Here is a 144,179-nt window from a genome sequence, read left to right as displayed (position 1 = left end):
GATTGTCAGCACTGGTTCTCAAACTTTTTTCACCAAGTACCACCTCAGAAAATATTTGGCTCTCCAAGTACCACCATTATGACCGATATTAAAATACAGTAGCGTAGGGTTACCCTATATGCCTGACTTAAACTCTCACATAACTCTACTACACAAGGGGCAGCCTCTCACACTACGCTGCACCATATGAGGAACATCTGCAATGTGCAATAACACTGTTCAATATTGTGATGACGATGTGACTTGTGATAAATAAACAAATATTGAAGTGTACAATATTAGCTATACATATACATATACATATACTGTATTTAATATATAACTAGGCTAAATGTTGTTTCTAGAGCAGCAACAGTAAAGTTTACAACATTAAAGTCACCATATCAACTCCTTAATATCTCACTGGAAACAATCTAACATGTTAATAAATAAATCATATTCCTGACATGAAAATACTAAGTGAAGTTTATAAAGACTGAAGAACACAGACATCAGTCAGTATCAGTCTTCATCTGTCCTCTCTCCTCTGTCCTCCTGTCCTCTCTCCTCTGTCCTCCTGTCCTGCTCCCTCTGTCCTCTGTCCTCTGCTGCAGTAACATTAGGGCTGATAGAGTGAAGAGGAGCTGTTTTGTTTCAGCTGATGAGTTTAATAGTCAGAAATGTGACAAACTAACCTAACAGTGAGACTAGACAGCCTACTGCAGCTTTAGTTTCAGCTGGTGTAGCCGAGGGTTTATGATACCTTATGAGGATAATAAATGAATAACACAGAGGCTCAGTCTGCAGCGCAATCACCGCTTCACGTCTTCCGGTCCTTCACAATAAACTCCCCGGACACCAACACTGGATCGCTGCTGACCAGGGAACTAAAGTCAGTCACAACTCAACTAAATAACTTGCACGTCATTCCAGTTCGCTGTTAGCCGCCGAGCTAACGCGCTGTGCAGATTGAAGCGTCGCTTTCCTTTAACAGTTTCATCATGTTCATGCTTGTTGAACAGGTGTAATGATAACGTGTCTTGGCTTTACACTTGCAAAGTTGTATTGAACTTACAGTAAGGAGTAGTTGTATCTGTCTCCACCTCCTCTCTGATCAGCTGTTCACAGATGACTGACTGTGTGTTGATGTGAGTGGAGAGCTCTGACACAGCGGAGAGACAGAGGAGAAGATGAAGTGTTAACTATCACTAAATATTATGACTGTTCTGATTCATCGCGTTTCAGGACAGCCTTTTGCGATGTGTTCATCGCGCATGTTCATATGATGACGATGAAAATACGATTTATGGGTCAGCCCCTATTTCTTATTCATTTTAAAAAAATATTTCAGAGATTCCTCCACATACCACTAAAAAGATCTACCATCAATGGTACGCGTACCACAGTTTGAGAACCACTGTTCTAGAACACTGTCCAGCACATATTTCAGAATAATAGCCCTGTGTTAACAAATGAAGGAATTTTGTCCACAGAAAAAACGCTTGAGGGCTTTTATTTTGAAATGAAAGCACGAAGTGTTGATTTAAAATTAAGTCTTAACTTTTTTTTCATCTCCGTAACATATTCTACAGATAGATATAGGAACTGTAGTAATCTTGCTGGTATAATGTTAATATACAGTCAATAGATCACTTTCACTCTCTGTTGCTGCTGTGAGACGCGGGCGGCATGCATCATAAATAGGCGAGACCTCTATTCTCTAGAAGAGACGCAGCTGAGACGGGCAGTGTGGCTGCTCTAACCTGTTAACACGGACGCCGAAATAAAAAGAGCAGGTAACGCAAGCTGCCAACGCGCTCCTGATGTTCCTGGTGTGTCCCGGGCTGTAAAAGAATAAAAATGTTGCTAGCAGCAAGGTTAAAACCCTGTAAAAAAAGGTCCCAAATCCAGTCCAGTCCAATCCAGCGGCTCCTCCTGTGTCTGCATCGCGGTTGCTCCCGTACTCCTTCCTCGCCGTCTGCCCGTCTTGGCAGCCCCGTTGAATCAGTGGAAGAAACAGAGACAGCAGGACCATCAGTGTATGCTCCACTGCTAAGCCATCACTGACCCCACTTACGGGTCTTCTTGTTCTGCCCCACTGTGTCCGCCACTCAAATGTGCCAAAGAGTACTCACGGTTTTCCAGGGCAGCAGAACAAAAACTGCCGACCCCTAGGCCTGAGTGAAACGGCGTTGGCGGACACTGGCTGCTGCATTTAGTCCCACCGCAACTCTCTGTCAGTTGGCTGGTAGCTGGTACCTTGGTGGATGTCGGGAGATACGTTCTGCAGCACGCTGTCGCTGTACTGCTTCCTCGAATAATAAACCCGCCCGCTGTGAGCCGCCCCCTGCTTTTCTCCTCTACTTCTGTATCACATTCTGACTAATTGCGTGCGGCATCGCCACACCTGTCGCTCATTCTGTGATTAGTCGCTGTGATTGGAGGTGTGGCTGTCCCAGGGTCGTTGCAATTCAGTTTATGCAACTCTAATAAAAACACACTTCAAAGCATGCATTAAAAGCAAACTGTAAAATAGGTGTTTGGTTTACTGGATACCAAACTTGTGACCTCAGTGAGTTGAATGAATGAACCCTTAGCTGATGGTTCCATTAATGTTATTTACAATCTCCACAGGTTGTCCGGTAAGAACAGGTAGATGGTGATGGGTCAATAATCCAGGTCACACACACTCTCTTTGAGATGCCACTCATTTATTGTAGATGGTTTATAAAATCCTTGTGTGAACATGTGTGTGTATAGTGGTTACTGAAATACAGAAAATAAATAGGAAACGTGCAGGCATTAGTAATAAGTAGTACTGATAAATAAACAGTATGGTATGAAATACACATGCAAGCATACTTCAATGCAAAGCTAAACAGTTTATACATGAATAAAATAAGGAGAACACAGCCTTCATAACTGTAAGGGAGCATCAACAAATAGCAAACTCAGGCTCTCATTCAGTGCAATGGGCATAGTGCACACAGAGGGTGATCTGAGGAATTGTACGATGGTCCCTTAATGGCGGCCACGTATGCGGGTTCACTGCGCTGCTCTAACTCATACAATTGCTGACACAGAAATACACAACTAATTAACATCAACAACATCGTCGGGGATCATATACAGTACAATAACTATCATATTGCATAAATCGACAATGTGTAAATTGGCGTGATATGTCCGTCAAACTCTTACAGAAAACACGAGCACGAGCATTATACATGAGACTTTGTAATTACTATAGAGATGCAGACACTGAACAACAGGCCAGGTGTTCTCAACCTCTTGTAACTTGAGGCCCACATCGTCTGATTGTTTAAATAATTCCGAGGACCACTTTCCGAAATAAATGACAAACTTGGCTATAAATATGTGTTATGCCACCGTCAGGTGTAATGACCCACATCAATATTCAGCTTACCCTCACCCACCACTACCTGCCATTATGAATCCAAACTATTCAGGGTCATATTTCCTCACCACACGCTTTGGAGCCTTGACTGGTGCAAGGTTGTCTCCAACATCACTTTTTGTTTAAAAAAAACCTCCTTTTGGGTCACTGCATCCGAGACATATATGTCTGTAAAGGGGAGGCTAGTGGGTCCCCATAGAACCCATTTTTATTCACATATCTGGAGGTCAGAGTTCAAGGGACCCCTGTGAAAATGGCCATGACAGTTTTTCCTCCTCAAAATTTAGCGTAACCTTGAAGTGTTATTTAGCCTCCTTCCCGTAAAGCTGGCATGGCATGGTTGGGACCAATGGATTCCTTAGGGTTTTCAGTTTCATCATATCATTCCAGTATCCTTCCTCTAGCTTTAAAACCAGCCCACTACAACCTCTGAAAAAACAGAATAGTGGCCGTCGGATTTTAAAGAGGTTAATTAACCATTTGTCAGGCCCAGTGGTTGAGAATACCTGCAATAGGCTACTATAATAAATACTCACATTCTAATGGACGCACAGGAAAAACCATATCAATAATAAAGGGAAAAAAGAGTCCAGAAAACTGAAGCAGTGATGAAGACTTCTTTAGTTCGGGCCAAAAAGTTGCAACACTGAATGCCGAGCTGAGTTGGAGGACAGATGAGGCTTGTGATCGGTGCAGAAGGTGATTGGAATCACAGCACTCTCTGATCATGTGAAGTCCATGCGCCAAGCCACAGACTATAGGACTGTGCATGTGAACAGTGCATGGGCTGGTGAGGGGGATGCTGGGGTTAAGCTGCTGCAGAATAAGTGACCTTCTGAACACAAACCAATCAATTTAAAAGAAGTAGGCAAACCTACAACACAACAATAGACATGCGAGGATAACACGTGTACACACCTAAGCCTAACCAAGTTAATCTATTCCTAAACCTCACTAAGTAGTTTTATTTGGAAAAGACTGGAGCGGAAATTGACACGTACGTCATGTGTTGCTGGATATTTGTAGAAAAAAGCACAAAAAAAAACGTTTGTATAAGTCGTGCTAAGCGTCACGAAAAAAAGGGAAATTCGTGTCTATATACACGAATCAAATCGATTACATTTTTTGACTGTGTTGTAACTATGACCATTTTCTCAATATTTAAAGGTCCTATATTGTAAAAAGTGAGATTTTCATGTATTTTATAATTATAAAGCAGGTTTAAGTGCTATATAAATACTGGTAAACTATCAAAAACGCTCCATATACAGAGAAATACACACCGCTCGTATTCAGAAATTGTGCGTTTGAAACAAACCGTTAGGATTTCTGTCCATTTGTGATGTCACAAATATTCAATATTTAGACCATTACACAGTTTTAAATTTAAACATTCTAAATATGTCCCAGTTTATTTCCGGTTGCAGTGTATGTAAATAACATCAGCTGACAATAAGTAAACATTGACCCAAACTGTTGCCTTGCAACGCAATTCTGTTGAAATGCACTAAAACGGAGTGTTCCAGACAGAGGAAAAATACAGGTATATTCAGGCAGACAGTATGAAGAAAATAAAATGTTTTTTGAACATTACAGCATGCAAACATGTTCTAGAAGAAACACAAAATACAAGTATGACCTGAAAATGAGCGTAATATGGGACCTTAAAGATGATATTATATATATTTGTATGTTATATTTTACTCTGATTACAGTTATAGAAAAAAGGAATAAGCTAAGTTCACACACAGATTTTTTTTAACTATTGAAAAAAGTTAATTTTCCTTCCACTATTCCACTATATGTATACACTAAGAATGAGAGTCATTGGAGAAGATGTGTTTATGGCTTCTTGGAACAGAGAAAGTTTCCTTCTCAACTTGCAGTCCCTTGTATCGTAGAGTGTGGTCCCATTCTTCACCAGGACGCCACAGGACCTCAGAGTCTGGCAACTTTTAATATCCCCGTACTCCACTTCCTCTTCCCTCCACTCACCCACAGCCCTCACCAGCCAGGTAACGCAGGCCCGTCCACACCTACATGTACCAACATTTAACAGAGAGATGTAATAAACCAAGGAGTATAGCCGCTCAAAAACCAGCCCGTTCCCAAAGCGTATAAATGCCACCATAATAGGAAAGGCGTGGTAGCGTGCAATAAGTACTCCTTTCTTGATTTCCCCGCGTCATTTGTACGCCATGTATCCTGTACCGACTGCAATGTAACGCATCCGTGTATAAAAGCTATAGTAAGAGTTAGTGACATAGTTTAAAAATCAAGAAAGACCGCTTATGGTGGACGCGTGGAGAGGTGGATTGGTCCAACGAACACTGGTTAACCGGTGTTTTGTTTTGTAAGTTACGTCAGTGAACGATTAGGCTGAGAGTAAGCGGGGGAATGTTGGCGAGATGCGAGGGGTTACCAGCGGTAAAATGGCGTCTCTCTCCTCTCCTGTGATGTCCCGACAACTTGTAGGCCTTACCGCAGTACAAGAAGGTCCGGGGACCTGGTCGAACAAATTCGCCCAGTGTCGAATAACTCCGAGCGGGAGTTTGTGCAGTCAATACAGAAAAAGGCGTCACAAAAGGGCCACTTCGGCGTGTCCCTGCACCAGGCACCGGACACAACGGGTGTGGGAGTTCCCTCCTTGTCGTGCAAGAACCCGCAGTCAAAACACCGCTTAAACTCTTCTTATCCATGCTAGCATAAATCTTCAACAAGCTAATGTAGCTAACTCGCTTGCTGTTGGTCAAGGGCCTGCTTCCCAGCGGTGAGCTGAATAAGCAAGAGGACGTTGTACAGTCTGTGATGGTATTTACGCTGAGCAGGCTCAAGCCTGGAGCACACAGGCCGCTTCATGCTCGCGTGACGGCAACGTCGCGTGTTGTTTTTATTTCGGCGTCCATGTTAACAGGTTAGAGTGGACACACTGCCCGCATGAGACGCGCGTCAGACGCGCGTCTATTTTATAGAATAGAAGGCTCGCCTATTTTACACGCGAGCCGCTTACCTCTCGGCTGCGTCTCCCAGCAGCAACAGACAGTGAAGGTGATCTATTGACAGTATATGAACATCATACCAGCAAGATTACTACAGTTCCATGTCTAGACATCTGTAGAATATGTCAACTGACCATCAATATTTTACACTTCCTATCTAGATTTCAAAATAAAAGTGCTCTAGCGTTTTTAGTGCACAGAATCATGCCTTGTTAACACATGCTTTTATTCTGAAATACTCTAAAATAAAGCAGTTGGTGTACTTGCAGGTTTTCCATCAAGTTAATATAGTACAGGCTTTAATTTTGTAAACACTGTAGTAGTCATAGCCGAAAACCCTACATATGCTATAAATATAATAGACTGGGGTTAATAGGTTATAAGAACATCAGGTGATGGCAGCTATTTTTCTGATGCGCTCTCTCTCTCTCTCTCTCTCTCTCTCTCTCTCTCTCAACAAACCACGTACTTTATTGTTCTTGTCTTTTAGAGGTGTTACTTAATTTTTTTTAAGATATTTAATAATAATTTTCGTTTCTAAAGGTTAACAAATAACGAAACTGTTTATTTTGCTTTGTTTTATAATAATAAAAAAAAACCCACTTTACTTATATTTACTCTGGTCTTTATTAATGCAGGTCCATAAATTGAATATAGTTATAATTACCTCAGTGTGACGGCAAGCCGCTGTTTTGGTTCAATGGCAGCCCTGTAAGGTGTTGTCTGCCTGGTCAGGTCAGCTCCAATCAATGAAAGTAAATTGTCCATTTTGTTGTGTATTCAGTGACTGTTTAACCACTAGATGGCGATGTAGAGCACATGACATTGTACTGCATGTTTAAAAGGAGTTTGAGAGAAGAAGAGAAGCAGAAAAGTTCAGAGTTAAGTCCATGCAAGTGTCTCGCTCTCTTTCTTTGTTTGGATTACTTGGGCTACAACAAATTGGCGACGAGGATGGTGAATATTGGCGTGCCTCTCCCCGCATTGTTTCTTCCATGCACGGGACAACCTGCAATCCCGTTTGATATGTGGATGAAAATGTTCGACAATTATCTGCTTGCCATTCACGTGAGAGGGGAACGACTGGCCCCGATACGAGGAAACGTGCAATCCTCCTACACTGCCATGGGCACTGAAGGCCAGCGTATATGTTTATACACTCACAGATGCAGGTACGACTTATGATTCAGCAGTTGCTGCACTGCGTGCACACTTCAGCCTGCAATTAACGTCGTGGTGGAACGACACAAGTTCAGACAAAGAGTGCAGAGATCGCATGAACTGTAACGGAGTACGCTGGCGCGCTGCGCGAGCTTGCACTAACATGCGGGTTTGCTGGACAAACAGATTGAAATGATCTGTGACCAGCTCATTGAACATGCTAGCTGCTCAAGAATACGTGAGAGACTATTAGTGGCAAACGGATGAAAATCTCACTCTGGATAAAGCAGTTAGGATGGCGTGCCAGGTGGAAGCGGCTATCGGGCACGCGCAAACTCTTTCTTCGGAGCCTCAAGCGCCTGTACACGTAGGGTAAAAGTGAAGCCAAAATACCCATTCAAGAACAAAGAAAGGAGTAATTTCTCTGCTGAGGCCTGCAACAGCGCCAAAACAGGAATCGAAGCTGTTTTAGATGTGGATCAGCAGCTCACCTTGCCAACGCTCCAAACTGCCCTGCACGGAGAATAACTTGCCTGAAACTGCAATAGGATGGGACATTTCGCCCGTGTATGTAAGTCAAAGTCCAACACAGCCAAGGTTGGAGAAGTGGTTGTCCTGGAAATAAATACAGTGCGCATGATACAAGGGGGACAATCAGATGACAAAATTACATGTGCTGTTACCATAAATAATGCAAAGTCTACGTCCTGCCCTGTGAACCTAGTGGTGGATACAGGCTCAGCTGTGTCCATCATTCCCGAGTGCCTCTACAGAGAGCACTTCAGTGGTGTGCTGCTGGATGAGCCACCTAAAAGGTTAGTGACTTACACCAAATCTGATGTTCCAGTGCTAGTTGCCTGTCAGCTACAGTGCAGCATGCAAACATTAAAGTGTCAGCTAAACATATATGTTGTGAAGACAGGCACAGCATTGTTGGGAATGGACTTATTCAGAGCATGAAGACTTTCTATGTGACAATAATGCTGTGCTCTCAACTGCGGCTCCAGTGGCAGAGATCGAAGAGATCAATACTGGACCAGTAGATGGCGAGAAACTGGGTCTTGCACAGGTTTTCATCACCGTGTCAAAGTCAGGGAAGGTGTACAGCCTGTTCAACAAAAGCTGCGGAGGCTTCTGCTCTCCTTAAACAAGCTGTATCTGCTGAGCTGGAAAGACTTCTAGAAATGGATGAATAGAGAGGATTGAGGCATCCCCGTGGGTCTCACCCATCGTGGTGACACTACGAAAGAATGGTGCAGTTAGATGTGTGTGGACTTACGTGAGCCAAACAAGGCTGTAGTGATGGACAGTCACCCACTGCCCCATATGGATGACCTTTCTCTGAAATGCGTGGAGCCACTGTATTCTCCACCATCGATTTGGCGAACAGCCTATCATCAAGTGCTACTAGCAGAAGAAAGCCGGGACATGACTGCGTTCATAACGCATGATGGGCTCTTTCGGTTCCGCCGGGTTCCGTATGGACTATGCTCAGCCCCAAGTGCGTTTTCTAAGATGATGTCCCTGGTGCTGAAAGACCTCAAGGGGGTCCAGAACTATCTGGATGATGTCATAGTCTATGGCATAGAGCAGGAGGAACATGACCGTAATCTGCAGGCGGTGCTCGCAGCGTTAAAGGACGCTGGCCTCCAGCTCAACAAGGAAAAATGCCACTTCAACCAAACCAGCCTACGGTTCCTTGGGCACACCATCACACCCCAAGGTTTGCTGCCGGACAAAGATCACCTCCGGGCTATTACGGAAGCTCTAGCGCCTAGCGACGCCACCACACTACGCTAATTCCTGGGCCTCACAGCGTGGTATGCAAAGTTTGTGCAAAACTACGCGTCTCTGGTGGAGCCGATGCGAGAATGTCTGCGTGATGACACATTTCAGTGGACTGCAGCAGCGCAGTCAAGCTTTGACACTGTCAAGACTCGCATCGTGAACAGCTCAGCGCTGTCTGTCTTTGACTCAAGCCTTCCAACCATCGTGTCTACAGACGCGTCCGACTATGGTCTGGGGGCCATTTTGACACAAATGCACCCTGATACAACGGAGCGCACAGTTGCTTTTGCTTCACGTTCACTTACCCCTGCAGAACGGAAGTACTCCATTGTGGAGAAGGAGGCACTAGCCTGTGTGTGGGCAGCGGAAAAGTGGAGGACTTTCTTATGGGGGACAAGATTCACACTGCGTACGGACCACCAGGCCCTGACCACACTGCTAGCCACAAAAGGCCTTGGACGCGCAGGCATGCGTATTGCACGGTGGTCAGCTAGACTCTTGTGTTTCACATATGACATAGTGTATCGCGCTGGTGCACAAAATTATGCTGCTGACTGTCTCTCCCGTTTGCTCCTCCCATCAGAAGAGAATGCAGAGCCAGTGTCAGAGCCTGAACTCGTAGCTCTGTTGGATACAGAACTGAGAGCTCTCTCAGTGAAGGACTTCGCTGTGGCATGTGCAGCATGCCCAGAGCTCACGGCCCTGAGAGTGCAGGTGAAAAAGGGGTGGCCTAAAAGAGCAAAGCACCTACCTACAGTGCTCCAACCGTACTTTGCTACCCGAGATGAACTGTCAGTCCAAGATGTGACAATATTCAGGGGGCCTCATCGGCGGCTTGTTCCTGTGGCCCTAAGAAAGCAGCTTGTGGATTTGGCACATGGAACACACCAGGGTGTTGTCCGCACCAAACAGAGGCTGCGTGACTTATACTGGTGGCCGGGCATGGACATGTGTGTGCAGGACAGCATTAATGCATGTGCAACGTGCCAGATGAATGATAAAAGCGCCAAGACGCATGCTGCCCCACTCCAGCCAGTTCCACTGCCAGATGGTCCGTGGCAGAAAGTGGGAATCGACATCGTCGGACCATTCGAGTCAGCGACTTGGGACTGTCACTATGCAGTGACACTAATTGACTATTACACAAAATGGCCGGAAGTTGCTTTTACTTCCTCCATCACAACCACGGCGATCACAACCTTCCTTTCTGCAGTGTTCGCCCGGTTTGGCAACCCTACAGAGCTCATTAGTGACAATGGGACACAGTTTACTTCAAGTGAGTTTGCAGACTTCCTTGAAGTGAGAGACATCAAACACAGGAAAGTGTCTTTGTATTATCCGCAAGCAAACGGAGCAATAGAATGCTGGAACCGCGTTCTTAAAGAGACACTTCTCACTGCCGAGCAGGAGAGAAAACCATGGAAACCATTCATACAGGAATTCCTGCTCACATACCGTGCAACTCAACACAGTACTACAGGAGTGTCACCATATGAACTCATGTTCAACAGAAAAATGCGCACAAAGGTGGACATCGGCCCAGCAAGCAAATCCACCCCACTGTCGGAGAAGCAGGTGCGCCATCGTGTCATCTCCAAACAAAACGCATCGAAAGCCTACACAGATGTGAGGAGAGGTGCACGAGTACCAAGGATCAAAGAGGGAAGTTTAGTCAGAGTAAAGAAACCTTTCCACGTTAAGAAAGGACTGTCAAAGTTTCAGGGACCTGCCAAAGTGATACGGAAAGTTGGTTCAAATGCTTATGTGCTGGAGGATGGACGCACATGGAACGCTATTCACCTCTCCCTGGTCCCAGAAACTGCAACAGACACCATTACACGCCCTGCTCCAGACCCTGAGCCGGGGCGTGCACTACCGCCGCATGTTTACATGCACAGACCAGCAAGGGTCCGAAAGAGACCTGACTGGCTTAACGATTATGAACATTAATCGTTCTCTCATGGCCTTTGGGGGGAAATGTTGAAGAGGGAATGACAATGAAAATAACTGTGAAAAAAACAAACAAAAAAAACTGTTTACCATATCTGAACATGACCAAGTTGACTATAATGTTGAATGTTGTTTTGGTTAAGATACAGATGTCACTATCTTGTGAAATTCATTTGTTTACCTCAGCTAAGTTAAAGCTATATTTAGGATAAAGTTTACATGCTGTTAGTAAAGTTGTAATAGACAGTAATGCTGTTTGTTATAATTACAATAACACTGTTATTGGAACATTTTGGGGTTTATGCTATGTGGGATAAGGAAGATATTTAAATTTGCATTATTCTACAGCAAGGTCTCAAGTAATTTAAGAGACTGTGTATTTACCTTTATTTTACCGGGTAAGCTTCCTAAACTAAGGGGGAAATATGTTGTGTATTCAGTGACTGTTTAACCACTAGATGGCGATGTAGAGCACATGACATTGTACTGCATGTTTAAAAGGAGTTTGAGAGAAGAAGAGAAGCAGAAAAGTTCAGAGTTAAGTCCATGCAAGTGTCTCGCTCTCTTTCTTTGTTTGGATTACTTGGGCTACAACACATTTGTTCAGCGCTCATTCTGAAATACTTCAGGTGTTTTTCTCCATCAAGGCGCAGTTTTTTGTATTAATATATAGCCCACAGAAATCCCTCTTCACTGTCAATGAAGAGGGATTTATATATATATATATATATATATATATAGCCCATAGAAATCCCTCCTCACTGTCAGTGAAGAGGGATTTATATATATATAAATCCCTCTTCACTGACAGAAAGGGATTTATATGGGCTATATATTAATATTTATGTATGAATTTATTTGCTTGTTTTTAATAATATTTACAAATTACCACACAGTTCTTACCCTTTTTTGTCTTAAATAAATATAAATCACATTTATTATGAAGTTAAATGGCCATTAAAAGGCAAACTCTATGTAGAAAGAAAGGGCTGTCAGCAACAGCAAAAACACAGCTGACAGGTAGCTGAGACGCTCCCGAGACGTGGGTAACTCGCGTCTAGTGTGAACACCCTAGGTGGGCATGGCGGCCACGACGTGACGCTGCCGTCAGGCGAGCCTGAAGCGCGCTGTGTGGCCCGGGCGTCAGTGACGTAGGTCAGAGGGGCCCAATCACAGCCTGTCATGGCCAAGTACAGACTTGGTTGGGTCGAAAGGGCTATCGCTTTATTCAGTGGATGCTGCTGTGGAAACAGCAATAAGGCATTAGTACGAACTCAAGTTCGAAATGAAGTAAAACTAGGTTTGTAGCACAACCCAAACCTATTTATTTCCTTTTTTTTTTAGGTGTTTTCCATAGCTGTTTCCGTACGTGTTTTACTTAGTTTACTTACTTGTTTTAGTCCCAACTATGACATTTTTCCTTAACCTAAATAGGTGGTTTTCTTGCGTGAACCTAAGTAAGTGGTTTTGTTGCCTAAACCTAACTGCGGACGTTTAAGCAAAAGTGCATACTCACGACACGCAGAATGTCCGTGTAATGTCATGGTATTTATACGCCTTCCCCTGAGACCAGGTTGCAAAAACACACATGCACTGTAGAAAACCGCCCTACCTCATCAGTGGTAGCCTCTTGTGCCTTCTCTCGTGCAAAGACGTGGTCATCTGGAGTGAGCAGGGTGGCCAGGTCATAGTAGTGGTTCTGGTAAGCAGTGGCTGGCTGACTTGAGTCCACCGCCTTCAGAGCCCTGCAGTGCTCTAACGCCTGCCCCCATGTCTTCTTCTCCTTCACCAAAACCAGCCTCTCTTCGTAACACATGAAACTGTGGTTCACGTCGCAGGGAGCGCTCTCCCATTTTTCTTTACCTCCGTACTTAAAAGCACAGTTCTCGCCAACTATTGGATTACCTGCAAGAAGTTGGAGAAGTGGGGGCACTTATATACTAATCAGATACTAGGGGTGTAACGATTCATCTGCTACATCGATGTATCAATTTATATTCCTACGATCCAACTACATCGATAGGTACTCGGCAAGTTGTCCTTCACGGGGGACGTATATCGATCCAAAATCGATTTTCAAGGTAAATAATTGATTGTATCGAAGAATTTGCACCTTGTATTTAGGCACCACAAATGTTACATGGTGGTATTTTTTAACACTCTTATTAGTAAAGAAATGTTAAATGTTTCTCCGGTTCACTCTCCCTGTGTATAACGCCATCGACATGCGCCAGCTTGGCCGGCTCTGCAGCGTGAGCGTGCATGCAGATGAACGGCGCCCCTTTGCTTGGACTCCTCGCTCTATCACCCGGTAGCGGCGTGGAGGGAGACGGGCACCGGTCTGCATGAAATGCCGGAGCTGCCGTGCTGGTCGCTAGAGTTTCAGTTTGGGGGTATTCTATGATGAGGTGTTATCAATCCACTGGACGAGGGCGGCTTCAACCACAGGTGCTTTCCCCATGCACATTCGTTTTTAAAAAAAAAAATTTCAGAGAAAATGACCATATTCCCGTTATGATATCAATGGCATCAGCCTCACGTATCCAGCCGGAGAGCAGACGGTCCGCAAGGTGAATTATCACGGGAGTAAAGTAAAAAACAAAACTCAACTAACGTTAGTCTAACGTAGTTTTAAAATGTTTTTCCGCATGTTTTCATGTATGAAAAGAGCCCAAATGAACACTTTAGGTGGACTACTTGATTACTATCAGCAGGTTATTTAAACAGAGTTTGTAGAGGAATGATTCTGTCCCAAACTGTTTGATCACTATCAGCTGTTTGATCACTATCAGCTGTTTGATCACTATCAGCGGTTGATCTCTGTATTATTGCTCTACCATTTATATTGACAAAGAGGACAGAGGCAGCAGGTTAAACCACTGTTCATTTAACTGGAATAGAAGTTGGTTTATTATATTTTGTTGTTAAATATTGCTCTGCCTTGTATCTTGAGAACTGAATCAGCGGGTCCTGAAGTTGTACTTTTTATTATTTTCTAATACAAGCTGTATGTATTTGCCATTAATTGTTGTTTACTTGTTTATATCCATAATTAATTTATCCCTGATTCCCTTACAAGAAAAACTTTGAGGATTTGAACTTGAGGAATCCTGACCTGCACTCTCCAGTATCCAGCTATTTATTTCACAGTCACACTGATTGAATTTTTGGCAAAAAAAAAAAGTTACTGTATCGATTTCAAGTCATTGAATCGTATCGTATCGTATCGTATCGTATCGCTCTAGACGAGCCAAATATCGTCCTTAAATCGTATCGGAACCATTTAAAGTAATACGTATGGTATTGTTGTAAAAACGTATCGTTACACCCGAGTCAGAACATTCTTTCTACATTTGTCTGGCTTTATTTGGGGAGACAGTAGAGAATTGACAGGAAATATAAAAAAAAAAATCCCAACTATTTGAGCAATATTCACTTGCTCCTGCAATTTTATTGCATAAAAAAAATGCCTAAAACAATCCAACATGCATTTACATTTTTTAGAAAAGCTGCCGTATCCCGCAATGTCCTGGAGGGACTGGAGGAAGTGGGAGTACTCTCCTATATATTGTAGTGGTTTTTGGCTGATAGGTGGGAGTACTGTAAAACGCCAGAAAAAGAGGTGGGTATATTCAATTGGTTGCAATCTCTAACTTCACTGCTAGATGCCACTAAATCCTACACACTGCTTCTTTAATATGTTAATTTATAAACATTTTTGGCATATCAAGCACCAAAAGCAAGTATCAAAAGGAAAATAAACATAGCAAAATGATATATCAGTTACAGTAGCCCTACTTACTGCTGTCCCAGATGGTGAAGTTGGCTATCTCATCTCCTCTGGACCATTTCCACTTGGAGGCTGTATCCTCTCGGTACAAACCGATCCATCCACGGCCATAGAAAAAGTCCTTATTCTCTGTTTCATCTCCGATGGTAACCAGGTCAGTATAGAGCTCTCTGCAGTAGGCCTGTGCCGCTATCCATGACCTAAAGTTATTGTGAGACGTGAACTTCACAGTTCTCAGGTCTGACGCTCCCCGACACACAGCAGGAAAGAGCAGCAGCAGGGGGACTAGAATGCAGATTTTCCTCATCATGTTTTGCACAGGAAGGTTTCCATATACCTGCAGTCACATGCAGATTTTTGAGCACTTATCTTTGGTTGAAATATTCAAATAAATGTAAAAATATAAATCAAAATCTGGACTTTTTAATAATTACTTTAATTTATGTACTGTGTTTGACTGGTTTTGTTCCATGCTGTCTCAGAGTAATATCTACATCTAGATAATCTCCGCAAATGCAATCTCCAGAAGTAAAAAGCTTACGTTAATAAACTCGCGAGCATAAACAACGAGGCTGGAAAGGTGGACAAGTCGGCGTGATGGCGTTTAATAGTTTTGCTTGTGTTAACCACAGACCTTATTTCAGGCTTGTAACTAAAAATCCATTCAAAAAACCCATTGACTTCCAGACGAGGGAAGCGGAAGTGCTAAAATGCTAACTCATTTCCAGGTTTTAGGACTCATTCATGCACCACTCAATTCAGAACGTCACTGAGATATTGCCTCTTGAAAAGTTTGCTTTTGATTTTTTTTTTCTTTTTAATGAATGTTTTAATGCTTTGCCAAACAAAATTCCATTCACCTCCACTGTATTACTGTTTTGCATGGCTAAATTCAACTATTGGTAAAAATTGGTATAACTTTTTTGGCTGAACTAACACTTTAATGCCACATGAGCATTTTCATCTAAATACTATATATATGTTTGTATGGCTGTAAATCAATTAAAATATTTACACATCATGGTCCATAGATAATCATGATTAATCGCAGATTAATTGCACATTTTTTATCTGTTCAAAATGTACCTTAAAGGGAGATTTGTATGTATGTATACTGTATATTTATTATTGGAAATCAATTAACAACAAAAAGCAATGACAGATATTGTCCAGAAACCCTCACAGGTACTGCATTTAGCATAAAACAATATGCTCAAATCATAACATGGCAAACTGCAGCCCAACAGGCAACAACAGCTGTCAGTGTGTCAGTGTGCTGACTTGACTATGACTTGCCCCAAACTGCATGTGATTATCATAAAGTGGGCATGTCTGTAAAGGGGAGACTTGTGGGTACCCATAGAACCCATTTACATTCTCATATCTGGAGGTCAGAGGTCAAGGGATAATAACACATTAACCCAAATTTGATTTAATGCCACTAATTTCTTTAAAACTGAGCCCACTACAGCTTAAGAACCGCAAGTTGCGTTAATGTGTTAAAGAAATTAGTGGCGTTAAAACCATTTTGCGTTGATATGTTATTATCACGTTAACTTTGAAGGCCCTAGTTTTTACTATTGACATTACAGATTCTACATACAACATTGACACTGTTGACAAGTGTAAACTAAGTGGGAACTAAGTAAAACAGATTATTTTGACATTTTGGCAAATTGAACACTATCCAAAGTGTTTTGGAGAGGCTTCTTCTATAAGCTTGATGGGTTTAAAAGGAGCATTTCATCGTTTCCAATTTTGGAAACCACAAAGTTTTTGCACAACAGCAACAATATGACACAATCCTAAATGAATAATTCACTGCTGTTAATGCATCAATAATCATAGACAGTTCTTTAATGAGTACTTTAGCCTTTGAGTACATCTTTCTATCACCCCTGCTACATGTACTTCGTTAAGATTTTGAATGCCTGACTTTCACTTGTAAATGAGAAGCTTTACTCTGTGGTATTGCAATGTGCACTTAAACCAACTGCTGCCTAGAAGGAGGGAATCAGTCCATATCGGTGCTGTGGAAAATGGTTGTCAGCTATTTAAAGTACTGTACAGGCAAATAATTTACAGGCTAAAATGTATAAAAATACTATTATAGTTCTTTAAGCGCTACCTGTGACATACCATGTGCTATCCATTTAGCCTCAGTGGGAAATAACACAGTTTCACATCAGTTTGTGAAATAGTCACAAAAGTTAATCTATTTGATTCGTGTACATTGACGCAAATTTCCCCTTTTTTTCGTGACACGACTTTCAAAAACGTATTTTCCGTGCGTTTTCCTACGAATGTCCAGCAACACGTGACGCACGTGTCAATTTCCTCTCAAGTCTTTTAAAAAATAAAAAACTACTTAGTTAGGTTTAGGAATAGATCAACTTGGTTAGGCTAATGCAGGGGTCAGCAACCTTTACTATCAAAAGAGCCATTTTAGGCAAAAAAGTAAAAGAAAGAATCTGTCTGGAGCCACAAAACATTTGATCATTGTGATGAAGGTAACACAGTTTATAGTCTAAGTATATAGTATATAAGTCTAATGCAGTGAGGGCCAAAGAGACAATTTACTACAGAGTATTAGGACCACATTGAGGGAACGAACATCTGAGATTTACAGAATAAGGTCATAATGTTACGAGAAAAAAGTCATAATATTACAAAAATTAAGTCATAATGTTACGAGAAAAAAGTCATAATATTACAAAAATTAAGTCATAATGTTACGAGAAAAAAGTCGTAATATTCCGAGAATAAAGTTATAACTACAAGAACAAAAAGTAATAATATTACGAGAATAAAGTCATAACTTTACAAGAACAAAAAGTCATAATATTACGAGAATAAAGTCATAACTTTCCGAAAAAAAGTCGTAATATTACAAGAATAAAGTCAGAACTTTACGAGAAAAAAGTTGTAATATTACGAGAATAAAGTCATAACTGTATGAGATCAAGAAGTCTTAATATTACAAGAGTAAAAAAGAAAATAACACGTAAAATTACTACTTATAATATTATGACTTTATTCTCATAATATTATGACTTTATTCTCGAACTCTCAGATTTATTTTTTTAATACTCCGTCGTACCGTTGTACCATAGCCCTACAACAATGATAAATAAAAATGAAAATGTAAACAAAAAACAGTTATTTTATTTCCACTCATTTTTTTATAAATCCACAGGGAGCCGCTGGAGAGGAGCTAAGGAGTCACATGTGGCTCCGGAGCCACAGGTTGCTGACCCCTGGGCTAAGGCAACAAAACAACTTAGTTAGCTTCAGGAAAAGATTGCAGCTTGGGTTAAAATAACACCGGTGCTGTAACTTAAGTACGGAAGTTACGTGATGAATAAATCAACTTTGACTTCTGGTTTTACACAGGACATGAACAGCGGTCTCATGGTCGACAGTCCTGTGTTTTTTGATACGCCCATCCACCCTGACCTCCTCCCTATGCAGCGTTTGCCGCTCTCTACACTTCCTGGTTCACAATTATGTGGATTACATACAAATTAACAAAACGAAACAAAATGTGTGTCTATGTACACGAATCAATACATTACATTTTGTGACTATTTCACAAACTGCTGTGTAACTTGGGCTGGTAATAAACCCTTAGCCCCAGCAGTGTCAGTGTCTTACTCTACTCGTTTCTACAACACTCACCTTGAACAACGGCAGCAGGGAAGCCAGCTTTCAATCTCTGTTTTTTTATGTAGGCTTACTGATATTTCAAAGACTTTACAGACTGACTGCACCAATCACAGCTCAGATAGACTCGGACTAGACCAATCACAACTACGTGCAATAGCTGATACGCAAAGTGATCCTGCCGCCCTTAACATTCGACCACCCTCTCTGTCTCTCTCTCCTGTCTCCCCATCTTAATCTCTTTCCTGGTGAATCCCAGCGGAGTCCCAGCAACCATGCAAAGCAGAGCTTAGCATCCTGCTCTTTCTTTTGTAGGCACCATGTCATGGAATTTGTTTGCTATATACCACATTTGGCACTAATGAAAAACCAGATGTGCCAAAACAACAAAGTAACGAACATGTTACTTGAGAAATGTAATCAATTACTCATCGTAACAGTAATTGCATTACTTTATGAATTCATTCAGTAATTTGTTACATAACATTTATCACTCAGAAACTCTGTTAAAGGTGCTCTTTAAGGATTTCAAAGCCTCTACACACGTTGCATCTTCTGAGGACAAAATACTAACATTTCACTTGTTTAATTGGCCCAACAAGTGAAATGTTAGTATTTTGTTATTTTGTGTACTTGTGGAACAGAGTGTGGGAACTTGGTGGTTTGTAGACAGATGTTACTACTATAATGCTCAATTCCACTGTTAGTATTTCGATGTTGTCATCTTCTGAAACGAAAGTATCTTTGAAAGCAGAACTTGCTTTGACAAAGACTGCACTGCCATACTGTCGATGCGGTCGCTCTATGGCAAGAACCATACCAGGTATGAATGGGCCAGATTGTTGTCGCTCCCTCTATGCGTCTCCTGCAGGCAGAGGACGTCACAATGGAGGCTGCTGCAAAGGTCAGCTGAGATATCTTGTTTGGCCAATAGAAAAACCTTCTACATTTGCAGAGATGACTGTCAGTGCAGGTCCTTGAAAGGGCTTGTTCTGAACTGTTCTTCTATCACTTCTATTTCTAGGCATGTTGGCAGGTTAATGGGAACTGTTGTGTGGTGGTGGTAGAATTAGCTTTACCCACGGCCGCGACAATGAAACACAGACAATATTTGACTGGAATTTGGAACATTGAAAACTTCCAGGACATGTGAACTGGCACACACATACACACACATACAAAGAGCAGAGGAGCAGACCTGCTTGTTGACCGGCGTGGACAAATGGCTTCAAATAGACCCTGTGATCGGTATCCGTGATCAGATCATCCAATTCTGCTTCCAGCGATCGATCAGTGATCAGCCCCAAAATCCCTGATCAGAGCACCTTACCAATTTAATTTCGGATTATTTTAGGAGGCCAAAGTCAGGGGACAGAGATATGTTTTCTTTAGTGTCCACCCCCAACAAAATAGTGAAAAGTCTGTGGTGTAGAAGGTTTCCTTTTTTTTCTAAGACAAACAGGAAGTGGCTGTCATACAGTGAAGAGAAGCATGCTTTATTTTGCATCATTTGTGCAGCATTTGCAAAGCCCACAGAGAGCAGCCCTATTTTACATCTATTTTACTAATGTTATTGTTATGAATATTGTTCAGTTATCTTGTTTACATAATGTGAGTGTGTGTGTGTGTGTGTGTGTGTGTGTGTGTGGGTGGGGGGTCTGGGGCCATTTTTAATTTCCTGTCCGTCCCGTATGTTATGCAAAACATGCTGTCACATTTGACAGTTCAGAATGAAAAGACATGTTAAAGATATGTTTAAACCACTAACTTAGGTTCAGGCAACAAATCCACTTAGGGTAAGGGAAAACGTAAAGGTTGGGCTTAAAATAAGTACGTAAACTAAGTCCAACACGTACAGAAGCAGCACAGCTACAGAAAACACTTCACAAACGTCAATAAAAATCACATGACAATCGTCACTAACATAATTCATACGTCAACATCATACCAAAACAAAACACCGGTCAACAACGGTCTCGAACACGGTGTCTCCTGGTTAAAAGTCCAGTGTTTGTTGGACCCGCTTTATTGCTTTTTATACTACATCACTAACTCTTTCTGAAGCATGATGCTTTTACATTGCAGTCAGTACAGGATACATGGCGTACAAATGACACGCAGAAATCAAGAAAGGTGTAAACGCCTTGCACATCGTCTGGGCATTCATACGCCTTTTTGTGCCGAACGGGCTTGAACTTGAGATGGACGCGTCCATATGGAACCATGAATTTTACATTTTTTACGTTTTTATTTATCATTGTTGTAGGTCTATGGTACGACGGTACGAAGGAGTATTAGGACCACATTGACGAAAATAAAATAAATCTTAGATTTCGAGAATAAAGTCATAATATTACCAGAATAAAGTCAAAGGTTTACGAGAAAAAAGTCGTAATATTATGAGAATAAAGTCACAATATTATAAAATAGTAATTTTATGTGTTATTTTATTTTTTCTTTTATGATTTTAGGCTCGTTATATTACAGCTTTTTTTCTCGTAAAGTTATGACTTTATTCTCGCAATATTACGACTTTTTTCTCGTAATATTACAACTTTATTCTCGTGATATTACGACTTTGTTCTCGTAATATTATGACTTAATTCTCGTAATATTACGACTTAATTCTCTTAAAGCTATAACTTTATTCTCGTAATATTACAACTTTTTTTCTCGTTAAGTTATGTCATTCGTAATATGACTTTTTTCTCGTAATATTCTGAATTTATTCTGGAAATCTCAGATGTTTGTGTGTTTGTTGGATGCCCAACAGACCGACATCGTCACCCCAAGAGCCCCATCGCCAGCGTGGCAAAAAGGAGATCACATGGAAATCTTCTGTTATCACTGCTTTTTTTTATAAAATGTGTTCACCTTGGTACAGGTGAGTGAAATTAGGTTTATTAAGTTCTCTCTGAAAATGAGGGTGCAGATATGCACTGGTCATTTTTTATAATGTGTTATGCACATATTTATTATGTTTTTTGTTTTTCATGTTATTATTCTCTTAAAATGACTGGAATAGTTTTTTTTAATCTACCTACCTACCCTCTCTATATACCTGCCCTCAACACAGGTTTGAAGGTTTAGTTGTAACACACCCATACATTCAAATACCTCCATGCTTCAGCACCAAACAAAACATTGTATTTGATTAACAAATGTCTTCCCGCTCACTCATCTGGTGTTGTTTTTCTGTGTGTATGTGTAGCAATATGGCTGTGAAAGCAGAAAGCTAACAGTGGATGAACACCTTCAAACAAAATGTTTTTTTTTGTTTTTTTGTTTAAGGGAAAAAATATAATCTCTTTTCGAAAATTGTAAAACAGATGTGTTGTCTAGAATTTGATCTAGATGTTGACTCCCAGCATACTGTATATTATAATAAAATAATTTTTTGCCTCAGCTTGACCAGTCCCTATTTTTTGTGGTGCAAGAATAAAAAAAACAATTCTTAATGAAAATAGTCCCCAACAAATGCACTATTTACTCGTGTTTGCAGCAATATTTGCTAAAAATTGTAGTGCACGGCTGTTTGAGGACATTATTGAGCCTTTTTTTGAAAATGTAACTATACCGTATATGTGATTTTGTATAATTTTGGTGAATTATTATTGGGAAAAATATTCAATAACTTCACTGTTATAAAATGGTAGGCCACCAAAAATGTCTCCACCCACTAATGATCTCTTCCTAGTTATGCTACAATACTTAATTTAGAATTTCTGTTTTCATTGTACCGTTGCCATGAAGACCATTGTAATGGGCAAACTTTTGTATAAACCAAACCAATTGTAGTATAACCAGAACCACAGGAAGAGACCATTGGTGTTTGAAGTGATTTTGATGGTACTACACTGCATAATACTGAGGTTATTGAATATTTTTCCCATTTTAAATTCACCAGAATTATGCAAAAGTATATTTTTCTAAATTAAGTGTTGTAGTACAACTATGAGGAGACCATTAATGTATGAAGTAATTTTGGTGGTACTACACTATATAAGTTATTGAATATTTTTATAGCATCTCTTTTCAGCGTTGCACTTTGTAGACGGTCCCTGACCACTCTACATAGAGACCGATGTTATGTGTCCAGCTCAGAGGATGGCTCGTTGTGATTATAATGAGGTTGTAGCTCGTTGTCTACCTCACTACGGTTAGAAAGAGCCCTCTTTTGTGTTTCAACAACGTTTAAGTTATGAGTTATTGATCCAGGAAGTTTGAATCTGTCAATATCTTTCCAACTATAACGAAGTCAATGACTTGACTGTCAGGAATGATTGGAGGAAGTGCACTATGAAGTAACTCGTGCCCTCAAATTAGTAACTTGAGGGAACAAGTTACTAACTTGAGGGAACAAATTAATAAAATGTTCTCCTAGGGGTCTAGGGGGGCTCCGTAAAATTGTCTTCAGTGGGAATGAATGGACTTTGGGCTGAGAGACGGAAAGTATTCAGGTTTGGACTAACACATAGGGCTGTCAACCGATCAAAATATTTAATTGTGATTAATCACAAGATTGTCCATAGTTAATCACGATTAACTGCAAATTAATGACATTTTTTATTTGTTCAAAATGTACCTTAAATAGAGATTTGTCAAGTATTTAAGTGGGTAAATATGCTTTCTTTATGCAAATATATGTATATCTATTTATTATTGGAAATTAGTTAACACAAAACAATGGCAAATATTGTCCAGAAACCCTCAAAGGTACTGCATTTAGCATTAAGAATAGGCTCAAATCACAACAGCTGTCAGTGTGTCAGTGTGCTGACTTGACTATGACTTGCCCCAAACTGCATGTGATTATCATAAAGTGGGCATGTCTGTAAAGGGGAGACTCATGGGTACCCATAGAACCCATTTACATTCACTGATCTGGAGGTCAGAGGTCAAGGGGACCCCTTTGAAGATGGCCATGCCAGCTTTTCCTCGGTTGGTATTTAACCTCCTTCCCAACAAGCTAATATGACATGGTTTACCGATGGATTCCTCAGGTTTTCTAGTTTCATATGATGCCAGCGTCTTCTCTCTTCACCACACTTTGGACATGTGGATGATGGCGCAAGCCGAGTGCCATTCTAGTTCTACTCTTATTCTTGTTGTGTGGTTGATCTATCCCTTGCTGCTGTAACTCAGAAATTTCCCCTCAGGGATTAATAAAATACCTTCCTACCTAACTACCTACCTAGCTTTAAAACCCCGCCACAACATCGGGAATATCGATTGCTTTAATGTGTTCAAGAAATTAGTGGGGTTAAAACTAATTTGCCTTAAGACATTATTATCGTGTTAACATGGACAGCCCTGATAAAAGCCCATTCAAAAAAAAACATTGACTTTCAGACAAGGGAACTGGAAGTGCTAAAATGCCGAATCATTTCCAGGTTTGAGGGCTCATTCCTGCAGCACTCTATTAGTAATGTAGTATGTCGAGGCTACACTTACACTCAAAGTAGATTTATATTAATGCAGAAAATAGTTCAGAATTCAACAATTCAAACAATATAATTTATGTATTTATAAACAGAAAAGAAGCAATGGAAACACTATTATGTAAGTGTGAGTCATCACATGCCACATGCCAGTGTGATGTCACCATACAGTCTATGGATGCCACACGCAAGGCCCCACCGCCCCCATGAGGGCCCTGCAGGGAACAGCAAGTCCAGGACAGTTCATAGTCAGCGTCATCAGGAGTTGGCACCGGTCCGTGGCCCTCTGAGGATGTGGACCTTGGCTTCATCATCCAGCTCCTCCATGATTCTCTCCTGTTTGACGGACAGGATGGTGTAGCTAACTGGACGACTACAGGTCAAAGGAAACCACGTTAACACTTTGTAGGGCGTGAAGATGTTACTTTTTTTGTTTTATTCATTGAATCATTACTGGACTGGAAGAAAAATTGACAGATTGTGTTCCTAATTCTCTTTTGAAAAAAAGACATTATAAAGACTTAATATGGGCCTTTATAAAGCAGTCGTCATGTCCCCTAGTCTGATTTTAAAGGAATATCTGGTGATATTCTGTGTTTCAAAATCTGTCAACAAAACCCATGAAAAGACCAAAATCAACTGACTGACTAGATCCTCCTTACAAGCACAGAACGTATACGCCAAGAAGTGAAAGGCAATTGTTCGTTCAATTGTAAAATCAGCCTCCCAGCAGCAGAGCTACGCTTCCGCCATTTTGGACTGAAAGTGACTACCGGACTCCAGTAAAACGTCCGCCTAGAGGTGCCATACAAAAGTAAAAACTAAATTATTTCTATTCCATTGTCATATTCTACCGAAATGGCCTGTGTTGAACAATAAAGTATTATAAATATAATATGCGTTTTCAGTCCAAAATTGCGGCAGCGGATGTTTCGTCTCCTTGCTTCTATACTCTGTTACAAGTAGGGATGCACCGATACCACTTTTTTCAGACTGAGTACAAGTACAAGTACTTACATTTGGGTACTCATCGATACCGAGTACTTCTCTGTGCCAGGAGAAGTACTCGGGGCAAAAGACCCTCGTTAACAGCCAGCTGGAGGGTGTGAGCGACACACGGCAGGCTGGGGAGTCCCGCATACGAGGCGGTGCGCCACGACCGGCTCTAGGTCGGCTTGTAAAGGCTCGGGGCGAAGGTGCTTCCCGGGGCCGCAGCTTTACAGCGCTCCCCGCCCGGACCTCGCCGCACCTTGGACAAAGTGCTCGCTGCGCCCTCTCTCTCCGCCGGGGATGGACGGGGCCCCCTGCTCCCGGTGTGACTCTCGACCGGGGCGGACTTACCTCAGTGCGCCCCAACCACGTCGTGCCGCCAGATCGGGGCTCGTTCCACGTAAAAGGCTCCAGGGGTCTGCGGCGATGTCGGCAACCCACCCGACCCGTCTTGAAACACGGACCAAGGAGTCTAACACACGCACGAGTCAGAGGGTTCAAGCAAAACCCTGTGGCGCAATGAAAGTGAGGGCCGGTGCACGTCGGCTGAGGTGGGATGACGACCTAACGGGGTTGGGTGCACCACCGGCCCCTTTCGCCCGCACCATCGGGGAGGTGGAGCGTGAGGACCCGAAAGATGGTGACAAGAGGCTATCGTCACGCTGCCGTAAAGTGGTATCGGTGCCGTTGTATCGGAGCCGTTTTGGGAGTACGAGTACATGAGCACAGTATCGAACCCGATACCCAATACTGGTATCGGTGCATCCCTAATTACAAGTATTGTACAGTGTATCCAAAGCCTGATGTATCTTCTTCCCCTGTGCCACAGAGCTCCATTGTTGTCCAAAAACTATTAAAGGCACATTAGTGAGCCACGCTGTTGCACTGGCTTGAAATGTTCCTTCATTACCATGAAAACACAGCTTCTTTTGACTCAGTCCAACACACTGTCCTGCTGCCACAGGAATTCACTCTGCACCAAATGTGGATTAATCCTCAGCTGAAAATAGTCCCCCAACGAACACATTATTTACTCCTGTTTGAGCAACATTTGCTACTAAGCTGTCTGAGGACATTTTTGAGCCTCTTTTGAAAATTAAGAGAAAGTAAATGCCAAAAAATGAATGAATAAATAAAAAATAATTTAATTTCATTTAAAAAATTAATAACAATAAATAAATAAATATAAGGGAAAATTAAACAAGATTAAATAAATAAGGGAATTAATACAAAAATACATAATCAAATTGAAAGAAAAATGTCAATTCATGTCACATTGTATCAATTAATTTACTGGCTTTATTTTCAATATTATTTTTGCTAAATTTAATAACATATTATTTATTTATCAAGTCATTTATTTATTTTTTATTTTAGCAGGTTCCGTCCTCCATAAACAAAGTGCTTGTTTTTACAATATTTTACGGATCAGAATTGGTTATTGTATTATATAAGATTCTCTGTGCTTCATATATTGTTATCGGCATGGGCTATACGTTGGCTCCCTCTGGTGACAAAGAGTTATAATGCCAAGAAATGGAACAATTCAATGTTTGAATTGGACCGCATAACGCATTTCAGTTGATTCACTTTCAAAATTAACAAAAAAAAATAATTTAATTATAGATCAGATTTTGTTCTGGTATACACAGCACATTGAGTAGAGCTAAATGTTCTGGTGTCCAATGAGAACACTGTATCGAGTTCATTTAACTCTGTTATGAGGAGATTTCTCTACGGAGGATTCTCCATTTCCTTTGCTTTGCTTTGCTTTGCTTTGCTTTGGTGAGTATGACGCTACTTGACAGGGTCTGGGTATCATCGGATAATCCGTTTTTCCTTTTGAATTCAGAAAGGAAATAACGTTTTTTTATTTTTTCGTTTTAAACCAAAAATGAGGAAAACGGCCGTTTTCCCGTTTTTGGTTTCTGAATCAAAAAATGAAAAACGAACCCAAACCGGGCCGTTTGTTTGTTTTTGCGAATTCCTTTTCTCATTATTCGTTTTGAATTGAAGAACGGAAGTCACGTGGGTTTTTCGTTTTTTCGTTTTAAACCACAAACGAAAAATGGAATCACGTGGTGCTCTGTTTGTTTTTTGTTTCCAAACGAAAAACGAAAAAACCAAATTAAAAAAACGATCCGATTTAGTTTCTTCAAGTTTCTTTCTGTCATTTTCTCCTTTGAATCTAAGAGCGGAGAACGGCAGTCACGTGACCAGGAAGTGAAGGCAAACATGTCAAAATAAAAGCCAAGAAGATAGTTTGGTCATTCTATAAAAGTGTAACATTATTTAAGCTCAGGATCAAGGTAACAGTAGAAGATAAATAGGCTAAATAAATACACAAATAAATACATACATAGATATTTTTTTGTTTTGTTCTTTTCATTAACACATGAATGTCTTTTATCCAAAAAGTGTGTGATAAATTACAGGGAGGGTCTCTACAGATGTTATACAACAGGGAGGGTCTCTACAGATGTTATACAGAACTCTCACATAATTGACAATTTTCTCTCTCACACCCTCACTATGGGCTGTTTCTTTATGTCTGCAGGTGAGAAGCACTATGTGGCTACTCCTTTCAACACACCTGACACTTCCACCTGATCCCTTCACTCCACTAGGACGGCTGTAGCCGAGTAGTTCTACATCATGATAATGCTGATTTTTCAACAAGCGATTATGACATTAATGCCAGCTAGACAGAATAAAGCTCTGTCTGTCATGACAATAGTACTGGACTGAAGGCCACTTCATCAAAATCATGGAAATTCACAATAATTAGGCCTGTGCTAAAAAAGCCGACGCAAGTAAGCCAAGTGATCTGTGGCCTATCGCAATAACCTCCATATTGTGTAAAACCATGGAATGAGTTCTTGCCAGCCACCTGACCAGCACAGCGCTAGATCTGCTCCAGTTCGCTTAAATAAGAGCAACAGAGGCCCAGACGACGCTGTGCTGACTCTGCTTAACACAGTCACAAAACACCTTATGCATCCTAAAGGTTATGCCAGAGCTTTATTCGCGAATTCAGCTTTTAACTCAATGAAGACGCATATTCTCCTGAAAAGGCTCATTGATCTCAACATCAACACAGGGTTAGTTCTGTGGATCAGAGGGTCTGTGTCAGAGAGAACATATCAGACGTGCTGCCCACAAGGCTGTGTTCTTTCCCCTGTGCTATTCTCTCTTTTTACTAATGAATTTATGATCAATGAGAAACATTTTAGACTGTTTAAGTATGCGGATGACATGGCCTTAGTTGGCCTTTTACAGGAAACAGGCCCACTAGGTTAAGCTGCCTATCTGGCCCACACTACAGCCCTTCAGACACGGTGTCACACTAACCAGCTAGAAATCAATGTGGCTGAGAAGAAAGAATTAATCATGTGCTGCACAAAACAACATCTGATCACAGAGCCAGTTTCACTTGATGGCCAACATGTTGAAACTGTGGGACACTTTAAATACCTCGGTACAGTCCTGGACACCCAGGTGAGCTTCTCTGAAAATACAGAGTATATTTTCAAGAGATGCTCACAGAGACCTTTATCTTCTAAGGAAACTCAGTGGCCTCGGTGTCAGCCAGCAGATTTTAGAATTAGTGCACAAAACTATTGTTGAGAGGATTTTAACCTTTAACCTTCCTGCCTGGTACGGTCACCTACACTGTAGATAGAAGAATAAACTGTCTAGGATTGTGTCAATGGCAGGCAAAATAGTTGGTAAACCCCAAAAGCCCTTGACTCAACTTTTTACAGAAAGGACGAGGAAGAAAGCGAGGAGTATCCTGGCAGATAGCTCCCATCCTCTCTGCAGCCAGTCGGGAGGCGCTATAGAGCCCCTCTGGCAACTAAACATGTGTTTAAAAGTCTTTCATCCCAAATGCCATCAATATTCTAAAATCAACACAGTGACTGAGCAGATCTGAGCCACAGACACTGACATGAACTGTTTAATGTGTAACATAACCTGTCTTTGTTTTTTACTAACTGCTGTCTGGTTTTTAATGTCTGTTGTTTTCTGTGTTTTGTGAGCCGAAGACAAATTTCCACCCTGGTGGACAATAAAGTTGTATTGTATTGTATTGATCAGATCATATTGAGGGGCCGTCAGCTTTACAATTTAGTTTGGAGGGAGATTCGGTATCAGTGAAGTCAGTGCATTTTATGAGTAGGCCTTCTGTGACGTTACCCACCGTAGGGGTCAGAGGTCACCACTCCTCAATCCCCAAGGATTTTCTTTTCAGTCAAATTTTCAATTTTGACGCATTTATAGATGAAAAGTCAAGTCAATAATCATGGTCAATGATAGATAAGTATGGTTGATCAGCATGTTTGCCAACCTTCAGACATCATAGTCTAATATGAGGATTAATCAGCCTGAGTTCACTAAAAAACTGAAATCACTAACTTTCTGTATTCTGTTTGGTAGTTTATGATGCTTTTCAATCATTTCTAGCCTATTTGGTAGTATATGTAATTCAGTTAATTTGTTCGACATCATGATAATGCTGATTTTTCAACCAGTGGTTATGACATTAATGCCAGCTAGACAGAATAAAGCTCTGTCTGTAATGACAATAGAACTGTACTGAAGGCCTTTCCTTCACTCTGGTGACTCTTTACAGCCGTCTGAAGACAGCATGTATCTGTTAAATCTACAGTATCTGGAGTGATGAAGTGGCCTTCAGTCCAGTACTATTGTCATGACAGACAGAGCTTTATTCTGTCTAGCTGGCATTAATGTCATAATCGCTGGTTGAAAAATCAGCATTATCATGATGTAGAACTACTCGGCTACAGCCGTCCTAGTGGAGTGAAGGGATCAGGTGGAAGTGTCTCCACTCTCCGCTCTTCGATTCAAAACAGAAAATGACAGAAAGAAACTTGAAGAAACTAAATCGGATCGTTTTTTTTTAATTTGTTTTTTTCGTTTTTCGTTTGGAAACAAAAAACAAACAGAGCACCACGTGATTCCGTTTTTCGTTTGTGGTTTAAAACGAAAAAACGAAAAAACGAAAAACCCACGTGACTTCCGTTCTTCAATTAAAAACGAATAATGAGAAAAGGAATTCGCAAAAACGAACAAACGGCCCGGTTTGGGTTCGTTTTTCATTTTTTGATTCAGAAACGAAAAACGAAAAAACGGCCGTTTTCTCGTTTTTGGTTTAAAACGAAAAAATAAAAAAAAGTTTTTTCCTTTCTGAATTCCAAAGGAAAAACGGATTATCCGATGATACCCAGACCGACAGCTCATATTTCATTGTAGATTTCAGTGCTTGAAGTGGGCCGGTACTCACCGGTACCGGCACTTCCTGATTTTAGTCGTTGTATCGGAGCCGTTTTGCGAGTACGAGTATATGAGCACAGTATCAGATCCCTAGTGACTCGTAACGGTGCAGCGCCAGCGTATTTGCACTGCGCCTCATAAACCATATGAACATAAAAACTATGTGTTGGGAACATCTGGGCGAGCAGACGCACGGCATGGCACAGCAGGGGGAGGAGGGAGAGGGGAAGAATGAAGGCACTGTAGTCTATCAATACAATGTTTATGTCTTTTTTGTAAAATAATTAGTGAACTGTAATAAAGTATCTCTTTATCCTGCTCTAGGCTATAATATGTAGAAGCATCCTGAATGGACCACTGCTCCTAAAACCTGAATGAAGAGCTTACACACCTCAGCTCTGTCTGGCCGGCTGCTGTTGATTCCAGCCTAAACACATCCTATGATATATTATAGACTAATACTACAAATAACAGAAAAAAAGCACCTTAAGGATCCCATATTGTAAAAAGTGAGATTTTCAGATCTTTTATATTATAAAGCAGGTTTAAGTGCTATATAAATACTGTTAAACTATCAAAACACTTAATATACGGAGAAATACACACAGCCCATATTCAGAAACTGTGCGTCTGAAACAAGCCGTTAGAATTTCTGTCCATTTGTGATGTCACAAATATACAATATTTAGATCATTACATGGTTGTTAACATAAATATTCTAAATGTGTCCCAGTTTATTTCCTGTTGCAGTGTATGTTAATAACATCAGCTGACAGGAAGTAAACATGGACCCAAGAGTGTTTCAGACAGAGGGTAAATACAAGTATACTCAGGCAGACAGTAGGAGGAAAATAAAGTTGTTTTTTTTTATCATTACAGCATGTAAACATGTTCTAGTAGAAACACGAAATACAAGTATGAACCTGAAAATAAGAACAATATGGGACCTTTAAGTATTAACACTATATACAAATACACCACCTGAACCCTATAATGTTCCAGTGTGAATATTACTGGACTATTATAGGCCTACTATAGAAGATGCATAACTCCAGTATAATAACATAGCAATAAAATCACAGCTGATTATGACTGACAGTATAACATGCTTAAATAAATAATGAGTAGATCCAGGTAGTCTCCTGTTATATTCCAACATGTGAATAAGAGAGTACTGGGACTTCCAGCTCCACTGGGAGATTTGAACATTTCTTATGTCCTTCAAGCCCTTGAGTGAAGGACACAGTTGGTATATTCTGTGTAACAATAGCTTATGTTGCCATCTATCTGAGCAGGACACAGTGAAGGATACACATGCCGACCACAAACGCTCCGATGCCCAGGCCGGTCAGCAGGTTCCTGCTGCGGAGCCGCGCTGCGCTTCTCTTCAAGTAGTCGAGCTCCTGTCGGCGGCGGAGGAGCTCTCTCTCTGCCGCTGTTAGTGCAGCTTTAGCGGATCCTTCTGCTCCTCTCTCCGCCATGGCTTCTGTGGATGATCAGCTGCTTGAAGTCGCATTCACCGGAAGAATTCCTCTTCTTTAAAGAGAGAGAGAGAGAGAAAGAGAGAGAGAGCATGCCGCCACCTGCTGTAGCGGAGTCAGTACAATGTTCAATGATCTGATGGTAAGTTAAAAGTATTAATTTCAAAATGATATCCGACTCAATCAGGTCAGCCTTCCGGGTCAGTGTATCTTTTGGTCATTAGATTTTCCTTTGACAAAAGGATTTTAAAATACAAAAAAAACGAGTGGTTATTCTATTTTCATGTTAAAATATAAAAATTAAAATTGAAATACTAGGCGTTTTTATTTATAAGGGTACAAAAGGGATGAATTAAACTTAAAAAACGGGTTGATTTTCATTTTCTATTTCTAAAAAATAAAATCACTAGAAGACAGAAACGAAAAAACGCCTGTTTTTTTCATATTCTTTGACCGGAAGTTGCCATTTACAAAGTAAGAGCGCATAATGAGGACGGTGATGTGTATGAGAGAAAAAAGCACGGTGCTAATGTGTAACTGAAGGTGATGGACATGGATCAGTACGTAGTTTTTTGAAACAATAAAAGAGTGTGTCTCAGGGAAGAAGACATGACTTTCTGAAGTCATGTCACATCACCGTCCTCATACGCGCTCTTACTTTGTAAATGGCAACTTCCGGTCGCACAATATGAAAAAACGGGCGTTTATTCGTTTCTGTCTTCTAGTGATTTTATTTTATGTTTTTAGAAATAGAAAATGAAAATCAACCCATTTTTTTAAGTTTAGATCATCCCTTGTTGACCCTGAGAAAGAAAAACGCCTTGTATTTCAATTTGAATGTTTGCATTTTAAAACGAAAATCAAATAATCACAATTTTTTCTTTTTTAATATCTGTTTGTGAATGGAAAATCGAATGACCAAAAGATACACTGACCGTCCTCCGAGCTGGACGCATAACATCGATCTCTATGTGCAGCCGGCTGTGAGACGACTGGTCAGGGACCGTCTACAAAGTGCTACGCCGAAAATAGATGCAATAAAAATATCCAATAACTTATACAGTGTAGTGCCATCAAAATTACTTCACACATCAATGGTCTCCTCATGGTTGTACTACAACACGTAGTTTGGACACATATACTTTTTCATAATTTTGGTTAAATTTCAACGGGAAAAATATTCAATAACTTCACTGTTAAGATGAGGTTGTAGCTCGTTGTTTACCTTACTACCGTTAGAAAGAGCCGTCGTATGTGTTTTAACAAAGTTTCTTTTATGAGTTATTGATCCGGGAAGTTCGAATCTGTCAATATATTTCCAACTTTACCAAAGTTTTTTCGTTTCTGTCTACGTATTTTATTTTTTATTTTTATTTTTTTAAAGGGACCGTTTGTAAGAATCAGAAATTGGTTGAAACAGCGACACCTGTGGCCATTAAGTCAAGGAAAGTCAGCGTTCTGTTGCTCGCGCTCGCCCGTGTGCACGCGCTACGTGAATGTGAGCGAGCATCGCTCACATTCACATTGTTTCTAAAAAAAATGAAATTCAACCCGTTTTTTAAAGTTTAGTTCATCCCTTTTTGACCCTGAGAAAGAAAAACACCCTGTATTTCAATTTTAATATTTGTATTTTAAAACGAAAATCAAATAACCACAATTTTTTTGTTTTTTAATGTCCGTTTGTGAAAGGAAACTCAAATGACTAAAAGATACACTGACCTGGTCTCCTGTGGCTGTTTGATATTTAAATGTTTGCACTCGTTTGTATAGGCTACTCTTTTATATATTGTCTGTAAACTGAAAGCTGTTCATATTGTATTTGTACTACGGTACGCCTATATTATATGGGTTTTCTAGACAAAATAAACATTTTAAAAAGAATTTATCTGGTTGATTGCTGTCTTATACTGTATAGTAGGCTACTGCTGAATCCACTGCTGCTGTTCCTCAATTGGGATTACTTTGAATTAAAAATCCAAATTCATAGTCACATACAGTATTCATATATATATTTTATATCGTGAGGGTTTGTTTATGAACTTGAAAATCAACTGTGGGGGTTTTGTGCTTCTTAAAACGTACTTAATTGAAGGTCCCATATTGTAAAAAGTGAGATTTTCACGTCTTTTATATTATAAAGCAGGTTTAGGTGCTATATAAATACTGTGAAGTATCGAAGCGCTCAATATACGGAGAAATACACACAGCCCGTATTCAGAAATTGTGCCTTTGAAAGAAGCCGTTAGGATTTCTGTTCATTTGTGATGTCACAAATCTACAATATTTAGACCGTTAAACAGTTTTAAACATAAACATTCTAAATGTGTCCCAGTTCATTTCCTGTTGCAGTGGATGTGAATGACATCAGCTGACAGGAAGTAAACATGGACCCAAACTGTTGCCTAGTAACGCAATTCTGTTGCAATTCCGTTGAAATGCACTAAAACAGAGCATTTCAGAGAGAGGGTAAATACAGGTATATTCAGACAGACAGTATGAGGAAAATAACGTTTTTTTTTTAACATTACAGCATATAAACATGTTCTAGTAGAAACACAGACTACAAGTATGAACCTGAAAATGAGCATGATATGGGACCTTTAAAGTAGTTGTGATGCTTGCTGAGTCAAGTGAGGGTGACATTTGGCTCAGATGTGAGGATATTGCTTAAATGAGTTATCTGCTATTGGCTTTTCATTTCTTCAGACTTCCTTAAAACCCAACATGTACTGTACAATGGTAATGAAGTGGTGTCTTTTCACTCTTTAAACTACATCACCACACTCCCATTTACTGCTCCCGCGTATGGGTTTGCATTATAGTTAACAGAATGCCCGGTGCGTTTCATACCGACGCTCAAGGGTGCCTTGTGCGGCGGTACCGAACGCCGACGGCCGTGACAAAGCCTCGGTATTTGTCGACCTGGGATGAACGGGCTGGGTCAAGTTTCTGTCCAGATGTGGCCCTGTTCTTTCTGCCAGGCCTGATCATTTGTTGGCCGTAAGGTACTGGTGTGAGTCTAGGCCACAAATGGCACAGAAAAGGTTTGCTATCTTGGAAGTGTTTGTGGTAGTGACCGCACACAAAAAGTATATGATCTAGAATATTTTATTAACATGAACAAAGGTTTGTGTTGGGGGCAATAAGCCAAAATAGCCCAGCAGCTCAAACATTACTTAATGATACATTAGTAAAACAAGCTTGGATAGAGACATTAGCTTGTCGCAAAGGAGGTTAAATAACGCTCCAAACTTGCTCTAAATTTTGGCGAGGAAAAAACGGTATAGCCATCTTCAAAGGGGTCCCTTGACCTCTGGCCTCCAGATATGTGAATGCAAATGGGTTCTATGGGTACCCACGAGTCTCCCCTTTACAGACACGCCCACTTTATGATAATCACATGCAGTTTGGGGCAAGTCATAGTCAAGTCAGCACACTGACACACTGACAGCTGTTGTTGCCTGTTGGGCTACAGTTTGCCATGTTGTTATTTCAGCATATTGTTTTATGCTAAATGCAGTACCTGTGAGGGTTTCTGGACAATATCTGTCATTGTTTTGTTTTGTTAATTGATTTCCAATAATAGATATATACATAAATTTGCATAAGGCAGCATATTTGTCCACTCCCATGTTGATAAGAGTATTAAATATTAAATTGAAAAATCTCCCTTTAAGGTACATTTTGAACACATAAAATATGTGATTAACTATTTTAATCGATTGACAGCCCTAATTTTTAATATGAGAGAACATTATATAAAGCATCCTGGGTTGATACCCACCTTAAAAAAAAAACTTTAACAAAAATATAAAATTAAATGAATTCCGGAAGGAAAAGAGAGAAGAAAAAAGTACTCAAATAAATATCTATCTATGTATATATGTATATATATATATATACATATATATATATATATATTCAAATGCCATTCCTACTAAATTTAACTTAAAGCAGCAACTCTCTGATTTACTGGTATTGTATAGTTTCTCCCTATACTAAAGGGGGCGACATTGTAAAGAGATTCATACGGAGGGAGACTTGGTGGCTTTTCACTTTGAATAAGCCCTAGCTACCGAAAACACACAGAACTTATACTGTATAAGTTAAGTGATGACTTTATTCTCATAATATTACGACTTTTTTTTCTCGTTAAATTATGACTTTATGCTCGTAATATTACAACTTTTTCCTCGTTAAGTTATGACTTTATTCTCGTAATATGACTTTTTTTTTCTCATTAAGTTATGAATTTTTTCTCGTAATATTACAACTTTATTCTTTAAATCTCAGATGTTTTTTCCCTCAATGTGGCCCTAATACTCCGTAGTACATTTGCTCTTTGGCCCTCACTGCATTAAGCTTATATACTATATACTTAGACTATAAACTGTGTTACCTTCATCACAATGATCAAATGTTTTGCGGCTCCAGACAGATTTTTTGTTTGTTTTTTTTGCCTCAGATTGCTCTTTTGATAGTAAAGGTTGCTGACCCCTGGGTTAATCCATTCCATAGTTGCTGAGATATTTCAGTCTGGACCAAAGTGTTGGATGCCCAAAAGACCGACATCGTCACCCCAAGAGCCCCATTGCCAGCGTGGCAAAAAGAAGATCACATGGAAATCTTCTGTAATCACTGCTTTTTTTTATAAAATGTATTCTCCTTGGTACAGGTGTGTGAAATTAGGTTTATTAAGTTCTCTCTGAAAATGAGTGTGCAGATATGCACTGGTCATTTTTTATAATGTGTTACGCACATATTTATTATGTTTTTGGTTTTTCGTGTTATTATTCTCTTAAAATGACTGGAATAGTTTTTTTTAATCTACCTACCTACCCTCTCTATATACCTGCCCTCAACACAGGTTTGAAGGTTTAGTTGTAACACACCCATACATTCAAATACCTCCACGCTTCAGCACCAAACAAAACATTGTATTTGATTAACAAATGTCTTCCCGCTCACTCATCTGGTGTTGTTTTTCTGTGTGTATGTGTAGCAATATGGCTGTGAAAGCAGAAAGCTAACAGTGGATGAGCACCTTCAAACAATTTTTTTTTTTTTTTTTGTCTAAGGGAAAAAATATAATCTCTTTTCGAAAATTGTAAAACAGATGTGTTGTCTAGATGGTGACTCCCAACATACTGTATATTATAATAAAATTATTTTTTGCCTCAGCTTGACCAGTCCCTATTTTTTGTGGTGCAAGAATAAAAAAAACAATTCTTAATCCACAGCTGAAAATAGTCCCCAACAAATGCACTATTAACTTGTGTTTGCAGCAATATTTGCAAAAAGTTGTAGTGCACGGCTGTTTCAGGACATTATTGAGCCTTTTTTTGAAAATGTAACTATACAGTGGAGGAAATAAGTATTTGATCCCTTGCCGATTTTGTAAGTTTGCCCACTTACAAAGAAAAGAACGGTCTATAATTTAATGGTAGGTTTATTTTAACAGTGAGAGACAGAATATAAAAAAAAAATCCAGAAAATCAATTCATATAAAAGTTATAAATTGATTTGTATTTTATTGTGGGAAATAAGTATTTGATCCCCTAGCAACCAACAAGAATTCTGGCCCCCACAGACCGGTTAGATTAGTCCTCTCGCTTTAAGAAAGTACTCCGAATCTCAACTCGTGACCTTTATAAAAGACAACTGTCTCAACTCATTACCTGTATAAAAGACACCTGTCCACAATCAGATTCCAACCTCTCCACCATGGGCAAGACCAAAGGGCTGTCCAAGGACGTCAGGGACAAGATTGTAGACCTGCACAAGACTGGAATCGGCTACAAGACCATCAGCAAGCAGCTTGGTGAGAAGGAGACAACTGTTGGTGCCATTATTCGGAAATGGAAGAAACACAAAATGACCATCAATCGCCCTCGGTCTGGGGCTCCACGCAAGATCTCGTCTCGTGGGGTATCGATGATCATGAGAAAGGTGAGGGATCAGCCCAGAAATACACAGGAAGAACTTCTTAATGATCTCAAGACAGCTGGGACCACAATCACCAAGAAAACCATTGGTAACACACTACGCCGTAATGGTTTAAAATCCTGCAGCGCCCGCAAGGTCCCCCTGCTCAAGAAGGAACATGTACAGGCCCGTCTGTTTGCCAATGAACACCTGAATGATTCAGAGAAGGCTTGGGAGAAGGTGATATGGTCAGATGAGACCAAAATCAAGCTCTTTGGCATCAACTCGACTCGCCGTGTTTGGAGGAAGAGAAATGCTGACTATAACCCCAAGAACACCATCCCCACCGTCAAGCATGGAGGTGGAAACATTATGTTTTGGGGGTGTTTCTCTGCTACGGGGACAGGACGACTTCACCGCATCTTAAGGGAGGATGGACGGGGCCATGTACCGTGAAATATTGGGCGACAACCTTCTTCCCTCAGCCAGGACACTGAAAATGGGTCGTGGATGGGTCTTCCAGCACGAGAATGACCAAAAACATACGGCCAAGGCAACAAAGGAGTGGCTCAAAAAGAAGCACATTAAGGTCATGGAGTGACCTAGCCAGTCTCCGGACCTTAATTCCATAGAAAATCTGTGGAGGGAGCTGAAGCTTCGAGTTGCCAAGCGACAGCCTCGAAACCTTAAGGATTTGGAGATGATCTGCAAAGAGGAGTCGACCAAAATCCCTCCTGAGATGTGCACAAACCTGGTGACCAACTACAAGAAACGTCTGACCTCTGTGCTTGCCAACAACGTTTCTCCACCAAGTACTGAGTCATGGGAGCTAGGGGATCAAATACTTATTTCCCACAATAAAATACAAATCAATTTATAACTTTTATATCAATTGATTTTCTGGATTTTTTTTTTTTATATTCTGTCTCTCACTGTTAAAATAAACCTACCATTAAAATTATAGACCGTTCTTTTCTTTGTAAGTGGGCAAACTTACAAAATCGGCAAGGGATCAAATACTTATTTCCTCCACTGTATATGTGATTTTGTATAATTTTGGTGAATTATTATCGTGAAACATATTCAATAACTTCACTGTTATAAAATGGTAGGCCACCAAAATATCTCCACCCAATAATGATCTCTTCCTAGTTATGCTACAATACTTATTTAGAATTTGTTTTTCATTGTACTGTTGCCATGAAGACCATTGTAATGGGCAAACTTTCATATAAACCAAGCCAATTGTAGTATAACCATAACCACAGGAAGAGACCATTGATGTTTGAAGTGATTTTGATGGTACTACACTGTATAATACTGAAGTTATTGAATATTTTTCCCATTTGAAATTCACCAAAATTACGCAAAAGTTTTTTTTTTTTTTTTGCCTAAAATGGCTCTTTGGATAGTAAAGGTTGCTGACCCCTGCTCTACATCAAATGCTCACTAGCCCACCACGTCGTCCCAAGACGCACAGCACAAAGAGGCAACCAAACTACAACAAAGCTCACACCAACCAAGGCACGAACAGCAGCGCTCATGTTCCCAAAGCTAACAGGCCAAGCTACCGACTCGCACGTCACGGCACAAACACCAACACAACCAATGACAATTCACGACATCCCTCCTGTAACTATTTACTTGCCTACCACATGAACCGCTATAACTTCCTGCACCCTGTGTAGCAGCCAACTTCAGGTTCTCACACATGAAACACCTTCAGCGTAACTGGGTCCAACTACCCAGAAACATTGAGAACACAAGCATGCTCACAAAAACCAGAAGACATTTGTTTTAGAACTAAAAACAAACTTTAACACACCAACAGCCAGAGCTCAAACAGCCCATACACAGCATGACCATCAGTGCATTCCCGTCCCTCTACCTGCATAACCAGAAACTAGCTAAACTCCCCCTCTAGTCTTCAGGTGCTACTTGCGCTTGGTATTTACCATAGATGTATTAAAAGAACTGGATCCAGCGTTGGAGGCGGGGCCCTGGTCATTCCTATGAGAGTTGCTCATTGGCGCATGAAACCTAAATGGCTCGACTTCCGTCTGGAAGAGTACCCGGATCTTGGCGGAGTAGCATCTGAGATGATTGGCGGAGTAGCGTCCGCTCAGTCACATGACTCGGTCACGCGGTCCTAACGTCTCGCCGTCGTCACGGTTTGCAATCCAGCCTCAGTCTGGGTCTCATTCACATGAACGGAGGAAGGGAAATAACTCTGGATTCAGCTATTAGTGCGTTTTACAACTTTAAAAATGGATTTTTTTAAATAAGGGCTGTTAGACTGTTCATTCTGGGGAGTTAATTCACCTCAAAAAAAATTATCCGCTGAGTTACAGACGTCTCTTTCCCAATGTAAGTCTATGGGAAAAAGTCTTTTTGGGCCCAATGCATCCCGTGACGGACACAGAAGTTGCAGTACCGCCGTTTGGCCACTACGAAAGTCGGGATCGACGACCGGCACACTTCCTGAGGGCTTGGTATTTACACACTGCAGCCCGCAAGCCCGGCAAAGCAACCATAAACTGGCAACCTCACCTGCAACTTCGGATGTGCTCCCGAGACAACCGCTCTAACCACTTTCATCACCACATTATCAAAACCCCCCAACAAACTCCAAAGGCAATCCGCGCTTCAGCCTAACAGGGACAGAACAACAGCAATTTACTACTGCTACTACTGATTGTACAGCACCAACAGAACTCCGTGCCACAAAATCACAGCATGCACAGCTCAGCAACACAAACACACCAGAACAAATTAGCGACTTGTTATCCATTACAGCTGCTTACATTCACCAAAAACAGCAGAACAGCCAACTTTCCACACTCGTCCATGTCTCCCAAACAACCAGATTGCACTCCTCAATTTACAAAACGAGGTGCACCACTAGGCTACCAATGATCTCTTCTCAAGCCATTTACAACCAGAACAAACTGCACTATATAGGCTGCGGTCGAATAGTCATTTTTGCTCAGGAGTGAAATGACCCCAGGAGTACCTCAGGAGGAGCCATGATAAGAGCTGTTTGAATTCTCTGAATGCTAAGGAAAGGAGCTTCAATGCTTCCTTTCTTATCTCCTTTAGCAGAGGATACACTGGACCATCCCTTACTAAAGGAAAAGAGAGAATAACATCCCACAATTCCTTCCGGCCGCAGCATTTAAAGCGACGCACCATTCGGCCATTCCTGATAACAAACGATATGCTTATCTTGCATATTATTTTCATATACTAATTGGGATTCATGTTTAATATAATTGGACAGGGATTTCTTTTCACTTTATTTTTTAATTATTTATTTCGAACATACCTAACAAATACCTCAGTAAAAAACAAAACAAGAATAAGAAATAAAATGAACAGTAAACAATCAATTAACAAATAATCAACATAAATAAATATTACATGTTCCAAAAGAAGTTAGAAGAAGTATATGATCCTACACCTTCTCCATAACTCCAACAATTAACTCAATATTTATCATATATTCCTTTGTTCATTGGTAATGAAGTGATATTTTTCACTGGTTGTCCACGCTAGGTCAGATGATCTTTATTATTTGTTGATGTAAAGTGTTCCAGCAGCAGAAGGAGCTGTGGTATCTCTCTTTAACACACCGCAGGTGAAGCAGCTTGTCATTGAATGACCTATTTAAAACGCACGGGGGAAGCAGGCGCCTTTTGTAGTCCGTCTTCAGAACATTGTAGTTTCACCACAGCAGACTCACGTCACTAACATCCGCCGCCGTCGCATCATAATGACGGAGCTTATAGTGAAAGAGCAGTCGGATTCTCTGAACACCACGGTTGTCGTTTCCTAAGTCCTTCTGAATTCTCCTTCACATCTTTCCTTGACATCATGACGTTTTCCATCGAGGTCAAGGAAAAGTGGTTAGGAAAAGACATTAGGACGTCATTTTTGGACTTTTCGAACGCAACCCAGGTGTGGCTCATCAGCCTGACGACCCTCCGCCTTGCTAAACAAAGAAAAAAAAGCAAATGGACACTGGGACACCTAGTGGAGTGGAGGGGTCATCACACCCCACTTCCTGAATGTATCAAACAGGTAGCATAAAAACTACAATAAATACTAGGGGCTGTCAATCAATTAAAATATTTAACCGCGATTAATCGCATGATTGTCCATAGTTAATCGCAATTAATCACACCTTTTTTATCTGTTCTAAATGTACCTTAAAGGGAGATTTGTTAAGTATGTAATCCTCTTATCAACATGGGAGTGGACAAATATGCTGCTTTATGGAAATGTATGTATATATTTATTGTTGTAAATCAATTAACAACACACAACAATGACAGATATTGTCCAGAAACCCTCACAGGTACTGCATTTAGCAGAAAACAATATGCTCCAATCATAACATGGCAAACTGCAGCCCAACAGGCAACAACAGCTGTCAGTGTGTCAGTGTGCTGACTTGACTATAGCTGCATCCCAAAGCTCTTAATTGCATCCCTGTTTCCCTCACTTGCGTCTTTTCCTTGCGTCTTAGTCCCTACCACCAGGGAAGCATGGAGAGATGCAAGGAAACCATGCGAGGAGAGAGGAAACGAGGAAATACGATTGAAGAGACATGAGACGGTCGTTTCCTCTGAAGCGTCACGTGAAGCGACGTCCGTTTCTGATGACAGCAGCAGCTGATCACATCTGGATCAGCTGTCAGTCAGCTTTAACAGCTGTTTGTGTCTGAACTGTACTAATACTAATAAAGACAAGTGCAAGCTGCAGTCTGTATTTCTACTGTGGACTGCTTAGAGGCTCAGGAACCATCTCTACTGGCACAATAACTTTATATTATTTATTCATTATTAGCGTCTGTAGTTATTGATATTCTGATTGTGAGCTCATTATTTCATAACCCAGAATATGACTACGGTGTTTTTTGAACACTGGACATTATTTATTAGGCTAAAGGGAAAATGTAAATGATATAACTCATATCAAACCCGACGTTCAGGAATGATCAGCCTCATGTGACTGAATGGAAATGAGGATAAATGATGTAAAAGGTGTTTGTTGCTGACAGACAGACTCTCCTTCTCTCTCTGACTTTAATAGAATCATTAATAAAAGTTAACGGGGCTAATAACAGATCATGAAAAGAAAAATCTTTCTAATGAATGCAGAAAGTTATTTTAATTCTGTTTGTCAGGCATTATAAACCCCTCTCAGTGTTGAGCTCCTTCACTGGCGGTGTGTGAAGCAGAGCTACTGCAGGTCCTTCTGCTGCTGTTCAGAGCTTCAATTAACACAGATTATAACTAGATAGTGAATCAGAAGACAACTAAACTATAAAATGTTTAATCTGTGATCTGTTTCCACTCCGGTATAAAACTCCAGTGATGTTGAGAGGTAAAGTTATCAGATCAGTCTGATCGGCAGCAGCGTCCAATCAATAACTGATATCCAATAAGGGGGCGTGTCGGTCGGTAAAAGACTTCCGTGGAGGATACACTGGTGTATCCTCGCTCATAGCTCCTCCGGCAAGCCTCCTCGATCCTCGCTCCTCGCTCCTCGATGCACAAATAAGAGCTTTGGGACGGTCTTCAAGATGGCGCACCAGAACAACTTCCGGTTCAAGCGAGGATCGAGGAGCGAGGAAACGGAAATTAAGAGCTTTGGCACGCACCCTATGACTTGCCCCAAACTGCATGTGATTATCATAAAGTGGGCATGTCTGTAAAGGGGAGACTCGTGGGTACCCATAGCAACCATTTACATTCACATATCTGAAGGTCAGAGGTCAAGGGACCCCTTTGAAAATGGCCATGACAGGTTTTCCTCGACCAAAATTTAGTTTGGAGTAATATTTAACCTCCTTCATGACAAGCTAGTATGACATGGTTGGTACCTATGGATTCTTTAGGTTTTGTAGTTTCATATGATGCCAGTATCTTCACTCTAGATTTAAAACTGAGCCTGCTACAACCTAAAAATCACAAGTTGCGTTAATGCATTAAAGAAGTCAGTGGTACTAAAACAAATTTGCGTTGCAAAAAATCTGCATTATTATCGCATTAACTTTGACAGCCCTAATAAAAACATGATAAGAGAACTAAATGTCAAAAGTACTGGCACAATTGAAATGGCATGTCTGTCTCAAGGCCTATAGAAAGGAGGCTGGGTCACGCGTAATGAAGGCGTCATATCTTTGGGGGTATAACAGACAGTAATAATCCACAATTAAAACTCCATACTATATTCATTCATGGAGCTCTTCAAGTCACTGCATGTTCTAGAACAGTGGTTCTCAAACTTTTTTCACCAAGTACCACTTCAGGAAATATTTGGCTCTCCAAGTACCACCATTATGACTGATGTTGAAATACAGTAGCAGTAAAATCTGGTCTGCACTCGCCAAAATTGAGCCAATCGCAATGCAAGACCGCAGCTTCAGTTACACTGCGGATGTGTTAAACCCCATACCTCAAGACCCATGTCCGCCCGTGACCCAGCCTCCTTTCCATACGCCTTAGTCTGTCTATATTTATATCCAGTGCACTACAAGGCAAGGCAAGGCAAGGCAAGGCAAGGAGCTTTATTTGTATAACACATTTCAGCAACAGGGCAATTCAAAGTGCTTTACACAAACATTCAAGAACATTACAACAAAGTGCAAAAGAACATTAAGACATAATTAAAACAGTCATAAAAACAATTAAAGATTAGAAAATAAAAACAAGCTAAAAAGTAAAAGCCACGATAGAAGCTAAAATAGAGTATAACACACACACTAAAACATTTGAATTATTTAAAAACACATTTAGTCTGGAGTTCCGTATAGAAAGAAGGGCACTAGATGGACTATGACGAGTGACCCATAGAGCTGCGAAATGGAACCAAAAGTATGATCACTGCAAAGTGCCATGATTACACATATGGGAGGCAGAATTTCATTTATCTGTTTACATAGCCAGGTGCCTTTTAGTGCATGTTAGTGCATGTAAGCGTGCCCCCCTGGCTAGCTCATGGCTGCCGCTCGGCACTGCTCTCATACGGCGGTTACAACTGATAACACCGTCCCAACGGCGTCATCGTGGAAGCGTAGCGCCCACCCTCCAGTTCCTCCTCAGGTTAACACCGTTCACTGCTCTGTCAGCACTTTTGCCGTCGTTTGCACTGAAAGCTGCGAGGCGCCGGCTCTGAATTACGAACTTAACTACTCACATTATACATGTGCCAAACTCATTCTCACTCCCAACTCCTCAAATACCACCGCTTTGTCACAGTGCCCCTCGGCATCGGAGACAGACGCACAGGGTACCTCTCTTGCGTTAATTTTGGACGGACCGGGGACGGCGTGTCAATATACGCTTGTTATATGCATAGTATCCTTTCAAATTAAAGGTCCCATATTGTAAAAAGTGAGATTTTCATGTCTTTTATATTATAAAGCAGGTTTAAGTGCTATATAAATACTGTTAAACTATTAAAATGCTCAATATACGGAGAAATACATACAGCCCGTATTCAGAAATTGTGCGTTTGAAACAAGCCGGATTTCTGTCCATTTGTGACGTCACAAATATACAATATTTAGACCATTACACTGTTTTAAACATAAACATTCTAAATGTATCCCAGATTATTTCCTGTTGCAGTGGATGTAAATAACATCAGCTGACAGGAAGTAAACATGGACCCAAACTGTTGCCTAGTAACACAATTCCGTTGCAATTCCGTTGAAATGCACTAAAAAAGAGCGTTTCAGACAGAGGGTGAATACAGGTATATTCAGGCTGACAGTATGAGGAAAATAACGTTTTTTTTAACATTACAGCATGTAAACATGTTCTAGTAGAAACACAAAATACAAGTATGAAACTGAAAATGAGCACGATATGGGACCTTTAAACTTCCATTTTCACAGGAAGTTAGGTTTAGGCAACACAACCACTTAGGTAGGGTTAGGAAACGGTCGTGGTTAACTTCACTTACTAGCGACTCAAGGGGCTGGCGATATTATAGACACACGAGTCAAAATAAGTCTTTAGTTTCACACGGGACACAAACACTGGTCTCCTGACACACCAGTGTTTGTTTGTGCGGCTAACTGTATAATCAGAACCCAATATTCAGAATAACTTACGCTTTCTTACCCCGAAAACGAATGAATAAAAAAGTAATCAGAAAAGATCAAACAACAAACACAAAGCAGGAAGAGAAAGATAAAATGCATTTATTTGAATAAATGCAGGGATATGCAGTACAGTATGTAACTCGATGTCCTTTAGTGGTCTTCTACCCATAACGGACACACTTTAGGTGGTTTTTGAAGAAGTGAAGTCGCAGTTTGAACTCTGTGTCGGTCTTTGCAGGGTGTCTGAATTTGGAGTAGCTAGCCTCGTCCTTGTTGTGACCGGTTTTGGGTTGATGGCCGATGGACACGTGGTTACACGTGGCAACCATCAAGGATCCCAGGCCATCCATAAAGAATTCTAGAGTCAGAGACAGACATTCTGCCTTTTAGAAAAAATGCCTGCTTGTATCATGGCGAAAAAAAACTGAAAGTGTGGACTTAAGCCTGGGACACACCAGGAACGTCAGGAGCGTGTGGCGGCTGCGTGGTGTGGTGGCTTCGTGATTCACGCGTCGGGTGTTCACACCGGCTGCATTTCAGCTGCTGCTGTCTGCAGTTTCTTTCTACATAGAGTTTGCCTTTTAATGGCCATTTCATTTCATTATAAATGTCATTTATTTTTATTTTAGACAGAGAAAGGTTAAGAAATATGTGGTAATTTGTAAATAATAGTAATAATCCACAATTAAAACCCCGTACTATATTCATTCATGGAGCTCTCCAAATCACTGCATGTTCTAGAACAGTGGTTCTCAAACTTTTTCCATCAAGTACCACCTCAGAAAATAATTCGCTCCAAGTACCACCATTATGACTGATGTTGAAATACAGTAGCGTAAGCCTACCCTATTCAGCAATGTACAGTTCACACAAGAGGCAAATTTATTCCTAATAAAAGGGGGAGCACAAGAACTGGCACTTTAACTCTTCCGCACAACTCTCATACTACGCAAGGGGCAGCCTCTCACACTAGGCCTGCACCATATCTGCCATGTGCGATAACACTGTTCAATATTGCGATGACGATATGACTTGCGATAAATAAACAAATATTGAAGTGTGCATATTCGCTATACATATACATATACTGTATTTAATATATAACTAGGCTAAATGTTGTTTCTAGAGCAGCAACAGTAAAGTTTACAACAGCAAAGCCACCATATAAACTCCTTAATATCTCACTGGAAATAATTTAACATGTTAATGAAATAAATCATATTCCTATGATAGACATCAGTCAGTATCAGTCATTCCTCCTGTCCTCCTGTCCTCTGTTGCAGCTAACATTAGGGCTGATAGAGGGAAGAGAGACTGTTTGGTTTCAGCTGATGAGTTTACAGATAAGATATGTGACAAACTAACCTAAACAGTCCGACTACACAGCCTACTGCCACTTTTAGTTCCAGTCTTGTGTAGCCAAGGGTTACGTTGCTTCAATACTTTATGAAGGTAATAAATTAATAACACGGAGGCTCACAGTCTGTACAAGTCTGCAGCGCATCACCGCTTTACGTCTTCCGTTCCTTCACAATAAACTCCCCGGACACTGAACACTGGATTACTGCTGACCAGGGAACTAAAGTCAGTCACAACTCAACTAAATAACTTACACGTGTTTACAGTTAGCTGTTAGCCGCCGAGCTAGCGCGCTGTGCCTGTCTAAAGCGGCGGTGGATGAGAGACTGCAGACAGAGCAGATTGAAACGTCGCTTTCCTCCACGTTTAACCGTTTCATCATGTTTATGCTTGTTGAACAGGTGTAATGATAACGTATCTTGGCTTTACACTTGCACTTGGGTGTTTTCACACTTGGTTCCTTTCAGCCCTCCAAACAAACTCAGAGCGATGAGTCAGCATTTTTTATGCATATGTGAACACTCCAAAAGGACTCAGACCGCTCCGAAACAAACCAAACTCAGAATTCCTCGGGAGGTGGTCTGAGTTCGGTTCGATTTAAGTCCGTGTTGCGGTTCGCTTAAACCGTGCATTGTGAACACAAAGCGTCCAGGTTCGCTTTGCCTTATGCCGTTGTATTTTGGCCCTCTAGAGTTGCCGTAGACAGATCACATGCGCTTGTACACTTACGCTCGGAAAAACGGAACCGTGGTAGCTCACGCTCACGCTACTTTATTTCCTCATTCATTCAGTCCGTATTAAAGCGCGTATCAAAGCGCATTAATTAGCGGGGGTTCATGTCCGAATTTAAAGATATTAGTTTGTTTCTCAGGACTGTCTAAAGTTACTGCTTTTATGTGCTGTCAGTCATTTCTTTGAACAGAGGTTTTTGCCCTCACATTTAAATCTATCACAGCATCAAGTCCCCCTCAGTTCAGAATAAAACCTCTGCTTGTCCTTCTTTTGCAACGTTCATTTTTATAACATTGACTGAGACAGCTGTCAATTAGAGCAGTTCCACTAAAATGTTTATTATAAATAATGTATAATCTCAGTTTATATACTGAAATCAGTATGAAGCTTAGCCCCGTAGGATCAGTGAATAACGATCTGTATCACTCCTGCTGTGTTTGGTTGCACTGATGGAGCATATTGACATTGTAGATTATCTGTTAATATTTATGAGTGAGCAGGATGGTGGTGGGTGTTTTTCACAGTCCTTTTTAAATGAACCAAACTCAGTCCTCTTAAAGTGGACCAAAAAGTGGACCAACAGAAAAGGGACTCAGTTCTGTTTGTGTTCACATTGTTAGTTAATTTAAAAGAGGACTCAGTTCTGTTTCTGGTCCACTTCAGCTCTAATGCGGCCTCAGTCCTCTTTCTGTTCACACTATAGTTGAAGAGGTTGAAGTTAGAATTTAATTTTTGCATTTTGTTTATTTTTTTTAATGATTTTATTTCAGCTACTTTAACAAATGTAGTAAATTTAAACAGTCACTGAAATGCTGTTAATACACATTCAGATTATACATATCCTATTTAAAAAAAAACTCATTCTGCAGCTGCACCACAAACCTACGCGTACCACAGTTTGAGAACCACTGTTCTAGAATACTGTCCGGCACATATTTCAGAATAAAAGCCTTGTGTTAACAAATAAAGGAATTCTGTCAACAGAAAAAAAACGCTTGAGGGCTTTTATTTTGAAATAAAAGCAGGAAGCGTTGATTTAAACCCTGTACTTTATCAATTCATGGAGCTCTCCAAGTGACTGCATGTTCCACAGCACTGACTGCTCATATTTCATAATAAAAGCCTTGTGTTAACAAATGAAGGAATTCTGTAAAAAAACACTTGAGGGCTTTTATTTTGAAATGAAAGCAGGAAGTGTTGATTTAAAAATAAGTCTTAACTTTTTTTCATATCCGTAACATATTCTACAGATAGATATCGAAACTGTAGTAATGTTGCTGATATGATGTTAATACACAGTCAATAGATTACCTTCATTGTCTGTGACATATTCTACAGATGTCTAGACATTAAAACTGTAGTAATGTTGCTGATATGATGCTAATATACTGTCAATAGATCACTTTCACTGTTTGTTGTTGCTGTGAACCCTCAAAAATAGACGAGAACACGGACGCCAAAATAAAAAAACAACAGGTAACGCAGCCGCCACGCGCTCCTGACGTTCCTGGTGTGTCCCGGGGCTAACTGACACTTGGACTCCAAATCTCTGTCTGGGTCCAGACTTACCTGAGTGTGCTACTCTCTGGAGCTTAGGGTCAAATCCCACCCTCTGTACAGCATCTGTACGAGCCAGGAAGAAGTTGACCACCCCACTGGCAAGAAAGCATTGTGGGTAACTGGGAAGTGAGTGAAACTTCCCGTTAGACTTCCTGTGCAGGCAGCCACCGTCCATTTCCTCTCCTTCATCATAAATAAGAGAGAAGTAAAACTGGTTCCCTTGTACTGTCCCGCCGAGCTGATGAGAACAAAGACCAGAGAACTGGTTATAAACTGGCTACCAGTACATTCTGTACCAGCCTCTTGTCCAACAAACACATGCTGGGATAGGCTCCAGTTGAAAAATACAGGTGCATAGGAGGATAAACTGCTGTTTGAGAAAGATGGTAATAAATAAAAACCAAGTCTAGAACTAGAACTGACGTGGACCTCAGATAGAGAGTCCTTATTTAGAAAAAAAATAACCAAACACAAATATATATATATGAAAGTGCTGCAGGGATGATGTATTTTTGTAGGCCAACTCGGAAGTTAGTATCGCCCTGGTTCCCTTGACAAAAGCCAATGGGATTTTTCCATTGGGTTTTGGATTATTGCAGAAAATAAGCTCTGTGGGAAACAAACATTTATAATACTTCACACGTTTTGTTTTGTAAAATAATCTCCACAAATGAATACCACTTTTATGATGTCTTTGCGTAAATGCAATGCCGGAAGTAAAAAGCTAACGTTAGGCTATAAACAAACTACACCATGAGTAGGGATGCACCGATACCATTATCAGGTATTGGGACCGATACTGTGCTCATGTACTCGTACTCTCAAAAAGGCTCTGATACAACGGCACCGATACCACTTTACGGTGGTGCGCCCGACCCCGCTGGGCCGGGATCCCAACTCAGCCGGCGCGCACCGGCCCTCACTTTCATTGCACCACAGGGTTTTGCTTGCACCCTAACTTGCGCGCGCTGTAGGCTCCTTGGTCTTTTACGTAGGCTGAGCCCCGATCTGGCGGCACGACGCAGAGGTACGCACTGAGGACAGTCCGCCCCGGGAGCAGTGGGCCATCCCCGGCGGGGAGAGAGGGCGCAGCGAGCCCTTTGTCCACGGTGCGACGAGGTGACGATTTGGTGACGAGCAGAAACCTGGAGCTCCTCTGTCATTAAGTACAAAAGAAATCTGAGCACACCCGATTACAGATACAACAATGAACATTTTACTTGAAATAATCGATACAAGCTGACCCCTCCGACACCACAGCCATTTCATTCTCACCACGTCCAGTTCGGGCACTGCCTCCATCACCTCCACCAGCTTTTCTATCTTCGTCTGCTCAGTAAACAGAAAGTCGTCATCCACCCACAGGAAGTACTTGGTGGTTACCTGGGAGACCGCCAGATTCCTGCCAGCAAACCAGCCCTGAGGGAGGAAACATGTTTAAACGTTTGGAAACTCTTAAAATCTTTTTTTAACGTTCATTTCAGGTGACAAGTACGATGCAACGCAGAGCATAAACAGATTATGTGAAATAACATTTTCTCGTAAATTGTTGCAATGTCAAAATGTGATAAAACTTGTTCTGCAAAAAGTTTAAACCAAAGGAAAAATTAATTGTGTGTGTGTGTGTGTGTGTATATACCTGCGCTGGAGGCATGAAGTATTGTCGGATGTGTTCTCCAGTAACGTGCTCTGGTTTAAGACTGTCATCTGCAATGACGACTTCTATGTTGCTATAGAAACGCCGGATGCTACTCAACAACACATTGAGCTGCGGGTAGCGCAGGAATGTCTTTGTGGCGATGGTGACGTGAGAGCTGATATCTGACAGACAGAGAAGTAAACAAAGAGTTATTTCAAGAAAAGACGATAAAGCACAATGTAGCATGAATTATCAGCAGAGTTCAACACGAGTGCTGCTGGCAAGTTATTGTCGCAGATATGCAGGTTAATTGAGCGGGTTACTTTAGGATTTTGGAGGGGATATGTGGGTCAGGACATTTTACTTTGTCACAGTAACCTGTATGTATTGGGCAAAACAACAGTCCTGTTGTTTAAAGCAGTTTGCACTTCTGGAAATGTTCAGTGATGCCTAACTAATGGAAAACACTAAACTAAACTGGATTTTTTTGACACTTTAAAAGGGACTATTTGTAAGAATCAGAAATTGCTTGTTAACAGCGCCACCTGTGGCCGTTAAGTCAACGAAAGTCAGCGTCCTGTTGCTCAAGCTTGTCCTCGCTGTACATAGACATGAACGAGCATCTGTCAAAACAGTGAGGCGACACACGTCAGCTAAAACCACAATATCACTCTATATTTCAGCTGCTTGGCAGTAATGTTAGCTGACCAGACGAAGGTCTCTCCATGAATCAATGCTGATCCTAGTGTTGGCTTTTCCTGCTTCAGACTCCCGACGGCGGCCGGAGGGAACAGGGGAGACACCGGAGTTTTGGTCGGAGACGATAACGTTTCTCTCTGCGGAGCCCCGTCACTTCACAAGACACGGGAAACCTCTGTTGGTCTGGAGGAGCTGCAGCAGTTATTTCTGCACAAACGTCCACTGTGCATTCACTAGATATTCTCAGGGCTAAACTAACTCTTCTGCAGTGTGTAGTACGTGCACATATGCACATGAGAGCGGAGCGAAAGCGCGAGAACAAGCGCAGTGTGTGAGTGAAGGCAGGCAGAGGAGCAGAGTACAGCAGAGACTCCGGTCCTGGAGACCAAAGCCACGGTCTCCCCCTCCGACCTTGGCCAACACTGTTTAACAGACGGGCTTCACTTGATACAACCAAGAGGTTTTGGTTGTAGTTTGTGTTGGAGTCTGAGTCTGAACAGCGTAGCCACACGCGAGCGCGCATGGTACACCGACCCGGATTGATTTATTCGTATAAGAAGTTACAAACAGTCCCTTTAAAGAAAGAAATTCAAAGTGATTGTTTGTTTTTTTTCATTATCCAACGGATTATCAGTTACATAATATACAATCACCTTCATCTGTGTAACCTCATGAGAATTAACCAGAGAAGAGGAAAAACTCAGACAAAAATCACAGACGATAACTAAAATGTCCACAGAGGGTGCAACGAGCATTTTTAAGCCACAGAATTTAAATAGCCTGCCACTTCTTACACAATCAACAGCAGAATAAAGCATCACCACGTATAATACATCAATATAGACTCCACAGTGACTGCAGGCCACAATATAAAACTAGTTCAAAGCTGTTTACCCAGACCACCATGATCAGTGCACTCCTACCTGTTCCCATGTCGTACAGGACTGGCAGGTGGGGCTGTTTGATGGTAATGGGAAACACGGCTTCATGGTCCTCAAACTGGAAGTGTGCTAAGAGCAGAAAAGGAGAGCTAAACTGTGTTATACTAGTAATACATACTCTTACTGCTTGCTTTGCTCTGGTAAGTGAAATCTTGCAGATGCCGTTAGGAGCACCGGAGGACACAGAGGAACATGATTTTTTTCAGGTTACCTGTTTCATATACTACTGTCACGATATAGCAACCGTTTTATAAAAATAACTTTTTTTAATCGTATTTGCTCCAATCTCGCCTACTTAAGCTTTAACACAAGGCTTTTATTCTGAAATATGTGCAAGACAGCGTTGCAGAACATGCAGTGACTTGGAGAGCTCCATGAATGAATATAGTACGTGTTTTTAATTGTGGATTATTACTATTATTTACAATTTACCACACGTTTCTTAACCTTTCTCTGTCGAAAATAAATATAAATGATATTTATGATGAAATGAAATGGCAAACTCTATGTAGAAAGAAAGGGCCGACGGCAGCAGCTGCAGCAGCAGAAACGCAGCTGGTGTGAACACGCAACGTATGAATCACGCAGGTGCCACACGCCGCAGCCGCCACGCAACACAGATGTGTCGGTTTTTGTTCCGCTGCTTTGCGCGGAGCTGAGACCCGACCGCCCGCCTGTTCTCTGTCCTCCCCGGCTCTCTGGAGCGCTGTCCCCCGCTGTTGTCTGGCAAAAGCAGCGGTACCGGCGGCGCAGAGGTCCCCGGGGACCGCCGGTACAATAACCTTTTATTTTGATGTTATTACAATGTACCAGAATTCACGAATATGTAGGATATTACTACCGACACTCATGTAATATTACGTCACAACGGCTGCTGTATTAGCCGTGTGTTTACTACGTGTTTATTTGCATATAGAGCGGGGAAGTGAGATCGGATCACAAGTGGTCACTGAAGACACATGTGGAGACGCATTCTAATGCCAGGTGTGAACAGACATACTCAAAGCTGTCCACTTGTGATCAGATCACTGAGGACGCATGTTAATACCAGGTCTCAACAGGGCCTGAGAACGATACACAAACATGTTCCACAGTAACTCACTGCACTAATTCTCATTGAAAATTAAACACACAGAGAAACACACATTTATGCACACATAGCTGTGCAAAACATTGCACAACTGCACTAATTATTTTTGATTCCATTTACTGTATCATGATTTATGCACTTAATGTTGTGCATTTCATTCCTGCCAAGAAGATATTTTGTACATAAAGATTCTGTTTTCTAGCTCAGTTTCAGTTTGTTAGAGGCATACCGAGGTCTCCGGTGTGTATATGGTAGACAGTGCTGGTATAGGACACTTTAGTCAGCAGGTAGTTGAGGATCACCAGGCTGCTTGACTCCATAATCAGTCTGGTCTCACCATCACCTGACATCAACAAGATTGTCACAATAGTCAAACAACAGCTGTTTAATCATCAACTTCCAAACACCTCCACATGACATTCGTTTGACTGTTTCATATTTTTTGTTTTACATTTAAAGGTGTGGGTATGGGCTGGGTTCCGAAACGATTTTTCACTCTAATGCAGGGGTCAGCAACCTTTACTATCAAAAGAGCCATTTTAGGCAAAAAAATAAATAAATAAAAATGTGTCTGGCGTCGCAAAACATTTGAGCATTGTGATGAAGGTAACACAGTTTATAATCTAAGTATATAGTATATAAGTCTAATGCAGTGAGGCCCAAAATGCAAATGTACTACGGAGTATATGAGGAACACAATGAGGGGGAAAAAAAGTCTGAGATTTCCAGAATAAAGTCCTAATATTACGAGACTAAAGTCATAACTTTACGAGAAAAAAGTCATAATATTACGAGAATAAAGTCATATCTTTACGAGAAAAAAGTCATAATATTACGAGAATAAAGTCATAACTTTACGAGAAAAAAGTTGTAATATTACGAGAATAAAGTCATAACTTTACGAGAAAAAAGTCATAATATTACAAGACTAAAGTCGAAACTTTACAAGAAAAAAATTCAGAACATTACGAGACTAAAGTCGAAACTTTACGAGAAAAAAAGTCGTAACATTATAAATTAATACTTTATAATATTATGACTTTATTCTCATAATATTACGACTTTTTTTCTCGTAAACTTATTACTTTATTCTCAAAATCTCTGATTAATTGTTTTTCCTCAATGTGGCCCTAATACTCCATCGCACCGACGTACCATAGACCTACAACAATGATAAATAAAAATGAAAAACTAAACAAAAAACAGTTATTCATTTCCATTTAAAAAAAATCCATAGTGAGCCACTGGAGAGGGGCTAGAGAGCTGCATGTGGCTCCAGAGCTGCAGGTTGCTGATCCCTGCTCTAATGAATACATTTTAGGAATGACACATATGTTCTCATTTTTAACCTGGCCAAGTCGACCATTAACAAACAGCACAACACCAACTATCATCAGCTATTGTTTGCTTATAGGCTTTCACACATCAGACATATTCAGTCAAGAACCACGACTACATTCTATGTGGAGTTAGTTCTGATATCGGAGTCTCACCTTGGAACTTCACTCCTGCAGCTGGAACCTCTGTGGTCAGGACCCCTTTGGACACATTCAAGGACACCTAGAGCAGACACACCTGAATAAACTACAGAGCACTCAAAGTACACATACCTGCACAATGACAAGCAAAGCAAAAAAGTTTGTTTTAGACACTAGGCTATTAGTATCCATTTGTTTCTTTCTATAAGGAATCTGTCAATGATCATTTTATTGTTGTTGTTTTTTTTTATTATTATTTTTTCACTTCCCAAGATAAAAGAAAGCGATCCCCACACCACAGCAACAAAATCAGATCAGAGTATCTGAGAAAGCAAGGTCAGGCTATTCTATCTGTGCAGGAAAGAGCAGAAGGGTCACTGCGTAGGGCTCGGTGTTTGCAGCTAGCAAAGGCTGCAAGAACAGGGAGAGCTACAACACTGCCCTTACGGTCAGGTTACGCTGAAAGGCTCGGCCACACCAGAGAGTGGTACAGCAAAAAATGAATTTGGATGTTTTTGTGAAATATTTGGTTCTAGAAGCTTGATACAGTGAACACTGGCAGGTCTTGCTGGCAAGCTAACCGCTAAATTAGGGGAAAAACAACCACAAAGAGACACACAACTACTAAAAAGAGACACAAAGAGACTCATGACTATGAGAAGAGGCAAAACAACCACAAAGACACAAAACACTATTACAAAGAAACACAAAACAACCACAAAGAGACACAAAACTACTAAAAAGAGACACAAAACTATTACAAAGAGACACAAAACTACTACAAAGAGACACAAAGAGTCTCATGACTATAAGATGAGGCAAAACAACCACAAAGAGACAAAACACTATTACACAGAAACACAAAACTACTACAAAGAGATGCAAAACAACCACAAAGAGACACAAAAATACTACAAAGAGACGCAAAACAACCACAAAGAAACACAAAAATACTACAAAGAGACGCAAAACAACCACAAAGAGACACAAAACTATTACAAAGAGATGCAAAACTACTACAAAGAGACACAAAACAACTACAAAGAGACACATGACTATGAGAAGAGGCAAAACAACCACAAAGAGACACAAAACTACTACAAAGAGACGCAAAACAACCACAAAGAGACAAAACTATTACAAAGACTTGCAAAACAGCTGCAAAGAGACACAAAACGACCACAAACACACAAACCCACAGAGAGATGCATGATAAAGAGACACAAAACTACTACAAAAAGTGGCTAAAAAACTGTGAGTGTCTTGCTCCTTTGTAGGAAGGGTGGTGGGGCCTTTTGCGTGTCTGTGCAGAAGGGCCCATTGTCTCATAATCCACCCATGGCTAGCACTAGTCATATGCCTAAACAATAGCTCCCCAAACTTCTTCTTCTTTTTGCTTTTTATTGTGCCTTTGACTCCTCCACCCCTCCCCCGCTTGGCATTTTAGTCATCATTTTATTCAAAAAAAAGTTTTACTGAAAAGGGGTCAAAAGAAGAAGACGAAGAACCACCAACAGGCTATTCAGGAAAAGGGAGACAAGTGGAGCTGCAAGAACTTTACTCAGATAACTCACACCCAGCTTCACACCCTGGCGTCTGCAGTCAGATCTGCCAGTTTTGTGCAGTTTTTTTTTTTTTTTAATGAATGAATAGGAAATGCATGCTAGGGTCTTAAATGCAGCAAGTTAAATACATAGGACATTGGCAAGCACCCAAAGTTCCCACTTGTCCTGAATGTAGCACGTTTGATGCGCTGGATGTGGGTGGAGCCAGGACTACATGCAAAATGTTGCCGCTTTAAATGCTGGTGTGACCGAGCCAATGCCGATTAAGTAGTCTTATTCATAGTCCCGTTCTGCCATAGTATTAATCAACTTTAAATTTGGACAATCGGAAAAAGATGTAACATTTTGGCAATTATAAAAGTATTGGGGAGATAAATATTATTGGAAAATATCATACCAAAAAATATTTGGATGATGAAATTCAAAATAAAACTCACATGGCTTTTAAAATCAAACTCATGTGTATCTTTTGAAGCAGTTTCAGGCCCTGAACTCGTTTCAGTGAGGTTTTACACAAAGATGGCTGCTGTACATTGATAGAAAATCAAGCATCAGCCTTTGCAATATTAGCATAAACTGAGGCATTATTTCTATGAAAACATGAATATAAACTCTTTAATTCTGACATTCCGTCTTCAAATGTGTTATCTTCACTAAAGGAAAATACCTAATCTATTTCAACCTGGCATATTTCCCATAAATGTGACCATTTACACTAACTTTATACCAACACTCAGTCAGACAACAGTTAATTCATGAAAAAATGTTGTTTATAAAGAGAGCTGTAGGAAGCTCATGCAGCTTTCCCTGACATACGTTGTTTTGCACAAGTCCTCGTTTCCCTGAATCTCTACAACGAAGGTAGCGGGTGCAAAGTTTGCATGACCCACAGTGGTTACATTTATTAGTGGAGCGGATAACATCCATTTTTCAATCAAATCGTGAAAATAGTGATACAAGCACCAAATTTGGCATGATGATTGCTGAGGGGTCACTAAGCAAATATAAACGTTTGGCCACTTGAAAATCCAAGATAGCGGCCATTTTTCAAAATGGCCACCAAATTAACCTGCTGATAATGATTTATCTCATAGAAATTCATCTACTTGATCGATTTGAGTGATCTTGGTGTCAAATTATATGTTTTCTGGCATACTGGATGTAATTTTGATAGTAACTTCAATATGGCGGCCATTTTTCAAGACGGCTGTGAAATTTACTCGCGGAGAATGTTTTTCTTAAGGAAATGCATGTACTTGGTCAATTTGAATGTGTGATGTAGAGTTATATGTTTTCTGGTATGCTTGATCTAATTTTTACAGCTTTAACATCCTCCAATAAGTTTTTTCTTACTTTCTGGCTGTCTGCTGAGTCTTTGCTTTGGGGTTTTTGCGGCTTGAGAATCCACAGTCCCAGTTCTAGCACCTGGTGTTGGATATGGAGCTTTGTCATATTCCTGCTTATCCGGTCTTTCAGGGAAGGAAACTTTGGACTACTGACCCCCTACTAGACCAAGTAGATGAATTTCTATGAGAGAAACCATTATCGACAGGTCAATTTGGCGGCCATCTTGAAAAATGGCGGCCATCTGGGATTTTCAAGTGGCCAGTCGTTCATGCTAAGTGTCCCCTCTGGAATCATCATTCCAAATTTGGTGCTTGTATCACTATTTGCATGATTTTTCCAGTATCAGCTCCACTATTATGGAAAATATGCCCGCTTGGAATACACAGTGATTTTCCTTTAAGTTTATTATAATTTATATGTAGTATGTCCAATATACTGTGTTGTGAATGCAGCCATCTTGTATGCACCAATTAAACACCACCATCCTACCAGGTTGATCTGGGTGACCAGTACATCCATTTGCATCTATGAGATTACACCAACCTTGTAGCTGCTTCTTTGTCCTGCATGCAAGGCTAAACCTGAAATCAAAATGACCTCTTGCATTCATACGTTTATAAAAAGGACATACATGGCTTTGTTTACTTTTACAACAGGACACTTCCTCCTGTTAAACTGCTAAAAAATCCCCATCCAGCGTCCCGTCTCTGTACTCCGGTCACTCTACCCTGATTCTACACTCTAAGGGGCAAATTCATAAAAGGATTGCGTGGCTTTTGTGGCCACTAATCCTGCACGAAAAAGACGAAAAGAAAACAAAGAATATAAAAAAGTGTAATTCTCAAAGCACCCTCAAAGGGTGAAATACACCCCTAACTGTGCTGCCAAGCAAAAAGCGTCTTGGTGCTTAGCTCCTGTGCTGTCTCCACACAGTCTCACGGCAGTTCGTGAAATAGTCTTGACATTTTATCTATTTGATTCGTGTACATAGACATGAATTTTCCTTTTTTTTCATGACACAGCACGACTTTCAACAACAAATTTTTCGTGCGTTTTCCTACGAATGTTCAGCAACACGTGACGCATGTGTCAATTTCTGCTCTGGTCTTTTTAAAATAAAACTACTTAGTTAGGTTTTGGAAAAGATCGGCGTGGTTAGGCTGAGACAACAAAACTATTTAGTTAGGCTTTGGAAAAGATCGGCTTAAACCTGCACTAATAAGACAAAAAGAAAACCTTCCTTCCTTCCTTCCTTCCTTCCTTCCTTCTTTCCTTCCTTCAGCGGGATTACTCCAAAAGATTGCGATGGATTTGAATGACATTTTTTGGAGGGGTGGGGTGTAGCACAATGAATAATCCATTACATTTTGGTGGCGATTCAGATCATGATCCAGATTCAGGAATTTTTTTAAGAATTCCGATCAGCCTTAGCATTAAGACCACAGGGTATGACACGTGCGCAGTGTAACTGATGACGTGTTGATGACGCATGACCCCGCCTTTTTCCTCCTTCTTCGAGCAGAGAGATACGTGTGTGGATGTGTGTGGAGCCGCTGGCCGCCCGCGGTGAAAAAGAAAAAAGGCGGTAGATGACAGGATGAGAGACAACGTAGTGTAACGTTATACAGACATAACAAGGCTGCTGAATGAGAGAGGCATCCGCCGATACGTTACACGGAAACACACCGTGTTGATAATAAGCCGGCCAACTCATGGTACCGCCAGCTGGGAGCTGTGATCTGTTTTTAAAGTCGTGCACCTTGCTGGAGGTCTGCGCTCTCCGAATGCCGTTCTAGTTTTGGAATGTTATCTCCCTGAATGATACAGCATTATTTTCCATGGTATGTTCCCATATGAACCCAACCTTCTCCAACGTACTACTGTGTCATATTGTAGTGTAATGTAAAAACTTCAAATAAAAATGCTCTCTGAGCTATATATATATATATATACACATATATATATATATATATATATATATATATATATATATATATATACATATATACATGTATATATATATACATGTATATATGTATGTATATATATATATATACATACATATATACATATACATATACACATACATACATATACACATACATACATATACACATATATATATATATATACATATATATATATATATACACATATATACATATATACATATATACATACATATATATATATATATATATATAGATATAGATAGAGTGCAGCATACCTGGTATTAGAGTGGAGGTCAAAGGCCGTACTTTAAAGCCCTGGATAGGATACTGCAGTGGAGAGTTAGGTGAAGCAAACAGCAGTCTGGATAATGCAGACGTCGTCCTGTTGGGGAGATGGGATGGGGTTGGGTTGGGGGGGTTGTGCAGACAGGTATCACCATGGTAGTTAAACTCATATACAGTATTCTCAAAGAAGTAACAAAGAGCTGCTTGGCCTACAAAGCAAGCAAGAGGGCTGTGTTGGTGGGGGCATGTTGCTTCACATACCAGAGAGACAATGAAATATGATCCAGGAAGAGGGCTCGAGTAACTCATAAAAAAAGTTTGAATGCTTATCAGATGCCAAAGGTTTATGGTTTATAACCAACAGGTGCAAACAACAGGTAGAGCTAGAGATGAGTCACATTAAAAACTTACTTAGCAGGTACGTGCGCTTGTGCATATTTTATTGGCCTTCCACAGTTGGAGGACATTGCAATGGAGTAAAGCCAAAGTTAAGTCAGGTTACATATTTTTGGGATTTTATTGCCCTCTGCATTGGGCGTCACACTTAATAATGGGGTATAAAAGTATAGTAGTACAGTCCTATTTTAATTAGGGCTGTCAAAGTTGATGTGATAATAACATGTTTATGTAAATTCAAAGGTTAAGATCCTGGCATCATGTGAAATTAGAAGAACCTGAGGAATCCATAAGTACCACCCATGTCATACTAGCTTGTCACGAAGGAGGTTAAATAATGCTCCAAAGTTATGCTATGCAGGCTCAGTTTTAAAGCTAGAGTGAAAATACTGGTATGATATAAAACTAGAAAACATAAGGAATCCATTGGTGTCATACTAGCTTGTCGCGAAGGAACGCCAAATTTTGGCGAAGAAAACCCTGGCATGTCCATTTTCAAAGAGGTCCCTTGACCTCTGACCTCCAGATCAGTGAATGTAAATGGGTTCTATGGGTACCCACGAGTCTCCCCTTTACAGACATGCCCACTTTATGATAATCACATGCAGTTTGGGGCAAGTCATAGTCAAGTCAGCACACTGACACACTGACAGCTGTTGTTGCCTGTTGGGCTGCAGTTTGACATGTTATGATTAGAGCATATGTTTTATGCTAAATGCAGTACCTGTGAGGGTTTCTGGACAATATCTGTCATTTTGTGTTGTTAATTGATTTCCAATAATAAATATATACATACATTTGCATAATTCAGCGTATTTGCCCACTCCCATGTTGATAAGAGTATTAAATACTTCACAAATCTCCCTTTGGCGATTAATCACTATTAAATATTTTAATCGATTGACAGCCAGTATGTAGTCTATCTAAAATTAATCAAATCAATTGGATATCTTCCAAAGTTTTTTTTCATATAAAATCCCCTCTCTGTTTCCCTGGACAAGTATTGATTAGTTCTAACTTCCCGACTTCAACGAAAGCTTCTAGCGTTCATCAATCCGTCCTTCCGCTACCTGGTTTTGTGTTGTTGGAACTCCTTGGCTCTGCGTTTCACCAGCTCCTCGTACTGATCCTTAGGGAGTTGATCTTTGAGGAGCACTGAGCCCTCAGGACAGGTGCACGGACCAGGTAGAGGAAGCTGACTTGGGGGTTGCAACCTGGAAAGACTGGGGGTGATATGGGAAGTCGTGAAGGAACAATTCTATTCTCTGCTTTGTGAACAACGACAATGTATTAGTTAGTTAGTACAAATGTATGCTTGTGTATTCCAATAAACACCATCATTCAATTGAATTGATTTAGAAATGAGTGACCATGGAGAGCGAAGGTTTGTTTCTCATCAACTATAAGCACAGACATTTTTGACCTCTGAAATGTACTTGTAGTTTTACTGTTCATAACTCAACTCAGCATGAGCTACTTTTTTTTAACCTTCATAGATGTCAAATCCACTGAGAAACAAGCCTCCGCTTTCCACGTTCACAGAACCAACTACAACTCACTGGAAATGCCGTGTAAAACACTGTCAGACTGTTTAAGGTATAAATAAGGAGGGGATAGCACACAAAGTGGGCTTTACCTCAGTTTTTGTGTAGCGGGAACCTCTTGGGTTAGCTCTCCAGGACAGTTGTGGAATATCATAAAATAGAATGTCAGCAGGCTGATCACACCGACAACAGCCACCATCTGAAGTAGTGCTCTGCCAAACACGGCCATCTGTAGAGACAATACACACTTTTTAATGTTTGACTCATAATTCCTCCACCATGATATGGTGAAGCAACCAGTCCTCCACATTTCATCAACTCTTTTCTAAACTGTGTACATAAATCATTTGGGTGCGACACTGATCATCACGATCCCATCACAAATATTGACATGTAATACAGAACAAACCAGATTAAAAGCGTCCCTGATCAATGCTTTCATTGTTCACATTTTTATTGGTGTAATTAAATAAGAAGTGAAGTCAGAGGCCCAACCCTATCACCACACTCACTGGCCCAATTCCAATCCAGCCCCTATGCCCTCCCACTCCTCCTGCAAGGAAATGAATAAATACAGCAAATAATGTTGCAGGACCCTGGATCTCGATCTGATGCCCTGGATAATCTCAACGGTCACACAGGGTAAGAACCAAAAGCAACTTTGAAGGTAAAAGGCTGCATGGGAAAGCTAACAACTGGGCCTCAAACTCTGATTGTGGATGGTGATGCTGTTAAAGATGTGAAAAGCATGTGGAGTAAAGACACCAAAGTACTCTGTTTTCCCAAAGATATGGTATCTGATCTGGCAGAAAGAATCCTGGATATTGTGACTGCACAATATTTTGTTTTTAATCTTTAACATTTTTATGCTTTTATGACTGTTTTAATTATGTCGTAAAGGTCCCATATTGTAAAAAGTGAGATTGTCATGTCTTTTATATTATAAAGCAGGTTTAAGTGCTATATAAATACTGTTAAACTATGGAAACGCTCAACACATGGAGAAATCCACACAGCCCGTATTCAGAAATTGTGCGTTTGAAACAAGCCATCAGGATTTCTGTCCATTTGTGATGTCACAAATATACAATATAGAGATCATCACACGGTTTTAAAAGTGAACATTCTAAATGTGTCCCAGTTTATTCCCTGTTGCAGTGTATGTAAATAACATCAGCTGACAGGAAGTAAACATGGACCCACACTGTTGCCTAGCAACGCAATTGCAATTCCGTTGAAATGAGTGTAAATACAGGTATATTCAATTAGACCGTATGAGAAAATTCAAAGTTTTTTTGAACATTACAGCATGTAAACATGTTCTAGTAGACATAAAATAACAAAGTATGAACCTGAAAATGAGCACGATATGGGACCTTTAATGTTCTTTTGCACTTTGTCGCAATGTTCTTGAGTGTTTGTGTAAAGCACTTTGGATTGCAGTGTTGATGTTGCTATAGAAATAAAGCTGCCTATAATTAAAAATAATTGTATATTTTAACCCTCCTTCGGCCATCTCCTCATCACTACCTGTGTTTCGGTCCAACCTGTTTTCCTGCAATAATCTGACAGTAGATCTTCTTAACAAAGAAAAAGGTCCAATGACCCCTGGGCACAGCGCCAGACCGTGACATTTATATTTTCTTATAATATCTCTAGGTTATATTTATATTTCTAACGTAATTTACCCCCAGTGATCAATAAATTATTTCTGATTCTGAAATTCGCAAATCTTTTCTCCAGTTGCAAACTTGTTTGTTGGGGAGGTTTGTTACTCATCCTTCCTTTCACAGTTGTCCACGGTTGGACCTTACTTTGTACAGGGGTTGATGAGGTACTATGCTCGGATGCTAATGCAGGCCAGCCGGTCGCATCACATATCTGAGGGTGCCGGGTTCTGCCTCTAAGTTTTCCTCCCATTACCAGGGACATGATTTTACGCTTTGGCTTTGTACTAAGAGAGTTCCAGTAAGGACTACTAGTTGATTTATTGCCCTGTACATAGCCCTCTTGATTCTTGGTGGTGCCAATTAGTTTTCTGTTAGCCTGTTCCTGTTCACTGTTTTGAGTCAGTAGAGTGGTTTCATTCCCGCATCGTCCATTCACCTCCACATTCACTTAGTGATTTTTTGTTTCCAGCACTGCAGTCTTCTGTAGAAGTTTGTGCTAGTCATCTGTGGAGAAGGGAGGAATGTTGCTGCTGATTAGCTTCAGCCAAGCACCTGTACAGGCTTGTGCTGCTGATAGGCCACGCTCACAAAGTAAAACAGGTTGTTTTTTAAGATAGTGGTAGCCTTCAGTTTCTTTCATAAATTAAACTCCCAGTGATTTCTAAGTATCCAGGACCCGCTTTCCAAAAATTTTGTAGCGAAAGAGAAGCATTGCAACGAAAAAATGAAAGCAAAGCGGGGAGCAATGCAGCGAAGACAAGCACTTACAGACAAGCAGGTAACAAAAAACCAATCCACAAAGTAAAGTGACAAAAGACTGTCTAGGAAAACAATACACTGGAAAAAAAAACAGACTCTCTAAGGTGTAACACCAGAAACATGAGGAACAACGATGAAACTGACGAACAAGGCCTATTGAAGGAGGCTGGGTCACGCGTAATCAACGCTCCATATCTTTGGGGGTACAACATATGCGCAGTAAACTGAAATTGAGCCAATCGCAACGCACGACCGCAGCTTCAGTTACACTGCGCATGTGTTATACCCCACACCCTAAGACCCTTGTCCGCCGTGTCCCAGCCTCCTTCCATAGGCCTTGCTGACAAAGAAACAGGGGAAACACAGAGACTAAATACACCAGGGGAGCAGGGTGATTGAACACAGGTGGAACAAATGAGGACGAGGCAGACAATCACTAAAAGGCAGGAAACAAACAAAGGCAGGCAGTAAAACCAGACAAGACACAAGAGTGAATTTCTTTTTTTTTTTTTTTGTGATCAATTCTTTTTTATTGAAAAGGTATAGAGAAAGATGTTACATATCATTCATTTTATCCCTTTTATACATCCCCCTCCCCCCATACACAGGTACATATACAAAAGCCCTCATTCCAGGTCTAATGCACAACCCTATGTCCCCCCTCCCTTCCCAAGGCGACCCCTAAATACCCCCCCACCCCTGATCTCTTTCCCCCAAAACAAAAAAAAAACAAAGTCAAAGTTACTGTCGATCACGCTATGTTTTTATCTTTAACTAGATTGTAAGCTGCATCCCACGCTCTGAGGGTCTTACCGCTGGCCCCGTGCATTCGGGCCACGGACCCCTCCATCAAGATAATTTCTAACATCGAGTTAGTCCACTGTTGTCTAGTCAAGGAGTGCGGTGGTTGCCATCTTAAGGCCAGCATTTTCTTGGCTGCAGTAAGACCAGCCCATAAAATACGTTTCTGTTGCAAAGACAGATTTAAAGAGGAGTCATCAGTTAATAAAAATAAAATAGGTGAGAGTGGAATCCTAACTTCAAGAATGTCGCTTAAGGTGAGAGATATTTGCTTCCAGAATTGAGACACAGCGTGGCATTTCCAGTACATATGCAAGAATGAACCCAGAGCACCAGATGGACACAGATCGCAGTTGGGAGATGTAATGATCTTCATAGAGTGACGCTTTCTAGGGGTGAGGTACATCCTGTGGGCAAATTTATAGTGTATTAATTGATGATCTGGATTTTTAGATGTACCACACAAATTTTTCCACACCGTGTCCCAGGAAACCTCTTCGTCATTTATATCGGTTAAGTCCCTACGCCATGCAGTTTCTACTGATAAATGTTTACATGGTACAGAAATAAATGTGTAAAGTTTAGAAACCATCCCTCGTGTTAATCCCACTGAAGCCAATATTTTATGAAGAGGGTGTGTAAGGAGCGTTAATCCCCATGGTACACCATATGTCCGCATGGCTGACCTCAACTGCAAGTAGAAAAAAAACGATGAGCCCGGGAGATCATATTTAGCGCGTAAATCGTTAAAGGCTCGTAAGCCACTATCACCATACAGGTCCTTTAATATATTTACTCCCCTGATCTTCCATTGTGGAAATGAGAAAGGTATGTTGCCGGAAAGAAGGGAGAAATTATTGAAAATTGGTGAATGATTGTGCCATTTAAGACCTGCATGCGTCTGCTTCATTACAGTACGGTAGGTTACAAGTAGAAATGAAATTATAGGGTCTAAACGTAATTTGGCTTTTTTCAATGGTATGTTGGAATACACTAGGTCTTGTAGTCTATGAGGCGACGATAAATTTTCCTCAATTGGTCTCCAAGAGGCTGAAGAACTTGGGTTGAGCCATGTAGAGAGAGGACGTAACATAAAGGACCAGAAGTACACCTTAAAGTTTGGTAGACCCAGCCCTCCCTGTGTCTTGTCTCGTTGGAGAGTTGTGAATTTTAAACGAGGCCTCTTTCCTTTCCATATGAATTTGGAGATTGACGTGTGAAGTTTTTCCCAAAACCCAATAGGAGGAGCAAGAGGTATCATAGAAGAATAAAAATTAACACGAGGGAGTACATCCATTTTAACTATTGCTATTCGGGCTTGGAGTGAATTTGGGAGATTTGCCCAGCGTTCGAAATCCTTCTCTAAGCAATTGTATATATTTTGAAAGTTTCGTAGTGCAATGGAAGATATAGAAGGGAAAATATCAACACCAAGATATCTGAAACACTTAACTATTGGTATATGGGAGGGCATGGGAGTTTGAGAAATAACTGAATTTAAATGCATCAATGCTGATTTTGTCCAATTGATTTTATATCCCGATAGCAAGCTGAACGAATCGAAAGTGGAAAGCAAATGTGGTAAAGAAGGACCTGTGTTACCTAAATAAAGAAGGATATCATCAGCATACAATGATATCCGGTGATCAGTGTTACAAAAAGTGATGGGATGTACTAATGGATGTTGTCTGATTTTATGCGCCAAGGGTTCAAGGGACAGAGCGAATAGTAGCGGCGAAAGGGGGCAGCCCTGGCGAGTTCCCCTAGAAATTGGAAACTGAGCAGAGCAAGTATTGCCAGTGATGACCATTGCCGAAGGATTTGCATATAAAACTTTGATCATGTTAATGAATTGTGTACCTAGTCCAAATTTATCTAAAGTAGCCCAAAGATAGTCCCATTCTAGCCTATCAAACGCTTTCTCAGCATTCAACGATAGGACCGAACAGGGAGAGTCAATACTACCCGTTGCATGGATAATGTGCAACAGACGACGTACATTATCAGATGCATGACGAGTTTTAATAAAACCAGTTTGGTCATTGTGTATCAGTTTCGTAAGATGTACCTCTAATCGGGTTGCAAGTACTTTAGCATATAATTTAATATCTCCATTCAGAAGGGAGAGGGGTCTGAAGTTACCGCATTGAGTCAAATCTTTATTTGGTTTGGGAAGCACTGTGATTATGGCTGTGTTGGCACTTATGTTAAATTTACCCTTGTCAATTGCTGTATTAATCATATCCAATAGCAGTGGGCCTAGTTTATCCCAAAAAGTAAGATATAGTTCCGGTGGAATTCCGTCCAAACCTGGGGATTTGCCTTTCTTCATATTACTCAAAGCCATCCTTACCTCTTCTAGGGAAATGGGGGTATTGAGCACTTCGTTGTCATTGTCAGATACAGAAGGCAGATTGAGTCCTTGAAAAAAACCTGTACATGTACTTGTATCAAGTGAGATTTCACATTTATAAAGGGTGGAATAAAAGTTCTTAAATTCAGTGTTGATATCCCGAGGGTCAATCAAAGTACGGTGAGGTGTTTTAATGGCCGTAATAATTGAATATTTTTCATGTTTTTTCAATCTTAAAGCTAAAAGATGGCTTGGTCTGGCTCCACTAAAATAGTATGTTCTTCTGGTCCTGTGCATCAAAAACTCTGCTCTACGTCTCAACAAAGAGTTGAGTTCAGATCTTGTCACCACTATACTCCCCTGTAACACCTCTGAATGTGTAACTTGTTGTTGAGCCTCAAGCTGAGCGAGAAGATTCTCCAGTTCAGCTATCTTGCTAAGTTTACTTTTATGAAGGTGAGAGGAGAACGCAATTGAGGAGTCCCTAATACAGCCCTTTATGGCATCCCATAAGAATCTCGGGTCGTCTACTGAGCCAACATTAAAACGGTATTTAGTTTTTCCTTAAGAGAGACACAAAATTCTTCATTTTTGAGAAGCGAGACATTAAAGCGCCATCGTGATGCCCTGGGAGGCGTGCCCTGGAGTGTGAACTGCGCTGAGACAATACTGTGATCTGATAGAGAGCAGGGCTTGATTACAACACTATGTATTTCAGAGAAAGATGCAGGTGAAGCTAGTATATAATCTATTCTAGAGAAACTTTGATGTCTTGCTGAGTAAAAAGTATATTGTTTAGATGTAGGGTTGATCGTTCGATATAAATCTGTTAGATTAAGTGCTGATATGAAGTTCTGAAAATCTTTAGATGTATGTAACTGAGTGGACGTGATACGCTGAGCAGATTTATCCAATGTGAAATTTAGAAAAGAATTCATGTCTGCACCAATAACAAGTGAGAAATCCTGAAGATGTAGTAAGGTTGCTGTTAAATTTTGAAAAAACTCTGGTTCATATTGGGATGGAGCGTAAACAGAAATAAAAGCGAATTTACGCCCAGATACATTAGTCTTGATATAAGAGATCCTACCGTCCTCACTACCAAATTGTCCTATTATATTAATTGAGAGATTACGTTTCAGTACTACTAATGAGCCCCTGGTTTTGGTATCTACCGATGCAGATGCAGCCACATAGTAGTGTTTATTCGAAAAACGACGAACATCTGCCGTTCTTAAATGAGATTCCTGTATGAAGGCAACATCCACTCGTAATCTATGCAGGAAATCTAAACAGGCCGTGCGCTTAATTTGACCATTCAGCCCGTTTACATTCCAGCTGACTACATGTATATTACTCATGTGGACTAAAAATAACTAACATATGTTACAGTATATTTGAAATCAGAGAGGAAAAAATAGCATATTCCCCAAGTAATGCAGTGATCCGACCACAGTATGAATTTAGAGAAATGAAAGAGATCAGTCCCATCCCAAAAACCTCAGTCGCCATAAACCCGCCACTCTCCAAACAACATGAGAGCATAACAAATAAAAATAATAACAAAAGAAAAAAGAACCCCACACACATACATAATAATAATGATGTTAATAAATAAAGTGAAATTATAAAAAACACACAAACAAACAAAAAACTCCCTGACTCCTAGGGAGTCGGAGTTTTCCCCATCAGCTGGACCCGTGATCCTCGAGTGGCATGTTGTGGCGTTATTGCCACCATCGCGTACAGCAGCCCCCCCTCCCTCCACATAATAGAAACAATTGTATCATACCTTAGTCGTTTTAATTACACAGTAGATTTAAACTAAATTAATCAAGTGTACTGTATAAGTATTGAGTTTTAAGAACAAAAAGAGTGCAAGCTTAGGGCTTGTAGCTTATAGCACAATTAGCATCGTGTCAGATATCTACTGCTGCAAAAGTCCAAAGCCAGCCTGTCCTAGTTAGATACACAGCATACAGAACAGAACAGAGCACAACATTGAAGTTGGCTTTCCTTATTAAGAAACAAAGAAAAACTGATACTTAAATAAAAGAGATGCAAACCAGTAATGAGTTTGCATATGCCATATCTTATATCTTACAGTCCACTTCTTATAGTTCACACTGAGCTATCCAGCCAAGTTACCTGAATGAGTGGAGGCTCTATTCTTTTAAGGAGTGCACGAAGTTATTCGCCTCTTGTGGAGTGTTGAAGATATGGGTCACTCCTCCACCTGTTGCCTTAAGTTTTGCTGGATAGATGAGAAAAGTACGAAAATCCAGTTTCTGCAGAGCGTCCATTGCGTTGGAGAAGGCCAATCTGCGCTTGAAAGTATGCGGGCTGTAGTCAGGGGTGAAGCGGATGGTCTTCCCTCCTATTTCCACGGCGGTGCTCCGAGCGGCTTTAAGTATCATGTCTCTGTCGGTAAAGCGCAGCAGCTTTAAGATGAATGAGCGAGAGAAAGGCATGCCATTTGCGTCTTCCTTGGGAGCTCCTACGCGGTGTGCGCGCATGATTTCAACTTGACCCAACGCTGGAAACCACTGTGGGATGGCATCCGACATGTAAGCAAGAGCATGGGATGTCTCTGCGTTTTCGGGCACACCGTGCACACGGATGTTATCTCTGCGTGACCTGTCCTCCATGTCAGCTATCTTGTCCTCCAACCGGGCGCGACATACAGCGAGCCGGCTGTCCCACTCCGCCGAGCGATTTTCGCTCTCCTCTATATAATCCACACACTTTGAGATATCAGCTTTCATGACAACCATCTCGCCACGAAATACAGCAGCTTGCGCATCCACCAAAGCCTGCGTCTTACTTGTCAGTTGAGCGACAACGTCCTCCACAAGTCCAGGGATAGCTTCCTTGATAGCTTCTGAAACTGCTAGCTTAACTAGCTCAGCCAACTCCTCGTTGTCAGCTGAACGAGAAGCTACCAACGTTTTACCAGCCATCTTCCTTGTGTTCGCCGCCATCAGCGTGTGTGAAATGCGTTTAGAAATCAATTGAGGCGACCAAAACTTTTAAAAAGTTTGCTAAAGTATGAAGATATCATTAAACTCTGTGGGGGTTCTGCGGAGCGATGGTCTATGCCTACTACATCTCCTCGCAACGGTCACGTGACTCCTCCTACCTGAATTTCAAGATTAAACAAGAGACATAGAATTGAAGACTGGGGGGCTGGACAGGGGTGGAGCAGGGAACTTCAGGCGGACGGCCCCGGGGGGCAGAGCAGAGGCAGAGCCGGGAAACTCCGGCAGAGGGCCGAGGTTGCAGAGCAGAGCAGAGCAGAGCACAGCCGGGAAACGCAGGGAGTTCAAATTATTTTAATAAAGGAAAAACTTACAGATGCTGATCCAGGCAAGTAGGTAACAAAAAAAACAATCCGCAGAGTAAAGTGACAAAAGATCGTCTAGGAAAACAAAACACTGGAAAAACAGACTCTCTAAGGTGTAACACCACACACATGAGGAACAACGACGAACTGACAGAGAAACAAAGGTTGCACAGCAACTGAATACACCAGGGAAGCAGGGTGATTGAAGGTGTAACAGATCAGGGGCGGGCCTGACAGTCATAAAAATGGAAGAGAACAAACAAAGGCTGGAACTAAAACCAGATAAGACACAAGAGGAGTGAATTTCAAAATATAACAGAAAACACTAGAATGAATGAATAGAAAAGAAAACCCCAATCCAAGAAACCAAAATCACAATTACAGAACTAATAAACCACTAAAAAGATGAACATAAGATCTTCTTCATAAAAGAAAAAAAGTCCAATGGCCTCTGGGCCCAGCTCCAGACCGTGACAATAAATAAGAAATATGTATAACAACAGTGCAATTAATAATGCTGAAAGATAGGATCGATCAGTAACTTAGTAAAAATCAAGAATAGTATAAATAAATATTATTTTAAAAATCTGCTCTCACGGTAACTATTGATGTAAAGATACACACTGAATCCTTTTAATTCTTAGCTCACCGGTGCATTGTAAAGTAACTTTGCTTTTTGTACAAGATGGGTTCTATTTGCTCTCTTAATGTATATTTGTTGGTTTTGAAAAATGACTCTTTTCCCTCTCTCTGTCTCCCTCTCTCTCAGAGTGTGTGCGTGTGTGTGTGTGTGTGTGTGTGTGTGAGCATTATCTTCAGACAATCAAGTGGATGGAGAAACAGAGTACACAAATTCAAAGCAGAGCGTGCACCTTTGATTCATGAAGATGAAGTAAAAAGGAGAAGTTTGGGCACAAGAGAGCCATGGAGTCTATGGGAGCTGCAAGAAGCTCTTGCAAGAAGCTCTTGCAGCTCTGTGTCAGGAGTGAGTGGATTTATTTAGCTGTATGCATTTATTAGATAAGTTATTGTGCATGATAATATTTAACAGGAATTGTCTGCGTACAGTAATTCTGTGTAGTTGCAAAAGTGTAGTTAAGATGAGAATAAAATGTTTTCCATTGTGAGTTTGAACTATTTTCATTCTCTTTTTTCATTTCCAACAGGTGCCAGCATGACACTCCCAACAGGTGCCTGCTGTAATTGGTGAGGATGTGTCGTCATCAAGAGGCATGTGCACGTCCTACAAATACAGGATGAGAAGATGCAGCCAGACACCTCCATGGTCAAAGACGTCATGCAGCGGATGTTTTTATGGCAGCGAAAAGAGATTACGAATGGTATGACAGTGGAGGACCACCCTCGGGGGTAAATGATATGAATTACAGTACGTTCAGTCAATTTTCAGTTGTTCAAAGCACATAGTCAATGTAAGGAGTCAATAGCACTTGGAACAGTAACAGTTCATTTAACTGAAAAGAAGAAGTTTTAGAACAGTTTTAACAAGTCCTTCAATATTGAGATGATGTGGTTAAATGATTAATGAATTTCCCCTTTCTATCAACTCTTTTCAGTTGTGCAATGAAGTTGACAGGATGCTATATCTTGTAAAACTTTGAAATCTTATGTCATTGTGTCCTACAGATGTTGACTTCCGTGCTGCGCTGATCCTGCTGCCCCACATCTTTAAAGAGAAGGCCGACCAGTTTGTTACATTGGGACAGTATGGAGTTACTTCTTATTATCCACTGGAAAGGGGTTTGGGGTAAAACACTTGTTTTTGTAACTAGAAAATTGCCATACAGTTTCACACTATATTTGCAAAACTATAATGACAGTCTGGAGTCTTGATCATGAAGCTGGATCTGTTTTAATAACTCGCTATCTTCACCATTGTTCTGACATTTTTATTTTCTTGAACAGCATGACACTCCAAGTCCCCACCCAACTGCACAGTTGGTATGACACCGACTGGAAGATGGCCTTTACCGGGAAGGTTCCGGTTTCGATCAAAGTGGACATTGTGGACCTGTGCAGAGGAATAGGAGTTGAAGATGGAGTAATTGCAGCCTTCTGTGCCTCCTTTGATTTTGACTTGGCTTACCCACCCTACATGAAGAATACACTACCCTTTCTCCAGTGTACTGTACCGAACCTTACTGTGGTGGGTGAAAAGCCCCTACCAGTCACTGTGACCCGAATGATCAATCTCCTCTACTAAAAATGACACGACCGCATAGATGTACAAGGTGTAGAAGAACCACCTTCACCTTAATGAAATTGCTTCCACATATTGGTCTAATTAATGCCCACGAAGCTAACCTTAATAAATGTATAACTTCTGGACTAAATGACAGTAAGTCAACTTTTACATTATACAAATCTTTCAAGTGGCATGTGTATCGTAAACATGGGGCGCGTGTGCTACCTGATAGCGATCACAATGATAAAAACAATGACACTATTCATTGTTGATTACTTGCATGCAAAGAATCTTCCTCTTATTTTCTTAATCAAATATTTGTTTTGCTTATTAACACACTGTGGCTTCTATGCTGAAAGCTTCTTGTCCCAGCGTTATGATTCCCCCCTGTATGCATACACAGTCACAGTTGATCTTCAGTGGAGTGTAATTAAACCAGGACAAGAAGTAGACTTTCAGTCCCTCAATGTGTACTGTAAAGTGTTGATAAGTTATATGTTACCCTTAGAAATAAAAAATTAAATTTTGAAGGGAGTTGTGGCTGAAAAACTTTGAAAGAAAAAAGGGGGGGAAAGCTATTGTTCAATGAAATGTGTTATGCTGGATTGTATTGTGTTGCATTGATAGTTAACATTATTCAGAAAAGAATTTACTGATTTTTGAAATTCTGTATTGATATAAAATATGTTTGTGATGTTTTTATATCAGTTTTAACATAAATTGTATGACTTTTATGATTTAAATATGAATAGTGTAAAAAAATTTCATTGATTAACGATGTAATGATTCAGGTTAATAAATGTGGCAAACATTATTTTTGACTGTTTCTCATGTTGTACTGAGTACAGATTTGCCATCATAAGGTACAAAGTGCTTGTCACTGGGGCAGCACCCTCTTAAAGGCCAAATTTGTACCATTTCCAAGAGTACATTTAAGTCAATTTTTGTGCCATGGGGTACATATTTACATAACGGTAAGGGTACTAAAATGCACCCTTGTTAAGGGGTACAATGGGTGGTCCCCAGTGACGAGCTGTTGGACCCCTAAAGGTACAAACTTAGCACGTTATTTCTGACAGTGTATGAACACTTTCCGTAAGTCGGCGTTTCTGCAGAATTTGCCTGAGGGAATTACCCACAATTCATAGTGTTGTGATGTTAAACACAGGGTTACCAGGGGAAGCCCCAAGGCGTAAAAAAAAAGTAAACAAAGAGGACGGCACATGGGTGTTCAGTCTGGCATATTACATTTACACAGAACCATTAAGGATTTAAGATGGTACATAAAAAACACATGAAATCAGAGGAATGCGGTATTAGACTACCTCACCTGGTTTCAAACAGATCTTTTAATTTTGCTTAGTAAAGTTTGACAAAAACAAGTAAATCGTAAAGTTACCTCTAGTCTCGTAAGGCAAGAGCCTGGAAGACGTTCAAATGGGCAGTAAAATACGTAAAATAAAAACGGTAACGTGATAATGTCGCTGCAAAGTGCTGTCCCTTTCGTATTTATACCAATTCAAGCCCTTGCCGCCTCTCACAATCGACCGTTTACCAGGTGAAGTCAGTCAAGTCCCGGAGGGTTCAGGTCTTAAGGCCTTAGGGGGGGCACATTGGGATTGGGCCAGAGAAAGGGTGCAGTATCTCCTGAATGATGTACAGTTCGTTTTTAGATAGTGTTGGAAATATATCATGATAAAACTGTTGTTGTGTAACAAACTTAATTATGTTGTGAGTTTAGCGAGTTTGGTGTTAAATACTAGGCTTAGACTGTCTACAGATAATTGACTAATGTAAGACGGGGCAAGAATGATCACCTGGATTATCTCGTGATGGAATGTTGAGTGGGCCTGTACAAAGAGCAGTTGCAAGGTCAAAAGGGCATTGGGGGTAAAACCGGGAGGGGGAAGGGACAGGATGTTCGTGCAGACCCAAGGTTGTAAAAGATGGAGTCAGACATAGGATGGAAAAGTATTGGTTCTGCTAAAAGCCTGACCCCTCCCCCAGGGTGAGCCTGCTGTGTATAAAGTTAAATGTATAGCAGAGATCGGGGTTCATTCTCTGCGAACTGACAACCGTGTTGCATGGTATCAGGGACACATTGATGAATCCAGAACTTCTGTAATAACTCTGTGCAACTTTGATGAGTATATCTTCGGAATAAATTGATACTGATTATGCTTTAAACTTACTTGTATTTGTTTATGATTTACTCTGAGCTTGCAGCTGCTTAGAAGATAAAACAACACGCATGAAGGTGACGACTCCCTGAGGGGAATTCCTTCAAATTGGTGACCCCGACGTGATCTTCAGAAAGAGTGACGCGAGCCAGAGACTGGACGACTCAGTGAGAGAGAGAATAAGGGATCCCTGACTACAAGGCAAAAGGTAAGCAGAACCTGTTAAATCAAATCTGCATATTGGCATAGGCTCTAAATTTAATCTCTCTTGCTGAGTAAGACACATCTCTGTTTATTTAAAAACATCAAGTTGCATAGTTAAAAGGATCTGGGATCCTAAAGGATCTGGGATCCGCTAATGATCTGGGATCTTAGTTAATAAGGATCTGGGATCCGCTAATGATCTGGGATCTTAGTTAAAAAGGATCTGGGATCCGCTAATGATCTGGGATCTTAGTTAAAAAGGATCTGGGATCCGTACTGTGGTGTTTGGAACACTAATAAACTGTATTGATAGTGTACATCAGAGGAAATTTAAAACTGCCTCAGATACCGGGCCAGCACCGCTGACGGGAGACCGTTAGTAGAAGCTTGTGTTGGTGGGATCTGTGGTGGGGGCATAACGACCCAATTACTCTGATATCACTACTGTTTGAAAACTAAAAGGAAGGAAGTTGCCCTTTTAGTAACGTCTGGGACGTTAGAAAAGCGTTTGGAACGCTGCGCTTGGAGCGCTAGAGTAGTGCGCTTGGAGCGCTAGTTTAGTAACGTCTGGGACGTTAGAGTTTAGTAAAAATAGCGCTTGGAGCGCCTGTATGAGTGTACATTAATAACTAGTATTCAGAGGAAAATTAAAACTGCCTCAGATACCGGGCCAGCACCGCTGACGGGAGACCGTTAGTAGAAGCTTGTGTTGGTGGGATCTGTGGTGGGGGCATAACGACCCATTTACTCTGAATCTAGTTACTGTCATAAACTGAATAAACCTGTGTGAAGTAGTACTGGACAGAATGGACGGAGAATTTGACAAAGATTGGGAGGAGAAAGGCGGTTGTAACAAAAGTGGGTTAACCTTCGGCCAACAGTGGGCGAAAGTAAGGACAAATGTGATATGCACCTTTGACCCAAGGAAAAGGGCAGAACGAACTAGGGATTTGGATGACTGGTTCAAAGGAATGATAGAAAAAGAGGAGTTTCCCAAAGAGGACTCTAAGGCAGCTGTTACCCTGGCAGTTCGAAAGACCATATCAAAGCAGCAAGACGATTTGGCTGAAAGTAGAAAACAATTGAAAAACAGCAACATGTTCACACGAGCAAAAGCAAAAAAATTAGTAGAACAAAAGGCCAAAGCTCTGGCCAAGGTTAATGGTGTGTATCTGGCCTCAGTGACTGAATTAGGCCATCAGTGGTCTTCAAAAAAGGAAAAACAACAGCCTAAGACAGAGAGTACTCTATACCCTAAACTAGGTGATTATCCTGACCCATTCCCCGATCCTCCCCCCATGCCACAACATCAAATGATAATGAGAGAAACACCAACTACACCTCCCCCATATGTTGACAAAGACTTCCCTCCCCCACTCCCTCCCCCAGAGACTGATGAACCCGACCCTCCAAAACCTATCGTGACTATCCAAATGCCTCTGTTCAAAGTAAACGGGGGCAGACTATGGTTAGAAGAAGATCCCCAAGATACAAGAAGTAGAGAAGATTTAGAAAGAAGGACCCGGCTCCTAGAAATAGGCCTGCTAGGGTTAAACAGAGTGGGAAATCAGCCTGGGGTTGTGGATCTAATGGGGGAGACAATCTCAGAACAGAACTTAACATCTCCCATATCACCACTGATGGTCGTCCCCCCAAGCAAATCCTCTGACCCTAAGGGTAGGCGGGTAGATGAAGAAGAAACTGAGCAGGGGAAAAGAAGAAGAAAGGAAGAGAAGGATGAAAAGAAACGTAACGAGAAGGAGGAGGATAGAATGTGGGAGGAAATAAGAAGAAGAAGGATAGCGGAAGAAAGGGAAGAGCAAGACATAGAGGGAGCATGTGGAAGGGACAACCGGAGTGAGGATGGTGGTACATCCACCACATCTAGTTTGTGCCATAGGTCGGGACCTATGTATACATCTAGTAGAGAAAGAGAGAGGTCAAGGAGGGAAGATGACAGAGAAAAGGAAGATGGTAGGGAACAGTTTCATTGGCAAAAATCTGAGGAGGAACCTCAATCGGATGAGAGGGGGACAAGTCCCGACCGTGGGCCTGGTATACTGTCTGGACGATTTACTGCCCAATTAGACACCGATGGTGGGCCATTACATGGGTATGAATTGAGAAAAAGAGGACCAGATAATAAAGTAATGAAGAAATCCGCACAACATATGCTCCCAATAGTCCAGGGTACAGGTGGCCCTAGATATCAGCCATTTGGGGCTGGAGATAAAGGGGCTATTTTGGCTTTAATGCCCGAACTAACAGAAGGAGGAGGAGCATGGTTAAGAGCATTGGACGCGCAGACTCGGGGTGTGGAACTCTCTATGGGAGATGTGAGAGCACTTATGGGCGGGGGAGGAGTGTCAACATGGGTTCAAAGAGAATTAGAGGAAGAAGCAAACACCACTCGAGTGAATGATGACAGACCCTGGGCAAGCTATGCCACTCCTTTAGGGGACAGTATAAGGGCAAAATATCCCATACCTGCAGGAAAATTACATAGCTTGGTCTTCAAAATAAAGCCAGACGAATCCGGAAGACAATATCTAAATAGGTGTAGAAAAGAATGGGCAGATGCATCTGGACATAATCCAGATAAAGTAAATCACCAACACCCATTCAGGGCTGCAGTCCTAAAGTATGCACCCCACGGAGTGAAAGACGCTATGGATAATAATCCCGATATGCATGGGGCTGATGTGGGGAAATGGGAAACACACTTCCTACATCATTGGAGCAAACATGAGGATAAGAAAGATAGTGAGATGGGGGAAATGAGGGAAATAGTGGCACAATTAGCGAAACTACAGTTAGCATCAGCTAGGGACAGTGCTACAGAGGATAAGAAGAACAAAAAACAGAAACAAATGGTGCAAACACCTGCACCTATCCCACCTCCCGCACCTGCCCCACTTCCAGTTTCACCATATCCGCAATATTACGCACCCCAGCAGTATGGCCCCCCACCACCTGCCCCGTTTCAATATGCACCTTATCAGAACAGACAGGGACAGAATAGAGGAAGAGGAAGGGGGGGAGGACGAGGAAGAGGAAGAGGAGGACCCCATGGAGGAGGAGGTTGCTTCCTATGTGGAAGCCTGGATCATTGGGCAAGAGAATGTCCCAGCAACAACCAGCAGCAGAGTCAGGGTGGGTGGGCCACCCCCACCCCCACCCCCACCCCCACAGGCTCCCAACCAGCAGTACGCACCAGTTCAGGCTTCCCTCTATCAACAGCCCCCACCCTGGGGACTATAGGGAAGCCTAGAAAGCAGAAAAGAGCAGGGATTGGCCGAACCTTGCTTACAATTAACAGTGAACGGAAAAAGAAGATGGTTCATGGTGGATACCGGAGCCCGGTATTCAACCATGGCAGAACCACAGTGCCAAATATCCTCTCACTATGTGTCTGTTTTAGGGTTTTCCGGCCAGGAACAACAGTTACCTTTTACGGTACCCCTCACTGTTAAAAATGGAACTCAGAGTTTGATGCATTCTTTTTTATATGCACCAGAATGTCCTAGAGATCTTTTGGGAAGAGATGTGCTGGCTGCACTGGGAGCTTCAGTACATTGTTCCAAGGAAGGAATATCAGTGGAATTCCCGAATGGACAAATAGTACACTGTTCCGGGTCAGCAGGGAAAACACATCAAATGATGTTAAAAGAACTATCAGACCCACAGAACATAGAACCCATGGCTGAGATATATTGGGTTCTCTTGGATGACCCAAACCCTCTACTGGTCTTTTATCTACAGTGGCAACCATGGATTCGAGCCCTTCATCCCTATCTCCCCGTTCCTGATCCTCCCCACTGCACACTAAATTATGACAGGGAAAGTAACTTACAATATCAAGATGAGTTTCAACAGCAGTTAGCTGATAAAGAATGGTGTTTACAGGTGACAGACATTATAATAGGACCACAAGGGGTGGCCGCTGTAGTGTCTCTAACCCCAGAGCAAACGGAATGGTACCGTCTTTCAGATTATGCTGTTCCCCATATCTCATTAGCATTAGCTCCAAAACATCAAGCAAAAGACTTAGGAAATATGTGTAAAGAAGCAGGGCACCTCACCGGATGGGAGGAAACCACATTAAAGGGAGTATGGGTGGCTGACCAGGGAAGACATTACAAAATATCATATTTTGGGACCGTAAGGGGAAGATGTGAGAATGTCTTGTTGCAGCGTCATCACGGATGTGAAATGACCGATGGGGAAGGAGCTACTTCCATGTTGGCTACTCTCCCTTCCTCTTTGTGGTCTACAGGACCATTCGATGTGGGGAGATGCAATATGGAACCAGTGACCTTTGAAATGAACTCATACTGTCCCATTTGGAAACCACAATACAAACATAAAGTAGAAGCAGCAAAAGGGATCTCTCCTACCATTAAGGGCCTAATAAAAGCAGGGGTGTTAAGAAAATCGTATTCACAGTGGAATACGCCCATCCTGCCGGTAATAAAGCCCTCTGGATCGTATCGAATGGCTCATGACCTTAGAGTCATAAACAAGGAGGTGTTGACTCAAGTCACACCAGTGCCCAACCCCCACTCTGCTCTCTCAATGCTCACTCCGGCTCACACCTTCTTTACGTGTATAGATCTGGCTAATGCTTTTTTCTGTCTACCATTAGCAGAACATTTACAGGATATTTTTTCATTTACCTATGAGGGACAAAGATTAACCTATAATGTCTTACCACAGGGGTTTATCCTCTCACCCTCTATTTTTAATGAAACATTGAGACAACACTTAAAAGGGTTGGAACTCCCAGAAGGATGTTTTATTGTACAGTATGTTGACGACTTGCTGGTGGCAGCACCCTCGGCCGAGGTGTGTCTATCCTTAACGCATGTGTTGTTATTAAGACTACATAGTTGTGGCTATAAGGTCTCTAAAGAAAAACTCCAGTGTTGCAGAGCGCAGGTATCATTCTTGGGAAGAATGATTACAGCTAAAGGCACTGCTATGTCACCTGCACACAGAGAGTCGATTTTGCATCACCCAAAACCACGAACGGTGAAGGAAATGTTATCATTTCTAGGTCTAACTGGTTATTCCAGACAGTACATTCCTAACTATGCAGGAGACACACAGTTACTAAGACAAATGATAACTATGGCTGGGATGAGGAATCTTACTGCAGAACTGGAATGGTCACAAGAAGGGGAGGAGGGGTTCATCAGACTGAAACAAGAGATGGCTGAGGCGGCTGCTTTAGCCCTCCCTGATTACTCCCAGCCCTTTCATCTTGACGTTTCGGAACAGCTCTCCACAGCACATGGTGTTCTATTTCAGAAGCAAAGAGGGGACAGGAAAGTACTCTATTACTGCAGTATTTTACTGGACACACCAGAGCAGAGAGCTAGTCCCTGTGTAAGATATGCAGCTGCACTGGCTAAAATAGTGGAGAAAGTGGGTCATATCGTCATGCACCACCCACTCCAAATTCTCACTTCCCATAGTACTGTAGCCTACGTTACATCAGCGTGTTTCACTCTCACTCCATTGCGACAAACCAAGATCTTACAGATATTATCAAAACCACATGTTTCCTTTGTACACGAAGGCTGTAACATGGCAGACAATATGGTTGAAGGGGGGGGAGAAAAACATTTATGTGCTGAAAAATCCGAACCTTTTGTGAAATTGAGACCAGGACTCGACGCTTTACCGCTAACCAATCCTGATCTTAGCCTTTTCACTGACGGCTGCTGTTTCAGGCACCCTACAGAGGGACTTAAAGCTGGATATGCTGTTGTATCCTGTACTGACGACGGTGCAAATCCTGTAACCATGTCATCTGCCCCACTTGAGGGCAAACAATCAGCTCAAGCTGCTGAGCTAACTGCCATGATATGTGCTCTTAGATTGGCCGAGGGTAAAACTGTCAATATTTTTACAGATTCAGCTTATGTATGTAACGCAATACACAGGGATATGTCAGGCTGGGTCCAGGCAGGATTCAAAACAAGCGGAAATAAATCTATGGCTCATGAAGGACTCATGAAAGATTTATTGGCTGCTGTCCACCTTCCGGAGAAGGTGGCTGTGGTAAAGGTAAAAGGACACTCACAGGGTAGTGATCCAGAGAGCATTGGGAATAACGCTGCCGATGAAGCAGCAAAGGCTGCTGCAGGGTATGTCGCTGAATGCATAATGTTATTAGCTGAAAACATAGGAAGTTTTATAGATGATGTACAAAAAGCTCAGGAGGACGCTCCCGAGCATGAAAAAAAATCCTGGGAAGACGCAGGTGCCTCTGATTGTTTCACTGGCTTATGGCAGAAGAATGGGAAAACTGTCATGCCCGAGGGATGGATCCCGTCAATGTTGAAACAGACTCATGGTTTATGCCACGCAGGAGTAGCAATAATGATGTTCGCATTAGATGCATGGTGGTTCCCTCAAAAGAGGAAAGTTGTGGTGGATTTTGTACAACAGTGTGCTGTTTGTCAGGCGTGTAACATAAGACCCACGGACAAGCCTCCAGTGGGCACATATCCGAAACCACAGGGTCCGGGGGAACAAGTGATTATGGATTTCACTGACATGGGTGTCCGGGCTGGGGGGAAAAGGTTTCTCTTGGTAATTGTGGATGCCTTTTCCAGGTGGATTGAGGCCTATCCCACTGGAAAAGAGGACGCGAAATCAGTCATAAAATGCCTGGTTAACGATTATATACCAAAACATGGTTTTCCAAAACTAATCAGATCCTCTGTAAACACCTCTACAGGTTTGACTCCCTTTGAACTAACCTGTGGCAGACCATTTCCCGGTCCTTCGCATCCTTTTTGTGTACTTCCTGCTGTTGGTTACCGCCCGTATTATCAGTCGGTTAATGCCATTGTATCAGCTTTTTCTTGTCCAGGTGCCCCCCATCCTGATCCTCCCGTGTTGAAAACCACCCCAGCGGGTCCACCGGAACACCTTTGGTTGAAGGTGTTAAAGAGGAAGTGGTCGGAGCCACGGTGGACGGGTCCACACCAAGTGACCGCACGAACAACAACAGCAGTCCAACTCAAAGGGAAAGGTGGCGTATGGTGGCACTTAACCCAGTGCAGCTCAACAAAAAATCCACCGCCAAAGGCAGATCTGATCAGCGGAGGAGTGGACGAGCCAACTACACCACCAGATGAACCGGACAAAGGATCAGCACCAGGGGTAGATGCAAGCATCTCTGCAGGGACACCAGAGAAGAACACAGAAGAAGACACGTGAACAGTAAAAGCGTGACTATAAAACTCTCTTTTCCGATTTTAAATCTCGATGTCGCCAGACGGGCAAGTCGACTGTATTTTCTTTTTCTATTTTGGTAATAACGTTGGTAATGATTCATCTTATGTTATACATTCTATATCTGTATGCTTAAAAAGAGCTGTATGAGACACAAATCTGGGAAAGAAGGTTTCAAGGTCCTGCCGGTTTTACAGTTAAAACACGGCTTACAAGTAAAGAAAAGGTGACTCAATAGAAGATTTATATGCTTTAATGGCATGTCTGGTTTTATGCGGTTGTTGTTGCATTCCTTGTATCCGCCATTTGACGGAAAAGGTTATAGTAACTGCCATAGAGAAAAGGCGTCCTGATCAACCACCTGTCTATCAAATGAATATGTGTTCACCAACAGAAGTACAGGGGTTACTCAACATAGAGTTCCATGATCATGACTCAGAGGACGAGGTGGTAGATGATAACTCTGTGTAAAAAAACTGTAACACTGTATATAGTATAATACTGATGAATGCCTCATGAGAATATATTTCTAGGACAGAAGTGAACTTGGACAAGTTCAAAAGAGGAATTGTTGGAAATATATCATGATAAAACTGTTGTTGTGTAACAAACTTAATTATGTTGTGAGTTTAGCGAGTTTGGTGTTAAATACTAGGCTTAGACTGTCTACAGATAATTGACTAATGTAAGACGGGGCAAGAATGATCACCTGGATTATCTCGTGATGGAATGTTGAGTGGGCCTGTACAAAGAGCAGTTGCAAGGTCAAAAGGGCATTGGGGGTAAAACCGGAAGGGGGAAGGGACAGGATGTTCGTGCAGACCCAAGGTTGTAAAAGATGGAGTCAGACATAGGATGGAAAAGTATTGGTTCTGCTAAAAGCCTGACCCCTCCCCCAGGGTGAGCCTGCTGTGTATAAAGTTAAATGTATAGCAGAGATCGGGGTTCATTCTCTGCGAACTGACAACCGTGTTGCATGGTATCAGGGACACATTGATGAATCCAGAACTTCTGTAATAACTCTGTGCAACTTTGATGAGTATATCTTCGGAATAAATTGATACTGATTATGCTTTAAACTTACTTGTATTTGTTTATGATTTACTCTGAGCTTGCAGCTGCTTAGAAGATAAAACAACACGCATGAAGGTGACGACTCCCTGAGGGGAATTCCTTCAATAGTTAAATCTGAAACAATTCATTCTCAAGTTGAGGGTTTATTGCTAGAGTACTGTACTATGATAAAAAATTGAAAAAATGTTTGTACAATTTGGTACCAGTGAAAGCTTATCGGTAGGGGTGGCGTCAGATGGCACTTCATGAGACATGAATCTCGTTATCAAATGTGCAGATCTATTGAAGTTTAAAATAGACACATCATGCTCATTTTCAGGTTCATACTTGTATTTCTACTAGAACATGTTTACATGCTGTAATGTTCAAAAGCACATTATTTTCCTCATACTGTCTGTCTGAATATATCTGTATTCACTCTCTGACTGAAACGCTCCGTTTTAGCGCCTGTCTCTTTAAAGGTCCCATATTGTAAAAAGTGAGATTTTCATGTCTTTTATATTATAAAGCAGGTTTAAGTGCTATATAAATACTGTTAAACTATCAAAACCCTCAATATACGAAGAAATACACACAGCCTGTATTCAGAAATTGTGCGTTTGAAACAAGCCGTTAGGATTTCTGTCCATTTGTCTAATACAATATTTAGACCATGACATGGTTTTAAACATAAACATTCTAAATGTGTCCCAGTTTATTTCCTGTTGCAGTGTATGTAAATAACATCAGCTGACAGGAAGTAAACATGGACCCAAGCTGTTGCCTAGCAACGCAATTCCATTGCAATTCCGTTGCAATGCACTAAAACGGAGCGTTTCAGACAGAGGGTGAATACAGGTATATTGAGACCGACAATATGAGGAAAATAACGTTTTTTTTAACATTACAGCATGTAAACATGTTCTAGTAGAAACACAAAATACAAGTATGAACCTGAAAATGAGCATGATATGGAACCTTTAAGAGCACCTCCCGAAAAAGCAAAGTCTGCTCTGATTGGCTTGTGAGAAAAACATGGGTAGTAATGGGTTGTCTTATTTCACAGTCTGTGGGTTGGTGGGCTCTCCAGATACCCAAATGTATGTCCACAAACACTGTTTTCCATGATATGCCCCCTTTAATATGAAATGTGAGGATGACTGTTTTAGATGTAACTGTCTGGCAATGAATTCTGGATGATCGCATTTTCTTTAACCTCCTCAACTAAATTGTGAGACCAGAGCTCGGTCACCTCTCTGCTGTTTGAAATTAATTTCGGCTTTTGTTTCATTCGTTCATTCGTTTGAAGGAAATATAACAGTTCTAGGTAGAACAAACTGTTATAGTGTAAACATAACTAATACCATGTGGAATGACAACGACAATGTAAAAAGTAATCTTTTGTATTTCAGTTGATTTCAGATTAAAGCTTGTTAATCAGATGACAGTGTGTGATACATGGTCTTTCTAAATCCTAGGCCCTGTTCAGACCTGGTATTAACATGCGTCCTCAGTGATGCGATCACAAGTGAACAGCTTTAAGTACAGGTGTGAACACACTCAGGACGCATTGAGATCGGATCTTTCAGACCACATTCAGAGGTGGTCTGGGCCACATATGAACACATTCTTTTAGCAGTGTGTAGTGAATGCATCCTTGGCCACATTAAGGACTGCCTGCTCATCTGATGTCCAGCTGGGATCCGCGGGATAACCGCGTCCCTCAGATGAATAAACAGGCAGACACAGGCGATTCTCAGCATGGAAACGGTCTCTGTGCTCTACTGTATCCTGTCGGTACAACTGTATTTTATTAAAAATACATCTTGTTTATAGGCTACATATCTACAGACTATCAGACTGGGAACAGGACAGCAGACCTCAGATCAGCTCTTACTGCTTGTTTTCCTCCGGTCTGTGAAATCTTGCAGATGCCGTTAGGAGCACCGGAGGACACCGGAGGACACAGAGGCACATGATTTTTTTCAGGTTACCTATTTCATGTACTACTGTCAGGATATAGCAACCGTTTTATAAAAATAACTTTTTTAAATCATATTTGCTCCAATTACGCCTACTACAGCTTTAAGAATGTTCGAAAGACTCCAGTTAAGCATTAAAAATGTTCTTCGTTGAGTTTGAGTAATATGACAAACTTATCAAGCGTCATACTCAGCAAAGTGCTGAATATATTTATAATGTGTACATACTGTATATCTAGAAGATGATGAGGCAATAAGAAAGTTGAAATAAAAAGAGCAGGAAAGATATCCTGATGCTGGTCGACAAGGGTCAAATGGAAATGTGCCAAAACGACTCTTTTCTGAATTATTGTTTCAGCTAATATATTATTCAGCATGACCAATGATTTGAAGTGGTGAGAAATGTAGTAAATGTCTTTCTTTCCTAAATTTGCCAGTAAAAGTTTACTTGTAGCAGCTGTGAGTAAAAAGTAGGACGTTACTACAACAACTTTATACAAAGCTTCTGAGTCGCCTTCAGCAAAGTCTCCAGTGTTGGCAGCACTGTTGGAGTTTAGGACTACAATTAGGATTAAAACGCTGCATCACATCAGTCATTATGCTCCCCTCGTCATGATTGAGACCCAACATGTTTTCTGAACAACATAATATATATGCTTCAATATATTGAAACATGAAGAAGGGAATCTTATATAATTTATATTTATAATGCTTCAATTTGGGGTATTCATAAAGATCTTACATGAGTTAAAGGTCCCATATCGTTCTTATTTTCAGGTTCATACGTGTATTTTGTGTTTCTACTAGAACATGTTAACATGCTGTAATGTTAAAAAAAAACTTTATTTTCCTCATACTGTCTGTCTGAATATACCTGTATTTACCCTCTGTTTGAAATGCTCCGTTTTAGTGCATTTCAACGGAATTGCGTTGCTAGGCAACAGCTTGGGTCCATGTTTACTTCCTGTCAGCTGATGTCAGTTACATCCACTGCAACAGGAAATAAACTGGGAAACATTTAGAATGTTTATGTTTAAAACTGTGTAATGGTCTAAATATTGTATATTTGTGACATCACAAATGGACAGAAATCCTAACGGCTTGTTACAAACGCACAATTTCTGAATACGGGCTATGTGTATTTCTCCGTATATTGAGCGTTTTTATAGTTTAACAGTATTTATATAGCACTTAAACCTGCTTTATAATATAAAAGACATGAAAATCTCACTTTTTACAATATGGGACCTTTAAGGGCTTCAAAATATGATTTTTCAAAATCCATATGGTTGCTGTTGTTCAACCATCAGGAAGAAGCAACATTTTTTATTTAAATGTAATGTTAAAAGATAAATTGATGAATTTTAGAAAGAAAAAAATACAACAATGGGCCATACTAGTTGTTCAGGACCAGTTGATTCCAATGAACAAAACCTAACCTCATACACATTATAAAATACACAGAAGGCAAGGAATAGGAGTATTTTTCATTATAGCACAAATACTGCTTTGAACGTTCATGTCAAAGAATCTCTGCATGAGAACCAAAACATTATAGGTTATGGTAATATTATGGAAATACTACAGCTCTCACCTTTTGCGGCCACCGGGGTTTCCCCTCGTTCCGTTCATGCAACACAAATAAGTAACCTTTACCACGATGAGCGAAATGTGAAGAAGTCTGCGGGGATGTTGACCAACCTGCTTTCCAATGAGTGAAGCTAACAGATGGCAGTTGGGACATTTTATGAGGGGGCAAAGTCCTTTCCTTCAGGTGACTCATGAGTCAATAAAAGCACCTTATCATCATCAACAGCCAACCAATCACACTAACAGAATCCTTCAAGTTGCTTGGCACACACACATCAGCAATAACCTGAAATGGAACCTCAACGCTAAACATCACATGTTAACAGGTTTATAAAACTCTCCAACAGCGAGCCTGCATCGATGCCGACTTAATCTGCCAACCTTACCGACGACGTGCAACGCTGTTGTGTGCTCGTCTTGGAACACGATCCAGTGTCAGTTCCTTGCCGCTACTTGTACAAACATTTAAAAATGTAATTTATTCTACTTTATTGTCATACAGACATTATCAACTTAAAGTAATTGATTATATTTAGGATCAGATATACCCTTGTCCAGTCTAGAAAACGGTAACGTTAGACATGTTCATTTTAAAGTGTATATATATATATAACCTCTTAGCTTGAGCGTGAACCTCTGAATCAAATTTTCCGGATCATTACATTTTAATCTTAATTCATCCACATCAAAGCCAAGGATGTAATCATCGATTAGCATGGAAAAACAATCATTTTCATGGATGTTAGAATGACATCTCTATGTGTAAACTTGTGTGGAATGATTTTGAATGCATACCTAAATGTTTGCAGTTGGCTTGAATGTTTAAGGGAAGGAGAGTATTTTTAATCTTTTTGATTTTTATGTTCTCATTGTGCCCGTTAATTTTGTAAACTGTGTTAGCAAGTGGCATTCTCTTATGTTTTTAGATAAAAAAAAAATCATCCGTCCTTAAGAGTGCCCATAAAATAGCTATTGATAATTCAAGGTAAAAGTAGAATTGCAATAAAAAAAATATTCCATTTCATAGGAGGTTGTCAAATAAATTATTCCATTAATTAAAAAAAAATCAGTGAGGGGGCATAGAAGCAGAATACTAATTTTAGGTGAAGCTGGGCTCCATGCTGTTTAACCCAGACGTAGTTCTATCTAAGACAATTGATTTTCTCCAAAGTTGAATCTAGTGTGTGTGTGTGCGCGTGTGTCTGTGTGTGTGTGTGTGGTGGCGACTAAAACAGGCAACCGTCAGGATTGTCACTCTAGCAGTGTATGATCTCCAGGGATCATGAGCAGGCCGAGTAATTTTACAACATGAATATGAAGTGATAAAAGATCAAATGGACAGCAAAAGGAGACGATTCAACCATACATTGAAAAATTGCTGCAACGTGCTTTTCATGCCTTGTACTTCTCCTTCCCCGTTTCACTAATGACGCAGATATGATTTAGATCTCTAAAGTACTCGTTGTAGTATATATATATATATATATAAAAACCTACTGTATATTTATTATTGTGTTACCCCTATCAGCAGTGCAATACTGATTTAACAGTACAATAATTTAGTGCAATAATTCAGCTGTTCAATAATCTGGTTAACTCTGGCATTAACAGAGAGAGGCGCATATGGAGTCGTCGGGTCTCTCAGAGCTCCGGGTGGAAAAATTGTTATTTCTTTATTAATCCTGCCGTCTAGTTTAAAAATTGCCTGAAGAAGTCAGTGGTGTTTATAGTTTTGACCACTTTAACAGTCATTGTGTGATTTTCACCCATACCAACTTTGAAATCAGTGAAAATGCCTGACACGCGTCAAACAAAGAACGCCAAACAATCTGGCACAGCTGTTGTGCATGATGGGCCTGATGCGGAGGAAGAATCGACGCATTTGTGGGAAAAGATATCCGACAAAATTCTGGAATCAATCAGTAAGTGATTCGACCTCCTAGACCACAAATTTGAAACTCTTATGAACACATCTGGCTCTGACTGAAAGAATTGTTGCTGCAGAGGAACAGGGCTCTGACCACGAGCGGCGTATTCAGACGCTGGAGCTGTGCCTGACAGATATGAAAAAGTCAAATGAAAGGCTTCTGACGAAGATTGACGACATTGAGGGGCGCTCGAGACGTAACAATATTACGATTGTGGGGATCCCCGAGGATGAAGAGAAAAGCAGACCTACGGAGTTCATCGCTGGATTAATACCGAAGTTACTCGGGGTGACCAGCTTTGCAAAGCCCGTGGTAGTGGATCGAGCGCACCGCATACCTGTGCCAAAACCTACGGATGTAAAAAGACCAAGGAGCATCATAGCCAGGATTCACTTCTACCAGGAGAAAGAATTGATTCTACGACTGAGTCGGCAACAACAGATGATCTACAACGGCCATCGAGTCTACGTTTATCCTGATTATACAGCGGAGGTGATGGCACAGAGAAGAGGATTCCGTGAGGTAACCCAAGCGCTCAGGGAGAGGGAGGTAAAATACTCTGTGTTTTCCAGCTAAGCTTCATGTCCAGCACAACGACCAGGTAAAGGTGTTTACCTCCCCAGGTGACGTCAAGTCCTTCATAGAATCTGAGTTGAAAAAGTAGGCTTGCGAACTGGGAACTTTGAGAACATTAACTTTGTTATGCCTATATTCTACTCCATCTAAGTTAAAAACGAACAAGACGGCGGATTAAGTGCTATATTATTTTTTGTATTTTTTTCCACTGCGGAGGGACTGGATTTGTGGTGTAGCCCATTGTCCGCATTTAATATTTTTCTGAGAGGGACTCTCGGCTGCTGGCCATTTGCCATGCGTTTCCCCAATACTATGGGTAATTTTTCTTTTTCCCTTTTTTTCTTTTTTCTTTTTCTGTGGGGGGAGGGTTTGGGGGTATGCGTGTGTGTGCGAGTGTGGATGTTTTGCGGGGAGAGGTGTGCTGTTTGGCGTTTCAGCTCACTACATAAATATGTCTATACTCAGTTACTACTTTGTTTTATTTCATATCATCCATGCCATGTATCAAAGGTTTGAATGGGCATTTGATTTCTGATTATCTGACTTGTTTGTAAGTATGTCCCCAATTCTAAATGATAAAATCACACTAACCTCGTGGAATGTTAGGGGTCTTGGAACTGATGTTAAATGCGGGAAGGTTTTTTCTCACTTGAATTCACTGAAAGCTGATATATTATTTCTACAAGAGACTCACACTACTAAAGTTACTGGATATAAATTAAAACCTAATTGGATCTCACAAGTGTACCAAGCACCCTTTACATCTCGAGCAAGGGGCGTAGCTATCCTGTTTCGTAATAATATTCCTTTTTTACTTAAATCCAAGATTACTAATCCAAATGGGAGATTTAGTTTGATTTCTGGTTATATTAACTCATTCCCAAATACCTTGTTAAATATATACGGCCCGAATTCCGATGACCCTACGTTTTTTCATAACGTTTTTGAATTACTTCCAGAGGATGGATCGTCCAATGTCTTCATCGGTGGCGATTTTAATTGTTATTTGGATTCATCCCTGGACAGATCATCCACTAAATCTCCTCCAACTATTAATTCTGTTCAAACACTAAACAATCTGATAAAATCAAGAAATATGGTGGATATTTGGAGAATACAACACCCTGACAAAAAAGAATATTCATTTTACTCACAGGTGCACCAGTCATATACTAGAATTGACTATTTAATAGTGGAGGCTGGTTCAATCCCCAATATTAGCAACACACTTTATCACAATATATGGATTTCTGATCACAGTCCTGTTACGCTGCAGCTACAGTCTTCCCTTTCCAAACCAAAATATAATTGGAGATTTAACCCTCTACTACACTGAAAAAAGTGCAACGACTGTGTCATTCATTTAAAGTGCATTTTTATATTGGTCTATTTGAAAATCATGGTTTCCGGTTTAAACCTGTTTTGTTCACTTTGCCTAAAAGCAAATAATACTCCCCCTGGAGTAAAGTAAAAGCAATAATTTTGCTCAAATAGTATTTTCACTTCAAACCAGAGATTTTCATGTCACGTGACCACATGACGTCACATCAGCTCGCTCCTTCGTGAAGTTTACTGTCCGCCATTACCTCGCTTCAACAGAGAGGACCGACTGTTGTTCAAGGAAACTCTTTTAAACAAGGTAAGAATTCTAAATTGACAACCGTTGAGTTTAGAGACATCTCAGACATGCACCCCTCGTTTATCAGCTTCATGTCTGATGAAATGTACCATGGAATGATGTTCTTTCCACTTCCGGATTATGGCCCCAACAGTGTTCACTGGAACATTCAGAAGTTTAGCAATGCGTCTGTAACCAATGTCATCAGTATGTTTTGCAACAATAAGGTTGTGAAGATCTTGAGAGAGCTCTTACCCATCATTAGATGTTTCTTGTGTGACACCTTGGTAATGAGACACCTTTTCATAGGCCATCAGTTGGGACTGAACCAGCTGATATTAATTTGCACTGACAAGGGGCCGGATTGCTTTCTAATTACTGATAGATTTCAGCTGTTGTCTTGGCTTTCCATGCCTTTTTGCACCTCCCTTTCTTCATGTGTTCAATACTTTTTCCCTGTGTCATTTCACATTATTACACATCACTTAATTTCTGAACTTATTTGTTTTGGTTTCTTTGTATGTACAGATCACTTGGGTTGTTACCAACATCTGGTGAAAATTTCATGTCAATAGCACCTTTGGAAATATATTTACTGAGAAAAATGGTGACGGTTCAATACTTATTTTACCCGCTGTATGCACCCCTCGTTTATCAGCTTCATGTCTGATGAAATGTACCCTGGTCATTTTATCCTTAATGTGACGTATCCCATGTCTGAAAAAGGCCAGAAAAACCATGCAGCTCCCTCCAGACCCCCACCTCCCTCTATCAGGGTACCCTCCAAGCAGTGAATCCGCTCAGATTAGCAACACAGGGAGGGATTGATAGTACGACAGGTGATTGACAATTTTCTGTGCCCTACACATTTTTTAATCCAGAGTAACCGTTTTGCTAAGAGGAATATGTTAGTTTATATGGTGACTTTGCTCTTTTTGCTCTTGGAACAACATCTTGTAATATAAATATTGTGAACTCATATGAATATTACGTTTACTCTTTTTAAGCATAATCAAAAATGATGAGAATGGATTAAGTACTAGACAGTGAGTATCGATTAAAGAGGAAGAATTCATATCACATTCTCTCATTTGTCAATGTTAATGCAGTATACTGTAATACCACCAGTATGTCTAAGGCCTAATTATTAAATTAGAGTCTGTAGTGACAATTATGGACAATGTTAACTATCCCAACAAAAAACTAAATGTGAAATCTCACCTTTTGCTTTGTGTTTACAGGTTTGCTGTTGTTTCATGAAAAGGTCACAGTTTAGCCACATTGCTGAATTTGGTAAGTCCCAAAATGAACAACAGTGAACATCATTTTCATGTATGTTTAAATAGGAATGACAAACCCAAAATAGAAATACAGCACTTTAGAGAATAAGTTACCACAGATGTATAGGCCAATTTACTAATGTAGTATATAAATTCAATTTCAATAATTTCAGTTGAATTAGTAATGCAATGGAAATGGCACATGACATTATGAACATTTAATGGCAGGTTCAAGGAAGAAAGACATTTGGGTACAGCATGTTTTTGTTCTGTTTTATAGCTTGTATTCAAATACATTCCAAGATGATGGAAGAGTTTCATTGTTAATTGTAAATAAGAGAGAGAAACAGACTTTAATTCAAAACTGGCTCCAGAGGATGCATTGCCAGCAAAAAAAAATGGAAAGGCCAACAAAATACCTAACAGAGACTGTCACTTTTAAGTGATGTGAAGAAGTGAAACAACTGTGCAGTGATAAAGGACAAAATGGACAAGACTTTTTCACTGCAAAGACAGGACATTATGGGAAAGGAATCAGGAGTGGAAGAGTTGAAAGACAGATGACCTTAATTTCTGATTTTCTCTGTTGACAGAATTCTTTCTGTGGTATAAATATTGTGGCACTGATATTAACACTGAAAATGTGAATAATGCTAAATTCACAATGACCAGCAATTCAGTACTAGTAATGGTAATGTTCTTAAACTGACTTATGCACAAAAGACCAAGCTCTGTTCATAGATATCACACCCAGCAATTGAACTTCACTTTTCCTTGATTATGTTTTTGGGTCTCTTGATCTCACATGTGTAATGGTTCAAAATAATGTGACATTCATACATTCTGGTCATTTTATCAAAGGATAGTCAAGTTTTAACACTGTTGGAAACTAATTTTACACTTCTTAATGGCTATTACATTACATATCTCAGGTTTTAAAGGTCACCTATTATGCAAAATGCACTTTTCCATGTCTTTTAAACATCAATATCTGTCCCCAGTGTGTCTACAAGTCACCATAGTATCATAAAAGACTATCCTCTCTCTTTTTCTCCTGCTCCGTTTGTCCGGAAATGGGTGTAGAAAATCACTTCTCTTTTTCTCCTTCTCTTCCGACGTCATTAGAGAATTGCAAGCCACGTAAGGGTTTCCTGGTCGAACCAGAGAGAACCTTCAGTAGATGACCCCGCCCCACAGCGCGTCACTGTCTCTCCTCCTCAACCGAACTTGAGCAAAGTAGCTCTACTGTTAGTCTGCAAGAACCAGCAGAACCGTCTTCATGTACTCCCATCATCTAAATATAACATGTTCTTTCACAAAGGCTTCATGTAATTACACTGTTTAAACAGCTGATATTTATATATTATATATATTTGATGTCATGCATGTAGAAGAGTACAGGTAGTAGTGACTGTAAGCAACACAACACATTTCTGTTTCACAGTCAAACTTTATTTGAGTAGACAGATGACAATATTAATTATTCACAGCATTTGTAATCATCTCACCTGTTAGTTAGTTATGATGACATGGTACAGGAGAATGTCTTTCAGCTCCAGTACACTCCGGTAAGCTAAGCTCCGGTGGTCTGTAGTCATGGTAACACAGAGACAGCTCCTACGGTAAATAATATACCATTACTCTGATCTTCCATACATTTATCAGGTGTCTTTTACCAGAAATAATGAACTGACTACTGTTTCACATCTTCTATTTTCCACCCTGATGTTCGCTGTCTTTACACACCGTCTCATAGCGGTAGCATGTAGCTAACCCGTTAGCATGTAGGTACATGCTAACGGGTTAGCTCTGTATCTCCATGTAAACAGAGCTATCTGCTCTCAGCTGTCTGCTCTCCTCTGGGATGATTCTGTCGGCCATTTCTCACAGATGGATCTGTAAAGACAGACGTAAAACAGAGTGTATGTTTACAGTTTACAGAGTTAATGCATAATGTAAACACTGAGCTAACTAACAGAGCTATAAATAGCATTATTTACCTGAGAGAAACCGTCAGGAGAACCTGGAGTCTGGACCGCAGATGTTCATCATGTGTCGCCGATTTCTGATCAGATTCCTCCGGTAACGTGCGCTGGGTGAAGTTTCTGGTTTATAAACTTTAAAGTAGTTTATTTTACTCTTCTGCTTCTCCCTCCCTGCTCTCAGACCGTGAGGGGGGCGGGGAGGGTGACGCGTTGTTGAGGACGTTTGATTGACAGAAAACGCTGACCAATCAGAGCAGAGTGGGAGGAGACAGGCTGTGAATCAGGGGTTTTCAGACAGAGGCTGAATTAGGCTCTGAGGCAGGCAGACTCAGGCTGCAGTACGAGAAAAATAAAGGGTTTTTTGAACATTGCAGCATGTAAAAATGTTCTAGTGCAACATTAAAATACATCTATGAACCTGGAAATGAGCATAATATGGGACCTTTAAAGGAGAGATGTACAAACCCGTTTACATGTTAAGATATCTGTGGTTAAGGTTACAGAAAGGTTGCATAAGGTTTAAAAAACATTGAAAAGACCATGATTTATTTGTTTTTATACTTACTATGTATTTTTCCTCAAGTGTTGAGTATACTTGCTAGCTTTACTGGCCGCACAATTCATTGTAGGTTTCCTTTTTTTTGTGTTTTTTCTCTTTTTTTAGTACATAACAGAAAAGGTGATGCATATTTTAAAAAGACATCACAATAAACATTTAGGTATTTAAAGAGAATATTCCTGTCTTTATTAATAGTAAACTAAACTAAACATCGTCTATAACAAAATGTTTTTAATTTGATCTTATGTGAAAATTCTACTAGCTTTGGTTTATGGGAAAATTTAAGTTGTAAAAGAGTAAAAAATGCTATTATATTGACACACAAAGTAACATTTTGGCTTGCAACTAAAAAAAAATATATTGATTAAGGTATCATTAAAATTCTAGTTTGTTTGTACTGAATCAGAAATTTGACTTGAGAAAACTTAATAAAATTGCATGTAACAAATTAGAGTATTTTAATTAGTTTATTCCAAAGTAAAAACTCTACTTGGATGTAATAGTAAATATTAGGTTTTTCCAAAATGAAAAATTAAGTTGTAACAAAGTAAAAAAAAATAGTGTATGGTCTTCATAATGAATAATCTTTTTACTTTGTGTGAATGGTAGTTTTTGACTTTGGCCAAACAAATATTTTGATTTATATTAAATCATAATTTACGGTTTCAACCAAATCATAAATACAATTTGCGAAAAACTAATAAAATTAGATGTAACAAATTAGAGTAGTTTTTTTAAGTTAATCCAAAGTACCATTTTTTTCAGTATACTGTCATCACCAGGATTTAAAGAATACATGGCCAATAAACTCAGACTTTTTAGAGATCAATGATAACGGAGAAGTTTCAGACTCTACTCTCTGGGAAGCACTTAAAGTTACAATGAGAGGATTTATTATTTCTTTTGAGACCTCAAGGAAAAATTAAAAATATAAGAGACTGAAAGAAATCGAACAAGAAATTACTCATATAGAACAAATATATAAAACATCTCTTTTACAGTCTGACTATAACAAGATCCTGAAATTAAAATCAGAATATAACTCTGTCCTTGGAGAGGAAATAAGTAATCTACTACTGAAGACGAGACAAAAACATTTTGAATTGAGTGATAAACCACAAAAATGACTGTCAAGACAACTTAAAGGAGAGCAGGCAAAGACTGCTATTCATAAAATACAGTCCAAAACCGGTGAAGTACTCACTGACCAACAAGATATTAACAAATGTTTTAAAGAATTCTACTCCGATCTCTATACCTCTACGTCCACAGCAACAGAGACAGATTAGTCCCAGTTCTTTAGTCCTTTAACTCTGCCACATCTAAATGAGAGCAATCAGCGCTCTTTGGATGAAATGTTTTCTGTTGCTGAGTTGGTGGAAGCAATTAAGGCATTCCCCATCAGTAAATGCCCTGGACCGGATGGGTTTGGTGCTGAGTTTTACCAAGCATTTCATGAGATATTAACACCTTTCTTACTTAGAATGATAAATGATTCAATTGCAAGAAAAACACTTCCACGGTCCCTCTATGAGGCAAATATATATCTGTTATTGAAAAAGGGAAAAGATCCCATGGATCCTGCTAATTACCGGCCCATTTCTTTGCTCAATGTAGATCATAACATTTTAACAAAAGTATTGGCCACCAGATTAAATAAACATATAGCAACAATTATCCACCCAGATCAAGTGGGCTTTATCCCAGGCAGGCTTTCCTTTTTCAATGTGCGTCGCGTGTTAAAATTGAAACTGGAGGACTCTGCCCGTATCTATGATTGGCAGAGTAAATGCCATTAAGATGGTACCAAGATTTTTATATCTCTTTCAAAATTTGCCAATATGGATCTCAGCTGATTTTTTTAAGGAACTAGAGACAATTATTTTAGATTTTATCTGGGGTTATAAAAAACACAGACTATCTAAAAAACATCTATTCAGGCCCACTTTGAATGGTGGTCTGGGTCTTCCAGTATTTAAAGACTACTACTGGGCAGCCAATGCTAGGGCACTGGCATACTGGCAATGGGGCTCTCCAGACCACAAATCACTCACTTCTGCCCCCCTCTGGCTAAAACTGGAGCTTATGTCTTTAATAAAACCATATTCCTCATTATCCTCCTTACTCTACACTAATCTTGTATCTGCTATTAAATCAGTAAGTCATAGTTTTGTTGTTAGAAATTCACTGAAAATTCTTAGTCAAATTAAACATATCTACAAAGTCCCTAGTATTTCGATATATACACCATTTTGCCACAACCATGCCTTTACCCCAGCATTACTGGACAATACATTTGCTGTATGGTGTGTAAAAGGGCTGAAGTGCATAAAGGACTTTTATTTAGACAACAAGTTTGCATCTTTCGGTCAATTAAGCTCAAAGTATAATTTACCACATTCCAATCTTTTCCGTTATATGCAACTTAGGCACTTTGTGAGGGAAAATATTCAAAATTTTGAATCTACTTGCGAGAGAAATGCTTTTCTAGAATTGCTTTCTCTTTCACCAGAGAGTAAGAAGCTTATCTCCAAATTTGTGAATTATTTCTCCAAAGATTCTGAATCTGTTAACTGTATTAAGAAGGCTTGGGAAAGGGAAATTAATGACGTGTTGCCTGATAAACTATGGAAGACTGCACTCTCCCGTATTCATAGTTGTTCAATAAATAGCAGGCATAGGTTAATTCAGTTCAAAGTGATTCACCGTTTTCATTATTCTAAAGTCATGTTACATACATTTTACCCTTCTATGTCTCCAATTTGTGATAAATGTAAATCAAATAATGGTACATTGCTGCATTTATTTTGGGACTGTCCATTAATTTATCAGTTTTGGTCAAGAATCTTCTTTTTTTCTGGGGTTTATCGAAGGACTCTCTCTCCTGACAAAGATTTGGCTCTTTTTGGATCTTCAGTGGACTCCTCAACTCTCCCTCTACATATTCAAACAGCTCTATTGATGGGCATGGTAGTAGCAAAAAAACTTATTCTCAAAGACTGGAAGACACCAACTCCACCGTGCTTCAGAAACTGGTTGCATGAATTGGTCTCAGTTATCCACATGGAGAAATTGCGAGCCAATAATTTAAAATGTCAATATAAATGGGAAGAATCTTGAGGCCCCTTTTTGCAATATTTGGACTCAGTTTGACAATATTTCTATTCATATTGATTGTTTTGTTTTCCTTTTCTCTGTTCTGCTGTTGAATACTCCCACTATGGATGGCCTGCATTTAACTATCACATGGATGATACTGTATGTAATGATAATGTTTTGTCCTTGACATGCGGTTTAGATAATTCTCTCTTAGGGATTTGTATTACTCCTCCCTGGGTGTAAAAGTGTGTGTGTGTGAGTGTGCGAGTGTGTGAACTTTCGGGTTTGGTTGCGGGTTTTGATTTTTGTTTGATGTATGTGTTTTGTCAATTTTGTCATTAAAAATAATATAAAAAAAAAAAAAAACTCTGGCATTAACCGCATTCATTTATACAGAACATTTAAACTAATATTCATATTTATTTATACTATTCTTGCATTTTTACACACTTAATGATAGATCCTATTTTTCAACATTATTATTTGCAGTGTTGTTAAACATATTTCATATTACAGACAGACAGACCGACAGACAGACAGACATCCCGTGGGGATCAATAAAGTATTTCTGATTTTTATTTATTTCCTTGCCGGAGAGGGAAGTTCGTCCCGAAGAGGCTGCTGTATTTCTACCCTCCACCTTAAAGAAGGGTGCTTCATTGAGCTGCGAGTGTGACTACAAACAGAGTTCACTCCGTCACGGAGTGGGAGGCTGGAGGGACCAGATTAGAATTGGGCCAGAGTATACAGGATAAAAGCAACAGAAGAATCCTACAATCAAAAACTGTTAATGATTGACAGCCAGAACTGAAGATTAGTGTGCACTGTAGAATATGTGTAGGTAACAAATACAAAGCAGAAAAGGTGCAAGCCAGACCAAACCGAAACAATGAGCTTATAGCCAAATATAGATCTGTGTAGAGCCGAGCGGAGCTGCATTCTGCTGTTGTAGGACACAAGAGAGACAAAGAGGAAGTGTGTGCACAAACATTACAGGGGAGCAACACCTACCTTCTGTTTGGTACCTGACAATCTGACATAAGAGGAGAAAAGGGACCACTGCATGGTGCATCTCTCAATAACGCCTGGCAAACAAATCACCAAACACACAGCTGGACCCAGTGAGCCCAATCAGCATGTAATCAATGCTGGGAACACCCGAGGTCTGTACTACGAAGCAGGATTTGTGGTTATCAAGGTAACTTCAGGGTTAACCCTTGGTTTTCGGTACTACGAAGCTGGTTCACTTCTTACCGGGGCAGATCTCCATGGTAACTTCTGCTGAACGGCTAACCTGCTCCGGAGCAGGTTATGTTCCAGATAGGAGATCAACTCGTATAAAAGCACCTCCTACTGACCAATCAGAGCTCAGTGCGGTGATTGTATGATAATATTACACACATATGAAGAAGTTACCGTCATAATCCAGGCTAAAAACAACACAGTTTAAACTGACAAATGCAAGAAGGACAGTTGGATTTATGTTGTGGGTGTTTACCGCTTTGAATTATATTTTATATTTATTTATTTTTACTTGCTCTTGAGTCCGTTTCACACCGTCACAGAGGGGGGACGCAGGTGAAAGGATTTTTAAATAGTCATAGACGCCAATTTGTACATGCAGGGATAAAATAGGTGTAATCCATTCATCTATTACACTTACTCAAGCTATTTATATTTAGACGACTAGATCGGACTTTTGAGTGTTCCGTTAAATTAATAAGTCTGTTAATTTACGCATTCACACATCGGGAGTTTTTTTCTTTTACCAGCTGTTCTTCCTGCATCTGGCAGCTTCAACTGTGTTACTCTTAGTCTCATTTCTTCATTTCTTCATATTTGTCTAATATAGTTTACTCTTTGTTAAATGTGCCGCTCTGCCTGTCAGTAGACTTGTTCATGTCTGTGATTGGTCAGATGCTGCAAACACCTCCTTGTTCATGTGAACGCGCTCATAAGGAGATTGGAAAACCCTGAGTTGATTTATCGAGTTGATAACCAGCTTCGTAGTACAGTTTAGCGAGATCTCCTTTGTTAGGTTAAGTGAAGCCAGATAACGAGAAGATACCCTGGGTATGTTGAACTCGCTTCGTAGTACAGGCCTCTGGCCCAGGTAACAGCAGGGGCCACATGTTGAAGCAGTGTGTACGGGGTGGTAGGAAGACCAATACTCTGTGAATAGTTTGGATGATTGTGTCTTTTTTTTTTTATATCCCCTTTACAAAACCAATAACAAAAGCAAAAGTGTTGTCTGCTCTAAAGCTGCAATTGTTAGCTATCTACAGTAAGCTAGTTGTGCTTGCTAACTATATTTTGTGGGTTTACAGTTTACGTTAAAAATAACAAAAGTATAATATCTCTCTGTATGATTCCCCACGGTAAAATGGTCCTGGGTGCTACTTACACAGCCCTGCCACACAGCACACAGTACTAACACTCTACGTTCATTCAGGCCCACACACATTCAGTTTTGTTCACATGGAAAGAAAAAGTCCCTCAAGCTTCATGTTCAATGACTATTCCACATATTTTTTATTTCATCATTTCATCAATTATTTAAGGGGAGACACCCCAGGTGAATAGGGTTATATATACAGCTCTGGAAAAAATTAAGAGACCACTTCAAAATTATCAGTTTCTCTGGATTTACTATTTATTGCTATGTGTTTGAGTAAAATTAAAATTTCTGTTTTATTCAATAAACTACTGACAACATTTCTCCCAAATTTCAAATAAAAATATTGTCATTTAGAGCATTTATTTGCAGAAAATGACAACTGGTCAAAATAACAAACAAGATGCAGTGTTTTCAGATCTGGAATAACACAAAGAAAACAAGTTCATATTAATTTTTAAACAACACAATACTAATGTTTTAACTTAGGAAGAGTTCAGAAATCAATATTTGGTGGAATAACCTTGATTTACAATCACAGCTTTCATGCGTCTTGGCATGCTCTCCACCAGTCTTTCACATTGCTGTTGGGTGACTTTATGCCACTCCTGGCGCAAAAATTCAAGCAGCTCGGCTTTGTTTGAGGGCTTGTGACCATAAATCTTCCTCTTGATCACATTCCAGAGGTTTTCAATGGGATTCAGGTCTGGAGATTGGGCTGGCCATGACAGGGTCCTGATCTGGTGGTCCTTCTTCCACACCTTCACTGACCTGGCTGTGTGGCATGGAGCATTGTCCTGCTGGAAAAAACACTCCTCAGAGTTGGGTAACATTGTCAGAGCACCAAAGAAGCAAAGAAGAGCCAGGCTATCAGGTACATTGATCTGATAAAAAATGTGTGATTATTTTGCGATTAATCGCGATTTTATATTTTAATCGATTGACAGCCGTAAAAATGATCCAACTGAAAAACGCAGCCTGGTGTAACCAACTCTTTTTCAATTAGAGTAGCTAGCAGCACTAGCTCCAAAAGTCGCTAGATCTAGCAAGAAAGTTGCAAAGTCGGCAACACTGACAGTCCGTCTAAACAACAAACATGGCTAATGATAGTACTCACAGCTGTCAAGCTAGCAGCTTGTGGAAGACGGCAGAATGCCTCTTGTCGCCATGTGAAGAGAATTTCAATATATACCCAAAATGATTTGAAGAATATTACCAACCCTAGCTTTAATTGTTCTACAGTTTCTACTGCAGAGCAACAGGCGCGTTGGAGACTGACGCATTATAAACAACTCACAAAGTTCCATTAAAAATCGTAGATCGGTTAAAAACCTCTCCCTGCTAATAACTCCCTCAGAACCGACCTGTTCCTGCCAGTCTTCAGCCGGTGTCTCCATCCAAAAAACACCTGACAACCACGCATCATCTTCCTGACGAGTGTGTGACAGTGATGAGCAGCATGATGATGATGTGATAGAGATTGTTCGGGTTAAATTTAGATATCTTGTTCCCTGAAACAAAAGAGTATTATATTGATCACTCATGACCGAGATCACAGTTATTTAGCAATATGACAATTAAGCAGAAAAAATCTTCATTCCCAGATTGTCAGAAATTATTGTTGCACGTCAAATATGACTGAATTAATTGCTTTCAGTTTATTGATGGCACTACTGTGGTACCGTAGATGGTTATCACTGTGATGATAAATGCAATCGTGCACTATTAAGCACAGAAAATATGATGACCATCATCATGAGGAAAACTCCCTAAACATTGTGTGTGTCACACATGAATCCTCCCTGATCTCCCAGTATTCATTCAGCCTTTTTGGACAGTGGTGGTGGCCTAAAGGTTAGAGAGGCGAGCCTGTGACCGGAAGGTAGCTAGTTCAATCCCTCATTACCTCCACTGAAGTGCCATTGAGCAAGGCCCTTAACCTACATCCAGTGGAGCTGCTCAGTGGACTGTGGTTGTACTGGTTATCCATGTTTCCCTCACTTGCGTCTTTTGGGGAAATATGTTTTAAGAGAAATGAGACGTCATTTCCTCTGAAGCGTCACGTGAAGCGACGTCCGTTTCTGATGTCAGCAGCAGCTGATCACAGCTGGATCAGCTGTCAGTCAGCTTTAACAGCTGTAGAGACTTTAGATGGAGTTTATGTCTGAACTGTACTAATAATATTAATAAAGACACTCAGTTCTTCTCAGTGGTAGAGCAGCAGTGTTTTCTCTCTGTAGCCTGTTACCTGTTTAACAAACACCTGCACATGAATAACAGCTGCAGTCTGTATTTCTACTGTGGACTGAGTCCTGCTTAGAGGACCATGAACCATCTCTACTGGAACAATATCTTTATATTATTTATTCATTATTAGCGTATCTGTATTTATTGATACTCTGATTGTGAGTTCAGTATTTAATAACCCAGACTATGACTATGGTGTCTTTTAAAGACTGGACATTATTTATTAGCAGTGGCGACTGGTGGAAATTTTTTCTAGGTAGGGCTATGCCACATCCAATCAATTTCAGCAAACATCCCGGTATGATTTGATGCAAAGAAGTGAAGGTATCAAAAACACATTACTACTTTTCAGTTAAATAATCAACAATAATTTTATTCCAACAGGAGCAGAAAAGAATGCTTATAAAAACACAACAGTATAACATGTACTCAGTGGTGGAAAGTAACTAAGTACATTTACTCAAGTACTGTACTTAAGTAAACCAGGAAAAAAAGTTTGGAAACTCGTGTTTGGTGGATTATTTCTCTGTTGTTACAATGCTAATTGGCATTGAATTTTACATGGTTGGAAAGCCTGTTTATTTACCTTCACAATGATGTCCAACTTGTAAGGATCATGCATTTGTGGGATGAGCAGCACAGCTGATTATGTGGGTAGCGCCCAAGAAAAATTTGCCAAAATGCTCAATGAATGTGATCAGGGCGTTCCTGAAAAAGAGAGCATTGCTCTCAGTGAATCTCCCCTGAATACATAAAAATTTAAAATGTTTTTAAAAAAAAGTCTGACCGTGTGTTCCAATCCAAGTACTTCCAAAAGTACACTTCAATGTAGTGCATTTTGTGCACTCTGTACTCACTTGAGTAGTGCGTAAATTTCAACGGGGTAGGGTCGTCTCAAATGGAATACACTGCGGCGCACTGACCGGAAATGACGATCGCAACATTTGACCGCGGCTCGCTACCTGCCAAAATATCTTCTGAAAAAAAATTAAAGCAGAGTGGAAATTACGTTTCCAACGTCGTTGCCTACGATGTGTCCTCCTGTTGGCTGAAAATGCACCGGTATGTTTACGTATTGTATTGTTTTATTCTGTTATCTACGTATGTTTGAATAGTGGTCGTGGCTCCGCCCCTTCTGCTACGTAGCCAAGATGGCAACAGTTGAGTGTGGAAAGTGTCCAGCGCTCCACACTCAATGATCTGACCGTTTTGAGTACAACATCCGGGTACTTTGAGTGCACTGCATTTTGCCGTACTTCCCAGTGTGAACACACTATGCACTCAAAATAGTAAGTGTAAGTACAGAAGTACGCGGATTGGAACACACTGTGAGTTTGCTTTTCCTGTTTAACACTCTCATGTCATTTCAGAAGCTGCCCCTTCCTCCTGCCTCCCAGTAAGCCCTTTCCCTCACCTGGCCTGCATCACCTCATCACCCACCTGCTTCCTATTCCCTCGGATTAGACCCAGCCCCATAGCCTACATACCGGCCCCTTCCTTTACCTCGTTGCCGGATTGTCTTTTGCATCGTGCTAAAGCTAAGTTCACACTAAAGCCTCGGACACACCAGGAACGTCAGGAGCGCGTGGCAGCTGCGTTACCTCTTATTTTTAAAATCAACACTTCCTGCTTTCATTTCAAAATAAAAGCCCTCAAGCGTTTTTTCTATGGACAGAATTCTTTCATTTGTTAACACAAGGCTTTTATTCTGAAATATGTGCCGGACAGTGTTCTAGAACATGCAGTGACTTAGAGAGCTCCATGAATGAATATAGTACAGAGTTTAAGTGTGGATTATTACCATTATTTACAAATTACCACACATTTCTTAACCTTTCTCTGTCTAAAATAAATATAAATTATATTTATAATGAAATGAAATGGCCATTAAAAGGCAAACTCTATGTAGAAAGAAAGCGCTGACAGCAGCAGCTGCAGCAGCAGGAACGCAGCCGACACGCAGCTGAAACGCAGCTGGTGTGAACGCCCGAATCACGCAGCCACCACGCCACGCAGCCGCCACGCGCTCCTGACGTTCCTGGTGTGTCTGGGGCTTAACTGTATACACAAAATACATGTATGGAAATAAGATTGATTGGATTGTATTCACCAGAAGTATAAACCATTACATTTCCCTTATAAATTAAAAAGAAAATACCACTTAATTGTGAGAGAAATACAAAAAAAATTGAATTAAATAATTCCTGACAATGACTGATTGTAATTGATTTGAGAACATCTCTGACTACATACATGCTGAAAATCAAACATTTTTACCGGATTCATTTAAGTTAAAGTCCCTAGAAGTGTATGATTCAACTTTTCCCAATGGTCTAGTGTTAAAAAAGTGAACAAACATCGCAATAAATCGTAATATCGAATCACAATACTTGTAGAATTGCAATACTTAAAAATCACAATACATTTATCAGACTAGCCTTAATTGCAGAAACCTTGAAAAAATGAGGAGCTCTTGTGCATCTCTGTTATATTGTTTTAATTAATTAATTTACTTGCTTATTTATAATTTTGTTTCTTGTTTTTTATTAAGTATATATCTATATATCTATATATCTATAGATCTATATATTTATAGATCTATAGATCTATATCTATAGATCTATAGATATATATATAGATCTATAGATATATATATATTGTTTCTGTTGCCTTGGAAAAATCCATCCATCCATCCATCCATCTACAACAGCTTATCCCGTTAGGGGGGGGCTGGAGCCGATCCCAGCCGACATTAGGCGAAGGCGGGGTACACCCTGGACAGGTCGCCAGTCCATCGCAGGGCTGACACATAGAGACAGACAACCATTCACACCTATGGGCAATTTAGAGTTAACAATTAACCTAACCTGCATGTCTTTGGGCTGTGGGAGTAAACCGAAGTACCCGGAGAAAACCCACGCTAACACGGGGAGAACATGTGAGGCGCCAGTTCTAATCACTGCACCACCCTGTAGCCGACACCGAAGTACTCATGATGATGTGGTGATCCCGTCGGAGGAGTTCCGTTTCTGATTCAGATGGTCCCTCATCTATCTTACACAGAGACAGCGTGGTACCAAACCATGACTCACGCACTTCAGGGCAAAAGTTGAACTCAAACCCAAAGCCAGGGTAGAGGGGTTCGGTGAATCGGGAGTAGACGGTGTAGAGGTGTGTCAGTGTGTCAGAGGACACACTGTAGAAGGACAGATTGCCGGCAGGCCAGTCCAGATACACCGCTACTCTGCTAGTGTCTTTGGCAGAGAAAGGTATCGCTCTTTCTGTGTTATTGTGCCAAATAATGCCCCCGTAACTATAGCCCAGACTCCAGGAATTGTCGCTCCCTCCGAACATGCAATCTTTACCTCTCCCTCTCCTGCTGACTCCTCGGTAAGCCACTGCTAGGTAAAACCTTCCCCTTGTCTTGACTTCCCAGTAACAGCGACCAGTCAAACCATTTCCACACAGCAGCTGTTTGAAGCAATCGAATCTCTCTGGATGATACCAACAAGGCTGCTCCTCCTGCACATATTCTACCTGTCTGTTGTCCTCGGACAGTACGAGCTGTCTGTGTGCGGTGTTTGGGTCCAGTGTGAGTTCACAAGCATCTGATAGAGAGACACAAAGACACAATAAAGCACTAGAACATACCTGTCATAGTCAACATTTGTTAATATTAACAGTATTAACGTGGATATTATTAACATTAGGGTCAATCGATTCAAATATTTAATCATGGGGCACCGCGGTAGCTCAACTGGTAGAGCGGGCGCCCCATGTACCAAGGCTGAGTCCTCACCGCAGCGGCTCAGGGTTCCAATCCGACCTGTGACCCTTTGCTGCATGTCATCACTTCTCTCTCTCCTATTCGTAACTGTCTCTCTCACTATCAATAGAGGCATAATAAAAGCCAAAAAAATAATATATAATGTAATCCCAATTATTCGTAGGATTGTCCATAGTTAAACGCAAATGAATCGCACATTTTTTTTATCTTTGTGATTTGTCAATCATTTAACACTCTTATGAACATGGGAGTGGCCAAATATGCTGCTTTACGCAAATGTATGCTTTGTTCTCAGTAATAAAAAAATGACTTACACTTCCGCAGACCAGATTTTAACCTCTCCAATCCGCCATGGTCCACTCTGAAAGAATAAACATGATAAGAAAAGCATATTTTATGGTGGCCCTCAGATGCAAAACACACAAAAAAAGAAAAACTGAAAAACACAACATTTCACAAAAAATGAAGAGACAAAAAGTTTTGTTCTAAAAGATGTTTTCAGTTTTGTTGTTGTGTTTTCTGAAATATTATTATGTTTTCTGTAATGTTATTTTGTTTCCGAGATTCGATCCAAGATGGCGCCATGAGTGGAAGCCTCGGTGGTGCACTTTCTAGTACTTTTTCTGTTTTATCAAATATTGTTGCGTTTTGCACCTCAGGGCCACCGTAATATTCTCTCGGACTGTAAAAATAAGAGAAATAAATATAGTTCATTAAATATTAGGGTAACACTTTATAATAATAATTGTATTAATAACTTTATTATAATAACGGCCATTTATAAATGGTGAATTCATAGTTAATTAAAATGTAGTTATTAGTTATTTTACTGTTAACAAACCTTGAAATAATTAAATTATAATTTATGTTTACTAATTGTTAATAATGCAATCATTTATTATTATATTATTATTGTTATTTTCACAATTACACTCATTATATAATTTTTTACACTATAAGTATTTGTTAATAACAAAATTATTTCTAAATAGTTATAGTATAAACATTATTTTGATGGCTATTATAAAGTTGCAACTGATGATTATAATACCTTGTTAAATAGTTTATAAATACTTTGTTAAGCATCCATAAACATTATTTAGATAGATAGTTAATACATTGTCAATGGTTAATAATTGGTTTCTGGTCCATCTATCTATGTAATGTTTATAGATGTCTTATAAACAATTTCTTCATTGGTAATCATTAACAAATACTTAAGATAGTTCATAAAATGTTAAAAAGTGTGCAACGATAAACTGTTTATAAATAGTTATAATCGTTACCGTCTTACATTCGCATTACAAATAAGTAGTAAACATTATTAATTATCATTTCATTGTTTGTTAACAGTAAATTTATCAATTTACCATTCATAAATGATGGTTATTATAAAGTGTTACCAAAAGGAAACACAACATTTCACAAAACAGAAAATGTAGGGACTTGTTCTAAAATATTGAAGTATTTTTGGTTTGGTTTGGTTTTCTAATATGTTTTCAGTTTTGTTGTTATGTTCTCTGCAATATGATGATGTTATATTGTTATTGTGTTTTATCCAGTGTTGTTGTGCTTTGCACCTCAGGGCCACCATAATATTCTCTTGGACTGTAGAAATAAGAAGAATAAATACCCTTCATTAGAAATCAGTTTCCAACCTGAAATCCATGCTAAACTAAGCATTACACCTTTGGGTAATGTGAAATCATTTTACCATTAGTTTTAAGCTCAATACCCAAGTTGTAATAAACATAATTATTAGGGCTTTCAAAGTTAATGCGATAATAATGTGTTACCGCAAATTCATTTTAACGACATTAATTTCTTTAACGCAACTTGCGACTTTTGGCTGTAGCGGGCTCGCGAAGGAGGTTACATAATGCTCAAAAGTTACGTTAAATTTTGGCGAGGAAAAACTGTCATGGCCATTTTCAAAGGGGTCCCTTGACCTCTGACCTCCAGATCAGTGGATGTAAATGGGTTCTATGGGTACCCACGAGTCTCCCCTTTACAGACATGTCCACTTTATGATAATCACATGCAGTTTGGGGCAAGTCATAGTCAAGTCAGCACACTGACACACTGACAGCTGTTGTTGCTTGTTGGGCTGCAGTTTGCCATGTTATGATTTGAGCATATTTTTATGCTAAATGCAGTACCTGTGAGGGTTTCTGGACAATATCTGTCATTGTTTTGAGTTGTTAATTGATTTCAAATAATAAATACAGTATATACATCAATTTGCATAAAGCAGCATATTTGCCCACTCCCTTGTTGATAAGAGTATTTTCAACGGATCAAAAAATGCACAATTAATTTGCGATTAATGGTGATTAACTATGGACAATCATGTGATTAATCGTGGTTAAATATTTGAATCGATTGACAGCCCTAATAATTATCCTACTATCCCATTGCCCCTGACTAGGAATGAGTGGAAGCTTCCAGCCATACTGTACGTCAGCCATACTTTAGAGTGTCCAGTCTCCACTGTGGATCATCCAGTCCAGCAGACAGGAGCGTCACACCTGCGTCTCCTGGATGGTTGTAGCTCAGGTCCAGTTCTCTCAGATGGGAGGGGTTAGAGCTCAGAGCTGAGGCCAGAGAAGCACAGCCCACCTCTGTGACCTGACAGCCTGACAGCCTGTTAATATTCAGCAATACAATCATTACTTCAACTGGTCTGTAGTCGTGACTCGTGAGATCACAAGAATCTGGTCATTTGAGAGAAATTGTATGTGCGAGACCTTTTAAATCTGTTCTAACCTGAGAGTTTCCAGTCTGCATTGAGGACTCTCGAGTCCGGCAGAAAGAAGCTCCACTCCTGAATCCTGCAGGTCGTTGTTGTTCAGGTCCAGCTCTTTCAAACTAGAGGTCTGGGAGCTGAGAGCTGAGGCCAGATGTTCACAGCTTCTCTCTGACAGCTTACACTCGCTCAACCTGGATAACAATTAATGATGATGACAAGAGGCACCCCATTCGACTGTTAACAGGCCATTAAATAGGCGTAATCAGCCGCTATAAGCACCGTAGATGTGGGTCATAAGGGGCCTACTACACCTACTGTGTTGTAAAAGTGAAACTTAAAAGCAAAACGTTTTAACATGTTGTAAAACTGATTGAAATGTCCCGTTGTGAACACAAACAAAAAGGCTTCTTTAGGTTAGTTGAAGGCAACAAAAATACAACTTATTTAGGTTTAGGCAATAAAACTACAACTTCTTTATGTTTAGGCAAAATACAATTAGGTTTAGGCAAAAAAAACTACAACTTTGGGTTTTGGCGATAAAACTACAAGTTCTTTAGGTTTAGGCAACAAAACTACAACTTCTTTAGGTTTAGACAAAATACAATTAGGTTCAGGCAATAAAACAGCAACTTATTTAGGTTTAGGCAATAAAACTACAACTTCTTTAGGTTTAGGCAAAAAAATACAACTTCTTTAGGTTTTGGCGATAAAACTACAAGTTATTGAGGTTTAGGCAACAAAACTACAACTTCTTTAAGTTTAGGCAAAATACAATTAGTTTCAGGCAATACAACTTCTTCAGGTTTAGGCAATAAAACTACAACTTCTCTAGGTTTAGGCAATAAAACTACAACTTCTTTAGGCTTAGGCAAGAAAACAACAACTTATTTAGGTTAAGACAACAAAACTACAACATCATTAGGTCTAGGCAACAAAACTACAACTTCTTTAGGTTTAGGCAAAAAAAACAAAAAAACAATTAGGTTTAGGCAATAAAACTGCAACTTCTTTAGGTTTAGGCAATAAAACTACAACTTCTTTAGGTTTAGGCAAAAAACTACAACTTTAGGTTTTGGCGATAAAACTACAACTTCTTTAGGTTTAGGTAACAAAACTACAACTTCTTTAGGCTTAGGCAACAAAACAACAACTTTAGCGTTTGGCGATAAAACTACAACTTCTTTAGGTTTAGGCAACAAAACTACAACTTATTTAGGTGTAGGCAACAAAACTACAACATCATTAGGTTTAGGCAACAAAATAACAACTTATTTAGGTTTTCGCAATAAAACTACAACTTCCTTAGGTTTAGGCAACAAAACTACAATATCTTTAGTTCTAGGCAACAAAACTACAACTTCTTTAGGTTTAGGCAAAAAAACAAAAAACAATTAGGTTCCGGCAATAAAGCTACAAATTATTTAGGTTTAGGCAAAAAAACAAAAAACAATTAGGTTCCGGCAATAAAGCTACAAATTATTTAGGTTTAGGCAATAAAACTACAACTTCTTTAGGTTTAGGCAAAAAAAGTACAACTTCTTTAGGGTTTGGCGATAAAACTACAGCTTCTTTAGGTTTAGGCAACAAAACTACAACTTCTTTAAGTTTAGGCAAAAACCTACTAGTGGGTATAATGGGCTTCTATTGACCCACATCTATGGGTTTTATAGTGACTGATAACGCCTATTTAATAGCCTGACAAAAGTCTAATTGGCTGACAAAGAAGACTCTTTTGTGATGTCTGCAACCAAAAGAAATCATGTCCAGCCAATAATTGTTTAATATATTATTTAAAATTCTTAAAATTATATTACCGGCTCTAAAGATAACAAATATTTCACTTTGCTGACCTGATAGTTTCCAGGTTACAGTGTGGACTCTCCAGTCCAGCAGAAAGAAGCTTCACTCCTGAATCCTGCAGGTTGTTCTTGCTCAAGTCCAGCACTCTCAAGCTGGAGGTCTGGAAAGTGAGAGCCGAGGCCAGAGATTCACAGCTCTTTTCTGACAGGTTGCAAGCTCTAAGCCTGAAGAAGAAAAGAGAATTATGAAACAAACATTAAAAAAAAGAAAATCTTAAATTGATCTCAAGCTGAAAATTTAAAGCAGATAAGCCCTGACACACTGAAATCGCTGTGTAGAAAGATGAACTCAAGCCCCATTTGGACTGGATTCATTTCTCTAGGGGAGGTGAGGTGATTTTAACAACCTGCCATGGTCGGTAAATTTAATCCAGAGAGCGTATGCGGGTCATTTTTTAACCCTGCCCCAGTAATAATTACAGCCACAATTTCCTACTGTTCATCTGCGAACGTGTTGGTCCCCCTGTTATTTAAATTTCGGGGACACTGAACTCCCCGTTGACAGTGTGAACAAACCACTACATCCAGGAAACAGACATGAAAGGATTTGGATTTATCAACTTAAATCAATGAAACAATGACAAATTGGCCAACAATACAAAGAGCCTTGGAGAGGAGTTTATTTTCCTATGCTCTGCTAGAAGATCACTTGAGCCCTGTTTCCACCGCAGGAACTTTCCTCAGGAACTTAGAACCTTTTGAGAAACTCATTGCATTTCGACTGCAGGGACCAGGCTCTGAATTAAGTTCTGTGGGACATTTTACGTGGCCTTTTTACCCCCCAAAAAGGCCCTGGTTTGGGGGTAGTATTTTCTGAAAGTACCGGAACTTTGGGGGTGGAGTTTGCAGGGATGACCGTCGCTGATTGGTCAAACACACACAACGTGTTTTTTAGATGAAACGGGCGGGCACACTGAACTGCAGGCTGCAGAGTGTGTTTGCTGTGACCACCAGCAGCCCTCGTCACATGTCATGTTGCTTTTTTAAACCTCAGTGGACTAATTTGCCTAATCTTTGCAGGTATTTTGACCGCGGTGGAAACGCAGACAACAGGGGACTAGAGGAAGCTTTTAGTTTCTTAAGAAGGAGTTCCAGGGACTAAAAGTCTCAGGTGGAAACCCAGCTTTTGTACTACCGTTGAGTTGTACTCTGAGAGAAGAAATAGAGAAAACTTCCCGACAGGATGTTAGATCAGCCAATCAGCTTGCTTGATGTCTGGGTAGGTTTGCAGAGACATTTATGCGTATCTCCGCAGAAGCAGAATTCCAGTTTTCGTAGGCACACATATTGGCACCTGCAGAAACAACTTCTAAACTTAAGTGCCAGAAACTGTTGGAATAGTACAGAACCTGACCTGAGAGTTTCCAGTTGACGGTGTGGATTCTCCAGAACAGCACTGAATGCCAGCACTCCTGAATCCTGCAGGTTGTTCACACTCAGGTCCAGCTCTCTCAGACCAGAGGACTGGGAGCTAAGGAAAAAGGCCACAGCATCACAGCCTTTCCACGTCAGCGCACAGCCAATCAACCTGAAAAAGAATGAGCGATGAAGACAAACTTTGAAAATGACAGCTCTAAAACAGATTTAGGTGTGGTTCATCATAAAGCCAGCTGACCTGAGAATTTCAAGTCCACAGTGTGGACTCTCCAGTCCCACAGAGAGCAGCTTCACTCCATTGTCCTGCAAGGAATTGCTAGTAAGGTCCAGCTCTCTAAGACTAGAGGACTGGCAACTGAGAACTGAAGACAGGGCTTTACAACTCCTGGATGTCAGATCACAGCCACTCAGCCTGAAGAAGATGGACAAATACTTTAGAAATGTAAAGTTGCAAAATTTTAGACTGAAAGCAACTACCAGTAAAACATCCGCCTAAAAACTGTCGTACAAAAGTAAAACAAAATAATTTCTGTTCTTTTGTCATATTCTACTGAAATGGCCTGTGTTGAACAATAAAATATTATAAATATATTAAGTGTTTTCAGTCCAAAATGGCGAAAGGGGCTGTTGTCAAAAAAACACCAGAGTTTTGTCTCTTTGCTTCTATACTCTTTGCTTATATGAATATTTTTGCCTCATTGTGACGAATCTGCTGATATCTCATAGTGCATTCCATTCTATATTTACCGGCTGTATAGCATGGAGCTCAGGGGAGTTTTTCCTTGCCAAGGGGAGGTTTTTCTGCCACTGTTGCTCATGGGGGATCTCTTGTTGGGTCTCTAAATTAGTAAAAATTAGAGTACAGTACCTCTATATGAAAAGTGTCTCTAGATAACTGCTGTTATGATTTGACACGATATAAAAGTAAATTGAATTGAATCAGTAATCATTGTGTTTATTACTATGTCAAAGTTATTTGTAACAATCTTTTTAAACAGATTTTGCATTCACATGTAGAATCTGTAGAGGCAAGATTTTGGTACCACAAACATTCTGGTTTAGTGTGAGTAGTGTTGACCAATTATGTTCGAGCAGGCTTTGGCAGTCACCTAATTAAAACAATCGCTTAACGATTACCAATTAGGCTTAGGCCATGCTAACAGGAACTAACTTTGCTCCACTGACTTCTATGGTAAGTAGCTAGCAGGCTAGTGAGCTAGCTGGCTTTGTTGATGTACGTGACGGTCTGTGGTTAAACTTTTAAACAGGAATTAATCAGAATTACGTCATACATTTCCTCTTGAAACAATCACTAACCCATTGACAGCATTTATTTACATTTATAGCTCTACATTTATTCAATTACTTCATTCTGTTACTAAAATACTTTCACATTTGAAAGGTACATTCAACTGATGTAATAAATGTAATGCATATCTCGGGTAACAATATTTGGGAGAAGTGAAGCCTAAGGTATTTGTAAATCTATGTCAAATCCACCTCTGAGGTGGGATCCAAATGATCCTTAATTTTGGGATCAAAGTTTATGCTTTAAATTCTAAATACTCAAATGCAGCATTTTGTCCGGATTAAAAACCACTATAATCCCGTGAGATCATTTTTAAATAAATTAGCTTGTAGACTGGCTACTTGTCGTATACGTCGTCTCTCAACTCCAACTCCAGTCTCGCGTCTCAAGTTGCTAATCGGACTCTATATACAATGAGCAGTGCACGGAAGAGGAAGTCTTGGCCCGGTTATCCGCTGGCTACACAATAACCCCCAAAATATAGCCCCTTACCACCAGAGGCTTATCTGTCATCAGACCGGAAGCTGATGGGTTCTAAGGTTGTAACATGTAACATGGCTATATGGAAATAAATCGTTTTTTAAAAGTAAAACTCCTAGTAAACAGTCAACCTGGAAACAATAAACACGGCCAAAACATGGAGAGAGCCTGAGCATATCTTATAAATTGTATCATAAATGGTGTATTTTAGTGTATTTTCATCAAATACAGTCCCAGTTGTAGTAAAGAGTAACAGAATACATTCAGTTCATTATCCATGGGATCTTTGTTTTAAAAATGATATTGCCATTGAAATTAAAATGTCGTTGGCGTTGTTTGATGCTATAATGATGCTCTGGATATCGTATAGAGAACCTTTAAATAAAGCAAGCAGACCTGAGAGTTTGAAGTCTACATTGTCGATTCTTCAAGCCATCCGTGAGGACCAGGAGTCCTGCATCCTTCACATTGTTGTAACTCAGGTCCAGCTCTCTCAGATTAGAGGTCGGGGAGCTGAGAGCTGAGGCCAGAGCATTGCAACTACTCCCAGACAGTTTACAGCCATTCAATCTGAAGATGATATAGCCAGAAAGAAAGAACAATAATCTAAAAATATAACATTTACAGGTTTTAATACATAAGTGCCGGAAGTAGGGGGGCCAAGGGGCCATTGGTTCTCCCACTTTGTTTTTAAATTCGTGAATCACTGTATCCCTGCAAAAGCCCCTATATTGCAACACAGTAATAGAAAATAATCAATTCCCGTCCACCCTGTGTGTGTCAAGACTGGAGGGTGTCAGAAGTGATTTTTACTCTACAGATACGCCCCCATTTTAATCTGTGCAGCAGCTGTCTGCACGGCTCCGTCTCAGCTGTGTCTCACATAACCGCAACCTGAACTGAAGCGTTTATTCGCGCTTCAAGTAATTTTTTCGACAATACGTGCGTAAACGCGAGGTTGATGCCCATTAAAAAAGCACTGAATAATATGTGTATCCACGTCTTGCAATCGGCGGAGCAGAATGTGCTGTGGATCTTTATCCAATCATAATCAACCATTGTGTAGCCTGATTCAGATGAAATCAAAGTGATCGGACATTCACCCCACTACAGTTTCATAATGAACCAAATATGTTTTTATACTTCTCAACTGGTGGGCTGACCCTCGCCGGGCGCATCGTCCGTTGCGCCGCGACCAAGGTTTGATTGGAAAGTCCCGATCGTGAGTTTTACAGCACCCCTCGCCCGGACCTCGATGCTGCCCGGAGCCGTTCAGTACTCGCTGCTCAATGTGCCCTCTCTCCCTGTGGGGAGGGACGGGATTCCCAGCGCGACTATCAACCAGGTCAGACTGTCGTCAGTGCGAGGGGTCTGCAGCGACGTTGGCAACCCATTCATAACCATACAACCTTGATGATTAAATAGTTTACTAGAGCACCAAGTTGTTCATAGATCTAGCCTAGATGATGCTCTCACAGTGCTCCAGATTGTTGCATTTAACTTTAATATGTTCAAATTTTTCTTCCTAGGCAGCACCACACCACAGTCTCTCAAAATCCTGTTGGAAACACTGTACTTACATCATCCAAAGCTGCCGCCCCCCCACTTCAAAACTCATTCCGGCACCACTGATTGAATACGTTATGCATATGATGTGAATGTGTTGTGAACCCACCGAGATAGACTGGAGGCTTGAAGCACTGGCAGCAACATCAGTAGACCTTCCTCTGAAGCAGAGAACTTCTTCAGGTCAAACACATCCAACTCGCTCTCTGATGACAGTAAGATTTTGACCAGAGCCGACCACTGAGCAGGAGACAGTTTGTTTGTGGAAAGCCATTCTGAACTCAGGTACAGTTGGATCTCCTCCACTAGAGAATGATCACGCAGCTCATTAAGACAGTGGAACAGGTTGAGGCATTGCTCTGGAGAGGAATTCTCTCTGATCTTCTTCTTGATGTACTGGACTGTGTCCTGATTGCTCTGTAAGCTACTTCCTGATTGTTTCAACAGGTCTTGAAGGAGTGCTTGATTGGTCTGCAGTGAGAGGCCAATTAGGAAGCGGAGGAACAAGTCCAGGTGCCCATTTGGACTCTGTAAAGCCTTGTTGACCGCACTTTGGAGGAGGTGATTTACTGTAGATTGCTCTGTGCTCTGCTCAGCAGACTGTTGGGAGGTTGATGGCTCTTCTGCCAAGAGGTTGACACCAGAGTTGATGAAGGATGCAGTGACATGGACAGCAGCCAGAAACTCCTGAAAGCTCAAATGGACAAAGCAGAAAGGTTTGTCCTGGTTCAGCCGGCGGTCCTCTTTAAGGATCTGTGTGAACACTCCAGGGTAGACTGAAGCAGCTGTGATATCAATGCCACACTCTTTAAGATCTGCTTCATAGAAGATCAGGTTGCCTTTCTGCAGCTGCTCAAAAGCCAGTTTTGCAAGAGACATAATGATCTCGCTGGTCTCTGTGTTCCAAAGTAGACCTGTCTCAGCTCTTCCATGATTTTTGGCATTCGCCAGTATGGACTGATCTAACAGAAAATGGATATACATCTCCGTCAAGGTCTTGGGCAGCTCTCCTCTGTCATTGGTTTTCAACACATCCTCCAGAACTGTCGCAGTGATCCAACAGAGGACTGGAATGTGGCACATGATGTGGAGGCCTTGGGATGCCTTAATGTGAGTGATGATTCTGCTCGCCAGCTCCTTATTCCTGAATCTCTTCCTGAAGTACTCGTCCTTCTTTGGATCAGTGAACCCTCTCACCTCTGTCACCATGTCAATGTACTCCGGAGGGATTTCATTGGCTGCCCCGGGTGATGTGGTAATCCAGAGGCTGGCAGAAGGGAACAGTTTCCCCATGATGAGGTTTGTCAGCAGCACGTCCACCGAAGCCGTGTCAGTGATGTCAGTCAGAATCTCGTTGTTGTGGAAGTCCAAAGGAAGTTGACACTCATCCAGACCATCGAGGATAAACACAATCTGGAATTTATCAAAACTGCTTATTCCTGCTTCTTTGGTTTCAGTAAAGAAGTAATGAAGAAGTTCCACCCAGCTGTATTGTTTCTCCTTAAGCAAATTCAACTCTCGGAAAGTGAATGGAAATATGAACTGAATCTTGCTTGTGACTTTGTCTTCGGCCCAATCCATGGCAAACTTCCGTGTCAAGACTGTTTTCCCAATACCTGATACTCCTTTTGTCAATAATGTTCTAACTGATCCGTCTTGACCAGGTACGGTTTCAAAGAGGTCTTGGAGGATGACCTTCCCAGAGTTTTCCTCTGTGATGTCGAGCTCAGTGTAGATCTCATTCATCAACATCTGCTTTCCAGATTTTGTTTCTTGTTCAAACAAATGCTGAAACCTCTTCCTCAGGTTGGATTTGAGTTTACGCTGGCAATCAGTGAGAGCCTCTGAACAAATACACAAGAGATGACATTAATTTGAACATGCTTTTGTACAAAATAACATTCCCATACAAATAAACTGCATTCTCATTCATGTTTCGAGGGAAAGTCCCTTGGGGTTTTTCTCCCACAATAAGAAGCAGGAACTACGGATGCTCTGTTACATGGTAGAGGAATGTGTGGCAGCACAGAGTAGTGAGGAAGCTGTTGAACACTATTATTTTACGGTTGGTGCAAGTGGCACATCTTTCCATGGCCACAGGTGTAATTCATCACACCGCAGTTAAAGCCTTTGCACACCAAGTCCGTATTAAAAATAAATACAACCCCATGTTGTGTCAGTCACGTTGACACACCGACCCCGAAACGTTTGTCCGTCATTAAAGTTTTCGGAACAGGTTAGATTTTCAGCGTTTTTTTCGCATCCGTTAAAAGGCAAAAAAGGGTTGTTTGACCACTCACAGCCACCGTCTGTGCATTATCCAAAAGGGCATGCTAAACATTCATTGCGTGAACCAGCAAAAAGCACTTTCTGACAAACAAAATAAAGAATACAGACATGCAGAATTTAATGATAGATTGTGGGATGTGATTGCAGAACAGGGACAGAATCAGAATCGGGGATAGTCGCATAACAATGGATATATGAAAGATTAGACAGTAGTGATGGTGCTCTAGGCAGCTAAAGGAGTCCCCGTTTGGGACTAGTGCTATCCGTCACACCCACATAAATAATTCAGTATGCTCTTATACTGAAAATTTCACAACTATTAGAATAATAAAGCACATCGGACTCAATGTGCGAGGTTTCTGTGTGTTTTTTTTTTAATCAAACAATAGTTTAAAAGAACGCATACAAAACAACGGACTTGGTGTGCAAAGACCTTTACACGTGTAACTCTGTTCTATCCTTTTATGTATTCATTGATTTGTGTCCTCACACGTACCTTTGGATGTTGAGCTGATGTTTGATAAACGCTGCACCAAGTCATTCTTTCTGATGAATTTCAAAGCCTTGATGGTCACCTCCACTGCATTTTGGTTGTAGGTCTCTATGATTTCATCCACTGTGTCCAGCCTGTCTGCATTCCCTAACTGGCTCCTTGGGATTGCTGGGAAGCCTTCCAAGGCATCAGCCTGCTGCAGGAACCATTTGAACTTTTTAAACTCTCCGTCTGTCAAATCCTCCAACGTTGCCAGCAGCTCTACGGCTGTTGCCATGGTCTCTTCCTGCTGAAATACCATGAAACATTGTTAACAATTTACAATAAGGGTGCATTCATTAAAATCAATTAGCACACTGAAGAATGTTTTTTAGTATTAAACAGTTTGTAAATGTGGTAGTTAATTAACAATTTGGGCACACTAACCAACACTTTATCTTAATAATCGATCTTATCAGAGGGTCATTATATGTCTATATGCTGACCGTCACCACATTATCTAATCCTTTCATGAATTAAACCCAAGGTATTTAATTTGTTTTAAATAACATAATGTAGCACAGAACGGACAAACCAAGCATTTTACGTTATCTTAAAGGGGACATATCATGCTCATTTTCAGGTTCCTACTTGTATTTTGGGTTTCTACTAGAACATGTTTACATACTTTAATGTTTAAAAAACCCTTTAAGTTCCTCATACTGTCTGCTTGGATATACCTGTATTTACCCTCTGTCTGAAATGCTCCGTTTTAGTACATTTCAATGGAATTGCAACAGAATTACATTGCTAGGTAACAGCTTGGGTCCATGTTTACTTTCTGTCAGCTGATGTCATTCACATACACAGCAACAGGAAATAAACTGGGACATATTTAGAATGTTTACATTTAAAACTTTAAAATGGTCTAAATATTGTAGATTTGTGACATCACAAATGGATAGAAATCCTAACGGCTTGTTTCAAAAGCTCAGTTTCTGAATACGGGCTGTGTGTATTTCTCTGTGGATTAAGCGTTTCGATACTTTCACAGTATTTATATAGAACTTAAACCTGCTTTATAATATAAAAGCCATGAAAATGTGACTTTTTACAATATGGGACCTTTAAGGGCACTGTAATTCTACGCTTGTGAAACTTCAGTAACGTGAGCCACAGAGTGCAAGACTGTGGTATCGCTAGACACCTTCTGTCTTCCTTTACTCCTAAAGTAGTGTTATTATGGTATGAATGGCCTATGAGTGAAGTGAACGACGTTACCATGGTTTTTCACTCGGCGGCTCACGTTACCGCACTCTTGGAAAGGGAGGAGTGAGCGGAGGGGTACTCAGTTGGTTGCAATCTGCAACCACACCACTAGATGCCATTAAATTTGATCCGGTTCAAGTCCCCGCATGGATCAAGTACTGAGTGTGAACTGGTCGCTGGAGAGATGCCAGTTTGCCTCTTGGCAAGGCACCAAACCCCCAACTGCTCGGGGCGCCTGTCAGGGGCAGCCCCCTCCCTCTGACATCTCTCCATTAATGCATGTACTGTATATAGGTCCTGTTTGTGCATGTATGTGTGTGTTTCAGGCCTGTGTGTACTATGTACTGTGTAAATATAACAGAGTGAAAAAATTTAATTTCCCCTCGGGGATTAATAAAGTGCCTTTCTTCTTCTTCTTTTCTAAATCCTACACACTGTGCCTTTAAAGTGTCGTCAATTAAATCATCATCTGTCCAGTGTTTTATTATAGAATTTTATCATATATTTGTATATTTTATTGTGAGAAGTACTACAATTATGAAGAGTACTATACACAAACAGACTCATGTCTATCCATACAAAAAAGGTGTGTATATATATATATATATATATATATATATATGTGTGTTTGTGTTCAAACTAAACTAGAAAAAGGTAATGCCCGTACACTACTCCATGCCACAGTATTTTTTTTTACTACGTTTTGATCCTGCTTGGATCTTTGTCTGGTCAAAATGTTTGAAAAAATGGAAACCACACCCATATTTATACATAAATCTATAGGTTTGCCTATAGGCTCACCTATAAACAAGCTCTATGATGGCAGGTGTAGTTCATCCAAAACACCAACGTGATAAAAACATCCACAAATAATTCACAATTTGATAAAGTACATAAAAAACAATAATACAAAAGCCATACTTCTAAATAGCAAACATTATTTATACTGATATTATAAATATATATTATAAACGTTAATAATAAACACTATGGGGCGGCTGTGGCTCAGAGGTAGTGCGTCTCAATCGGAAGGTTGGTGGTTCGATCCCCGGCTCTTATGGCCCACATGTTGCAGTGTCCTTGGGCAAGATACTGAACCAAACCAAAAATTAAAAAAACAAATAGACCCAAATTTCTGTGTGAACGAGTATTTAGATTAGATGCCGGTTGGCAGGTTGGCAGATCCCGCTAAGTGGTCGTACGAAGGTGGTTATAAGGTCGGTAAATCAACACCAGGGTTTCTCAGTCTGGCTGTGAGCATGTTCACATGAACGGGGCGGGGTTTGCAGTATATGACCAATCACAGACATGGACAAGTCTACAGACAGGCAGACAGACAGGGATTTCATTTCTTTTTACCCTGTGAGTAATCAACGGCGTCTATGAGTATTTCAACATTCTTTCAGCTGCGTCCCCGTCTCCGGCGATGTGAAACGGACTCAAGAGCAAGTAAAAAAATAAATATAAAAACATAATTCAAAGCGGTAAACACCCACAGCATAAATCCAGCTGTCCTTCCTGCATCTGTCAGTTTAAACTGTGTTGTTTTAGCTGGATTATGACTGTAACTTCTTCATATGTGTGTAATATTATCATATGATCACCGCACTGAACTCTGATTGGTCAGTAGGCGGTACTTTTTCTAGAGTTGATCAATTATTTGGAACATAACCTGCTCCGGAGCAGGTTAGCTGTTCAGCATAAGTTACCATGGTGATCTATCCCGGTAAGAAGTGAACCACCTTCATAGGACGGAAAACCCTTAAATGGTTAACCCTGAAGTTACCTCGCTAAAGCCAAAACCTGCTTCGTAGTACAGGCCTCTGGTTCGTCGAAATGCGCTAAAAAGGAGCGTTTCAGACAGAGGGTGAATACAGGTATATTCAGGCAGACAGTATGATGATAATAAAGTTTTTTTTGAACATTACAGCATGTAAACATATTCTAGTAAAAACACAAAATACAAGTATGATCCTGAACATGAGCATGATATGGGACCTCTAAGGTATAAGTAAAAGGAAAGAAGACATATACTGTATATAATACATGTAATAATTGGGTTTAAAGCACCCTTCTAAATAATTTATCTATATCAAATCCCAATATGGAAAAAAGACACACCTGTTGTACAACATTTTTTCATTTTTCCTAATATGTGTGTCAGAATATAAGTGTATATATAGGAAGAGCCATCGTAGTACAACTACCATGATTTGTTTTAGAGAAAATATTTGATCTCATACTCTAGGTGACTACAGACTTCTAGGTGCGAGAGTCTGTGTGAAAATACAATAGCTTTCTCTGGAGGAAGAGGGTATTTCAATCTCCTCCTCTTCTAGGAGATCTAACATGCTCTCATTGTTGCATGGTGCATTCTTTCGGACTAACGGAATAACGGGCTGTCGAAACAATGGCAAGATGGGTCTAAATTCCCTTTGCATCATGCTGATGGAACGATTAGAAATTGGGGCACACAATGGTCAGTGTATGTTTTGGTCATTCGATTTTCCTTTCACAAATGGATATTAAAAAACAAAAAAATTTGTGGTTATTTGATTTTCATTTTAAAATACAGAAATTAAAATTGAAATACAGGGCGTTTTTCTTTATCAGGCTCAAAAAGGGGATGAACTAAACTTAAAAAACGGGTTGATTTTCATTTACTATTTCTAAAAACAAAAAATAAAAACATTAGAAGACAGAAACTAATAAACGCACGTTTTTTCATATTCGGCGACCGAAAGTTGCCACTCACAAAGTAAGAGCGCGTATGAGGACGGTGCTGCTGTGTAACTGAAGGTGATGGACATGGATCAGTACGTAGTTTTTTGAAACAATAAAAGAGTGTGTCTCAGGGAAGAAGACATGACTGCAGAAAAACCTCGGTAAAGTTGGAAAAGATATTGACAGATGTGAACTTCCCGGATCAATAACTCATAAACCAAACGTTGTTAAAACACCAACGAAGGCTCTTTCTAACCGTAGTGAGGTAGACAACGAGCTACAACCTCATTTTAATCACAACGAGCCGTCTCCGAACTGGACACATAACATCGGTCTCTATGTGCAGCCGGCTGTGAGACGAGTGGTCAGGGACCATCTACAAAGTGCAACGCCAAAAAGAGATGCTATAAAAATATTCAATAACTTCACTGTTATACAGTGTAGTACCACCAAAATTACTTCACACATCAATGGTCTCCTCATAGTTGTACTACAACACTTAGTTTGGAAAAATATACTTTTGCATAATTTTGGTGAATTTAAAATGGGAGAAATATTCAATAACTTCAGTATTATACAGTGTAGTGCCATCAAATTTTTTTCCCTGAGACACACTCTTTTATTGTTTAAAAAAACGATGTACTGATCCATGTCCATCACCTTCAGTTACACAGCAGCACCGTGCTTTTTTCTTTCATACACAACACCATCCTCATGCGCGCTCTTACTTTTTAAATGGAATCTTCCGGTCGCAGAATATGAAAAAACGGGCGATTTTTCGTTTCTGTCTTTTAGTGATTTAATTTTTATTTTCAAATAAAAATCAAATAACCACAATTTTTTTTTTTAATATCCGTTTGTGAAAGGAAAATCAAATGACCAAAAGATACACTGACCCACAATGAGTCTAGAGAGCCGTCCTGTTTGATGTCAACAGCACATGCTAGCGGTCACAGTGTGGTTAATGGTATATTAGGGTGTCAGGATGTGTGGACAGCATTTTAAATATCATTGCAGATGCAAAAAAGCAAATAAACGTATTCTACAAACTGTCGAGTTCTTCCTCTAATTGTTTTGGTGAGAGCGTCGCACTGTAAAGGACAGAGGGTGTCGTATCCTGTACAGATTGTAAAGCCCCAAAATTTCTGATTTGTGATTTTTGGCTATACAAATAAAATTGACTTGACATGACTATAAACTTACCCCAAACACACACATTTTATCTGCACTTCAAATAACTTTAGTCGAATGTAAAACTAACTCAGTTGTTGGCTAATGCTTGCCTTTTTGTAACCTTACATTAATCTGGAATGGTTATGATGTGTAATAAAATGCTCTTTTTGTGCAGAGGATTTGGTAGGCATTGAATCCCGCTTTTTACAAGTTATTGTGTGAAAGAAGTAAGGGAGAAAGCAGTACCTTTTCTTTACAGACAGAAGTTTTGACTGAAGCTCCTTCTTCTCTAGATTGAGGGCATTCTTGAATCTGTGTGGTTTTATAACAGCTGAGGGGAAAGAACAGAAAAAGAGAAGAGGAACCTGGAAGTTCCTCATAGGGCCTACAGTTAGTTCCTCAGGCAATTGTGTCATAAACTTTATATTTTTTTTAACCAAATATGATGACATGGTTTTGTCTACTGCCTGCTGGGTTGATGCATTAAGTTGAAAGTTCCTCCCTAGTGTCTCAAACAAAGATATGAACATGCACATGCACTCGTAACATCAGATATATATAAGGCTGTGGCGCACATTCTCTTTCAGCTCTGATTTTGGTCAATAACAAACTCCTGTGAGAAATATCTGGCTCTTTGGCTGCTAAATGCTTCACTATGTTCACCAGCTAACATGAAAAAATAAGTCAACATTACTTTTAGTTTCACAGAGGACATGAACAACGGTCTCCTGGTTGAAAGTCTTGTGTTTGTTTGACCCGCCCGCCCTTAGCTGACTCTCACGCTACTATTACTATGTATCTGCTCCGACCTTTGAATAACGCCGGGGCAGGGTTTACATTGGAGTTCGTTGAAAGCCCGGCTACCGTTGCTAAAGAGGGCCTCCATGCGTCGGTTTCCGATGCTGAGGGGCACTTACCAAACGGCGCTATATGACAAGTTGGGAGTGAGATCCTGGCCTAATTAAAAAAGTTAAAACTGTTAGGAGATTATCAAAACTAACTTACAGTAGCTCCTTATGGGCCCAGAGCAAGGTGTGGGTTACAGCCCCTTAAATCCCAATTGAACGTCTTTTGATGGTAAATGGACTTGCATTTGTACAGCACTTTTCTAGTCTTCCGACCACTCAAAGCACTTTACACTACATGTCAGCATTCAGACATTCACACACACATTCATACACTGATGGCAGAGGCTATCAGTGCCAACTTTGCCCATCAGGATCTAATCTAAATACTCATTCACACACCCAGGGCTGGACTGGCCATCTGGTATACCGGCGGACGTCCTTTTGGGCCGACGTATGTGTGTTTTCTTTTTTTGGCCCATAAAGCAGGTAAATCGGCCCATTTTTTTTCCTTAATTGACACTGGGCTGGCCTAATTGCTCTGTGCCGGGTGGCCACAGTGAGGAGGAGAGGGAGAGAGATGAGGGAGGGAGTGTAGAGGTAAGCAGTTCTGGGCTGTCTGGCTCAACATGTCATGAGAGATGAGCAGTGCTCTAGTGGGCCGGTACGTAGCGGTACGTAGCGGTACGCAGTATTTTACTCATTTTACTTCTTGGCGTACCGTGACTTTTTCATGCGTACCAGAGCTTCTCACAAGCTGCCGGTATTCTCCTCTGACCTCTCCGGATCAGGTTCTCTGGGAGATTCATAATGGAGATACATAACGGCGCAGCACCAGCGTATTTGCGCCACGTTGGTTTATTGTTTTAAAGTCACCAGAATTCAGGAAACAAAGTCTCTGAAACTCAAATGTTTCTGGGGTAGAACCCCCAGACACCCCACTTTGGTTTTGAAATCCTCCCTATTTTTCAGGTCTCAAGATTGGCAAGTACGCAAAACAACCACATTTGAAGGTATTTCCTTGAACACAGCCTTCAGTAAAACGTGGTACACACAGCACAAATGGCCGGTGATGGGACTGGTCTGGGCCAAAATGCCAGGGTTGATTTTTTGTCGCAGTCCAGCCCTGCACACACCGATGGCTATGCCTTCGGGAGCAATTTGGGGTTAAGTGTCTTGCTCAAGGACACATCGACTGGAGCCGGGGATCGAACCACCGACCTTCCAATTGGTGGACGAAGTGCTCTACCCTCAGAGGGTTTATCTAGGGGAAATAATTTCATTATCAATAAACTGACACCAAATTCACATATTTTATCATTACACTTTAAATGACATTAGTCAAACGCAACACTACGTTCAGTTGAAACAAAGCGTTCAGGTTTATTATCAGTATGGTTACTGTAAATGGTCTAAAGATTATCCTGAAGCAAACAAACCAGTTTCCCTTCATTCTTTGCTACTTCCTTTTTTGTTTTTATTCCTTTTTTTTTTTGTATTGGTGCAATATAACATGTAGGACGATTGGTGCAATAAAACATTACAAGAAGACGGAACAATTGGATGGTATTAAATCATACAGACATTAGGACATTAAGGGTCCCATATCGTGCTCATTTTCAGGTTCATAATTCTGTTATGTGTTTCTACTAGAACATGTTCACATGCTGTAATGTTAAAAACAAAACTTATTTTCCTCATACTGTCGGCCTGAATATGCCTGTATTTACCCTCTGTCTTAAATGCTCCGTTTTAGCGCATTTCGATGGAATTGCAACAGAATTGCGTTGCTAGGCAACAGCTTGGGTCCATGTGTACTTCCTGTCAGTTGATGACATTCACTGCAACCAGGAATAAACTGGGACACATTTAGAATGTTTATGTTTAAAACTGCGTAAAGGGTCTAAATTTTGTATATTTTTGACATCACAAATGGACAGAAATCCTGACAGCTTGTTTCAAATACAGAGTTTCTGAATACGGGCTGTGTGTATATCCTGTGGATTGAGCGTTTCGATACTTTCACAGTATTTATATAGGACTTAAGCCTGCTTTTTAATAAATAAAAAAAATCTCACTTTTTTATAATATGGGAACTTTAAATGACATTAGTCAAACACAACACTAAGTTCAGTTGAAACAAAGCGTTCAGGTTTATTATCAGTATGGGTACTGTAAATGGTCTAAAGATTATCCTTCAGCAAACAAACCAGTTTCCCTTCATTCTTTGCTACTTCCTTTTTTTTTTTTTTCCTTTTTTTTTGTAATGGTGCAATAAAACATTACAAGAAAACAGAACAACTGGACAGTATTAAACCATACAGACATTAGGACATGAAGACGAGTACAGTGCAACAGTTTAGATTAAACTGGCTGGTAGAGTTTGGTAGTGTTTGTGACATGGCATGTAAGATTAGGTGAGGTATTATTAGGTAACTATATGAATGAATAGCTCTAAAGTAGGGTTGTCAAAGTTATAACGCATTTACACAAATTAGTTTTAACGTCGCTAATTTCATTAACGCATTAATGCAACTTGCGATTTTTAGGTTGTAGCGGGCTCAGTTTTAAAGCTAGAGTGAAGATACTGGCATCATATGAAACTATGAAATGCTCCAAACCTATGCTAAATTTTCATTCATCATTCACACATATACACACACATACATATATATATATATATATATATATATATATATATATATACATATACATACAGTATACACACATATACATGTACATATATATGACATACAGTATTTTAGTTTCACATGATATCAGTATCTTCACTCTAGCTCTAAAACGCTACATACTGTATATAAATATACACATGTAAGGGGCTGAGAGGCAGCTACATTCCTGCCAGGTGGTTCCACCCACTCCCATTTGAGAGTATTGGGAGCAGGTGTGGGGATCCACACATCTGGAGCTGATCTCCTCATCAGGGGAGCATTAGGAGTGAGTAGGGTTCATTTTGGTGTGGCATGCTGTGAGTGAGGGCACTCACTCCCCTAGAGCTCTTTGGGTATTTGTTGAACCGATATGTCGGCCAGCGGCCCGGCTAAGCTAGTTTTTGTTTAGGGCTCCTGAAGGAGTTAGATTTTCTGTTGTTTTGGTGTGACTTTGAGTTAGAGGAAATGAAACCTCTTTTTGACTGTTAAGCTGACTCTGTCTCTGATTGCTCCACTTCCACTATTTTCCCTGTTCTCCACCCAGTCCTGTTACAACACACATACATATACATATATATATGTATATATACATATAGATATCTACCAGTGGAGGCTGGTCCATAGAGGCAGAGGAGGTTGCTCCTCTATTTTTTTTGAGAGGCAAGAGGGAGATCAAAATATAAAAAAGAGTAATTGGTTGAAATAAATCATTACCAAATCTCAGTATCATTTATAAAATAGGTTTTCTGTCTTCTTTGGAAAAAAAATCCATTATTAAATCCTGATTAAAATGACTTATTCTTCAGAGGGTAGGCCTCTGCCCACTTTGTGAAATAATCAACAATTACACAAATGTATTGATTACCACCTTCAGTTACAGTTAACCTCAATAGGTCCATTTCAACAAGTTCAAATGGTTCGGTTACCTGAAAAAGATGAAGGACAATTCGAGATATGCATGAAGTTGCACATTTAGCTACGTGGAACATTCAGTCGCACAGATAACCTCACCTCTATTGGGTTATACTGGGTCTTTTCATTAAGACTTGTCCGTTTTGCCTGGCAATCTGGACACTGAGCAACCTGAATACCCTTATAACTTACCCATTTGCGGATGTCAGCTTCCATTCCAGGCCAATAATAACGGCTGATCACTGCATGGTGCGTTTTTTCAACACCAAAATGCGAGCCAATAGTGCTGCAGTGTAGTTCTTCAAAAATGTGGTTGGCCTCAGCGGCTGATAAGACCACCTCGGCCAAATGCTCCTTTTCTTTACGTCGTCTGCATATGTAGTGGAGAAATCCATCTGGTCAACAAAAGCTCAATTTAATCTTAATATAACAGAACGAAATGACTTCTTGTGATTGATGGTATATAACATTAATACTTACCCTTGAGCTTCAATGTTGAAGCTCTTCTTTTTATTGTGTTCCTCTGTTGCTTAGTGAGGCCCTCAGGAAAGCCATTATGGACTTTGAAGTCCATCATTTCCTTCACAAGTGTTTCTTCCGTTTTCTTACTGTGTTGTCTCTTTCTTTTCTTTCTTCCTACCTCCAACACAGTTCCAACTTCTCCACAACCTTATATATGTTTCCATAAATTGGTGGTAATGGGCTGATTGGCCAAAGGCTTGGTTTGATGGGCTCAGCCATTTTGAACCTGGCAACTTCATGTGGTTAATGCCCATGTATGGTCAACAATCACATATGGGTGTATGATTGGGTATCCACTTCTGGTCATATATTATAGGCCAGTGTATGTTTTCTATAACTGATGATCTTAACTCTTAAATTTAATAGCTACTAACATAAATATATAGTCTATCTTAGAGAGAACCTGTGTTAAATGGCTGTTTTGTGTTAATAGTATGTTTTCCCCTTGAGAGGGTCATATGTTGTGCAGATTGATTGGCTACAAGTTCAATTTGTGGACCTCTCCTGAATAAAATCAACTTGAGTGTTTGACTTCTGTGTTGTTGTCTGGGTCAATTCTCAGTCCAATGCTTTTTTGGTCTGAAAACATTTTCTTTACCGAGCAGCTGATGCGAGATCTTCAAACTTCATTATTTCCACGTGAATACAACAACATAAACATTTGCTCCTTTGATTTGCAGCACTACAACGACATTTTAAACAGACACTTATCTGTGTTGGAAATCAGATGGTCTGAAGTACACGGACTAGGGATGCTCATTTTGAAAAAAAATCTTAACCGATAACCGACCCTCGTTAACCGATTATTAACCGTTAACCGACAAGATTTGTGCCTCGCATGCAGCGGTGCACCAGCTGCAGGAGCACAACAGATATTGGTTGACGGGAGTCTCCAGTTCACCGTCCGGGAGCATTAACTTAGCAGCTACGATGCTGCGTGTAGTGTCACGGACATGCAGCCACTTTCCCAGTAAAAGTCTCCACCGCACATTTAGTTTAGTTTAGCAGGTTGTCAGCTGTGTGTCTGCCCGGCATAACTTTAGCGAGTGACCAACAAAAAGTGTGTGTATTTGTGCTACGTTAGCAGCTCTAGCATTGCTGGAGGCTTCGTGCTCGCCGCCGCACACGTAGTCTGAGTAACTTTAGCGAGTTTCCAACAGACTGTGTGTGTGATGGTGGTGAGTGTGAGGTTGTTGGTGGCGTTCTAGTTGTGATCGTAGGTGTAGCAGTGTGTGTACAGTTTATTTGTCGGTGAATAAATGCTATGAAACTACAACTCCTCCGCTCCGCTCAAGCGAGCCAGAGACCGAAGCCGACTTCCTGTATCCTGCAACTGTGGCTCCACCTCTTAAGGTGGGCTGTTAAGGTGGACCAGCTTTTCTCCTTAAAGTGATGAGCTGCTCCTCTGAGCAGTTCATTATTAACATTTCTTTTGAGTTCATTATTAACATTTCTTTTAACCGTTTTAACCGATAGTGTTGATCAGTTAAAATGCTTAATGTCGGTTAACGGTTAAGCGGTTAATTATGGACATCCCTACGGCGGACAGTGTGGTCACAAGTTAATCTGGCGTCTCAGAGCGACTACTTACCGTGTGGTGTCTGAGTTAAATATGACCTTCACTTGTAAATATCTCAGTGCTGGTGGCGCACTGGAGGAATCTCTCGTCTGTCACACAAGTTGTCCTTTCAGTATGAGTTTGAATCCTGTAAAACATGTACGGTTTTTTATTCTTTTCTTTTTTTTACTTAAGGGAATGAAGAGTTCTTCTACATGACACATGTTTACTCAAACAAGCTCCAAGAGCAACGCTGCTCTTCCTGTTTTCAACATATTCATCATAACAAGCAACGTTCCAAACGTGAGCGGAATATATCGGACACGTTTCCCCAAACAAGACTCCAAAGCTCCAAAGATGAATCCTCTATGTTTTAGACATTGTAATGAAATACTAAACAAAGAGTCATTCACCAGGACAGCTACGTATTCTCTTCCTGCTTTTAACAGCTGCCGTAACTACGACAACCACAGACTCATTCGGCTGAAAGTTGCAGTTAACGAGGGTCGCCTGATAAACCGTAACACCGGTCAAGTAGTTGGCTAATCAGGCTCCCAATGGACAGGACCTCTGCCCTGAATACCGGACAGCTCACGATCCGACACCAGTCTCTCAAGTGGATTACCCACGACTGCGATTCAGACACTGTGTTTGATTAATGACAACCAGCAGCTGAGATCCAGCAGGTAATGTTAACCATTTAGCTCCGTTTAGCTGCTAGAAGTGCCACTGGCAGCTGGCTCTGTAGACATCAAACACATCTGGTTGTCCTGAAAGTTGTGAGTTGTATGTGGTGAAGAGTAACGTTAGTCGGTGTCACATTGACAAATAGTAATAATAGCAACAGTATTAGCAGCAGTAGCAGTGGAGAACGCACAGCGTACAGACAGGCAGACATATATTATATATCTATATGTATATGTATGTATATATGTATATACATATCTATGCAAAACACCACTGTAGTGGGCTCAGTTTTAAAGCTAGAGTGAAGATTCATACATGAATCATATTCATGGAATCATATGAAATGAGAAAACTTAAGGAATCCATTGGTACCAACCACTAGCTTGGCTGAATAACGCTCCAAACTTGCGCAAAATTTTGCCGAGGAAAAACTGGCATGGTGATTTTCAAAGGGGTCCCTTGACTTTTGACCTCAAGATATGTGAATGAAAATGGGTTTTATTGGTACCCACGAGTCTCCCTTTAAACCTTACCTTTGTTAACTGATTTCCAATAATAAATATATGTATAGACATTTGCATAAAGCAGCTTATTTGTCCACTCCCATGTTGATAAGAGTATTAAATACTTTACAAATCTCCCTTTAAGGTACATTTTGAACAGATATAAAATGTGTGATTAATTTGCGATTAATTAACTATGGACAATCATGCAATTAATTGCGATTAAACACATATTGTGGTGTCTCTCCTCACCACTGTTACCTAACCTCCAGCAGAGGGAGTCAGAGAACAGGGGGGAGCCAGCGCCAGCTGGGAAGAGTTGTTAATCAGGTCTATCTGCACTGCCAGCTCACCCAGGCCTGGACAGAGACCAGCTGAGGTGTATCAGCAATCAGTGACTGCTGGATAAGGAGGAGGAGAGCAGGAGCTCTCAGTGTGGTGGAGAACACAAGGAAAGTAATCTGTGGAAGTTAAGAGTGATACATCAGCCTGATCTCTCGTTTTCTCTCTTATGTCTCTCCAGAAGGACCACAGCCATTAAAAGAAGGCAAAGTGACAGCCCAGTATTTAATACTCTTATCAACATGGGAGTGGACAAATATGCTGCTTTATGCAAATGTCTATACATATATTTATTATTGGGAATCAGTTAACAAAGGTAAGGTTTAAAGGGAGACTCGATGATCTGGGAAGTGTTGTTTAGTCCCCTGCCCTTTCCCCTGACAGTTAATAAAAGCAAAGTTAATGCCATAATAGTTAATGCAAACTCCTTTTAACGCCACTAATTTCTTTAACACATATACGCAACTTGTGATCAGAGGTTGTAACGGGCTCAGTTTTAAAACTAGACTGAAGATGCTGGCATCATGAAATTACATTGGTACCATGGTACCCACCATGTCATACTACCTTGTTGCGAAGGAGATTAAATAACGCTCCAAATTCACACTCAATTTTGGCGAGGAAAAACTGTCATGGCCATTTTCAAAGGGGTCCCTTGACCTCTGACCTCCAGATCAGTGAATGTAAATGGGTTCTATGGGTATCCACGAGTCTCCCCTTTACAGACATGCCCACTTTATGATAATCACATGCAGTTTGGGGCAAGTCATAGTCAAGTCAGCACACTGACACACTGACAGCTGTTGTTGCCTGTTGGGCTGCAGTTTACCATGTTATGATTTGAGCATATTGTTTTATGCTAAATGCAGTACCTGTGAGGGTTTCTGGACAATATCTGTCATTGTTTTGTGTTGTTAATTGATTTACAATAATACATATATACATACATTTGCATAAAGCAGCATATTTTTTTCCACTCCCATGTTAATAAGAGTATTAAATACACTGACAAATCTCCCTTTAAGGTACATTTTGAACAGATACAAAAGGTGTGATTAATTGCGATTAACAATGGACAACCACGCTGGCTGACCTGCAACGAATCCTGGTTGAGGAATGGAACGCCATCCCACAGCAACGTGTGACCAGGTTGGTGACCAGCATGAGGAGGAGGTGTCAGGCTGTTGTGGCTGCGTATGGATCTTCCACCGCTACTGAGGCTCCTGACGGTGTATTAAATGAATAAAGTGTAAAATTGCCAATATGTCTTGTTTGTTCCTTGTTACTGATAGAGAGTTCAATCATCCAATCCACCAAACAACTCAAAACAAGAGTCAATACCAACAGGAGAATACACTGTTTACCATTGGCAGAGCATTTTGGCACATCTGTTCAAAATGTACCTTTTAAAGAGAAATTTGTCAAGTATTTAATACTCTTATCAACATGGGAGTGAGAAAATAGGCTTACTTAATGCCACCAAAATTTAATGGATTGTTCATTGTGCCAAACCCTAAACCTCCAAAAGATTTCATTCAAATCCATCGCGGACTTTTGGAGTAATCATCCAAACAGACAAACCAACAAATAAACAAACAAACCAATGCCAGTGAAAACGTAACCTCCTTCCTAGACCTTCGGCCTTGGCAGAGGTAAAAATACCCCTGTTGGTATTTAAAGGGCCAGTGTGTAGGATTAAGGGGGATTTATTCGCTTTTCAACACACTTGTAAAGGAAAGGTTGAGCGGAGGAGTATTCAGTTGTGAACAACAAATCTGTGTTGAAATCAGCAAAAGGAGAGCTAGTTAACGTTAGCTGTTAGAAGCCGGTGGGCAGTGGAGTTCGCACATGGGAGTAATTTGACTTCAGGACTCTCTGCCAGAACTGGTTTATTTGAACCCAAACCAGGATCTTTTCCTAAACCTCACCAAGTAGGTTTGTTTCCTTGTCCTGTCAGAAAGGGCTTTCTGACAGAAATCCCTGAAAGCAAACTTCTCCCATGTAAATAATGCACCTAACAGCAACGTTAACGAATGTTTCATTGGCTTACATTATGGTGCGTTCATTCTCTGCTCTGTAAAAATGAGCATTAGGTGAGGGTAAAATAAAATGCTATCATGATGTGTTCAAATGTCATCTTGTAAAATGTAGTTTTTAGAGAGAAACTTGAATAAATCCAGTCATTTGAAGGACATGTTTTCACAGCAATATAAAATAGATAGAGAGGGAATTATGACCTGTTTAACTTCCTAACACTAGCTTTAAGCAGCCGATAATAATGCATACTTACAACTACTAATGCAACGCTTCTGTAGAAAGCAATCAGAGTTGGTGATTGTTGAAACAGTGAAAGACTTGACCAAGACAGTTTTGATGAGTTTTATTTTGTTTCTGTCGAGTGTGTTTTACAATGATCAGCAAGGTAAAATGTCTGTTTCTGTCAATGGAGTCTGGTGGCTTTGAGGAGAGCATATGAACTGTATGTTTTGTACGTTAATAAATTATAATAATTGCTTAAATCCCTGTTGATTTTGTTGATTTTTCAATTTAAGTTTTGCTATCGGGCAAGTAAAACATCTCATCTACTTGCCCAAAGGTCAACTGGCTGAAAAAGCTTAATGTCGAGCCCTGCAACTACTGGAATGCTAACCCCGACTTTAAAAATAGAGAATGATTTATAGCTATTCAAAATACTGCAAGTATGAAATTCTCACTGTAGCTTTGGTTTTCAAGTTTCAAGGTAGGGGAAAAACTCAAGGAAAAAAGGTCCAGTCAGAGCAAAGATAAGAAAACAATCTTCATAGCAGAGTCAAGGAGCAACACAAGCAGCAGCTGAAGGAGGTGGTTCAGGATCCTGCAGAGGCGGTGAGAGAGGAGACGTGGAAAGAGTCTGGCAGGTTCTTGGTGTACTCCACCAGCTCATAGGAATCCCTGATGTCCGTCAGACCGAACCAGAACACGGTCCATGCCCCATTGACAAAGCTGCCATCACAATGTTTAAAGTACCTGAACAGAAAGAGAGAGAAATATCACATGTCAAATGACCAATGTTGTAACAAGAGTAAAGCCTCATCCACACCAGGAACGTCAGCAGTGCGTGGCGGCTGCGTTACCTGTTGTTTTTTATTTCGGCGTCCGTGTTAACAGGTTGCGTCTCACGCACGTCTCAGATGCGTCTCCTCTAGAGAATAGAAGTCTCGCCTATTTTTGGCGTGTGTGTTCACAGCAACAACAGACAGTGAAAGTGATCTATTGACTGTATGTTGACATCATACCAGCAACATCACTACAATTTCAATGTCTATCTGTAGAATATGTCATGGAGATGAAAAAAAGTAAAGACTTATTTTTAAATCAACACTTCCTGCTTTGATTTCAAAATAAAAGCCCTCAAGCATTTTTTTCCATGGACAGAATTCCTTCACTTGTTAACACAAGGCTTTTATTCTGAAATATGTGACGGACAGTGTTCTAGAACATGCAGTGACTTGGAGAGCTCCATGAATGAATATAGTACTGAGTTTTAATTGTGGATTATTACTATTATTTACAAATTACCACATGTTTCTTAACCTTTCTCTGTCTAAAATAAATATACCGTAATTTCCGGACTATATAGCGCACCTGATTATAAGCCTCACCCAGTACATTTTTAAAGGAAAAAAACATTTTGTACATACATAAGCCGCACCTGTCTATAAGCCGCAGGTGCCCACATTGTAACATGAGATATTTACAAAGAAAGACGGTACACAGAAAGAGTTTTCAAAGTTTTAATAACATACCTTAACTTTTCTTAAGGCACAGCAGCAGCAACACAGCAGCAACACGGCAGTAACACAGCACTAACAGGGCTGGTTAAAAAAACATAAAAGTCACTTATGACTTTTAGCCGTCTTCATCTTCCTCCTGTGCACTGAAACCATGGAAGTCTTCCTCCTCAGTGTCGGATTTGAATAGCCTCAGATATACTTCGCCACACACTTTCTCAGTCTCTCTTTCGTTGTCGCTTTCAGTGTCACTCTCATCCTGAGGCAAATTCACTCCTGAGCTTGTGCTGTCCTCTCCGTCACGCAGCAGACCGGCTTTTCGAAACCCGTTGGTGATGGTGGATTTTTTCACACTGCTCCACGCTGACAGGATCCACTGGCAGACTTGTGCAAAAGTTGCTCTTCGCATGCGGCCAGTTTTGGTAAACGATTTCTCGCCGCTGGTCATCCAAGCCTCCCATTCAACTCGGAGTGCCACTTTAAATGCACGATTCACACTAATGTCAAGTGGCTGCAAATACTTTGTTGTGCCCCCAGGAATCACAGCTGGAATGGAGTTTGTCCTCTTGATGGCTGCTTTCACAGAATCTGTAATATGGGCCCTCATGCTGTCCAAAACGAGTAATGCTTTTTTTCTATGAAAAAATCCTCCCGGTCGACACATATATTCCACCTGTCTCACTCTTACCTTTTCTGCTCGAGCGCCCCTGGCGGCCGTTAGAAAAATGTATAAATTGGCCGCATCATTGCATAAGCCGCAGGGTTGAAAGCGTGTGACAAAAGTCGCGGCTTATAGTCCGGAAATTACGGTAAATGTGTATAAATATAAGTGTGCTAGGCTTTGAAGGAAATTTTACATAGTAGCCAAACGGTGGTACCAAAGAACACATATCGCTAAGAAGTGAAAGTCAATTGTTCGTTTCCATTGCAACATCAGTGCCCAACGGCAGAGCTACGCTTCCGCCATTTTGGACTGAAAGGGACTACCGTTTGCATACTATTATGGATACACTCCCAAGTTTTTGATATCTACCTCTTGCTACTACATGGTTTGAAGTCGCTTTGGAGAAAAGTGTCTGCCAAATGAATGTAATGTAATAATAATGGAACTGCCAACATGAGTGTCTTAAAATGTGTGTCTTACCAGGGGTTGATCCTGTTGGTGGCTCTAGACCTCCAGAACAGTTTGCCCAGGTCCTGTCTGATACATTCCCACAGGATGTGGCTGGTGCCCTGACCCTGCTTACTGCTGCTCACCACAAACTTGTCGAGGTAGGGAGTGCCGCTGTTCACCGGCTCCATGGTGATGATGGCTGCCGCGCTGTAGCTGGAGTGACAGAGATACAAAATAATCAGGAGAAAGGTTCACTGGGTTTAGATTCACTAGTGCAGCGCCCATACAAAACATGCCCGTACCTAGGCCTGTGTATTGCTGCTTGCAGCCCTTCTCGAGAACTGCTCATACAAATCACACTCGATACGGTGCTTCCTTGGGTCCTGAGCAATACATCTGCCATGACATAGTTGTGCCACACACCCAAGTCGTGGTTACTCAGAAACACCGGTGAATTAAAGTCTGATTCACGGGTAAAAACAAACCCAAGTTCGGCTATTCGCAGTCAGAAACATTGCTGAAATACACTTAGCGGATGTATTCATTTTCAAATAGGCGTATTGGTCCCTTTTTTTTTTTTACATAACCGCAGTGGTTATAAATAGAGCATGGATTTAATTAGTGGAGGTATTTTGTTGGGGGTAACATCATAAGTTAGAGGGGCAAATATTTGCACAATTTGAGCTGCAATGGCAGAGTGACGCTGTTCCTGGAGGCTATCCACTCATGCTTGTTGACTCCAGGGGAAGTGGAGAAAAGTTCCGTATATCCAGCAGCATCCATGTAATTTTAGTATATCCAGCATCCAGCAGCAAAAGTGATGACAAATATTGTCCAGAAACCCTCACCGGTACTGCGTTTAGCATAAAAAACATGCTCAAATCATAACATGGTAAAGTCAAGCGTAACAGGCAACAACAGCTGTCAAGTGTGTCAGTGTGCTGATTTGACTATGACTTGCTCCAGCTGCATGTGATTATCATAAAGTGGGCACTGTCTGTAAAGGGGAGACTTGTAGGTATCCATCAAACCCATTTTCAGGTCAAGGACCCCTTTTGAATGGCCATGCCAGTTTTTCCTCGTCAAAATGTAGCTTGTTTGGAGCGTTATTTAACGTTAAATGTTGTCGTTAAATGTATTAGCGTTAATTTCGTTACCATCACGTGATGCTCAATAGCAGATCTATCTGTATGCAGAAGTGAATTACTTCGATCTTTAATGTTGGATGGCTGTGTCTCTGGCCTCTCTGGTCAAGCTTCGGCTGCAGGGCCGCAGGTTTCCACCCAGCGCCGCGCACACCGGCTGTGACCCCACCGTCCTCCACATGGCAATTTCCGTATTAACTTTATGGTTCTCCGGGTGTTTAAATCTGTATTGTCAAATATCTTGCCAAGTATAAATAAAAACATCCTGTGTGTGTGTGAAATCTGACTCCCTTGCTACTCGCAGCTGAGACTCCACTTTCAATTTCAGTTGTAGCGTCTGTCGTCAGACTACTATTGATAAACACGGTGCTGATTATGCGAGAATGAACTAAATGGGATTTTATTTCTATAAAAAGTAAAACAACGGTGGGGGCGGTGGGCAAGTAATGTAATCGGAGTATGCCCGAACACCACTTAATACCAGTAACACTGACTACCGCGGCAAGCCTAGTGTACGATATGCTCGGATCAACTGCAGAGCCCTGAAGCCCCGCCCCCACTGCTGCACAGAGCATGTTCACTCGTTTATTCAAAGTTTATTCATATTTGATGTGTCCAAACTGCACCACATTCAACGCTGCACGTCCTCTGGGATCCGCCAAGTGTGACATAGATCGGCTGAGCGGTTCTCGAGATGCGAAGGACACACGGACAGACAGACAGACAGACAGACAGAGTCCTTGCTTTATAGTCAGATATATTAGACATACTTGCGCCCACAAGCCTTGGTTTAGTAAGAAAGACAGGATGTATACATTACTCACGCTTCAGAGAGGTAGATGGAGTGCAGTCGTCCTTTCAGAGAGTCGATGTAGTCTCGCCTCAGAGTTTTATCAAATGACTTGTTGATGAGAGCCAGCAGACGCTCAACATCAATCCCATCCAGAGAGCTGTACCTGCACACACACACACACACACACGCATACACACACACACACACACACGCACACACACACACACACACACACACACGCACACACACACACACACACACACACACACACACACACAAGTTACTCTAAATGCAATAGAGGAGCCATATGCAGTGTGTGCTCTATTTGTGAAGGAGAAAGCAACTAAACTCTTTTAAGGAGGTAATTTTGGTTTATGACTTTAAGGAATTTAGGGTTACTTAAGGGTCAGATTACTCATGTTTGTCTGTACTTACCGATGTATGGGGTCTCCGTTTTTAAAGAGTGTTCCAGACCCTGAGCGAGAAACACAGACAGGAAGAACAAGCACTTATAGAAATAGCATTAACATATAAATTCATGTTACGGCTGGGAAACACAGGGAACGTCAGAAGCGTGGTGGCTGCTTGGCGTGGTGGCTGCGTGATTCATGCGTCGGGTGTTCACACCAGCTGCATTTCAGCTGCGTGTCTGCTGCGTGTCTGCTGCGTGTCTGCTGCTGCTGTCAGCCCTTTCTTTTTACATAGAGTTTGCCTTTTAATGGCCATTTCATTTCATTATAAATATAATTTATATTTATTTTAGACAGAGAAAGGTTAAGAAACGTGTGGTAATTTGTAAATAATAGTAATAATCCACAATTAAAACTCCGTACTATATTCATTCATGGAGCTCTCCAAGTCACTGCATGTTCGACATTACTGTCCGGCACATATTTCAGAATAAAAGCCTTGTGTTAACAAATGAAGGAATTCTGTCCACAGAAAAAACGCTTGAGGGCTTTCATTTTTAAATGAAAACAGGGAGTGTTGATTTAAACCCTATACTTTATCAATTCATTTTATTTAATTAAATTTTTTTTTAATCTCCGTAACATATTCTACAGATAGACATCGAAACTGTAGTAATCTTGCTGGTATGATGTTAATATACAGTCAATAGATCACCTTCACTGTCTGTTGTTGCTGTGAGACGTGCGCGGCACGCGTCAAAAATAGGCGAGACCTCTATTCTCTAGAAGAGACGCAGCTGAGACGCACGTCTCACACGGGCGGTGTGGCTGCTCTAACCCGGACGCCGTAACAAAAAATGACAGGTAACGCAGCCGCCACGCGCTCTTGACGTTCCTGGTGTGTCCCAGGCTTTAATCGTTGAGTTATCAGAACCCCCCCACACACACACACACACACGCACACACACACGTACACACACACACACACACACACACACACACATGGACCAGTGCCCACTTGGGTTACACCTCAAAATAGACCGCTCTCCATGTATGTGTGTGTCTGCATGTGGGAGAATGGTAGGAGGGTCGGTCTGTAGTCTCGCCTCTGTGGCTGAACAGCTCGGTCAGCAGCGTGTCCGCGGACGTGATCACCGCAGACGACTCAGTCAGCAGCTGGTTGAGCAGTCTGGCTATGGCCGTCACTCTGCGGCGCTTTGGCAGCGCTCAGCCACGCCGCCGTGGACAAACCGGGCAGCGTCGCTAGGCACCGACACTATGTTTTCCAGCACCTGTAACACCCACACACAAAGTGTTCAGGAGAAGTTGGTACAAGACCTTTCTATATTGCAGAAGGGTTCTATGGGGGAAAAAATAGATTCACCTATGTATCACAATGTTTTTTTTTTTACTATTTTGAAATAGATTTTTTTTAATGCCAGAATCGATGTACAGTATTTGCTTCATTTGAGTCTATGTAGAGGTAGAAGGAAGTTATCACTTTTATTGTGTAGTCAGAGTAATATGACGTCATATCCGTTCCGTATCGTCAACCAAACAACCGCGAATGTGAAACCGCAAACATTTTGATTGTATTAATTTAGATATTTTCCAAAGTAAAAGTCCCCAGAAGTGTATGATTCAACTTTTCCCCATGGTCTAGTGTTAAAAAAGTTCACAAAACTCCCAATCAATCGTAATATCGACTGCAATACTTAAAAATCGTAATACATATCGATCGATAACCTGAGAATTGATACACAAGCTATTTATCTACTATGTCTACGGTAACACAATCAGAGCCGGAGCCAACCGTCGTGCCTTGTTTTCTCGGCTGCGGAGACCTCCCGAGTTGTTCAGGAACATGACTTTTGTGGGGTTGCAGAGCTCTGGAAATAGCTGCCGTCACCTCCGTCGGGTCCAACATTACCGAGCAGCCCCGCCCGTCCCTCCCCACCGGACAAACCAACGGGATCGTCCCGCAGTTCAGACTCCACTGGAGAAGGCTGGTGTCCACGGCGACGGAGGGTGGAGCACTGGGTGATGAAGACAGGGTCAGAAGGATGTTAGAGGAGAGGAAGGAAGGTTGGGATGAAGAGAAAGCATGAAAGGATGGAAGAAAAGCAGTGAAGGAAAACACGTGTCATGTTAGGGGGGAAAATAGATGTGTCTGTTAAAGCAGCACTGCCTTTAGTAGACATTTTATGTTTTCCAATAAATTCATAATATCAGTAATAACAAAATACTAATGTGTTTTTAACAGTGTTAATATTGTTTAGGCATATACACCACAATACAAATTAGATTTAGGCTGGTGCTGACTGATAAATCGTATTTTCATTGTCATCGCGATATGAACATGTTCAATAAACACATCGCAACAGACTGCCTGAAACGCAATGAATAAGAAAAATCATTATATTTAGGGATGGTTACTGAAACCCGGTATTAAATGGGCACCGAGGCTCAACAAGCATAAACATGATGCAACTGTTGAACATGTAGAAAAGTGATATTTCCATCTGCTCTGTCCGCAGTCTCTCATCCACCGCCGCAATGTTTACACGAGCACAGCGCGCTAGCTCGGCGGCTAATACCAGATTGTTACAAACAAGTGTTTTTGTTGAGTTGCCTCTTAGTGAAGGCTCTGAATGACTTTAATTCCCTCTAGTATTTTATTGTGAAGGGTGGAACGGAGGGAGTGAAGCGGTGATGCGCTGTTGCTGACACGGTTGGAGTAATGAAGTTGTTGCCGTCCTGGTGCAGACTACGGAGCCTCCGTGTTGTTATTCATTTATTTCCTTCATAAAGTACAGGAGCAGCGTAACCCTCGGCTACACAAGCTAACACAAAAGCTGTCTGTTTGTAGTCGAATTGTTTAGCTTAGTTTGCCACGTCTCTTAAAATGATTCATCTCCATGACAACTGAGCAATCTTCACTGCTGATGAGGACCATGTGATAGGGTTCAAAGCTTTGTAAAGGCTAGTAAGTGGACCTTGAGTTGAGATTGTATTGTCGTGTATGTGCATTCTATGTTTTGCCTACTGTACCTGCTAGAAAAGTTGACCTTTGGGGAGAATGAAGTTCTAGTTGAGGTACATCAGGTTACGGATTGGTCAACACATACTGGTCAACGTAATGGTGAAGAACATGAATGGCAACAAAAAGGAACTTTTAGCTCTGATAATACTGCTGGATTCTACAGGCAACTCTACAATGTTTGCGTCACTATTTTTGTATCTATTACTGTTACTTGCAATAATGAACGTATTATCAGCTCCATGCTAAAAAAACAATCATCACTGAAATACAATTAAAAACAAATACACTTACAGGCACACAACACAGTATGGCTGTGCTTTTATGGAGGACAGAACCTGCCAAAATCAAAATAAATAAATTAATAAATAAATGACTATGAGCCGTAGCTAGCATATAGGCATGCACCGTGACCCCATGACATACATTGAGTGACAGCCCCCTCATTTGCATAATTAGGCATTTATAAAGAAAAGAGTAAAGAAATAAATACGTTTAGGGGAATAAATAAGGGGTGAAATGCAAGGGGAAAATCGTACAGAAATAAATAAATAAATGCATAAATACATACGAGGCTGCACGGCTTGCTGTGAGGCCTTGTGTTAGAGGGTTTTCTCCGGGTTCTCAGGTTTCCTCCACAGTCCAAGGGCATGCATGGTTCATTGTTGACTCAAAATTGCCCGTTGGTGTGAAGGTAAGTGTGAATGGTTGTGTTTCTCTATGTGTCAGCCCTGTGATAGTTTGGCGACTTGACCAGGGTGTACCCCGCCTTTACCCAATGACAGCTGGGATCGGCTCCAGCCCCCCCGAAACCCTGAATACTATAAGCAGTTATAGATAACGGATGGATGGATGGATGGTTGGATAAATACATAATAATGAATTAAAAAATAATTAAAAAATAAATGCAAAAATAAATTAATTAATGCAAAAATAAATGTACAAAAATAAATGCAAAAATAAATAAACAAATTTAAAATTAATAAAATACATGAATAAATAAAAGGGGAAAATTAAACAGAAAAGTAAATAAAAAAGGAAATTAATACAAAGATACATAAATAAATAAGCAAATTAAAACAGAAATATCAGTTTATGTCACATTTTATCAATTAATTAATGGCTACATTTATTTTTAATATCATTTTTGCTAAAT

At 40.5% G+C, this 144,179-nt stretch overlaps 4 protein-coding genes and 3 long non-coding RNA genes across 10 annotated transcripts in view; all 7 read right to left on the bottom strand.

Annotated features, from left to right (window-relative positions):
• Positions 1-24,251: 24,251 nt before the first annotated feature.
• Positions 24,252-32,000, bottom strand: LOC119502261 (cytochrome c oxidase assembly factor 3 homolog, mitochondrial). Its single transcript, XM_037793133.1, has 2 exons — positions 31,787-32,000; positions 24,252-24,554 (listed from the first exon to the last, which is right to left on the bottom strand). Exons 1-2 carry the CDS (start codon positions 31,953-31,955, stop codon positions 24,448-24,450), a joined length of 276 nt encoding a protein of 91 aa, XP_037649061.1. The 5' UTR covers positions 31,956-32,000; the 3' UTR covers positions 24,252-24,447.
• Positions 32,001-46,071: 14,071 nt separating this feature from the next.
• Positions 46,072-100,262, bottom strand: LOC119502240 (beta-1,4 N-acetylgalactosaminyltransferase 2-like). Of its 3 annotated transcripts, none has more exons than XM_037793087.1 (12): positions 100,026-100,262; positions 62,676-62,812; positions 62,110-62,262; positions 60,634-60,740; positions 58,950-58,987; positions 55,510-55,576; positions 54,246-54,359; positions 52,909-52,995; positions 51,287-51,468; positions 50,923-51,066; positions 49,657-49,885; positions 46,072-46,354 (listed from the first exon to the last, which is right to left on the bottom strand). In XM_037793087.1, exons 1-12 carry the CDS (start codon positions 100,077-100,079, stop codon positions 46,158-46,160), a joined length of 1,509 nt encoding a protein of 502 aa, XP_037649015.1. In that variant the 5' UTR covers positions 100,080-100,262; the 3' UTR covers positions 46,072-46,157. The 3 variants fall into 3 exon arrangements, with proteins under 3 accessions (XP_037649015.1, XP_037649016.1, XP_037649017.1); XM_037793088.1 differs by lacking the exon at positions 100,026-100,262 and adding an exon at positions 87,974-88,081; XM_037793089.1 differs by lacking the exon at positions 100,026-100,262 and adding an exon at positions 71,519-71,657.
• Positions 75,965-93,748, bottom strand: LOC119502267. The gene is made up of 3 exons (XR_005210030.1): positions 93,737-93,748; positions 88,081-88,083; positions 75,965-76,228 (listed from the first exon to the last, which is right to left on the bottom strand). It is a non-coding gene; the product is annotated as an uncharacterized LOC119502267 (long non-coding RNA).
• LOC119502270 lies at positions 80,982-83,431 on the bottom strand. Its single transcript, XR_005210033.1, has 3 exons — positions 82,867-83,431; positions 81,250-81,397; positions 80,982-81,083 (listed from the first exon to the last, which is right to left on the bottom strand). It is a non-coding gene; the product is annotated as an uncharacterized LOC119502270 (long non-coding RNA).
• Positions 94,802-95,667, bottom strand: LOC119502266. The gene is made up of 2 exons (XR_005210029.1): positions 95,372-95,667; positions 94,802-95,267 (listed from the first exon to the last, which is right to left on the bottom strand). It is a non-coding gene; the product is annotated as an uncharacterized LOC119502266 (long non-coding RNA).
• A 6,337-nt stretch (positions 100,263-106,599) lies between the features above and the next one.
• Positions 106,600-125,068, bottom strand: LOC119501100 (NACHT, LRR and PYD domains-containing protein 12-like). 2 transcript variants are annotated; one of them, XM_037791197.1, is made up of 11 exons: positions 124,957-125,068; positions 119,569-119,854; positions 116,893-118,627; positions 115,614-115,787; positions 113,667-113,840; positions 113,406-113,579; positions 112,043-112,216; positions 110,210-110,383; positions 109,914-110,087; positions 107,758-107,804; positions 106,600-107,264 (listed from the first exon to the last, which is right to left on the bottom strand). In XM_037791197.1, exons 2-11 carry the CDS (start codon positions 119,840-119,842, stop codon positions 106,609-106,611), a joined length of 3,756 nt encoding a protein of 1,251 aa, XP_037647125.1. In that variant the 5' UTR covers positions 119,843-119,854; positions 124,957-125,068; the 3' UTR covers positions 106,600-106,608. The 2 variants fall into 2 exon arrangements, with proteins under 2 accessions (XP_037647125.1, XP_037647126.1); XM_037791198.1 differs by having other exon boundaries at positions 119,569-119,851; positions 124,957-124,988.
• A 10,227-nt stretch (positions 125,069-135,295) lies between these two features.
• nags (N-acetylglutamate synthase) overlaps positions 135,296-144,179 on the bottom strand; it is a 10,582-nt gene continuing 1,698 nt past the window's right edge. Inside the window, 9 exon segments of the mRNA XM_037791240.1 lie at positions 135,296-135,757; positions 137,666-137,848; positions 139,605-139,736; positions 140,009-140,048; positions 141,090-141,201; positions 141,203-141,241; positions 141,243-141,275; positions 141,805-141,855; positions 141,857-142,019. Of these exon segments, the coding sequence (XP_037647168.1) occupies positions 135,598-135,757; positions 137,666-137,848; positions 139,605-139,736; positions 140,009-140,048; positions 141,090-141,201; positions 141,203-141,241; positions 141,243-141,275; positions 141,805-141,855; positions 141,857-142,019 (913 nt within the window). The 3' untranslated portion in view covers positions 135,296-135,597.

Source organism: Sebastes umbrosus, chromosome 14 (genome assembly GCF_015220745.1).
Source record: "Sebastes umbrosus isolate fSebUmb1 chromosome 14, fSebUmb1.pri, whole genome shotgun sequence".
In the NCBI taxonomy this organism is placed as follows: domain Eukaryota; kingdom Metazoa; phylum Chordata; class Actinopteri; order Perciformes; family Sebastidae; genus Sebastes; species Sebastes umbrosus.
Note: the sequence above shows the minus strand (reverse complement) of the source record. Positions and strands in the feature narration are given on the sequence as shown.

What these genes read in the sequence shown, in the direction of transcription:
- LOC119502261 (XM_037793133.1), bottom strand. Translation starts at nt 31,955, where the DNA reads ATGGCGGAGAGAGGAGCAGAAGGATCCGCTAAAGCTGCACTAACAGCG. An exon ending in AGCGTTTGTGGTCGGCATGT is followed by an intron (nt 24,555 to 31,786) that starts GTATCCTTCACT and finishes GTAGTCGTCCAG; the next exon opens with TTAGCTACACCATCCTGTCC.
- LOC119502240 (XM_037793087.1), bottom strand. Translation starts at nt 100,079, where the DNA reads ATGCAGTGGTCCCTTTTCTCCTCTTATGTCAGATTGTCAGGTACCAAA. An exon ending in TGTCAGGTACCAAACAGAAG is followed by an intron (nt 62,813 to 100,025) that starts GTAGGTGTTGCT and finishes TTGTCTCTACAG; the next exon opens with ATGGCCGTGTTTGGCAGAGC. An exon ending in GACAAAGAAGCAGCTACAAG is followed by an intron (nt 55,577 to 58,949) that starts GTTGGTGTAATC and finishes TGTCTGCTCTAG; the next exon opens with GTGTCCTTGAATGTGTCCAA.
- LOC119501100 (XM_037791197.1), bottom strand. Translation starts at nt 119,842, where the DNA reads ATGGCAACAGCCGTAGAGCTGCTGGCAACGTTGGAGGATTTGACAGAC. An exon ending in TGTAGACTTCAAACTCTCAG is followed by an intron (nt 113,841 to 115,613) that starts GTCTGCTTGCTT and finishes CATCTTCTTCAG; the next exon opens with GCTGAGTGGCTGTGATCTGA. An exon ending in AAAATCTGGTCTGCGGAAGT is followed by an intron (nt 107,265 to 107,757) that starts GTAAGTCATTTT and finishes TCTCTCTATCAG; the next exon opens with ATGCTTGTGAACTCACACTG.